The sequence below is a fragment of the Impatiens glandulifera genome, chromosome 1 (genome assembly GCF_907164915.1).
Source record: "Impatiens glandulifera chromosome 1, dImpGla2.1, whole genome shotgun sequence".
NCBI classification, from domain to species: Eukaryota; Viridiplantae; Streptophyta; class Magnoliopsida; order Ericales; family Balsaminaceae; genus Impatiens; species Impatiens glandulifera.
In genome coordinates this window covers 76054094-76198272 of record NC_061862.1, presented here as the reverse complement: position 1 = coordinate 76198272, position 144179 = coordinate 76054094, and the positions used below count along the sequence as shown (strand labels likewise).

At 31.2% G+C, this 144179-nt stretch overlaps 8 protein-coding genes, 1 long non-coding RNA gene, 1 other non-coding gene and 1 pseudogene across 18 annotated transcripts; 6 read left to right on the top strand and 5 right to left on the bottom strand.

Moving 5' to 3' along the window:
* Window positions 1-1797: 1797 nt before the first annotated feature.
* On the top strand, window positions 1798-3979 carry LOC124922244 (GATA transcription factor 4-like). Its single transcript, XM_047462978.1, has 2 exons — window positions 1798-2128; window positions 3334-3979. The coding sequence occupies exons 1-2, from the start codon at window positions 1916-1918 to the stop codon at window positions 3877-3879; spliced, it is 759 nt and encodes a 252-aa protein (XP_047318934.1). The 5' UTR covers window positions 1798-1915; the 3' UTR covers window positions 3880-3979.
* Window positions 3980-10334: 6355 nt separating this feature from the next.
* On the bottom strand, window positions 10335-14741 carry LOC124932875 (annotated as a pseudogene).
* Window positions 14742-20323: 5582 nt separating this feature from the next.
* LOC124922125 (GATA transcription factor 2-like) lies at window positions 20324-21639 on the top strand. Its single transcript, XM_047462851.1, has 2 exons — window positions 20324-20541; window positions 20625-21639. Exon 2 carries the CDS (start codon window positions 20699-20701, stop codon window positions 21437-21439), a length of 741 nt encoding a protein of 246 aa, XP_047318807.1. The 5' UTR covers window positions 20324-20541; window positions 20625-20698; the 3' UTR covers window positions 21440-21639.
* Window positions 21640-30832: 9193 nt separating this feature from the next.
* Window positions 30833-55792, top strand: LOC124918945 (CCR4-NOT transcription complex subunit 1-like). Of its 7 annotated transcripts, none has more exons than XM_047459024.1 (51): window positions 30833-31028; window positions 31835-32132; window positions 32265-32484; window positions 32594-32933; window positions 33053-33166; window positions 33279-33407; window positions 33486-33677; window positions 33758-33952; window positions 34811-34948; window positions 35025-35144; window positions 35246-35499; window positions 36272-36375; window positions 37600-37694; window positions 37765-37995; window positions 39534-39740; window positions 39853-39934; window positions 40199-40266; window positions 43745-43890; window positions 44754-44862; window positions 44945-45091; window positions 45347-45394; window positions 45469-45597; window positions 45677-45898; window positions 46110-46247; window positions 46322-46407; window positions 46722-46827; window positions 46913-47008; window positions 47142-47294; window positions 48424-48582; window positions 48665-48873; window positions 48955-49015; window positions 49096-49221; window positions 49614-49658; window positions 49748-49825; window positions 49899-50015; window positions 50725-50851; window positions 50929-51029; window positions 51107-51145; window positions 52213-52299; window positions 52396-52542; window positions 52617-52745; window positions 52830-52877; window positions 52956-53102; window positions 53185-53246; window positions 53327-53486; window positions 53569-53760; window positions 54240-54344; window positions 54425-54559; window positions 54649-54882; window positions 55288-55392; window positions 55484-55792. In XM_047459024.1, the coding sequence occupies exons 1-51, from the start codon at window positions 30930-30932 to the stop codon at window positions 55598-55600; spliced, it is 6996 nt and encodes a 2331-aa protein (XP_047314980.1). In that variant the 5' UTR covers window positions 30833-30929; the 3' UTR covers window positions 55601-55792. The 7 variants fall into 7 exon arrangements, with proteins under 7 accessions (XP_047314980.1, XP_047314979.1, XP_047314983.1 ...); XM_047459023.1 differs by having other exon boundaries at window positions 32265-32493; XM_047459027.1 differs by having other exon boundaries at window positions 32265-32499; window positions 48958-49015; window positions 49117-49221.
* A 1433-nt stretch (window positions 55793-57225) lies between these two features.
* On the bottom strand, window positions 57226-58520 carry LOC124921636 (signal peptidase complex subunit 1-like). The gene is made up of 2 exons (XM_047462312.1): window positions 58454-58520; window positions 57226-57692 (listed from the first exon to the last, which is right to left on the bottom strand). The coding sequence occupies exon 2, from the start codon at window positions 57657-57659 to the stop codon at window positions 57381-57383; it is 279 nt and encodes a 92-aa protein (XP_047318268.1). The 5' UTR covers window positions 57660-57692; window positions 58454-58520; the 3' UTR covers window positions 57226-57380.
* Window positions 58521-62630: 4110 nt separating this feature from the next.
* Window positions 62631-65158, bottom strand: LOC124918943 (F-box protein At5g51380-like). The gene is made up of 2 exons (XM_047459020.1): window positions 63672-65158; window positions 62631-63118 (listed from the first exon to the last, which is right to left on the bottom strand). Exons 1-2 carry the CDS (start codon window positions 64844-64846, stop codon window positions 62854-62856), a joined length of 1440 nt encoding a protein of 479 aa, XP_047314976.1. The 5' UTR covers window positions 64847-65158; the 3' UTR covers window positions 62631-62853.
* Window positions 65159-74345: 9187 nt separating this feature from the next.
* On the bottom strand, window positions 74346-75425 carry LOC124922720. 3 transcript variants are annotated; one of them, XR_007097861.1, is made up of 3 exons: window positions 75138-75425; window positions 75036-75070; window positions 74346-74707 (listed from the first exon to the last, which is right to left on the bottom strand). It is a non-coding gene; the product is annotated as an uncharacterized LOC124922720 (long non-coding RNA). The 3 variants fall into 3 exon arrangements; XR_007097860.1 differs by having other exon boundaries at window positions 75036-75425; XR_007097859.1 differs by lacking the exon at window positions 75036-75070.
* Window positions 75426-91620: 16195 nt separating this feature from the next.
* Window positions 91621-92172, top strand: LOC124932865. The gene has a single exon (XM_047473579.1). The coding sequence runs from the start codon at window positions 91621-91623 to the stop codon at window positions 92170-92172; it is 552 nt and encodes a 183-aa protein (XP_047329535.1).
* Window positions 92173-96329: 4157 nt separating this feature from the next.
* Window positions 96330-98778, top strand: LOC124921635 (transcription factor UNE10). The gene is made up of 6 exons (XM_047462311.1): window positions 96330-97218; window positions 97299-97440; window positions 97520-97633; window positions 97718-97783; window positions 97985-98446; window positions 98524-98778. Exons 1-6 carry the CDS (start codon window positions 96569-96571, stop codon window positions 98593-98595), a joined length of 1506 nt encoding a protein of 501 aa, XP_047318267.1. The 5' UTR covers window positions 96330-96568; the 3' UTR covers window positions 98596-98778.
* Window positions 98779-102002: 3224 nt separating this feature from the next.
* Window positions 102003-102073, bottom strand: TRNAC-GCA. Its single transcript has one exon. It is a non-coding gene; the product is annotated as a tRNA-Cys (tRNA).
* Window positions 102074-139504: 37431 nt separating this feature from the next.
* LOC124921632 (cyclin-U2-1-like) lies at window positions 139505-141223 on the top strand. The gene is made up of 2 exons (XM_047462308.1): window positions 139505-140029; window positions 140604-141223. Exons 1-2 carry the CDS (start codon window positions 139587-139589, stop codon window positions 140872-140874), a joined length of 714 nt encoding a protein of 237 aa, XP_047318264.1. The 5' UTR covers window positions 139505-139586; the 3' UTR covers window positions 140875-141223.
* The last annotated feature ends 2956 nt before the right edge of the window (window positions 141224-144179 follow it).

Here is a 144179-nt window from a genome sequence, read left to right as displayed (position 1 = left end):
TTGTAGCATGATAAAAGTTAATTTATATATATATATATATATATATATATATATATATATATATATATATATATATATTTTACTTTTAAAAAATTCATTTATTTTAATTAAATTCTTTTAAAATAAAAAAAATAGGAAAAATAATGAGCTAGTGAATAATGTGTTATATTTTTTGAAAGAAAAAATATGAAGAAAAGAAAGAGAAATATTTTATTTTTTAATCCTCTCCAAATATCATCTTGCAATATCATTTCTCATTTTTTTTATATCAAAGTTAATAAAACAAATCAGTGTTTTTATTTGTTATAAATTATCTAGTTGATTCAAATAAACACATATATGTCCTGAGTTCGGATTATTTTTTTTAAAACTTAGAAAAAAAACTTAGAGAAGAAAATAAATAATGATGAGTGATGATTTTAAGGAGGTGATGATTATTTTTGATAAAAAGACTTAAAAGAGTATTGATATATATAAATAAAATAAAAAATAATAATTTAAAATATAAGGTATTTTAGTATTTTGATTAATGAAATGAATGATAAATTTTTAAGGGAAAGAATGTCAATTTTATCACTGAATATTCACCTATATCACCGAACTAATTTTTTTTGTTCGCTCATAGACATGTGAAATTGACCTGTCATCTTTTTCAATTAATATATTGACACGTCATCTTTTTTTAATTAATATATATTATATATTTATTTATTTATTTATTTAAAATTCTAAATAATAAAATATTTATAAAGTCATTAATAATTTATCTCTTCTGCCCTAATTAACTAAACCCACCATTCTTATTCTCTGATTCACCTAATCAATCAGATAAATTCAACTTTCTAAAACATAGATAAGTAATTGCTATCTTTATAATGCATTCTTGTTGATAATATAAACTCTAATATAGGAAGAAAAAGGAGAACAAACTTTGAAGAGATAAGAAAACATATAGGAAGAGAACAAGAACAATAATTCAGAAATAAGTCTTCAACAGAAAGAAGAAGATTTGTAAACTTCATTACTTGTCATCATTGTTCATTGTGAACTTTGTTTGAGATTGGTCGAAGTAAGAAGAAAAAGTTGAGGTCTAAGGCTTAGCTAAATGTCAAAGTTCGTCATAGTAGGGTTCTGAAATCAAAATCTCATCTCACATTGCCCTCAATTCTCTAGCTAACTCGTCAGTCTCCCTTCGGTTCTTTTATTTGAGAAATCGAATCTTTTGAAGAACAAAAATCGGAGAAGAAGAATGGTGGGTTTAGTTAATTAAGGCAGGAGAAGGAAATTATTAATGACTTTGTAAATATTTTATTATTTAGAATTTTAAATAAATAAAAATATATATAATATATATTAATTAAAAATATGATATGTGAATATATTAATTAAAAAAGATGACAGGTTAATTCTACATGTTAATTCTCATTTAACACTTATTTAACAGAAACTTATCGGGATTAAATGTTTGGTGGAGTAGTGACATAGATGAATATTAATCTCAACTTGTATGAACGAACAAAAATTAGTTCAGTGATATACGTGAATATTTCATTATATTTCAGTGATAAAATTGACATTTTTCTCGATTTTGAGAGTCGATTAATTTAAAATTTAATTTAATTTTTTTAAAAACAAAAAAGACCAGCCTTAAGTTATATTCATATTAATTAGTTTTTGTTTGACTCCATCCATCTTGAATGAAAGAGAGTGACAACAACTGTGTGTATGAGAGAGAAAACTGTTTCACTCTGCCACGTTCCCATATTCCCTTTTTCTTTTTCTTCCCCATGACACAGCTCCATTAATTCACCACCCTCTTTCTCTCTCTCTCTAACAACATCTCACTCACTGCTAGAGAGCTGAGTATTGAAGAAGGGACCATTATCTACTTCATTGGAGGAGGAAAAAGAAGAAGATGGATCTCTACGATCTCTCGTCGGCGCCGGACTGTTTTCCCATCGACGACTTTCTTGATTTCTCCGGTGGTATCGATCAACTATTCTCTTCCTCCACCGCCACCAATTCTGATCTTCAATTTCCTCATTTCCCTACTTTTAATATTAATAATGATAATAATAATAATGTTCTCACCACCGACCAACTCAGTTCTGATTTCATATGCCTTCCGGTGAGTATACTCAACTCAGTACTCTTTCTTTATATTTTCTTAAATTCATTAACATATTACAAGAAATTATATTCACTATCTCATCTACATCTAATTTGTATAAATCTATAAAACTTTTGGGTTTTTTTTTAAGGATTTTATTCACTTTTTGGGTTAGAAGATTGATTAATTTAATTCCATAAAAACCATTTAGGTTTTTTAAAAAAAAAAATTGATATATTTTGAAGGTTGGGAGCTAGGCTAATCTATCAACTTAAATTTAGAGTGTTTCGAATGTATGATATTTTGTTTCTTGAGGTAAGTCTAGAAATAGAATCATTAACCTTTAAGGATCACTATTGTCTTAAGATTAATTAACTATATATATATATATATATATATTAAATAATGTATTGTATTTCAGTACTTAATAGTGTTAGATGTTTAAATACTAGTTTTTAGATGTAATTAGTGTATGTATAACTTTTAAAATGTTCAGTAGGTTTAGCCATTAAAATGTCACTAAATCTATAAAATTGAATTATTGAGTTTGGTGAAGAGGTTTTAAAAATGGTCTAAGTTTTTTTAATTAAAACTGTCAAGCCGAACTTAAGTCTTGAGCTCTACTTATTAATTATTTGTTAGCTTGACACGAATTTATAAATTTGAATTCGACTCAGCTATTTACATATAGGTTTAACTCGACTCGAAAAATTTGAATAAAATTAATTTTTAAATATTTGTATAGAAAATATTTATTTTAAATTTTAAGTTTTATTATTAAAATAAATAGCAAAATATATTATTTATTATCATGTTAAAAAAACTCGATAAGTCTTCGAGTAATTATTTATAATAAGAGCTCGAGTTCGACTCAAATATTAAACAAGTCAATTCGATCTCCAATCGAACTTAGTCAAATTCAAGTCGAGCTTTCATCGAGCGGTTCACGAACAACTTATGAGTAGTTTGACTCATTTACCGCCCTACTTACAACTTGACTCATTTACCGCTCTATATTTAGATACCAACATTCAAATTTAAAAGTATATCTAATAAACCAAATATGTTACATTATGAAATTTGAGAATTTATATTTATTTGCATTAATAATATGTTATAATATTGGAGATAATATTAGTTATTATTGCATTATATGCTTTATGTTATGAGTTATGACTTTAGAAGATATGACTAATTTGATATATATGTTTTGACATGAGCAGAACAATGAAGTAGTTGAACTGGAATGGCTTTCGAATCTAGTCGACGATTCACTAATGAACTTTCCGGCGGACGATCTCACCGTCGCTGGAAATGTTAATCTCGGACCTGATCAGATGTCGTACCACAGTCGTTCTAGGAGCAAGAGATCAAGACCAACTTCAACGAGTAATGTTTGGACAATCTTAAACGAGCCGCCGGTTTCCGACGACAAAGCAAAGCCAAATATCGCCGGAAGAAAAAGAGACAGTTCAGGAATCCGGGATCGGCAGGATGTGATTGGGAGGCGTTGTACGCACTGTTCGTCGGAGAAGACGCCGCAATGGAGGAGTGGGCCACTTGGACCAAAGACTCTTTGTAACGCGTGTGGTGTCCGGTATAAATCTGGTCGGCTTGTGCCGGAATATAGACCGGCGGCTAGTCCTACGTTTGTTTTGACTCAGCATTCAAATTCTCATAGGAAGGTAATGGAACTCAGGCGGCAGAAGGAGATTGTTAGGCAAGATCACCATTATCATCATCACCAGAAGAACTTTGAAGTATGCTGATTGTCTTTTTGATCTGGTTATGATAATTAAGGATCTGTTGGTTCGTACTTAGTTTTAGTGTTGTTTGTGAATTGTGGTAGATTGGTTTGGCTTAAAAAATAATCATATGATATGTATGATATGAAGTGGATATCCAATATCATCTAAATACTAACGTTGATCAAGAATTTCGAAGTATGATTCAGTTGCTGTTCTTGGTCCTCTTTGATGAGATTGTGTTGACATTTTTTCTAATGGTAAGAATAGAGGGAGCTAGTGATGAACAGTTCAGTTCTTAGTACTATGTTTGTGATTCTATTATCCAATTTCTAATAAATAAAAGTAAATAAAAAAAATAACCTTCTAAACCAATATTTTAACTCTTATCACAACTCTTTGAAGCGAATATCAAGCGTAAGACAAGAAAATCGGGAAACCGTTTCTCCAATTCTAGATCTCCTTTCTCCGGAGACCGCAAAATCTCATTCGTCGAGTTCTTTAAAGCTCTCTTAACATCATGTTGGGAAAATGTATTCTTCAAACCATAACATTTTCCAACTAATTGGAGTATAAGAGATGAACAAAGCCGAAGAAATTAAAACGATAATGCAAAACAAGTTTTAACATGAAAAACTTATATTCAAATTGAGAGTAAAAAATCACAGAACCTAAACATATCACTTAACAATCAACTATCATCAACAATGTTACAAGTAAGAATTTACTCTAAATATAACCAAATTAGAGATAATTGTGTCAAGATCACATAACAATTTTGACAAAGAACTAAAAAAGCAAGATCAATCAGCCTTATCTTTCTACAATTATGGTTTATCTTGGATTTACTTAAAAACTTCAGAAAACAAATTTTCACCGTTCAGAACGTAGTCTCAGAAATAACCAACAAACTGTCAACGTTTGAAGTAGATCAAATAGTGCAATCTCCAGTGAGCGAAAATCTTCTCCGATTGTTACCTCAAACACCTGAATCTGTTTTTGCTCTACTCTATTTTGTTGTTTTGTAAATCCCACTTAAAACCTAAATAAAAAAAATAATGTCCCTTCACAATTCACATTATATACTATGGGTCTAAATAAAGATCACACCAAGTTGAGTCTCTCCAACTAGAAGGACAAAACCCCAACTCATCATCGGAGAGTTTGATTTATCAACTGTGGAAGAAGAAGCAATTAGAATATTCAGACAAGTCGATTGAAACATAGATGGATCCATCGCTCCATCGACTTGGACGAGTTCTTGATTGCGATGGCCAAATCTTCGATGAGGACGATGACGGGTTACATATCAGCAGGGGAAATTAGGAAGGTTTTGGAGACGCCAATTTTTTTTATTTAATCTTAATTTATTGGATGGAAGATTTATTTGAAATGATAAAATTACGTTATAAATATAATAAATAGGAGGATATTACGTGGAAATGTTACATGAATAAAAAAATAACACTATTGATCATTTCGTTAAGTTGATAATTTTAACATTTTTTAACAAGTTTATATATATATATAAATTTACAACTTTATAAATAAATTTGAAACTTTCCTTCAACTTTGTAAATAAAATTGACATTCTTCCCTTCAAAAAATTGTTCCAAGCGCTTGTCTTATGTATGCTGTCTTGTTACAGTGTGGGTTAGTGATAGTGGATGCCAATTTATGTGTAAATAGAATTGTTCTTTGAAACTTTAAATTTTTTTTATGGTTAAACTTATACAAAAACGATGTTTTGTTTTAATCATTTCAAATGCTGTTAAAACTCTCAATTCGTTAATATTCGGTAGTTAAATTAGTAAAATTGATTTTTATTTACTCATTTATAAATATTACGTAGATAATTAGTTAATGACATTTGAAATCGTTAAAAAATTTCATTTCGTATAACTTTAACAATAATAACTTCACTATAAAGTTTGAAATAAGATATTTAAAATATCAATACGCTTATAATAAGAGCACTAGTTTAATAATTTAACCATTTTTTTTAAATATAATGCACATTAACTTTACAAATGATCAACATTATTATTTGATTTTTTTTTTAAATTAATATCCAAATATTGAATTTGTAACTATGGATGATTTGATTTGACCAATTTAATAATTCAAATAACCGATTTAACTTTAAATTGAAAGAATTAAGATTGTTTTGAATATGATTCTATCCATTTTCACAATAAGTAGCCATTACATACATGAATTATGTACTTAAAAAGTTTATTGAAAAGTAAAAATAAATAAATACTGTATTAAAAAAAACCTACAATTACAATAAACATAAAAATTATATAATAATGAAATTATAATATTGAGATTAAGTTAAATCAAGAAAAAAAAATAAAACTTCAGCGAATTGAGTAAATTAAATAGGTTTTTGTTTTTCAAGCAAGGTCTCTCATCAACTATTATTCCCTTCTTGTTGAAAAATTAGAATCTTTAATCCTTTTAATTTTATTTATTTGGTATTGATTTTTTTTAATTTTTATTATTACATCATTATATTTTTAATCATTATATATTATTATTTTTTGGGGGAAAGGTTAAAACCATTTTATTAAAATTTGAAAAGTGGGAGGATCAGAAATTAAAACTAGACAAACCCTAGCTATGATTAAGGATGACAATCAAAAAAACCTTAAAAAACTGATTAGTAGCATTCATACATTCTAAAACACAGAGATTACAAACAGAAAAGACTATATTCAAATCTAACCATCCCAACTTGGGATTTTCGCATGCCATTTATTTTCATTAAGATGCATTCTTCCCCTTCCTCTTCCTCTTCTTCTAACGATAAAAGGAGATTGTATTGAAGAGGATGATGAGTATTATTGATTCTCATTTTGAATTCTCTCTTTGTACGAGCCCTTTCTGATTTGATAGAAATAATTATTTTTGAGAACTTTAGGGCTTTTACCTTTGTTATCTTTAACTTAAATTTCTGTATTCTTGTCTTCATTATCTTCAGCTTCGGCTTCAGAATCTACATCGGTTTTGGAATCTTCTTTACCAACTTTAGAATTCTCTGTTTCATCTTTGAAATTCTGGGTGTTTTTCTCTTAAGTTTCCTCAACAACAACTTGAGGTTCATCTTCCCTTTCCATCCCGATCATTCGCATTACAGAAAATTTATTTTCCTCTTGACATTGATTCTATTTACTTTCTTTTTTTCGCTGCTTTCCTTTTTCTCATAATCCTTGTTGCTTTCTTCCTTTGCATTTTCCTCAATTTTGTCTTTTTTATCACTATCCTTAACTTCCACAATATTCTCTCCCATTCTTGATTCTTCCGTTTCATTTTCCTGCTTTTTTGCTTCCCAGGCTTTCATGATTTTTTGTTCTTCCTCAATTATTTTTGCACATTTAGTACTAACATGTTGGAAAGTATTGTAGAAAACACACCTATTTGGCCTCCATTCATATGAGATTTCCATGACTGTGGGCTTTCCATTCCTATCAACAATTGTCATGTTTTTTGGCAGTGTACTTTGAGGATGCACTTCAATGCTTATTCTAGAAAAAGTAAGGTGCTCTCCTTCCTCTTTAATTGGGTCCATATATAATGATTTCCCCAATAGACTAGCAAAGTGACTTAGAGCTTCTGCATTATACATGTGTGCTGAGATGTTCCTAAGTTTGAACCATATTTGGGTTGTTTCCTTTGGCTTGCTTAGAAGGCTCAATTCTTCAGACCATCTCTCCAAATTCATACAGTTGAATCCAATATAAGTATGCACAATCTTCAGAATATCATCCAAGTTTGTTCCTTTTTTGAATTATAGAAAATAGAGATCATGGATGTTTGCAGAAACCTTCTCTAGTCCCTTCTACTCCCATTGTTTCATTAGTAATTCCTTAGTGTTTGGAAAAGATACACGGTTCTTTCCTATGTAGTTCCCAACAACTACATTTTTCAATTCTTTGACGCATTTCTCCTTCAATTCAGTGGGCAATTTAAATTCAAAAGGAGAGTTGAGAATCTCAACTTTTGTTTTAAACTCACCCGAGTAGATTTGACCTTTGTATAAATGATCTTCTACTTTCTTTTCTGCATTTTTTTTCCAGACTTCATTTACCTTCCAATTGGAATTTCTCCTGATAGTATAGGTTTTTGATTTTGGGGACTTCATTAGCTCTCATTGTTTCCACTAACCAGTTTACTATCTTTTCATATTTTTCCTTCTTCAGTAGGTTTCAATCTTAAAGATAATGTATATTCAATTTGACGGTTGTTTGTTGTATTTTCTCTTTGTTGAGCACAATCTCTCCTTTCTTTGCATGCATCAGTAGATTTGTGATTTGATTTTTAAGTCCAAAGAGGTTTGCTCTTTCATTATACCCAACCTTCCATATTCCTTCATTTTCCCCCTGTTTTCCTGTTGTATTTTCTTCAGAATTTATATCAGTAATTGGTTCTTTACCTTTGCTGCATTCCTGTTTTTCATGGATAATTTTTTCAGTAATCCTATCGATTTCTTTTTCAGCTACCTCCCTTAAACATTCCAATATTCCATCACAAATTCTTTGTCTTCCTCATTCTTATTACTTTTCTTTCTTCCCATTTTGATGAATAACATAACGCAACAACAAAACAGAGTAATAACAGAATATGGTACACTAGAAACCCTAACTATTACAGAACAGGGTAAACTAGAAACCCTAACCTTCTAACCAAGCTTTGCAGATGAATAAACGACCTAGTTATTAGAGTTGATACCGTACTATTTGTGCTAATTGTGTCGATCGTGCCGATCGTGTCGATTGTGTTGATCGTGCCGATTGTGTTGATCGTGCCGATTATGTCGATCATGCCGATTGTGTCGATCGTGTCGATTGTGCGCACGTTCTTGAATTGACAAACGACTTTGAGCGACTAGCAATCGCGACCACAACAAGCGAAACCGTGACCTTGATACCGTGTCGATCGTGTTGTTTTTCATTCGTGCCGATTGTGTCGTTCGTGGCGATCGTGCCGTGAAATCTCCAGAGGTTTCTCTCTTTTTGTAATTTTTTGATTATTAAATTATTTAATTTATTTATTAAAATACTGAAATCTTTTTATTCTACTTTTATTAAATTTAAATTTTAAATATAAAATTACATTATTTTTATATCAAATAAAACTTTTTTAATTAAAAATAAGGAGATGATATTCTATCCCTTATCATTGACCAATACAAAAGACCAATAGTTGCACTTACAATTCAAATTAAAAGACCAACTATCTCTTATTAAATAAACAAATTAACACATGATTATATTTTTGGTACATTAAAAATAAAAATGACACAAATTTACAATATTATAAATATAAATTATATATTTTATCTAAGGAATAAATTTAAATCTTTCATTCAAATTCATATTTAAATTTTAAATGAATAGTATATGCTCCCATGTTCCCCTTTGTGAGACATGTTTTTTTACTTACTTATCATTTAAAATTATCAAATAATTTTTTTTAAAAATAATTTTGAATTATATATTTATACCCAATACTATTTCTTCATAAATAAACAAGGCCACTTTTTAGTTTAGGGCTAATTTGATATTGGGTATTTGAAAAATAATGGGCTTAAAAATCATTTATTTTTATAAAAAGTAGATTATTTGAATTAAATTAATAAAATATTTTGTATTTAAATTTTATAAAATATAAATGTATAAAATATTTTGTTTTATAAATTTAAGAATTTGATTGTTTAAATGATATGTGACCGGATATGTATTATATATTTAAATAACCAGAGATCAAACCATCTAACTTAAATTCAATAAATAATTGCAAATAATACATTACAAAATGGGCATTGATTGAATTTTCTGAGATTTAGCAGAAATTACCTATACCGATCTTATTTTAAACAAACGAAATAAAAAATAGTTGTAGAATTTGTAGCCTATTTTATCTAGTTGTCACTTTGGAATGTATTTTTTTTCTTTGTTTATAAAAATGTATATATAAAAAAGATGTTATTTAATAAGAGTTTTAAGTTTGAAAAATGTTAAAATCATAGTCGGCCTCAAGTTTAAACAAGTGAGATGCATGACTAGTTCCACCTAAACATTTCGGGAAAGTTGACCAAGGTTCAAGTTATAAGGCCATTTTCAACCTAAATACTTATTCTCAAACCCAAAATGCAGTAAACATCCCATCAAACAGTAATTCATCTCCAACCCAAAAACCCAAACTCAAACTTAAAATAATATTCTCAAAATATTCCTTTTCATAATAATTTTTTTTATTTTTTAAATATTATCTATATATTTATCTAAAGTTATAAATTGAACCCATAACTTTACAACAACTTATTAATTACTTTTAAATTCTAATTATAAATCAATTATTTTTACAATTGCATAAAATAAATTAAACATTATTAAATAAACACAAATTACATTTCACAAACAAAAAAAATACAACAAAACAAACCTTATTAAAACATATTTTTCACACATAAAATAGACGATTTATCAATTCTCGGAATTGGTGTATTCCTCCCACAAATGATCAATTAATGCATTACGAAGTTCAATGTGGGCTTCTTTATTTCTTATATTTTCATACCGAGATATGAAATCTTGAAATCGAGTGTTTTCATTTATCACCATTTCGACCTCCGACGAAAGCGTTTCCATTTCAATTTCAATAGGTGCATTGAGGTCACGTTCATCCTCAATAATCATGTTATGCAAAATTATACATGTAGTCATTATATCATGCAACACTTCTTTTCTCCAATATTGTACCGGTCCTGCTACAATGACAAAACGTGATTGAAGAACTCCGAATGCACGTTCAACGTCTTTTCTACATGCTTCCTGTTTCATTGCAAACTGTTTTTTCTTTGGACCACGTGGCTCATTAATTGTTTGCACAATGGTAGACCATTTGGCATATATGCTATCAGCTAAATAATAACCCATGTTATATTATTTTTCTTGGATTACATAATGAGCTGGAGGAGAAATACCTTGAGTTAGATTCGAGAATAGATGAGATGACTCTAACACGTTTATATCGTTGTTGGTGCCTGGCAAACCAAAATGTGCATGCCATATCCAAAGATCACAATCGGCTACAGCTTTAAGAATGATCGTAGGCTTTCCACTACGGCCTGCATATTGTCCAGCCCACGCGATAGGACAATTTTTCCATTTCCAATGCATGCAATCTAAACTTCCTAACATTCCAGGAAATCCACGTGTCTTGCCAATATAGAGAAGTCTGGAAATATCATTTGTTGTTGGCCTTCTAAGATAACGCTCGCCAAATATCTCAACCACAACTCGACAAAATCTTTTCATGCTTTCAATTGCAGTAGACTCTCCAATTTTAATATACTCATCTGTGGCATCTGCTGGAACACCATATGCCAACATACGAAAAATTGATGTTATTTTTTGTATTGGAGATAATCCAAGTCTGCATATGTTGTCCGATCGTTGTTGAAAGTAACGATCATGATCTTTGACCGTATCAACAATCCGAAGGAACAATGAGCAAGACATTCGATATCTCCGACGAAACATGGTATCATTGTAAAATGGATTATCTGAAAAATAATTATTGTACAGTCTACGATCAACAGCCTCCTGATCACGATTGATAACAATATGTTCAGGAACTGAACCACCATATAATATCTGGTGGTTTTGTTACACAAGAAGTTGTTGGATGATCATGTTGTTATTATTCATAGCACGATATAACATTTCTTACTTTTTACGATGATCGTTTATGATCATCATAGTATCCTCGTCATCTAAAGAAGAAGAATCGCCAACGTTGAAATTCATTTGAGATAATTGAAGTTTTGGATAAGAAAATATATGTTATAAGTTATGAGTGACTTAATAATATCATGATAATATGTTATGTATTTATAGTAGTTTAATTGCAATAGTGTGTAGTCATTCATGTAAGGTGTGTTGAAAAATGTGATTAACTTTATAGTGTGTAGTCATTCATGTAAGGTGTGTTAAAAAAACGTGATTAAATTTATAGTGTGTAGTCATTTCCATGTAAGATTTGTTGATAAGAATTGATTCTTTGTAGTGTGTAGTCATTTCCATGTAAGATGTGTTAAAAAACGTGATTAACTTTATAGTGTGTAGTCATTTCCATGTAAGATTTGTTGATAAGAATTGATACCTTGTAGTGTGTAATCATTTACATGTAAGGTGTGTTAAAAAACGTGATTAACTTTATAGTGTGTAGTCATTTCCATGTAAGATTTGTTGATAAGAATTGATTCTTTGTAGTGTGTAATCATTTTCATGTAAGATTTGTTGATAAAAATTAATTCTTTGTAGTGTGTAGTCATTTCTATGTAAAATTTGTTGATAAGAATTGATTCTTTGTAGTGTGTAGTCATTTCCATGTAAGGTGTGTTAAAAAACGTGATTAACTTTATAGTGTGTAGTCATTTTCATGTAAGATGTGTTGATAAACATTGATTCTTTGTAGTGTAGAGTCATTTTCATGTATAAATAGACATGTGGTGGTCCAATATAATTCACTACACCCCACCATTTTAATTCTATCGAATACACATTTACCTACAACTTTTGTTAAAAATGTCTATCCGATCAACTTCCTATAACCACGATGAAGATATACTCTTATGTCGGGCTTATATAGAAATGTCTGAAGATCCAATTATTGGAGTGTACCAGTCAAGTGACCGATTATGGTCCCGAGTAGAAGAAGCTTTCAACAAAGAAAAATTAGAGCATTGGGAGATTCGTACTAAGAGATCTATGCAGTCCCAATTTGAAACTAACCAAAAAGCAGCGAGGAGACTTCATGTATGCATAAAAGCAGTTGAAAATATGCGTCAAAGCGGTGCTTCAAATGAATATATTGTGAGTATTAAGGCATTATTTGATTTAATTTTCAATAGTATACAAAGCTAAAATATTGTTCATGAAAGATTCAAAGTTCAAAGCAGGTTGGAAGTTCGATCACGTGTGGGACATCGTTAAAAACTTAGAAAAATTTAAAGATTGTTCAACAAGTAGCAGAAGAAATCAATCTTGTTATCCCTCTTTCTAGTCCGACAATCCAACTCCTGAAAGCGTCGGGCAAGCATCCCCTAGTATTTCCTCATTTCCTCTAAACTTAGAGAATTCAGAAAGACCAATTAGGGTAAAAAAAAGAAAAACTAAAAAGAAAAAATGATGATAATACATCATCGATCATAAACAATCTGTAAAAAACAAACAAAGAATTTCTTGAAGAAATTAAAAAGTCAAATGAACAAATTCAATATCAAATGAAAAAGAACTATGCAATAAAAGAGATTAAGGAAGAAAACAAAATTTTATTGCAAGATTCGAGTTCCATAAAAGATCCAAATGTTCGAGCATTTATTAAAGCTGAACAAGCACATATTTTACAAAAAAAGAGCTGAAGATCAAGGCCAACCAAATCCATCCACAATGGGCACATTTTTAGAATATTTCAATGATCTTGGAGGAAGTGGTGCAAATTTACCATATTATTAATTATATTTTTATCATCCATCTTGTATTTTATATGTAATCGGAATGTCCTTTTCAATTTCTTAGTTATGTAATCGGAATGTATTTTTCAATTTCTTAGTTATGTAATCGGAATGTATTTTTGAATTTCTTATTTATGTAATGGATTATTGTACTTTTTCGGTTTTTCTACGTGTTTTATTTTATTAAAATTGTTTTTATTATTTATTATTTGTTTTATCAATATTGCTTATTATTATAAATTTATAATACTTAAAAAATATAAAATATAAATATAAACAAATATAAATATAAATTAATCATATAAACAAATTAAAATTATCATGAATTAAACATATAAATAAAGTAAAATATAAATAAATTAAAATATAAATAAATTATATAAATAAATTAAAATATAAATAAATAAAATAGGTAAACAAATTAAAATATAAATAAGTTATGTAAATTAATTGAAAACAAACTAAAAGGACTAAAATGAAAGTTTTGAAAACTTTTGAGTATGTGAACAGTGTCCCTACAAATTTGGGTATGGAGGAGAGAGAATTTGCAGAAAAACTTAAAATGCAGTTGAGTTTACAGGTGGATTGGAGGGCTAAAACCTATTATGGAGATGAGTTTGCAGGTGGGTTGGAGATGATCTAAACATGCGGTTAATTTGGGATATTGTTGTTGGGTTGTGCAACAGAAAAATTGTGTATCTTCTTAGAAATAAAACATGTTGTGTTCTCAAATAAAAGATGTGATTACATTATGAATGATTGAAATACTCCATAATTAAAAGCTCTCTCAACCTCTCTCTCTGAATCAGCCCAAGAACTAGAAGGAAGTAGAAAACTCCAGATCTATTCACTCTCTCTCAACCTTACCGTGTTATGAGAAAAATACCAAAAAATGTATTTATACTCTAACCCGTTTTCATAACAAAAAACTCTGACCCATTTTCATAATAGAAAACCCTAACCCGTTTACTTACCCGTAAGATAAAACCTGACCCAATGGCAAGGAACACCTCAACAATTCTCCCCCTTCTGAGACATGAGAGAATGTTACTATAAACATTCATAATTTTGACGCCCCTGCCAGAGCCATTCCGGTTTTGGCACAACATATATATCTCATGCTTGCCTCTTGATAAGCCATTTGTCATAATATCTAACCCGTTCTCATCTGTATGCACTTTTTCCAAGTATAACTCCTTCTCGAGCACTTCACGAATCCAATGGTACCTTCTTTGGATGTGTTTTGAACGTGAATGGGAAACTTGGATTTTTGCTTACATGTATAGCACTTTGTGAGTCACTAAACACCACGAACATGTCTCGTGTTATACCTGTTTCCTTCAATAATTCCTTCATCCATCTCATTTCCTTACATCATTCAGTAATGACAATATATTCAGCTTTTGTAGTAGACAGAGTAACACATTTCTATAAAAGAGACGGACATGATACAACTCCCCCTCCAAAAGTAAATAGATACCCTGAAGTTCATCTCATTGTGTCAATATCACCACTTATATCTGAATCAGAAAACCCTAAAACATGTGGCTTTCTAGTACCATAACACAAAGCGTATTTAGAGGTCCCTCAAAAATATCTCATTAACCACTTAACCGCTTTTCAGTGTGCCTTACCGGGATTTGAAAGTAAATGAATAACTACTCTAACTACATGAAGCTATATCTGGTCTTGTGCAGACCATTACATACATCAGACTGCCTATTACTGAAGCATATAGAACCTTGCACATTTCTTGTCTTTCCTCTTCAATCTTGGGAGACATTGTCTTGTTTATTTTGAAGTGTGTGGCCAATGGACAAGCAACTAGTTTTGCCTTGTCCATACAGATCTTTTTAGAATATTCTCAATATATCTCTTTTGAGACAACCATAGTTTTTTCTTCACCTGATCACGAATGACCTGCATTCCAAGAATTTGTCTTGCTTGGCCCAAGTCTTTCATCTCAAAAGACTTGGCTAAATCATTTTTTAACTTGACAATCTTGAACTTGTCCCTCCCTATAATCAACATGTCATCAACATATAAGAGAAGTACAATAAAATCATTAGAAGCAAACTTTTGCACAAAGATACAATGATCTATAGACGTCTTCATATATCCATAGATGGTCATGAACGACTCAAACTTAAGATACAATTGTCTTGGTGTTTGCTTCAAACCATACAGACTTTTGACAAGTTTACAGACCTTGCTTTACTCACCTTTCTTATTGTAACTTTCAGGTTGCTCCATATAAACATTTTCATCCAAATCACTGTGGAGAGATACAGTCTTGACATCAAGTTGTTCAAACTCAAGATCCATACAAGCAGCTAGACCTAACACCACCCGGATGGAAGTCATCTTCATTACCAGTGAGAAAATTTCATCATAATGGATTCCATGCCTTTGGCCAAAACCTTTGACAACAAGACTAGCCTTGTATCTTGACTTGATATCATCACCTTCTTGCTTGATCTTGTACACCCATTTATTTTGTAATACTTTTATGTTCTTTGATCTTTCAACTAGTTCATATGGGCAAATTTTCAGCAATGACTTCATATTTTCATCCATGACAACTAGCCATTTTTCTTGTGAGCATCCTCTAGAGCCTCCTTATAGCATACAGGTTCTCCACAATCAGTTAGAAAGACATACTCTATAGAAGGGTACTTAGAACTTGATCTTTTCTCCTTAGTAGACCTCTTAAGTACCTCTGTTTGTTAATTCTATTGATTTCCATCTTTTTGTTGAACTTCAAAATCAGCCTCAATATTATCAACAATATCAGTTTCTATATCATTTCCATGGCCTAAAAATTGACCCCGATGAACATCATCATTACTATATGAGTCTGAAGCTACATGTGGCCTTGTCTCCTAACATAACGAGATAACTCAAGATTAGGAAGATCACGTATGTATGCATCAAGTTTTTTACCATCTTTAAAATTCTTAATAGTTTTATTTTCAAGGAATACCATATCTCTACTTCTCAAAACCTTATTGTCAATTGGGTCATAACACATGTATCCCCATTTTTCATCACCATAACCAAAAATATGCATTGCCGTTTTTTGTATCTAGCTTAAACCTCTCATCTTTTGGAACGTGCACAAAGGCTCTACAACCAAAAACACGTAAATAGTCATAATTAACATTTTTACTTGACCATACGCTTTCTGCACACTTATTATTCAATGGTTTGGAGGGAGAACGATTGATCACATACACTGTAGTGCTCATGGCTTCAGCCCATAAATTCTTAGCCAACCTGACATGGGAGAGCATACTCCTCATTCGTTCCAACATTGTTCTTTTCATCCTCTATGCCACTCCATTTTATTGTGAAGTCTTGGGAACAGTTTGTTCATGTCGAATACCCTACTCTTTGCAATAATAATTAAATGAGCCTATGTACTCTCCTCCATTATTTGACCGCACTCTCATCAATTTTCTTCCTGTCTCTCTTTCAACCAGCTTGTGAAAGACCTCAAACCTTGATACAACCCCATCCCTGAACTTTATATAATAGGCCCAAACCTTCTTAGATGCATCGTTTATGAAGGTTACAAAATAAGAAGCACCACTTATGGATTTAATCTTCATAGGACCACAAACATCAGTATGGACCAACTCAAGGACATTCTTTTTCAGTTCCACTTTTGACTTACTGAAGGAGATTCTGTTCTACTTACTCTTCAAGCAATGCTCGCAATTTTCAAGATGAGCATCATTGAGATTCGGCAACTCATTCCTCTTGATCAAAACATTCAACCCCTTTTCACTAATGTGACCTAGTCTCTCGTGCAACAGCTCAGAGGATGACTCCATCATGACAGAATATGCTACATCATAAACAATTTTTAAATTTGTCTTGTATAAAGAACAACATTTCTTACCTTGTGCAACAACCAAAGAACTCTTGCTTAGATTCTATGCTCCACCATTAAAAACATTATGGTAGCCTTCATCGTCGAGCTTACCTACGGAAAACAAATTCATTCTCAAATCAGGAACATGTCTTACATCTCTCAATGTTGGGAAACAACTCATGTTTGCCTCGATTCTAACATCACCAAGACCAATTATCTTGGACACACCACTGTTACCCATGCGAACATCTCCATAATCACCAGCTTTGTAGGACTAGAAGTAACCTTTGTGTGGAGTAATATGGAATGAGGCATCTGTGTCAACAATCATGTTGTTTCATTTAAAGATGTGCTAAGACATGAGTCTTGACAGTTAGAAGCATATGTTAGTTCACCATCTGAAGCATAAACATATGTATATGCACAATGTTCTTTCTTTTCTCTAGGCTTCACCGCACCCTTTGCTTTATCATTTTTAAATTTCTAGCAATTGTTTTTCCAATGAACCATTTTGCCACAGTAATGGCAAGCACCATCCTTCTTTAGAGCTCTGGAGTTGCTTATAGACTTGCCCCTACTCGAACCACTTCTATTATCCTTTGATCTTCCTCTATCAGTCACCAACATATTAGACTTAGAGGGTTTATCCCCCTTTCGATTATCCTCATCTAGTAAGGAACTGGTGACAAATGTCATGTTGACTTTACCATTTGGTGCTTAGTTACTAAGAGTGATAATAAGTGTCTCCCAACTTGTAGGCAAAGATCCAAGGACTAAAAGTGTTTGCACCTCATCATCAAAGTTTATCTTCAAACTACATAGCTGATTCAAAATATTTTAAAATTCATTCAAGTGCTCAAAAATTGATTTATTATCAATGTACTTCAAATTCACTAGCCTTCGTACCAATGCTGCTTTATTCTCTGTTGACCTCCCAGCGTAGAGAGCTTCATGTTTGCTCCATACACCATACCTAGTAGTCTCGTTCTCAACATGGTGCACAACATTTACACCAACCCAAGAACGAATAAAGCTACACGCCTTTCTATATATTTTTTTTCAATTAGCCTCTTTTGTAGTCTCAAGTCTAACACCCTCATTTTCAATTGCTTCATTCAAATCATATGAAACTAACAGATCACTAATCATCAGTTTCCATTGTTTATAGTTTGTACCATTCATACTCACCATATTAGGTTTGAATTTCCCCATTATTATTGTCTTAACAACTAACAAACCCCAGCAAAAAACTAGTTGATTTCCTCTTTGAATTTTGTCGAGTAACCAGCAAAGCACTCTACTCCAATGTTAAAACAAATAACCAATCAATACTGCTCTGATACCAATGTTGGGTTTTGCAACAGCAAAACTACGGATCTTCTTAGAAATCAAACATGCAATTCTCTCAAATGAAAGAAGTGATTACACTATGAATGATTGGAATACTGCACAATCAAAAACTCTCTCAATCTCTCTCTTTGGATCAGTCCAGGAACTAGAAAGAAGTTGAAAAAAACCCTAGATCTATTCACTCTCTCTCAACCTTACTGTGTTATGAGAAAATACTAAAAAATGTATTTATACTTTAACCCGTTTTCATAATAGAAAACTATGTCCCGTTTTTATAACAGAAAACTCTGTCCCGTTTTCATAACAGAAAACTCTAATTCGTTTACTTACCCAGAAGATAAAATCTGACTCAATGACAAGAAACACCTCAATAATTGTTAATTAATGATTTTATTTCGGGAATGATTTCGGGAATGATTAATTTCTAAATGAATATAAAAGTAGTAACATTGTTATGTGGAACGAGGAACACTATGAAATATCATATATAAGGTGAATCGCGCAAAGGAATGTGTTCTTATGGTTTAGAGTAATTAACTATTGAGTTGGACCAAGTAACTAGTGAACTTGAAACAACAAATTATAAAGTCAAAACTCTTGCATTTACTATGGATTTAAGTTAAGCTTGCTTGTTTAGGGTTCTTATGAGTTAATGGAAATTTAGGGGAAATTGAATTAAAGGTGGAAATATATTGAAATCGATGGTACATATGGCTGGCTGTTCACAAAAAGGTCACTGAAGGTGAATCTATCTACAATAAGGATGAGTAAAAGTATGGGTCTAACTAAAGAACGAATTGAATTGGTTTAAATTGAATGAAAACTTCATACCGACTAAATATATTTAAGAGACAGTTTATGTAACGATTTGGTTGGTCAATTTAGTGGGAGTTCTAAAAGATTTTAATTCATGATGATACTCAAATATTTCTTTTAATAATAAAATTTTATAGTTATTATTTATTTATAAAATTAAATATACATACATGATATTTGTTTTTCAAATTTAAATATAATTATATTTTATACATCCCAATTTTTATTTGAAACTCAAACTTGTATTTTTTTTTATTAAATAAGGTTTAAGTTTTGAATTGTGTTATATGATATTTCAACTATCAAAATTTTAGTTTTTTTGAGACTTTTTAAAAAATGTCCGTATTATTTTTTTCTATTTAATTTGTCAAATTTTAAAATAAAATAAAATTTAGAGACTTTTTTTAAATATAATATTATTTTTGGAATTTACGCATTCAGATCTGTCGAAGTTGGTTTGGATGACTAAAATACATGTAATCTAAGAAAAATTTTGAATACGGTCCACCAATTTAGATGTGTTTGTATTTTAAATGGAATGTTTTTTCGAGATATACGCGTTTAAAATATTCGAATACAATTTGAATGATTTAAAAAATATATAAAATGTGGGAGTAATTCAAAAAATCAAAAAAAAAAAAAGTGAGAAGCTATTTTCTTTACAAATATAGTAAATTAATTTAGAAAAAAAAATAATATGATAAAGTAGCTCGAGCCTTAAATATAAAAAAGTTTCAAATTAGAAATTGATTCAACCAAACTGATCAATAATCCAAAATGTTTAACTTCAACCATATGATTGACCATTTTTGTGTACAAACCAGTTACAAAGTTAAATAAAAACATGAAATACAGTATAATATTACATTTTAAATAGTATAAGGACTCATATGTAAACATAAAACAATACAGAAGTTAAATTGATATTTTAATATAAAACACAGTTAAACGCATAACATTTTTTTCCCCCAAATTCGAGATCTCGATTCCCTGCCCTAAACACTCTCGTCTTCATCATCGTCTCAAATTGGATCTCAATCAAGAACAATCCAATCATCAAAATTAACAGTTCCCAAGACAAGAACTCACTGATTTCATCAATCATCTCTGCATTACAGTGAGCATACTCAATCCATCTTTCCGATTTCAAATTGTTACATCGTTCTTATCGCTGATTTTGATTCCCTTTACTGTTGTTAGCTATTGTGAATGAGCAGAACGATGATCATGTAGCCGAACTCGATTAACTTTCAAATCTCTTTGATGTCTTGTTAATGGAATTTCCGGTGGACGAGATCGCCGACATTGTTAATCGTGGAGATCAGATGTCGTCGTTCCATAGTCGTTCCAGGAGCAAGAGATCAAGAGAAACTTCGTCGACGAGTAACGGCTGGACAGTTTCTCCTGAAAAAGCGCAGCCAATTGCCGCCGGAAAGAAGAAACAGGATGTGGTGAGGAGATGTACGCATTGCGCGTCGGAGAAGACACCGCAATGGAGGACTGGACCACATGGACTCAAAGATCTTTGCAACGCGTGCGGCGTTCGGTTCAAATCTGGAAGGTTATTACCGGAGTACCGACCGGCGGCGAGTCCTACGTTCGTTTTAACTCAGCATTCGAATTCTCACAGAAAGGTAATGGAACTTCAGCGGAGCAAGAAATCAAAAGGAACTTTGACAATCTCGTCGGAATCAAACGAGCAGGTTTGTGAAAAATCGAAGCAGAATGCGGACGGAAAGAAGAGAGATAGTTTGGAGGCGGCGTCGGAGCAGGATTCGGTGAAGCGATGCACGCACTGCGCGTCAGAGAAGACGCCACAATGGCGGACTGGGCCACTTGGACTCATTGATCTTTGTAATGCGTGTGGTGTTCGTTACAGATCCGGCCGGCTCGTACCGGAGTATCGACCGGCGGCGAGTCCTACGTTCGTTTTAACTGAGCATTCAAACTCTCAAAGAAAGGTGACGGAGCTCCGGCGGCAGAAAGAGATTCTCAGGCAACAGCAGCAGCTCTAACATCACAATCAATCACCGGAAGAAACAAGTTTGAAGTATGCTGACGACGTCATTAATTCTCTCTCTCTTAGTTGAGTTTATTGTGACATTTTTTTTTTTTTATTTAGGAAATAAGGTTTTCATCATTATTTTAAATCATATACTTTTTTACAACATGTTGACTTGTTTTGTTCTCTAATTTTAAATTATTTTTATCATTACCATCAGCTTCGATTATTAATATATCATTCTATACCAGCAAAAATTTAGTTCCGGACATAAGAAACCACGCCGAGAGAGAAATAAGCAAAAGTAAGAGTTAAATATTTAGAGTTTTTGCGAGACAGTTGAACGGTGTCAGTTTTGGTTCGATACACAGGTAGGTGGTGAATTCTCGTCGAGTTTTTTATAATCTAATTAGTCTAGATCTTTGTTTGAACTTCTCTTAGATACTTATTTGAGTATTCTACTTTGGTGAGATCTTTTCCTATCACTCTTCTTCTAATCTACCATGACTTTGTATTAGTGAACCTTTAAAGTGCTAGAGAAGAATTTGATGAAACTCACTATAATATAGTGAAAGTTTTTTTAAGAGGCCTACGGGTCCGTGGTTTTATCCTTGTTGGATTTTCCACGTTAAATTGATGCGTCTTTGTGTGCTTGATTTATTTCTCATTATTTATTTAGTTCTCTTGATTATCTCATTGTGACATACAAAAAGAGAAATAACAACTATTCTAGAATAGTTGTCGAATATGTTTTTCTCAATAAGTAGTATTAAAGCATTTGGTTGGACATCAAATTTCTTGTGTGCTAAATGGATGAGGAAGATTCGATCGGGATGATTAAGCTAACCTTGACAAATTTTCTGGTCTTGAAACACAAGATGTTAGATTTATTGATTTGTTTAAGCTTGTACAAGGCATGATAAAACCAGACGCGGTGAGCGATGAAGATTGGAAACTCATGAATTGGAGCAATTGTTACAATCAGGTTGTGAGTTGACCAAAATATTTTCTACCACATTGTAGAAAAGAACGGCGAGCAAGCTCTTTGGAAGAAATTAGAGTCGATGTTTGAGAATGGTTCTCTTAGGAATAAGGCAATGATAATTCGGCGACTCGTGACATGAAGTACAAAGACAATTGGAGTATGTTAGAGCACGGCTTGGTGAATTAGATGACATCGATGGATATGACTCTCGATGATGAGTTACAAGCTCTACTACTTCTCAACTCGTTAATAGACGGTTGGGAAATGTTGGTGATTTCATTGAGCAATTCAGCGATAAATGATATTCTAACAACATACATAGTTAAAGATAGTATTTTCAACGAAGAGGCTAAAAGAAGAGAGAAATGTGAACCAGCTTCATAAGTCCTATTAGGTGAAAATTTAGAGTCGCATAGAAGGAGCAAAAATAGATCTCCACACGATAGAAAGGAAAAAAATGACTCGAACAAAGGAAGATTGAATTTTGTGGTGGTCTTAAGTGTTATTGATATCACTGTAACAAACTAGGGCACATGAAGAGAGAAGGTTGAATATGAAAATGAGAGCAAAATGAAGGGCATAATGGTGAAAAAGAAACCAATGTGATTGTAGAGGGAAACTTCATCGTCGTGTGCAAGGATAGTTGTGTTAATCTCATAAATCAAGATAGTGATTGGGTGATTGATTGCAGTGCTTCTTTTCACGATATTTTTCATGGTAATTTTTTCTCTACATATTGAAAAGGAGATTTTGGCAATCTCTGAATGAGTAACGACGATTCATCGAAAATAGTGGGTATCAACGACATTTGCTTAAAGATTACATTCAGTTGCAAATTAATACTCAAAGATGTGAGGCACGTTCTAGACATTCGTCTCAACTTGATTTTTACGGGAAAATTTGACAATGAGGGGTTCGGGAATTATTCTGGTGAAGGTAAGTGAAATCTCACCGAATATCCGCTCGTAGTGGCTAGAGGAACGAAGACGAACACATTATATGTAATGTAAAACCAATTGTACAAGGGCGAGATAAACTTAATACGGAAAGATATGGATATTAATTTGTGGAACAAATGGCTTGGCCACGTTAGTGAGAAGGGTCTTCAAGCTCTCGCTAGGAAACAATATCTTCCTGGTTTGTAAGTTACGTCTTTGAAAACCTATGATGTTTTCTTATCGAAAAAACACAGAGTTTCATTTCATACACTCCGTCTGCATAGAAAATCAATTGTTCTTGATTTGATTCATACGGATGTTTGTTCTATTTAAGAAAAATCTATCGGTGGAGCATATAATTTTGTATCATTTATTGATGATCACTTTAGAAATGTTTGGTTTTATGCACCGAAAACTAAATATCAAATACTAAAGGTCTTTAAAAATTTCCATGCTAAAGTTGAGAGAGAAATAAGTAAAAAATTATGATGCGTGAAGTTAGACAATGTAGGTGAATATAGGAGTTCGTTTGAACGAAATTGTAGAGATCACAACATTAGATTTAAGAAACACCTTCAAATACACCTCAGTGCAACGGTGTGGTTGAAAGAATGAACCGAACAGTTGAATAAATAGTGCAATATATATTATCTCATTCGAAGTCACCAAATCCTTTGGAGGGGAGGCATCGAGAACCGTAGTTGACTTAATAGACTTTTTCCTACAACAACATTGAACAATAATGTTCCGAATAGGGTTTGGACATGAAAAGATGTCTTATAAGTATTTGAGAGTCTTTGGTTATATGGCATTCGTTTATATTCTAAAGGATGAAAAATCGAAATTTGACGATAAGGTGAAAACCTGAGTATTAATGAGGTACGGTCACGAAGAGTTCGAATACAAGTTATGGGATCTAATGACAAAGAAGATTATGATAAGTAGAGATGTGTTTCTTGAAAACCAAGTTATAAGTGATAGTGACAAGGTTGAAGAAGCTAATTCCTCAACTGAAATTCTTGTTAGTTTGAATACAACTCCACCTGTCATGAGTTTTGATCATGTTGAAGACACTCAAGAAGACAACAATGATAGTGTTAACGACGATGAACTAATTCAACGTTTTAAGGAAGAAACTACATCGATGTTAGTTGAACAACCTTTAAGAAGATCTAATAGGGATAGTCAATCCTCTGTTATATATTCTTCCAATGAGTATTTATTGCTCATAGATGGAGGAGAACTAGAAACTTACCTAGAAACATTTCAAGTTAATGACAAGAACAAGTGGTTGAAAGTCATGCAATAAGAGATATAATCCTTACATGATAACCACATGTACGACTTGGTAAGGCTATCTCAAGGAAAGAAAACACTCAAGAATAAGTGGGTGTACATGTTGAAGACCGAGAATAATAGCTCACAACTTAGGTACAATGCTTGATTAGTTGTTAAGGTTTTGGTTAGAAAAATGGATCGAATTTGTAGAAATATTTTCTCTAGTGATAAAGAATTACTCAATCCGAGTTTCACTAGGGTTGGTTGCACGTTTGAACCTAGAAGTGGAACAACTTGACGTAAAACTAATTTTCTTCATGGTGAATTGAAAGAAGAGATTTATATGGAGCAACTTGAGAGATTCAAAGTTAGAGGCAATTAACAAATTATGTATAAGTTGAAAAAGAGTTTTTAAGGACTCAAGCATATTCTAAGACATCACTGCAAAAAAATTGACTCGTTCATGATGAGTTATGAATATAATAAGACTACATCATATTACCACATGTTTATTAAAAAGTACTTAGATGACGATTTCATTATTTTGTTGTTGTATGTTGACAACATGTTGATCATTGACCGTGATGTTGTCAATATTGACAAACTAAAAACATAGTATAACAAGTATTTTGTAATGAAAGAATTAGGTGAACGAATAAGATACATGGAATGAAGATCTTGTATGATAGGAAAATGAGAAGTTGTGGATATCTAAATATATTTTTGTTACATCAAAAAGTGTATAAAGTCATTTTTGTTCCCGAAATTTATATTTTTAAATAAATGTGGAACCTACCTAAATATATTTTTGAAAAATAAAATTACTTTGGAGAATAATATCGTATTCTTTAGATACAAAAATAAATTGTTGCAAATAAAATAAATAATAGTTTAATTAAATAAGTTGTTGCAAATAAAATAAAATTTTAAATAATTTAATTTATTATTAAAAATGTTATTTTATTTTATATGCATCATCAAATAAATAAGCTAATATATATATATATATATATATATATATATATATAAATATATATATATATATATATATATATATATATAAATATATATATATATATATATATATATATATATATATTAATGTAAGTTTATTTATACAAATAGGTTAAATAAAATAAATATATATTATTTTTATTTTTTGGTAAGAATTAAAAAAAAGAAAAAAAATGATAGAATAAATATTTATTTATATTTATTTTTTCATAAATTAAGGAAAATAAAAAGAGAAAAAAATGAGAAATTATTTGAAGGCACAAATGATTGGGCAAACTAGTAGTGGTGTTATTTACATGCATAAAAAATCCAAACTTCTCTAAAAAAGAAGACCAAAATCTATTGTGGGGCAAGAAATTGAGATCACCATAAAGAGCAAACCAAGACAAGAAAAATGAGAGAAAAAGACAAAAAAAAAAACTAAAATCATATTCACAATTTTTAATTTTCCAACTTTTGTCTAATTTTTTTATTTTTCGTGTGTGAGGTTATTTTTTAAAAAGTTTCTAATATTTTAGGAAGCATTTAAGGCTTACTGTAAGTTTCCATTTTGTCTTAATTTTATTTATAAATTTCAATTTGATACATTTGAGTTTAGTATATTTCATTTCTTTAAATTTAAATTATTAATTGAGATTCACTACTAATATAATTTAAAAGTATTTTTGGTTGAATTAAATTTATTCTATTAATTTTTTTATTGAAAATATCCAAATTTAAATTTTAAAATTGGAAAACGGGTTTAGAGTTCTTGAATTCCTTACTCAATAACGAAAACCCCAAAGATTTCACAAGAAACCGTATGATTTGCAATAAGGTGAGGTTGTAAATGAAGTTCGTTAACCAGCCAACGATCCACTATTTGTTTCTATTTTATTTTTCTTATTTTTTTACATTTAAATGTCTTTTGAACAATTTTATAAAAAAACAAATAAAAAAACGTAATAATTTTAATAGAAATAAAAAATTTTAATTCATTTTTTAATATTTGATTTAATTTGTGTGTCCATAATATAAAAACTGCAAAATAATAAAAATAAAATAGGACAACGTATTAAGTATGTAACCCGCAACGCAAACACATTTAACTAGACACAAAACTTGCTGCCTAATGAGCTCAAACTCAAGAACTTAAGGTTAATATCCACCACTTATTGCTGCTATGCTAGAAGAGAGGATGAATAATAATAATAATTATTATTAGTTAAAATCATTATTCTATTTAATAAGTATTATCTTTAGATTTAGTATTAAGGTATAAATTATGTATTTTAGATCGGATAAAAATTGACAAATAAACGGATAATATAAGTGTAAAATATTTTCTAAAAAATGTTAAAATATTAGAAATAAAGACCGTTTATAACGAGCATGTGATAAATAACGCCAAAACTTTTTTTCACGTGTAACCAAGCACCGAACCCCTGGAGAATCTCTTTTCCAAATGTGTTATTGTTATACATGCCAATAACTTATTTTTTCCTAATTTTGTAAGAAAATTTAGGTGGCAACTCTTTAGTCACATACTGATTTTTAAATAATTTCCCGATTTAATTTAGTTTTATTTCAAAAATTTTGAAGAGATATTTATATTTTATATTTATTTCTAAAAATTCAAAAAACACTTTTTTGGGACGAATGTTTTTTAAACGTGTACAAGAAGGTTCTTGAACGATTCAATGTGAGTAAAACGAAAGTAGTCAACTCTCAAATTACGAGTCACTTCATGCTTTGTACAAAGCAATGTTCGACAAATGAGAAAAATAAGCGGAGATGAGAAAAGTTCCATGCGCATCTGCAATTGAAAGATTGATGTACGTTATGGTCTGCACTAGATCGGACATCGCTCATGCAGTTGACGTTATTAGCAGATTTCTCTCAAATCTGGGAAAAGAGCATTAAAAAGCAGTCAAGTGGATATTGATGCATCTTAAAGGCACTTCAAAAGTGTGTTTATGTTTTGCTAGTGACGAGTCTATTCTAGTTGGGTTCACAAACTCATATATGGTTGGTGACATTGATTCTAGAAAGTTTGTTTCAAGATTTCCGATGACCTTTGCAAGAGGAGTTGTTTCTTGGCAGTACACGTTATAAAAGTACGTTGCTCTATCTACTATAAAGGTAGATTATATCGGAATCACTGAAGGTTGTAAAGAAGCTTTGTGGATGAGAAAATTCTTAAAAGAATTGGGTCTGCAAATAAAAAAAAATACATTGTGTACATGATAGACAGAGCACTATTCATTTCTCCAAAAACTCAACATTCCATTCGAGATCAAAGAATATTGAAGTGAAGTACCACTGAATTCGAGATGTGTTCGTGACAAAATAATTGAACTTAGATAAATTTTTACCAATGAGAATATATTCAATATGATGACCAAACTTTTGTCGAAAGAGAAGCTTAAAGTTTGTCGATGAAGAACGAATTTGTTAGAGCCCATCAAATGATCTAGAAGCGGAGTTTGTTGGGTCTAGCTCATGTGATGGGTGTTGGGGGTGACCGACCCATTGAGATTGGATTAATAATATATAATATATTATTATATATTATTCTATACTATATAATAGGAAACAAGAGATTTTAGTCAAATGCAAGAAATCACACATAGAGAGAAATAAACAAAAATAAGTGTTAGATATTCAGAGTTTCGGCGAGATAATCGAGCAGTCGAACGATGTCAATTTTGGCTTGAATCACAGGTGGTGAATACTCACATAGTTCTTTACAATTTAACTAGTCTAGATCTTTGTTTGGACTTCTCTTAGATACTTGTTTGAGTATTCTACTTCGATGATATATTATTTTGTCATTGTTTTTGTAATCCACAATTAAGGGTGAAGATGTTGTATTAGTGAACTTCTAGTATGCTAGAGAAGACTCTAGTGTAACTCACATAATATAGTGTATGTTCTGTTAAAAGACCTACGAGTCACGTGGTTTTTTATCCTTATTGAATTTTCTAAGTTAAAATTGACGTGTCTCTGTGTGCTTAATTTTATTTTTGCTATTTGGTTTAGTTCTCTTGATTATCAAATTATAATATATATATAAGGAATAACAAGTATTCAACAATTGTTATAAAAGAGGTTTTTCCCAACATGTATTTGTATTATTTAGAATCACAATAACTTAAAGCTTTTTTTTGTTAAGTAGAAATTAAAATTGGAGATTTTTTATTTACGGATGCTTGTTTAAATAAGGGAATGAAATTGATAAATGTGTGGAATATATATGATTGAAGTGTGTTGAAGTTAAGAATGAGTAACTATTACTATTTATATACCTATTTTTTCATTGTCAGGTTTTTTATTTTAAAACATTTTGATTAGTTAGGTTAAATGATAAATATATACAAACAATTTAATCCAATATATTTTTTATGAGAAATGATAGGGAACAGAAAAATATTAAAAAAAAACTTGACCGGAATGATGTGTTATGTTTTGAGTGGAATAAAAATATAAAAATTCTTTCCTATAAAATTTTCAATTCATTCAAAATTTGACATATCATTCCCGTAAAATTTATTATCAAAATTTTCATGTCCCTGTAATTTATCTATTTTTATTTTATAAAATGTAGAAAACTTTTCCAATTATTTTATATATTTTTTTGGATTTTTTTTTCTAAAAATATTTAGGCTATTTCAAATAATATTTTTTAATGTTTAGATGGACAAAGCAAACATGACCTTGTGCATTTTTAATTAAACCAACTCGCTAATGCATTTTTGGCCGAAACGGATTAGTTGCTAGCTAGACCAAGTAGGAAGTAGACAAGTCAAAGTAGATTTTTACAGCATAATTCTGTTTCCATTCAAAATTTATTACATTTTATCTTTTAAATTAACTTTTACCATTATTTTAGTAAATTTATAAATAATTTATTTTTCTCCAACTTTGATTTAGTTTTTCACATTTCCTCTCTTCGATATGACCCATATCACTTCAGTATTATTTTTCCTTTGATCCCATTTATCAAATAGACTCAATCCCTTAAAAATTTAGTCCTTAATTAAATGAATTAAAAAAATTCAATTGTTAGCCAATTAGCACTCACGATTCTTTAACTATATCTGTCCAATGAGAAGCTTATTAGAGAGTTTATCTAAAAGGGGTTTAAAGCAACTTATACAGTTACATAGGCCTCACTTTTATAGGACCTCATTTTTACCGGGCCCAATTTTTTAATATTTGATAGTATTATTAATTATATATTATATTAATAGTCTTATTTTTTTCTTTTTTTCTCTTTTCATATTAAATATATACATAAAAAGTTATATTATTAGATTTTTTTATAAAATATTTAAAATTTTCTGGACAAAAAAATTTTAATTTGCATTTGTCCCCATTTTTCAAGGTCGGCCCTGCATAAGCACATCCTCATCTACACTCTCTCGAAATCGGCTCACTTAATACAAGGCTATAAACAAACATTGGAAATATATACGATTATGTTAAGAACGAACAATATAGAGAAACATCGTCGGTGAAACTCAATGTTTGTATTAAAAACAAATTGATGAGACACAAACAAACATTTTATACAGCTTTTAATAAATCCTATGAGACTTACTATCCAATTAAGGTTAGAAGATGAAGAAGCACTATATATATAGAAAAATTGTTGGTGAAAACTCAATTAATGCACTATATAAACGCATATATTATCATAATCAGTCATAAAAAAAAATTATAGATGAACTTATATAATATAATAATATGTTACCTTATCCTTAAAGTGAGGTAGGACCATATATATTATTTTATCTTTCTAAAATATAGAAAAAACAAATATTTGCATTTATTATACCAATTTCCAGTTGTTATGTATATATATATAAATGCACTACAAAAAAATAATAATTAAGTCATGTGCTTCATTTAATAAAAAAAACCTTATAATAAGAAACTACTTAAATTCAACTATCCACACATATAATAAACCAAGGCCTAGTTTGATATAAGATTATTTGAATAATCAAATGGTTAATTTTAATAAAATTATTCAATATAAAAGTGAGAATTTAAATAAAATAATGAATAATTTGATAATTGAATGATGATATAAATGTTATGATGGTAGGTATAGATTATATTTGGAAATAATTCCAAATAATTCACATCAAACAAGGCCTAACTAAAATGTATATAAGCCCTTCAATTCAGCAAAATTTCACTCTCATTTTCTCTCTGATCAGACTTCGTCCTCTCCAAGCTTAACTAACTGCATATCCTCTCCGAGCATCTGAAAAACCCTAGGCTTGCTTTGTTTCGTCGTCATGCCGGGATTCTCAGAGGCCCTAGCGGTCCAGATTCGGTACCTGTTGCAGAGCTTGAACGGATTAAATTCCGACGCCGTCTTTGACGATCTCTGCGAGGTCACTGTTAAATTTCCCTACTAATTTATCTAGGATATGTTAAATCTTGTTTTTGTCTATAGGAAGGTTGTATTCTTCATAGGCGAGCTGAATTCTTCAACTTCGTTCATTTGTAGCGTATATAAACAACCCTAGATCATTTCTCTTACTTCATATAGATAGTTCTGGATAGGAAACTAGGACTATATATGCAAATGGTGAAAGGACTCATTGAATGATCACTGATATAGGATAAGTGAACATGATCATGATCAGTTTCATAAATGTTGAGCATTTTTAAACACTACCTTGGTCCAATTTGTGTAGGATCATGTTGATAAGTTCACTCAATGATTTTACAAGAGCATTGTTTTTTGAATTCTCTTGTGATGTTCACTTAATGATTGAACATGCATCAACATAGTAATAAATTGTGATAATGATACTACCACTAGACTTCTTGACACTACTATATATTGTGATTATTTATTTATTTATTTTCCTTATTTCATTTGTATTTAGTAGCCTAAATAAATCTACTGAGTGAATAAATAGAGACTGTATTTCCCATCTCTTGGTTGAGTTAGTAGCTTTAGAATACCATATAAAATCTGAATTATCTTTGCCCAGAACTAGCTTTTACACATCAGTTACATATGCCTAAGTTGCAGTAATGTGGGTTTATATGGTGTAGTTTCATATAGAAAGATTTTTTTTATTACTAATTTCTATGAATTCTTGCAAGGTAGACTTGGATTGAAAATAAGTAATGGATTGATTTTTTCCATCTACTGATATGTTGTAGTGAATTGTTCTGTGTTATGTAGTACGTGGGGTATGGAACAGAGGGAAGCATACTGGTCCTTCAGACCTGCCTGGATTACTTAAATATCTACGATGAAGGCTTGAAAAATGAACCATTTGATCCAGTGTTTTCTTCAATCTTCAAACATATCTTAGACAAGCCAAATTTCAGTACAATATTGTGTCAATCGCTAAGGGATAAGGTGATCAATGGAGATTTTCTTGAGAATCTATCAAAGGCACTAGGCTTGTCAACATCAGAGAAAATTGGAGTTGGTCTTGCCTTGTCAGATTTGGGAAATGCAGATCTTGGAGTATGTGGTAAGTTTATACAACTCTTAGATGTTGATAACATGTTTATTGTTTTTAATTTTCTTACATCATTCTTATTTTGTATTTTCTGCATTTTTGAGGGCATATTGAGTTTTAAAGTCGTTTTTTTACTATGCGCAGGAAAGAAATTCTGCGTACAACAGATTGGGGAGTTATGCGCAGATAATCTGTCTATTGGTTCAGCTGAACAAATGCAGAGCATCTTTATGTTCCTTCAACAATCTGAAAGCCTTTCCAAGCACTTAGACTCGTTTATCCAGATGCTATCTTTGGTGCCGTTGAAGGGAGATGAACAATTTATTTTGGCCCCGTTGATGTCACATGGATTTCCCAGTGGAAGGTTCACAAGGCATCAGTTTGTCCATCTATGGCCTCTTTTATGTCTTTGAATTTTTATTTCTCTAAACTGGTTAAGATTGTTGATTCATGGTCTTCCTCACTGGCTCTAGGAACTTGGACTTGTTTGATGAAGATCATGAAGCTAATTTTGACGCTCTCCTTGCTGAAATGGAGAAGGAGATGAGCATGGCTGATATCATAAAGGAATTGGGCTATGGATGCACAGTTAGTATGTCACAATGCAAGGAGTTGTTGTCTTTGTTCCTACCTTTGACTGAAGTTGTTGTTGCCAGAATACTTGGCACAATCATTTGCACAAATACTGGACTTGATGACCACCATAATACATTTTCAACATTTTATTGTGCTCTTGGTGGTACAGCTTCTTCTGATCAGCCTGTGATGAACTCATGGAATATTGATGTTTTGATTGATTCAATCAAGCAACTTGTAGGTTCAACTTTTATCTTGTACTTAATTTGGCTTGAACATTTTGATTTCTTCCCTCCTATGTTATGCTCTGCGATGTAAGAAGCATTTTGGTCCTAATTGAAATGGCTGAACTGCAGGCTCCTAGCATTAGTTGGTCAGCAGTTATTGAAAACCTTGATCACGAGGGATTCTACATTCCTAATGAGGCAGCATTTTCCTTTTTCATGTCAGTTTATAGGCGAGCATGTCAGGTTGGCATCTTTCTTGTATGAATTATATTTCTATAGCCATAACTTATTTCAAAAGAATGAAGAACCTTATTTCATCCTAGAATTTGATATCAATGTTATCACAATGATGCAGGACCCGTTTCCACTGCATGCCATTTGTGGATCTCTTTGGAGAAATACCGAGGGACAACTATCTTTCCTCAAGTATGCAGTGGTTGCTCCACATGACATATTTACTTTTGCGCATTGTGAGAGTCAATTGGTATGTGATCCTTTCATTGCAAAAATGGCCTCTGATCGATTGCATCATACTGGATCTGAAATTTCCCCATTTTCGTAGGCATATGCAGATTTTGTGCAGGTTCATAAACTTCATACAGGACTTACAAGTAATGCTTGGATATGCCTTGATCTGTTGCAAATTTTATGCCAACTAGCTGAAGCCGGTCATGTGGATGCTGTTCGGTCAATGCTTAAGCTTCCTCTTGAACAATGTCCTGAAGTTGTACTTCTTGGCATGTCACACATAAATGTATCCCACTTCAAATAGGATATGCTTCTTATTTCCTATCTTTGTGTTCATTTTAACATATATCGCTGTTCCAAATGCAGACGACTTACAATCTTATTCAGCGTGAGCTGTCATCTACAGCATTTCCGGTGATACTTAACCATAGTGCAGGGGCTGACATGGTTCTCCATCTGTGGAACAAAAATCCTGCTATTTTGTTGCGAGGATTTGTGGATGCTCATAGCATTAATCCAGAAAACATAAGTAGAATTTTTGACATTTGCCAGGAGCTAAAGGTATGAACTGGTTTTCATGTTTTTTCCTCTCCATGAATACTTTTTACCTCATGTCTTGTGTTTCTACATTCGATTAAGAACTGCTATGCATCTTCAATAGTTTGCAGCTGTGTAGTGATGTTCAAGATGTCTACTTCTTTGACATCTGGTTTGATATAGCTAATTATGGACTCTCCTTATTTTACCATTTGTGGAAGATAATCTGCATTGCTTGGATGTTTGTTCTGGTCTCCATTACTAGTCTTTATCTGATAAAATGCTGCATTAAATCGAATTTCTCGTATAAGCTGTTTTTTCATAAACAAAGCTTTAAACTGCGCCGCTTACATCTTCAATAGTTTGTGGCTGTGTAGTGATGTTCAAGATGTCTTCTTCTTTGACATTTAGTTTGATATAGCTAATTATGGACTCTCCTTATTTTACCATTTGTGGGTGATTATCTGCATTGCTTGGATGTTTGTTCTGGTCTCCATTACTAGTCTTTATCTGATAAAATGCTGCATTAAACGAGTTTCATGTATAAGCTGTTTTTATCATAAATAAAGCTTTACTTAACTGCGTCGCTTACATCCTGTAACAAGGATACCAAGAAATGAGATGGTTTAGTGCCTATTTTGCAACCTTATCTGAGCTTTGTGCTTATGGGGTTACTATTGAGCTACCGTCCTTAAAAAATATGAATATTGAGGATTTTCCTAGTGCAATGCATTTTTGCAAACTATCATGAACCTTGTTATTGTGATTTAGTTGCCCATATTCTACTTGTTATCCCAGCAGAATTTGTATATTGGCCTGAGCTTCTCTGAGATTAATGCATATTGATATTTGTAAATTCACCATGTCTTCGTTCTACCACAGATACTATCACCTGTGCTAGATATGGTTCCATCCTCTTTTGGTATCCGATTGGCTGCTCTTGCTTCTCATAAGGATCTTGTAGATATGGAAAAGTGGCTGAGATCTAATTTAACTACATATACAAATTCTTTCTATGAGGTAATGATTACATCCCTTTCCCTTGTCAGTACAAGCGCACATCTGAGACTAACTAATATGCTATTGCTTCTTCTAGGAGTGCAACAGATTCGCAAAGGATCAGTTGGGCTCATCTCAGGATGCCTCTGCTGGAACACCTCATCTGTCTGTTTCTCTTTGTAACCTTTACGCAGGGACAGCGCCTACTGTTTATAAGGTTCACTTGTGTTATTTCATTTAGCTTGTTTATTGTATATCTCTTATGAGATTTGACCACACTTTTTTTTAACAAAGCTCTAATGGTTGAATGTTTTGAAGGTTCTTCAAGAGCACACGGGGTTGATTGTCACTGACAAGCTAACTGAGGAAATGGAAAAGCAGCTTACGTCTTATACACATGCTAGCTCACACATGAAGAGTTCTGCACCATCAGATCTCTCTACCTCAGATGGACCTGTTGATGACATTGAGGCAGAAGTAAACTCTTATTTCCAACAAATGTTCTCGGGCCAAATGACCATTGATGCGATGATACAGATGATGATACAATTCAACGAGTCTCATGATGAAAGGTGATTTTTTGCCATGAAACTGTTTGGATAGCATTATTTGTTTTTTTTCTCTATCTCCTTCATTTTACGTGTTATAGGTTAGCAATATACTCACCACATTGAATTGGTACTTTATCAATCTGGTTCTGATAGCTAATTAAATCCAGCCTGATATTTTGCTTTTGGTATGATACTAGCTATGGTGGTTTTTCATATCATGATTACTGATGCTGTTACCCAGTTAAAAGTTAAGATTCCGGTGGTAATAAATCTGTAGTTATTTGTTTAAATATTCCTTTATGTGTTTCTTTTGCAAGTGATTTTTTTTTTGTAATGATGTATCTCATCTTTCCCTACCATTAAATTCCAGTAATTTGAAAGTTCCATGGACTATTCATTTGTAAACATTCAATCTTTAAAGATCTGAATCAGTCTTAAGTTGTCAATTCATTGTGTCATGGCATTGTCCTGCTAGTATCAGGTTATCTGAAAGAATAGACTACTGAATAGGAACACAGGAGGTGAGACTAAGATAAGGAGATGAGGCTTTGATTGAATTAGGAGAGAAGTTAGACAACTTTATTCTTTTGATAAGGCCTTGTGATAATGTTTTGCACATTAGACTGTTGGCCTATTTGTTTTTTAAAAAGGTCAACTTTTATTAAAAGAGCGCAAGATGCGTTCAAACGTTACAAAAGGGAAGGAAAAAAATAAAACAATAAATAAGAAAATAAAACATAGATTATTGACTGTTGACCTATTACTGCTTCTCAATGTCCTTATGTTTTGACAGGGAGAAATCGATTTTTGGCTGCATTATTCGCAATCTATTTGAAGAATACAAATTTTTCCCAAAATACCCTGAGACGCAACTCAAAATTGCCGCAGCCTTCTATGGTAAACCCAATCTCATAGATTATGTATAATATATACTGCAATCTACCCCTTTCACATGGGCTGTACTTATGAGTTTTATGTAAAACGTTGCTTATTATGATTTATGATGTGATGTTGATCTTCATTTTACTAGTTCAAATTTTATCTTGTCAAACATATTTTCACCTCTCTGTTGGATCTAAACAATGTCTATTTAAGCATTCAACCCTGTACTATATAGTCTTACACTCTTATATGCTAATCTATTTTTATTTCATTCAGTGTTTGGCCTTTTTTCGTGTGACGATGAATATAATGCTAATGTTTCTAGAGTTAAGTTTAAGCTGTCAGAGCTAATATTTATTGTGCAAAAGAAGCTTACAAACCAGTAAGGTACAATTGTTTGTTTTTGCAGTAGATTAGAATTTAACACAACTTGGTTTCTGTGAGCAAGGTTTAGGTAAAAGCCTACGCAGTTTTAGATCTCAAAACAAACTGCACTTCTTATATTTTAATTTTTCTATCCTACTATGTCCACGATGCAAGACTGCAGATTCTTTTGCTGCCTACTATAGTTGCATCAAAAATTTGAAAGTAAAGACAATGCCATAGAATGCTATATGAACTAGGTTTTATAGTGGCCAGTTCATGTTTATTATGGATTTTATAGGTGGATATTTTGTTCAATTCTGGTAGAGAAATAAATTTCAAAAGTAAAAATTTCATGCAAAGTTAATAAATCATGAGAAACCATTTTATCATTAATTACCCTTTCAATGGTTGGAAGGATTAAGTTAGAATTGGGAGTTTTATTCTTAACTTATTATATAGAAGCATATCTTGATGCCTTTCTTTAAAAACTTTGGATTGATTGCACTATTTTTTGATAAATTGTTCGTGGTATGTCTGTGATAGTGTTCCATTGATTATTTAAGTTCCTTCTTATACCAACTGGTATAATTAATAGATATTCAACTTTGCATGTGTCAACTTTTGGTTTATGAACCTTGATGATAGTATTTGCTTATTGTTACTTTCATCTGGATTCTCAATCTTTTTTTTTCTCTTTGATGCATCAGAATAGTATTGGTCATTGAGTGTCTACTTAAATATTGGTTATTGAGTTATTGAGCTAAGGCACAGTTAGCTATTAACCATGCTACTTTTTGTATACATATTGTGAAATTGAAGCATTTTGTTATTATGTTTTCAAAGATCATGTCCTTGTTCTGATATATTTTTCAGGCTCTCTCATCAAGCATCAGCTATTAGCTCATCTGCCACTTGGCGTAGCGCTCCGTGCTGTTTTGGATGCATTACGTAAACCTGCAGATTCAACAGTTAGTAATTGGATGTATTCCATGATTTGTTTCTATAGCAATAGGTGTCTTATGTTTTTTTTTCTTGCAGATGTTTGTTTTTGGAACAAAAGCTTTGGAACAATTTGTAGATTGTGTAATTGAGTGGCCTCAGTATTGCAATCATATTTTGCAAATTTCTCATCTGCGTGCTACTCATTCTGAGCTTGTTGCATTGGTTGAACGAGCACTTGCTAGGTTTTCTATAGCCAAAGCAGACTTAGGAAGGTTGAATGCCTCTGAACAACATGGCTCTTCTCATTCAATTGCAACCAATGCAGAGGCAAGTATTTGTTTATTGGGTTCTGATTTCCTCATAATTCAAGTCATGTCAATTGTGTCAAGTACTGGCCAGCTAATATTACTTGTGGATAATAATGGTGTTGTGTTATTCTAATGATAGTTCCCTTTAAATAGACTTTACATAAGTTTATCTCCAGATAATTCTTACTCCCTAAAAACATGGTGTAGTTATCTTTAAGTGGAGTATAGATGATTACTCCACTTTAAATTACCTTCCTAGTTTATCCAAATAGATTTAAACGCAAGTAACTTTATTGTATTCGGATATCCACAAATTCTATGTAATATTCTACATTACTCGTCAAAAGATAATGATTGGTAGAATGTACTGATAGTGAATGGGTTTTGATCACAGATCATTGATTGTTAATGTCTAGCCTCCTTTTGACAATTAATTCCAATTAGTTCATGTGGTTCTGACTGCTTACCATCTAACTGAAAATAATTCATGCTGTATTCAAGTAGAAGTATTTATCTTGTGTTTTTTGACATTAACAGATTTTGTTGGATGAGCTATACCACTAATGTCCAAAGTTTGGTCAAGGATTTATTTTCTCATTTAGTCTATTTATGGCTGGTGACTAGAACTATCACTCTCTAAATGTTTTTGAGATATTTATGTGAAGTGTAAATAGAATCAGTTGCAGTCATCATTAATTTAAAATAGGTTTGGAATAGTCTATTTGAACACATTTGTAAACAATTGATAATAGAGTGTGGTGCATCTCAAACACTTTTACGTGAGTGCTTTAATTTTAGTTTGAGAAATGGTTAATGTAGATGAGTTGACATATGTGAGCTTTAATTTATTGAGAAACAGAAATCCCTTTTCCAAATGGGGCCCATGTGAGGATTTAAGTGATCTGTTGGACCTGTCCTTTTTTTTCTTGAATCTGATTGGACAACTTCCAATAACATCTAGAATAGCATCCATTTGCATAGTTTATCATTTGGGTTATTACATTTTACTTAACATTATGTAACAACCCTTAGGAGAGCCACACCTTAAAAACGCTATTAAAGCGGGAGAACCCAAGGGCAATTAAACCACACATTGGAACCCTATAATTCTGATGTGGGATTCAAGTCCTCTTCCTTAACCATTAGATCGTTACACATTATTTTTTGTTGTATATAGTTCACATCTAAAATTTGCCAATCCAGTAGTAATAACCATATGCTTTTAGAAGTGACCTTTTCTTTTTCTCTTAATAAAAAGTCACTTCTAAAATCATATGGTCTTTCTACTGGGTTGGTAGATTTGATTTTCATAATGCATGTGTTATTACAACTCGTGCTCCAATGGCTTTCACATACTTCCCCTTAAACCTGCTATATGAAGTGTACTGTTATGGAAAAGAACTTCAGTATTTCATTCTATAAACTGTAGTAGCCCCAGGCATTATACTATCTAGGTTCTTGGATGTTTCTTTGTGGCCAGCTGCTGAGTTTTACTTTTCTTGTTAATTTTGTTATTTAGGCTTATAAGCATTTCTCTCTCTTTTTTTTTTAAATCAGATGTCAAGTTCATCTCACAGATCAGTTGGATCTGCTAGCACACAACCTGGTTTGCAAATTTCTTCTACACTGCAGCTTCAACAAAGAGATCAAATCCCTCTGGATGAGAGTCAAAAGCTTTCCTTGCCTTCATCAAATCATATGGCACTTGTACCTCCTATGGTCCAACCTTCACCTGTGCCCTCGACTGATGCTAGTGCTCATAACGTATGACATGTGCCAACCTATATTATTTATGGTGCAATTATTTCAAACTCTATGGATTGTGATTTTTGTGGCCGTCTAATCTATCTGCTCTGTGTTAAATTTTCAATTACAGAATGCTGCTACTGCCGCCACTGTAGTGCCGCCTTCTTCATCAGTCGGATTTATACGTCCCTCTCGAGCAATTGCCTCAACAAGTAATTATCTCTCAGGGTTCAATCATCACCATTTCTTTTACACATATGCATGCTATGATTTAGCCACTCTGTGTGACTGCAACCATAAACTTGTCCCCCTTTACTGGTATATATTTCGAGCATGGTGTTGATACATGGGGATTTTCTACTACTCTTGATTCAGATTTTTGTCTCCATAATCTTACAACTCTAGCTTTTACAGTTTGCAGGCACATCTTTTCCAGTCTGATACTTTTGGGATTATTTTTTCTTTTATCTCTACAGGATTTGGATCTGCCTTGAACATTGAAACACTTGTTGCCGCCGCAGAGAGAAGGGGAACTCCTTTAGAGGTTTGGCTTTAGTTCTTTGAGGCATCATTGCACTCTATTGTCACTTTATCTTCTGTTTTCTGCTTCATTCATGCTTCATGTGTCTGATCCGATTTGTACTTGTCAAGTTGTATATACTTTCACAGCTACTATTATCTTTTCCAGTTTTATCAGAATGTTTTCAATTTCAATACTAATCTAACAAAATTATGTTCTGATTTATCCATCTACTTGTCTATTTTAGTCATCAAAATCCTTAACAATGTATACTTCTAGGCTATTGGCCTATCTGCCATTTACCTTATGAAATTTCTAAGTCTTCAAAATTACTTTTTATGTAAGTGTTCTTTTTATTATTTATCTATGAATATATACTCAGGTACGTTATCATCATTTATTAAGTTATATTCTTAGATCTTTCCGGAATCAATTTAAGAGTCTAGTTTTCTGAACATAATATAAGAAATCTGGATTTTCCATGATCTCATTTTATGCTTAATATAATAAATCTATTGATTGCTTGTGTATAATATATTTTAACTATTAATTATGTATGGCTTACCGATAAATGGATTGTACATAATCACGTCATTTTCAGTGATTTTCTCTGGTGGATAAAAGTTTTATTCAAGAAGCAATACTCGTTAGTCTTAATCTTATTCGTAGTTATGCAAATTCAACACATTCATTTTGTTGATTGCATGCATAGGTCTCTGAAAATTGAATTCATTGGGAAGTCGGTAAGATTTTATATTGTGTGAATGGAGAGGTTTTGGTTAGTGGAGTGGTAGTTGATGCATTCTAATATTATATGACAATCTGATTAAAAAGCATTTAAAGATAAATTTTAAATTTAGTTCGCTGGATTTCGGGGCGGCTTGATATATTAGAATCAGTGGCATCCCTAGGGTAAGGTGACCTACACGGTCGAGTAGGGCTACCCCTTCATCAGAATATTTTGTACAAACTAAACAGCTGTAGAGCTGGTGCACAAGACTCATTGTCAGGCTACTTAACCAACTACGCCGAACTGTTTTTGGTTAAATTTTAATACTACATATATATCTGTATTTTCCTTAAAAACTACAAGAATATTTAAAATAAAATTTCTAGCTATCTTCTGGGCCGCTACTTATAAGAAGAATATTTAGTAGTAGAAAATACAAGGGTTATCCAGTTGCTTTCCTGATCAAGTCACTTGTTGGTAATTATCAATAATGTGAGAAATTATCAATAATGTTGGTCTTATCATTCTCGTAAGATTCAAGGGGAGAAAGAACTCAAACACTTTAGGCCAATCAGCCTTGTTTCGAGCTTCTACAAACCTCATGGAAAAAACACTGGCTAATAGGCTGAAAGCCCTTTTCTTATCCTAACCAAATGACTTTCGTGCAAGGCCGCAAGATCACGAAAGTCTTTGATCACGTTAGCTCACGTTAACTGGAATTTTCATTTTTATATTCTGGACTGATGGGTATTGGGGAGAAGTGGAGAAGGTGGATCAAACTTGTGTTACAGAAATTAGGTTTTCCATAATTATCAACGGAGAACTTTCCAGTCTCTTCAAAAGATGGACGGGGCTTAGAAAAGGAGATTCCCAATCACCTCTCCTTTTCAAGATCATAATGGAAGCTTTATCAAAGTTGTTCGAGAGGGTAACCAATCGCGGTCTCTTCACGGGGATCAACTTGGGTACTACGAAAGGAGGGTCAATATCATTTCTCTTGCTGAGCCCACAGTTGAATACATGCGGATTTTCAGGAAGATCAACAGAGACAAGTCATTGCTCTTTTTCATCGGTCAAGTTCATAATTCACATCACCTGGATAGTATTCTAGGATTCAAAGTTGACTCTCTCCCACGAAGTACCTCGGGTTTCCCCGCAAAGACATTTAGAACCGGATCATCGAGAAAATGGGGACTAGATTGTCCCTGTGGAAGAGAAAGCTCCTTTCGAAAGGTGGTACATTGGTTCTTTTCTTCAAGTCATGGCTCTTTTCCATCGGTCAAGTTCATAATTCACATCACCTGGATAGTATTCTAGGATTCAAAATTGACTCTCTCCCATGAAGTACCTCGGGTTTCCCCTTGAAGCCAATATCAGTAACAAAGACATTTGGAACCGGATCATTGAGATAATGGGGACTAGATTGTCCCTGTGAAAGAGAAAGCTCCTTTCGAAAGGTGGTACATTGGTTCTTTCGAAGAACTCCTTAGCCATAATACTGACTTTCATTATGTCTCTGTTCCCATTTTCGGCTTCAGTGGCTAAAAGAATGGATTGCATCATGTGAAACTTTCTATGGGGCAACTCTAACTCTTCTTGTATGTCCCACTTGGTAAGGTGGGACACCACGGAGCTTAATAAATTGGATAGAGGCCTCGGGATCAAAACCTCTCTTTTCAATACTTCCTTTCTTTGTAAGTGGTGGTGGAGATTTCTTAAAGAATGCGGTATCCTTTGGAAAAATGCAATCATCGCCAAATATGGTCAACGTGAGCGGTGAGCACGAATGGATGTCGCTTGAAGGAGATCTTTCCGTGGAAAAAGTCTTTGGAGTCGTATTACCAAAACTTGGGAGACTCTCGATCCCCATATTTCATTCACGGTAGGTAGATTTGCCAGCCAGGAGGAGATGCTCTCCCATATTCTATTCTCTATGAGACTATTGATGTTTTTAATCTTGTCGGCTCTCCTAATTTCAAGAGTAGTGTCATTTACCGGTCATCTCTCCAAGGGTAACTAACTAGGTTCCCTTGGAAGAAATTGTGGAAAGCTAAAATTCCATCTAGGATCCCCTTTTACGGCTGAAAGGCAATTCATGAGGGCCTTTTGGCTACCGTGAAGCTCAAAAAGAAGGAATTTCACTTGGATAGTAGGTGTTGTCTCTACACGAAGAGCGAGGAAACCATCCTCCTTCATTGTGATATCGCTAGGGACATATGAGCTCTCCTTCATATCATCCTCAATTTTCATTGGTTTATGCCACTTAAAGTCTTTGACTTTTGGGAACAATGGATTGGCCGGAGATCTAGACGCAACATCAGCACCGACGTCTGGAAGACCATTTCTCACATAGTGTGGTGGATTCTTTGGAAAGATAAGAATAAAAGAATATATGTAGGGAAAAGTTACGGTTTCGATAGAATTAAAGGTTTCATGCTTCATGCATTTGCATCAATTAAGAAAAGAGGGGTTTTTGTAAGGGATTCTATTTTTTTGATCTTATTGGCATCTAACTTTCTAGTTGTTTTTCCTCATTTTCCCCTTTCTTTCTCTGTTGTAATCACTGAATGCTTCTTGTATTTCTTTTTTAGTATTAAACGGTGACATTTTTCAAAAAAATCAGGAATGTGAGAAATGAATAGATGTCAAGGTTGTCAATTTACTCGCATGTTCTACCTATTGTGTTCTGGCAATTGTTGTGAGAAATGCCCTTTAGTTTTTGTTGGTATTTGTTTTCTGTTGGTTCAGTGCATTTCAACTTTTCTCTTACAGGCTCCAGCACCAGAAATTCAGGATAAGATTTCGTTTATCATCAACAACTTGTCTGCTGCAAATATTGAATCAAAAGCGAAGGAGTTTACTGAAATTTTGATAGATCAATATCATCCTTGGCTTGCCCAGTACATGGTTATGAAGAGGTGAGAATGCATACACCAATGAGTAATATCTTGTTTCGCAATTCATAAACATACATGCATCATCTAGTATAAGTGCTTCAAGGCTAGGGATCCTGATAATGGCTTGGAAGAGCCTAGATGTGGTTTCCGATTGTGAAATGAGATGATTTTAATATTATAAGCAACTGGATTAGCTATTTATTGTTGAGTTGGTATCCTAAAAAACTAAATATATGCATAAAGTTCTTCCTATTAACTTGGAGATAAAACTATAGTTGATTTTGTATTCCAGGATCATGGATGAGATCTGATTTTGAAATATAGTGGGCAATCAAGTGAATCTATGATTAAATATTACTTAAGTGGGTAAGGCAGTTTAATGTGTTAAATTGAGCATGTTGTGTTTATAAGGGATGAAATGGCCTGCAAAAGTAATTAAAGACTTGTCGAAGTGATAATTAGCATGATGGTTTACTTGATTAATCATCAATTCAATAAGCTTGTGAAGAATTTCTAGAACATCGTTGTAGAAGTAGTAACAGAGGTTAGCTGATCATTATACCTAGATTTGTGTTAGAATTGTATATTATATACCTAGGTGATCCATGGATGGATAAAAACAAGTTGCAAGCCAGTAAAGCATAAGCTGCCAAAGGAGGGCCCTCCTCAATATTCCATTAGGTCCCAGGTGACTGGATCTGCTATTGTGAAATGGTAGGAGCTGACATGATTAATATTGTGGCAGCGTAGAAAGAAGGCTACGGTTATGTTCAAACACATTACCTGGACTGTAGTAATCATGGGATAGTCAAACTTGCTTACAGGATTATTTGGGCTTTGTTGCTTTCAATTTTAGCTTAACTTTCTGTTGAATTTCTTGACAGAGCAAGTATTGAGCCGAATTTTCATGACTTATACTTGAAGTTCCTGGGTATAGTGGGTTCAAGGTCTTTACACCAAGAGATTTTACAGGCTACATATGAAAACTGCAAGGTCTGTCCTATAGCTCCCTACAATGCTTTTGGACAATTTTCTGGTAAATGTTGCTGTGAGCTTCATCAATGAGTTTTATCAGGTTCTACTGGGCTCAGAACTTATAAAATCCAGTTCGGAAGAGCGGTCCTTGTTGAAGAATCTTGGAAGCTGGCTTGGGAAAATGACTGTCGGAAGCAATAAGTACCTCAGTAAACGTGAAATTGATCCAAAGTCTTTGATCATAGAGGTAATTATTTTAGGTTTCTATTTCTATTTAACTCATTGACATATGATTTAATTCCTTTTAGCTCCCTGCTCTACTTTCTTCTGACTTTCTTATAACTTGTTATGTAGTTTATTTGGGTACCATTATCTCATCATTAATCACTCTTCCATCTTATCATTAACTAAATACCAAAACACCCTTATAAACCAAATAAACCACTTTTATCATAAGTTTTTTTCTTGAAAAACAAGCACTTATTTTGATGTTCTTTTGCAGGCATATGAGAAAGGTTTGATGATTGCAGTTATACCATTCACCTCTAAGGTCTATTTCAGTGAAGCTTTGGATTTTCATTTCAAGATTGCAGTGTAGTATCTAATTTTTTCTTCTTGATGCAGATTTTAGAATCATGTAAAAACAGTATAGCCTATAAGCCTCCCAATCGTTGGCCTATGATTATTCTTGAGTTACTTACTGAGATTTATGTTATGCCTAATCTGAAATTGAATCTGAAGTTTGATATTGAGGTATTTATTTAAAATTGGTGTCTTTGTCTTTCTGTAATGTGTTTGTTCCTACTTGCTGACGTGGGTTTTTGATTTGAAGGTGTTGTTCAAGAATCTTGGTGTGAATATGGAGGAGGTAAATCCAACCTCTCTTCTCAAGGATATAGTTAGGAAAACTGAAGGAAATCCAGACTTCTCCATCACAAATGCTGGTGCCTCTAGTGAAATCAAATCTAGTATAGCCTCTTCCTTGAATCAAGTTGAGCTGCCTCTTGAGGTAAAACCAGCTCTCCCTGGTGGGCACTCAAACATGCAATCTCAGGTTAGTTTTGCTGCTCTCATGACTGATTGTCTTATTAATTGCCTTGTTTGGAAACTCTTAAAGTTTTTGTTTTGTATATGGATCTATTTTCTTATAGAGAAACAACATAAAATTTTGAATCTATCTCTAACATATCCACAAACAAACAAAAAAATAAGTGTTTCCAAATGGGACCACTTACTTGCTGTCTTATATTAAAACTCCAATATAGTTTACTGCTCCTCTCCCTCATCTAACTGCCGGTGCACCGAGGGAGGATGAAAAGATGGTAGCATTAAATGTGTCTGATCAGCTGTCATCTGTCCATGGACAATTATTACAACAGCAGTCAACGGTTCCAGAAAACCAGGTGTGATATTATATTGCCCTCCCTCGTGTATTCTCTCCATTCTTGTCCCCATTTGAGAAGGCTCTCCTTTTCAGCTTTCTGCGCCAGCATCTATCATTGAGCAGCGGGTCATCGTCAATCCAATGTTTCGTGCTCATGGACTTTATTTGCATTTCAAGAGGTTTGAAAATACTTTAATTTTTATTTTTGTCCCATAAATGAAATATTGAGCCTATTTGGAAAATAGTTTTTCCGTTCAGTATATAATATATTTTTGGATCATGATTTTAGATTAATTTTTGGATCATGATCCAGATTATCGTATAGCTTTTGTTACTTCATTTGGTATACAAATTATTTTCTTTATCATGATGAGGTTATTGTTTTGATCATGATCACATTATTTTTAGATGATTGTGATTTTTGGCGAGCATAAAAAAAAGTTGATAACAAAGAAAGTCCACTATATTACAAATGTTGTGTTTATCGTTACAGTGCGATTGCAAGTGCTTTGGATCAAGCTATAATGGAAATAATATCTAGGATTGTGCACCAAAGTGTCTCCATAGCCATTCAGACAACCAAAGAACTTGTTCTTAAGGTGTCTCCATACGAATTACTATTATTTGCAAGTTTGTTGGAACTGGCTGCATGATATTTTACTGACAAATAACAAGTGTTTATAGGATTATGCTAAGGAGCATGATGAAAGTCTAATGCGTAATGCAGCTCATCTGATGGTTTCAAGCCTGGCTGGAAGTTTAGCTCATGTGACCTGCAAGGTTTGTCTAGAGATATGCATCTTTCCCTTTTTTAGCTGATTAAAATATTATATATACCCGAGGTGAGATGCTATGATAAAAAAAAATTAGCGTATGCCTTATAATTCTGATTTTATTCTGTATCTGGCGATAGGAACCTCTACTGAGTTCAATTCCAAGTCATCTGAGGAATATCCTGCAGGGTATAAGCATTGGAAATGAACTTCTTGAGCAAGCTGTACAACTTTTTACTAATGATAATCTTGACCTGGGATGTTTGCTGATTGAACAAGCAGCTACAGAGAAGGTTGAAATGCTCTTCTTTTCTTGAGTGTGGATTTATGCTGAAGCTTTATTGTGTCATCAAAATTACAATTGATTGTTGAAATCCTGAATCGTATATTAAGAATTTCAAGAACATTCCGAAGAATTCTGATTCCCTTGATTTAGGAATCACACTATAACTTTTCTATTGTCCTTGTCAAACCTAGTGGATGATCATGGCCTCTACTGAAATTATTGTCGCTCTATATTTTTGTTGTTTTCATTCCCTTCCGTATATAAGTATCCTTCTGCTGTAAGACAGAAATATCACTAACCAATTTATTAAATTTCGATACGATTACATCGGGCATCATATCATTTCGATACGATTAAAGGGAGTGTTAAACACATCTGAAAAAGAAAAACCCTATTAATCTCTCTCTATCTAAAGACCTGGACACTTTAATCGCCGATCCTATGTGATCCGAAAGTTTTAGGCTATGTATTTATTTATTTGTGATTTCCTAGTTAGTTCTTGAATCTAGGAATAAATAAGAAATAGAATAAATAACCACTTCAAATAAAAAAAATATTATTTCCATAACAAGTCATTTCCAGTGATGATATATTCCATTTTATTTAAGCAGATTCTATGCAAGTAGTATTTACTATTTTGGACAAAAAACGGCATGAAATGACCCACAAACATCCTCCAGGCTGACAAGTGTTACCAGACTTATGGTTCAATCATTTTACTACTCCTTTTATCTCTTCCTTTTTGTGAATTATTTATTTTTCTGACTCATAATGCAAGTGTTGTTGATCATTTTGGCAAAAGAACTTAGAATAGAGAATCGTAAAGAAGATTCTTTAGAAATAGACACGAGTTTTTTTCGTATATGGGTTGTTTAGGTAAAAGTCAAAATTTGTCCGCATTCATGTTCAGAGAGTGATAGAAGTGCTCACATTAATATTACAATGCCTAAATCGCCCAATTGTGGCATGTCTGTTCACGGAAGTTGTATGATAGAAGTTCTTTAGTTGGGCAGTATGGATTGTCCAATAAGAAAAAATCCAGCTAAGAAACTCTTTTCCCTTTTAAATCAATATTCCTTGGTCATAAAACAATTGGATCTTTTGTTGTTGGTTGAAACTGCTTGTTCTCTTAACAGGCAGTACAAGCCATTGATGGGGAAATAGATCAACAGCTTGCTATTATAAGGAAGCATAAAGATGGTGTTATTCCTCCATTTTATGATTCTGGTATTTACAAGTCCCTCCATCCTCCTAAACCTGATCGGTTGTCCAATTCTCAACAAAGGATTTATGAGGTGTGTGACCCATATAAAAACCACTTTCTCCCTGTTATTGATCTTGTTTATGTTCTTACTATTGGTTTTTTTCACCCCATAGGACTTTATGAAGCTGCCATGGAAGAATCAATCAACCAATTACTACAATATTCTACCAGTTGGCTCTTCACAACCAGATAGTTCAGTATCAGGACAACAAAATAAAGAAGTTTATTCATCTGACTTGATAAACTCTGGTATTAGTTCACTAACACAGCCTCTAGATCTTACCTCTGAGGAGATGGAATCCAGTGCAGCTCAGCTCCATAGGTTTGAACGAAAAAACTTCAAAGATTTATGATTCTCCGTTTCTAAGTCTATGTTGTAAATGGCTTACTTGTTAAATTTCAGCAGCATGGATGGAGGAGTTAATGGTGAATCGCATGCTGTGGAGACTTCCAACATTGTGAAAGTATAAAGATCAATTATGCTTCCTTGAGACTTATTTTTTGCATCTTTCTGGTCAAGCCATAATCTATTTGTTATTGACAGGAATCTGGATCTTCTTTACAGACGTTGTTTTCAGCCACTATATCTGATTTAGTTGGAAGCAGCTCGTCGGAGCCACTATTGACTACCGGGGATGCATTGAAGAAGTACCAGATTATCTCAGAGAAGGTCTGAAAATGCTCTTTCACTATTTTCACTGAATTTATTTATTCTGTTACCATTCATTTAGAACAATTATATTTGTTTGGCTATTTTTTCTTATATCTGCCCTTAGCAACTAAAAAGCCTATTAGTTGAGCGGAATTAACATTTATAGAGGAAATAGATCTTGAAGAGTGTTTATTGTAACTAGAGTCTTTAACTTGGAGGTTGAGGTCTCAAGTTTGATTCCCACTTAAAGCATCTTGATTGGGAAAAATATCTTGGTCTGAAAAAGAAAAACGTGAAGAATGTAACCCAGATATGTCCCACACAATTTCGTTTATTCTATGTGTTTGATTATTTTTATTTGATGCCTTATTTTCCATGAGTTATAAAGTTCAATTGATATGGGTTTTCAGCTTGAAGATATGGTGGCTAATGAAGCTAAAGAATCAGAAATTCAGGTTGTTTATGCTGTGTAAATTTTCTAATATTTTTCATGACAGCTGAGTGTTATGGTATATGAAAATTCATTTTATATATATTCTTTCAGGGTTTAATTGGCGAGGTTTCTGGAGTTATTCTCAGATGTGTAAGCAGAGATGAAGCTGCATTGGCTGTGGCACATAAGGTTTGTTATTTCTGTTTCTAAAAATTTCATGACATAAGGTCCCATTTAATTATCAAATCTCTGCATGTTACAGGTTTTCAAAGGTCTATATGAAAATGCTTATGACAGTACCCATGTTTCTGTTCATCTTGCCATTCTCGCTGCCATTCGTGATGTCAGCAAACTGGTGGTTAAGGAGCTCACTAACTGGGTAATGTACCTTTCTTCTTAGTTTTCTGCTTCTGTGCGTTTGTTTCTAATAAAACAATTTGGCTTAAAACAATAAGGCCTTGTTCAATGAAGGGTTATTTGGTTTTAATCAAATAATGCCTTATCCAATCATCAATCACAGGGTTTTATCCAATCATCAATCACTTCATCGTTCAAATCATAGACTAAACTACCCTTATTCTATTTTTTCATGATATTTTAAAATATTAAATACAAAGGATACTTAGTCATTTAATCCAAATAATCTACTTTTCACCGAAAAATCCTATATAAACAAGTCTTAATTGCGAAATTCGCAATTTCAGGAGTGAAATTGAAAGAATACCTTCATTTTGTTTCAACACATTAGTAAAACCAACGACCAAAGCAAACAAGTCTTCTAGAAGTAGAGCCTGTAAAAACAACGATAAATCATTTAAGAGCAAGATTAATTAGAATTTGAGATCAATATCAAAGACCTTAGTTTTCTAAAGTTGTTTTTTCACTTTCCATCACCCAAAAACCCATTTCTTTGTCGGGGAACATCTATCGATTCAAATAACCTTCTTTTGGACAAGAGTGCATAACGATCCAAATAACCTACAATTTTATCCCAATAAAACTCCTTTTGAATGCTCTAAATATTTTATAGTCTCCATGTGATTGGCATTATGCTGGAACATTTTTTTTTATAAAGTTCATTTCTACAGGTGATATACTCTGATGACGATAGGAATTTGAACAAAGACATAACTGTTGGACTTATTCACCACGAACTACTTAATCTTGCTGAGTATAATATTCATATGGCTAAGCTGCTTGATGCTGGAAGAAATAGTATGCATCTCTTTTCAAACTTTGTCTTTACCCATGAATTATGCTCTTATTATTAAAGGGTTTAATATAATGTGCAGAAGCTGCAACCCAATTTGCAATCTCCCTTATCCGGTCATTGATGCCTAATGATCCTAGAGTTATTTCAGAACTTCCTAACCTTGTTGATGTTTTGAGAAAGGTATGTTTGTTCATATTGTGAATATATAGAGATTAGATGTTATTGTTGTATCTGATTGATCGATCTTCTGTTTGCAGATTACAACCAGACCTGAATCCCCTGAGTCTCTACAGCAGGTGGTATATAGAGTTCTTAGTCTGTCTAATAAATTGCAAACTTTTAACATTTAAAAAATATAAAATAAAATCTTCAGATATACCTGCCTAGAGATCTAGGGTTTATAGAAGGATTGTAAGTGAGACGGTAATGGCCTAAAAGCCTTATAGGGAAATAATCTATATATTCAATACTATTTTATTCGTTAACCAAAATAATACACTACTCTACTATTTATACGCTACTAACATACTACAACTAATTACCATAATACCCTTAGACTACTACTAATATATTCTACTACTACATGAATTACTACATTACTACTAATTATCATACTACCCTTATATTACTACCTATATTCTACTACTACAATAATTACCATACTACCATTATATTGCTACCCATATCCTACTACTATACTAAATACCATACTATCCTTATACTACTACTAATATATCATACTACTATATTAATTACCATACTACCCTTATCTTACTACTATATTAATTATCATACTACCCCTATACTACTACTATTTACCATACTACCCATATCTTACTACTATAATAATTACCATACTACCCATATCTTACTACTATATTAATTACCATACAACCCCTATATTACAACTATTTACCATACTACCCATATCTTACTACTATATTAATGACCATACAATCCCTATACTACTATTTACCATATTACCCATATCTTATTACTATATTAATTACCATACAACCCCTATTCTACTAATTACTATACTAATGCCTTTTTTTTAAAGAGGGTCATCTTGTATTAAAAGGTTTTAAATGGAGTTATGAACCTGTGGTGTGATCATTTCTAGAGGAATGGAAATAAATGAAAAGACAATAACAAAGAAAAAGTTGTTGGATTCCTACTACTAATATGTCCTACTACTACTTTTTTAAAATAATATATATATATATATATAATATATCCTACTACATTAATTTACTACCCTTATACTACTAATATATCCTACATACATTAATTACCATGCTACCCGTATACTACTACCTACAAGTTATCCCAAATATACTAATTATCTGATTATCTCAAACAGGCTGCAGTGCTTAATGCAGCAGCACACAGTGAAGATAACAGTATAACCGAGTCGGCTGAACCAGACTCTGCTGGCTTTTGTAATCAGGTGATCACTGTTCCACATTATTTATTTTATTCAGTTTTACTCAAGTTGTTTGCATTTTTTTTTGACACCTTTTCTGTTTTATTTTTAAAATGGTAGGTTTCAATGTTATTTACTGAGTGGTACAACATATGTGAACTTCCTGCTGTAAATGATGCTACATGTAAAAAATATGTTTCACGACTACATCGAATGGGACTTCTTAAGGGAGATGATGTGTCTCAGCGATTTTTCTGCTGCCTCACTGTAAGTGTTATAATACAATTTAAGATTTATTCTACAGTTAATTTCTGATTTCAATATTTGTATGTTTTTTACAGGAAATTTCAGTATCACATTGTTTAGCTTCTGAAACAATGAGCTCTGCCACTCTGCAATCCCCACAACTTCAACCTCTTTCTTTCCTTGCTATTGATATATATTCAAGACTGGTCGTCACTATTATAAAGGTATGTTGGTGCATACATCATCATTTTGGTTAATAAAGTTTTTTTTTTTTGGCTAATCAACTGTTTCATTCTATAATTTTATAGCTTTTACCAGCGGACCAAGGATCAAATAAATTATATCTTCTGATAAAGGTCTGTATCCTTAACGGTTTATATCAAACCTGAAGTTATTACTGGTTGCATGGTACTCCATTTTTTTTTTTTTTACAGATTCTGGAATTGACAGTGAGGCTCATTCAGAAGGATGACAAGGAGAAGAAAACCTCTTTTAATCCTAGACCATATTTCAGGTTGTTTATCAACTGGCTGCTAGATTTGGGTTCAATGGAACCTCTAATTGATGGTGCAAATCCTCAGGTACGTTTTTTTTCAAATAACATTGTCCATTAAAATTTTCTATGTTTCTTAGTGTAAGCTAAAGATTTCGTGAAAAAAAAAGGTATTGTCAGCTCTAGCAAGCACTTTCCATGCAATCCAGCCCATTAAAGTCCCAGGGTTCAGGTTAGTCCGACATTAATGAGAGTAAGTTAGAGAATATTTTAAGGTTCATTTTGAAGTAACCTTATCGGCTTTGATTTCAGTTATGCATGGCTTGAGCTTATCAGTCACAGAAGTTTTATGCCAAAGTTACTGTCGGGAAATGGCCATAAGGGCTGGCCTTACATGCATCGCTTAGTGCTTGATTTGTTTCAGTTCCTGGAGCCTTTTATAAGGATTCCTTGTGCAGATATTGGAGAGCCGGTTTGCCTCACTTTTTGATTTATTATTTTATCTATATTTTTGTCATGATATGATGATTTAGTTTTTGTTTATTTTTCGATAGGTTCGTTTACTGTATAAAGGAAGTTTGAGGGTATTGCTGGTACTCCTCCACGATTTTCCAGATTTCCTCTGTGAATTCCACTTCGGCTTCTGTGATGTAATTCCTTCAGGCTGTATTCAATTGAGAAACATAGTCCTAAGTGCATTTCCCCGCTCTATGAGGGTACCTGATCCTTGTTCTCCAAATTTGAAGGTATTTCTTATTATAGATTAGTTCAAATGAAAAGAGTGTTGCTTACTCAGGTTCGATTTCCACTAAGAACGCCTCAATTGAAGTTGGGGCCATGGTTTGGAATAAACCCTGGTTTATAAAAGAAAATAATTATTATTATACTTTGTGAATCCAGTCATCTGTTCAAGTGATAGTTTTTTACTAAGAGTATGAAATCTCAAGTTCTTTCAGGAAAAAGGGTAAAAACAAAACCCCTGGTATTAGAACAAAAAGACTAATATCTATTTTATATATCTTTTTGTCAATCATATCATCAAATTGTTAACCAAATTACTCTATATTTTTTTTTGTCATTATATACTCATGCACTCAAATAATTCCTTTTTCCATAATCCCAAATGAACAAGATTATTTGAATAACCCTAATCCGGACAAGGCTTCTTGAGATCTCAAGGTTTAAGAAAAAACTTTGACCTAATTGTGTCACATGTTCTCTATAGTTCGATCTGCTGCTGGAGACTAATCAACCTCCCAGGATTCTTTCAGAGGTTGACTTTGTTCTTAAATCGAAACAATTGAAGTCAGAAGTAGACGATTATTTGAGGGTAACTCTTAACAACTGCATTTATTTTGTTGATTGCTCATCATTTGATCGATCATTTATTTATTTATTTTATTCCGGCAGACGAGGCAGCAAAGGTCGTCGTTATTAGTTAAACTGCATCAGAAACTAGTACTCTCTCCATGTGAAGCTGTTTCAGCAGGAACCTGGTACAATGTACCACTTATGAATTCCCTTGTTCTTTACATTGGAATGCAGGTAATACATAATGAATTAAATCTATATATTAAAAATAAATTAAGATTCATATCAACTTAGATATTCCTTCCTTCTTTTTGTATATATAGGCTGTACAACAGTTGGAAGCAAAGTCACAATCACAGTCAAATCCTATTTGTACCTCACTTTCAGTGTTATTAGTTGCCCCTGCTTTGGATATATTCCATATGCTGATTAATGATCTCGATACCGAAGGCCGATATCTAGTTCTCAATGTGATGGCTAATCAACTACGCTACCCGAACCACCACACTCATTACTTTTCTTCCGTTCTTCTCTACTTATTCTACGAAACAAACGAGGTAAATTATAGTCCATTTAGTAACACTTTCTGGGTCTGGTCTGGGTGAAACATAACTTAAATATAAATTAAGAAATTTATTGAAAATTTCTCATTTAGATCTAGACCCAGTATTTATTAGTTGTAGTTAACTTCTTTTTATTAGAACTTAGTTAGGACTTAAGCATAAATTGAGAAATTAATTAGGTATATTTAACTTAGTTAGGACTAGTGCATAAATTGAGAAATATATTGAGCATTATTTCTCATCTAGATCCAAACCTAGTATTTATTAGGTGTTTAACTTCTTTTATTATGCATTCCAAATGAGTTTAAATTGTATCATTGTTTGAAAACATAACCTAGTTAGACATAAATTGAGAAATTTATTGACGATTTGTCATATTTTTTATAATGTTTTTCACAGGAGGTGGTTGTACAGGAGCAAATCACGCGAGTGATATTTGAACGCATGATTTCTGATAAGCCACATCCATGGGGGCTTGTGATAACATTCATGGAGCTTGTCAAGGTGAGACCATCAATTCCTTATACTGAATTTGATTTTGTTTTTTTAAACAAGAAAAGGTTATAAGATTGATTTTTTTTTTTAAACTTGGCAGAATCCTAGATACAAGTTTTGGAGCAAAGGTTTTATAAGGTGCGATCCTGACATTGAGTATCTTATTGAAAGTGTCTGTAGTTCATATGGCTGTCCTAGGCCGACACAGGAGGATTAGTTTAGTTTAGTTTAGTTTAGTTTAGTATAACGAAGATAACTATTATTGATTTCCAATCTACAACTTTTTTAAATAAAAAAACTGAAAACTAAATAATCTATCAGCTTTCAAGAGAATGAATGACATGATAATACATGTTTTGAATTGTAAGCATGTAATAAATGAATGTTGTTAGAATTCTGCTTTAAACTGCCCCACTCACATATAATAGGCTTCACTTTCAAACATATACTTTCCTTCTTTCTTAACAAGTTCTTCTTTCCATGTTATTCTTGAGTTTCTTAGTAATACTTTTGGGTGTTTCTAAAAAACCTTGGGCATTGATAACTTCTTCCAGATTAAGAACTTATTATTCCTGTCATTTTCTAGTTTGAATCGGTTTGGAGAATCCCTGCAGCAGCAGCAGTGGGTTTATTTATATCAATTTTATTTTTACTATAATAAATATTTATTTTGATTCATAATATATATCTTTCTAACATTTAAGAAACTTATTAAATATATAAGTATCGATCTCTAACACTTGAGGTCTGTCTACTTTAGACAGTCCCATTTATAATAGAAATCAACTAGACAAAATTGAACTCTTGCATTTTTTAACAAATCATTATATAGCATTCTATCCCCCCCTCCCCACCCCAAAAATTTAATTCACTAATTATTTATGTAACTCTCCAAATTAGGCAAAAACTTATGTTATATATTTGTTTCATTCATAATTTTCTAAAAATATTTTAAGCCCACACTTAAAATGTTTTCAAGTACACCCAAACTTTAATTTTTCGATCCGTTCCTTGATTCTTTCCGTACTAAGTATCGATTTGTCTCTATTTCTTGCTCAACTAGAAATTGCGAAATTTGATTTTTGATTGTTTGTTTCCGTTCTCCTTTTTTAGTCATGTCGTGGTGTGAAAAAATCGACCGTAATAGTTATAGTTAGATGTATGAGGGTGAAAAGTGGTTATAAGGACTAGGATATAAATTCTTTCTTTTCTTTATAATCTAAATATCACCTTAAATTAGTTATCACATTGTAAATTAATTTTAAAAAATCACATAAAAAATAGGAAGAACTTATAATGGGGATAAAATCTCAAATTACTTAAAATGACTTATATTACATAATTTAAAATTTGAGTCCTAAATTGGAACATTAAATAATTATTGAGCCATATATAAACTTTCTTAAAATAAAATTACTTAAAATTGTTAATCACTCATAAGCTAAAATTTTATCTTAAAAATATTATATATATTATTATTTAAATATAAAATTAATTTAAGAAAGAATAATAAACAAATAAAATTCATATTTGTAAAATTAATTAGAAAGATTCATTTATTTATTTATATCATTAATAATTTTTTTAATTATTTATAAATATAATTTCACTTATATTTGTATAAAATTGATAACTCGTAAAATCTTAATATCATCAATTTCAATTTCGTAAAAATTTAACAAGTTAAAATTGTAAAATCACATCTTAAAAATTAAATCAAAATTGTAAGTGTCTTTTTTTACTTCAATCTTAAGAACCATTATCTATACAAATAACATGAACTACTAATATTTAAATTTTGTTATATTTAAGCATACTTGAAGGGAAGGAAACAAACATATATCTGCAAATCAGAAACATATTATGAACAAAACAAAAAGGTCAAGAACAACTCCAATTCAAAAAGTATCATATGACTGATGTCCTTTGCAACAACTGAATGTATTTAACTCGCAATTGTTTGTAAGATAAAAGAAAATTCCAAAACTCAACTTAGCCTACTTCTTTGCAACTTTCTTCTTAGGACTAGAATTACCAATAACCGGTTTTGGATGTTTTTCAGCTTCACTAGGATCCAACCATTTTAGAGGATGACGATTGTAGAAAGGCCAATTGGGAACAGTAAGTAAAGTGGTGAATCCCAAACCATATGCATATGTCATCAACATTGTCCTAAATGAACCTTGAACATATCCTATTGCAAATGCCACCACTGCAAAGCTTACAAGTAGAACCTGCATTAGAAGTTCTGCTAATTTTTGTCCTTGCCAATCCATCTATTCTGGTATAGGTTATTGTATTTGAGTTCTCTGCGAAGAAAATGAAATGGGTAAGTAATTAACTCAATGGCAAAAGGGAAGCAATTGAAAGAAGAGAATGGGAATCAAACATTTAGTTAACAATGAAGATTCTGACTTGTGGTGAGGATGATGTGATCTTTTCTTGTTGAAGGTTATTATAACAACACTTCAATTTATATAAAAGAACACAATTCCAAAATTTCGATGCAGAACATTGATCAAAATGAAAGCCATATTGAATCAGAATCATTGGGCTACAAATAAATGAGATAACTCTGATCCATATCTCATTTGCAATGACAATCAGCCAACAAATGGATCTTATCTTGATTCTTGAACATTAACAAACTTCACAGGATGAGAATTCATTATGTAATAAAAAAAAAAATTACGAATTTACTGTTAACTTGAAACTTAAAAATGTTATCATGTCAGTGAAATCATAGTTCTTTGAACTAATTTAACTTAATACATTGACCTAACCCCAGGAACTTAAGATTTATCCAACATAAAGTACAATTGTAAAGAAGAACATAAATGAATTAATATCAACTGCACAGTCGAATTCATAGATCATATGATATGAAAGGAAGGAAGTCGAATCACTTCCCTCTATAGAGGAATTAATTGGGTTTTTACGTGATAGAGAAATCAGTAAATTCTCAAGTCGATCTAAATGGATCCAAGGATAAAGAAATCACGCGTTTCAAATCGCGCGAAGAAACAAGTATAATCATAGACTGTGTAGATCGAACAAAAGATAACAGTACCTTGCCTTGGATGATTCTGATATGGAGTGGATAGAATTCCTTAGGTAGAGAGAGAGATAGAGAGGAGAGAGAATATTGAAGAACGATTTGCCCTTATTTATTATATGTATGACGCGTCCATGTAAAGGGAGAATCCACGTAGGACTTCAATGGTCAAAAACCCGCCAATTACAGTATCCCACGTCAGCTTCATGACATCAAAGAGTTTAAATAATAAAACCTCCTCTTTTTCAAGTTAGCCTCTCAACAATTTATTTTTATAATTCTGACCCTTAAATATCGATGATCAACCTATTATTATTCTTAGAACATCTCTAACAGATACCCAACTCAAACCTAAACCACATTTTCTTTTGGGTTTTTCACTATTTTCTCTATTGCAAACAAACACACACACACACACATATATATATATATATATATATATATATATATATATATATATATATATATATATATATATATATATATATATATATATATATATATATATATATATATATATATACACACGTTTTCACTATTCATCAATCTCAAAAAATAAAATTCTTATACATTAAGCTTATTTATATAATTTCTTGTTTTAATTTATTTATATAAATCATTTATATAATATTTTTTATATAACATAAATTTATAATAATGTTCAAAATTGATAATAATGTTTAAAAAAATTATAATAATGTTAATATATATATATAATAATATTTAAAAAAATATTTTTTAGTTTGTGTATTTTAATTTTTTAATTATTAATAAAAAAATTAATTAATTTATAAACAAATTTAAAATAATGGGGTGATATTAAAATATTATGATGTAATTTGTAACATTGTAAAATATAGGAGTGATATTAAAAAAGTTATAAAAGTTGATGTAAAGAAAAATATTATAAGAATATTTTGTTGGGTTTGAGAATGAGTTTTTTGGTTAAAGAAGAATTATTGTTTGATGGGATATTTATACCAAAATGAGTTTAAAAATGAATTTTTCGGTTGGAGATGGTCTTAGGATTGTCAATTAGCTACTCTTTTTTGAAATTAAAACCGGGGATGGAATACCCTTGTGAAGCGAATTCCAGAAGGTACGAGAATTCTCAACCATATTCATTCGTTACAATTCAATGATCGTGAGGATTCTCGGGTTTATAAAGTTGAAAGTGAAGGCAAGTTTGTATCAGGATTAGCGTGGGATTTGGTTCGTGCTAGAGGAGAGACAACGTCATGGTTTAATTTGGTGTGGTCTTCGAAAGTTATTTCGAGACACCAATTTATCTTGTGGTTGGTGTTTCGTGAGTGGTTAACTACGCAGGATTGGATTAAGAGGTACCTGAATATCCCAGGTACAAAATGTCTATTATCCGTGGAAAATAAGGAGAACATAGACCATTTTTTTTTTTTGGAGGATGTCCATTCGCATCCTTGCTACAGGAATAGATTCTTCACATCTGAGGGTGATCTTCTTAGTTTTTCAGATGATTAAATTGATATTAAAGAGTTAGTTCTTATTAAGGTAAATGACAACAATTATTTTTGTTCTAATGTTTTCAAGTGTTTATTATCATAATTGTTTATCATATTTGGATGGAGTGAAATACGAAAACCTTTTAAGAACTCGAAGGCATCTTGAGCAAATTTGGAGGAATGTTATTTTTCATGGAAACTGACTCATCCATATATAACAATTCTCAGTGGCGGACCCAGAAATATTTTCTCGGGGGGGCCAAATACCTAATAACGTAGCATTTTTTGGCTATCAAATAAATGTATTTTTTAATTAAAATTTTACTCGATAATTACATAAAAATACTAATAAGCACAATTACTAAATTATTCTTGTCCATGAGTCGGTACAAAAGAAGACAAATATCTTCATTACGTTGACTATATTAATCAATCAATTCAAGAAAATTTCCTTTATTTGATGAACTACTTGACTCATCATGTCCTCGAAAAGGTAATCCTTGCCTCAATAGAAAACGTGTTACATCAAATATTGTCGTTAAACATGTGTGATAATTTATTTCTATATCACGACCATGTGTACGTAAAACGTTTCTCACGTTATGTCTTTGATCTTAAAATGATTCAAATTGAATTCTAGCTTCATTATGACAATTATTTGAAGTTCTCATATGACGATTGAATCTTTCTAATGCTCTTTTCCAATTTTTGTACTCATCTCCTATAAATGTATCATCTACGTTTTCTCTATTTAAAGGTTTAAAAAGATAACACCAAAAACAAAATGATGCATCTTTTGATATGCTATATTCTAACCATGTATATTTGATCAGTAACATTAGACTCATTAGTAGGCTCATTAATTGGTTGAGAAGACTCATGCTGGTCATATGATGTAGAAGTACAAATTCGTTTATAGAACATCTTCATTATTCTATATCCTACATAAAATAAATGATTAAAAATAAATGTGTCACAACCCCTAAATAAAATCTAACAAATACATTTATTTGTTGAAATAATTTAAAATTAATTTAAAATTAAGAAATATAAAATAATATTTTACCCTTATAATTATATAAATAGTTATTTTATCATTATATTTATAAGTAATTTGTATTATTAATTATATTAAAATTAATAAAATATATATATATATAAATAAATTATAATATAAATGTAGTTTTAAAATAAATAATAATATTATATGATTTTCATTATTTTATATATAATTCTTTATATTTTAACTTATATAAATAAATGTTATTTATATATTAACTAAAATTTATGTATTATTATAAATATTGTATTTTAGAAAAAAAAAATTTGTATAAAATAAAATATTAATAATAATTACAAAATTATATTTGAAATTAGAATACTATAATTATGAATTAGTTTTTATAAAAGGAAGGGTTAGTTTATTATAAATAGTGTTTGTATAAAATAAGGTTATAATTAAAAAAATGTTAGAGGCAGGGTTTGATCACCTGACCTCTACTATACATTTTAGCTCCAAAACCACTGAGGCAAAGTCTTATTTGATAAACATATATATATAATATCTAAAAAGTTTTACCCTGGTTGGGGGAGGCCTGGCCCCCCAAGGCCCCCTTTAGGTCCGCCACTGACAATTCTCACCAATGAGCGAAATTGATTGATTTGTCAAAGATAAAGATGAAACATTACTTTGAAAGAAGTACTGGCCGGACCTCCATCAATGGAAGTAGCCGAAGCAAGTTGCACTTTACTAATTGAGAGTGGCTATCTCTGAGGAAGATGCCGAATGAATGGCAATGGAGTGAGAGCCCAAAGAATGTCAGATGCAAAGCCCCGCACCTCATTGAGATCATATTGGCATACTTCCCCCAATAAAAAGAGCTGACCCCATTGAAGACGAGAGTGAGGTTCAACAAGGCGATTTCTCACTAATTTTATTTCATTCACAATGAGTTAATTTATACATATTGTTTGTCTCATACTCTATTTGCAAATTGTTCATTATTTGAGTAAAAATTCTTATATAAACTACCATTGATCCCATACTCTATTTGCAAAACTATACTTTTTAAAGTTGAATTTAGTATGAATTTAAATTAGAAAAAGTCTAATAAATTAATATATGTATAACTAATTATGATATATTTCATAATAATCTTTAAATAATTGAAAATATAAAATGTTTATAAACAAATTTATTAACATTTCTTCATTCAATTTCAGATATAAGTGTTTTCAGGTTTTATAAAAAAAATCTTTTATTTTAAATGATCAATGCAAAAACATGATAAAATTAACGAGAAAAAAGGGGGAAAAAGATATGACATAATTCTAAGACATCAATATTAACTCAATCTAAAATCATTAAAGATTATACGATTTCTTTAAAAGCAAAATAATCTACTAGAAGATGGATATTAACTCAATCTAAAACAATCACTCTAAAAATTAATCTAAAATTATTAAAGATTATACAATTTCTTTGGAAGTAAAATAATCTACTAAAAAATGAATATTAACTTAATCTAAAAGCAAAATAATCTACTTGAAAATAGATATTAACTCAATCTAAAACGAACTACTCTAAGTTCTTAATAAAGACCTTATACTCTCAATTTTCTACAACAAAAAATCGTTTAAAATTATCTTATCGAAAACGTGTAACAGTGTATTTCAATAGGAAATGCATGCTTTGATTTAATAACCCATCCATATATGTTAATATAAATAAAAGAGTCTAACTAAGATGATATTCTTATACAAAAAAAAAAACTTTTACAAAGTACATGAGTAATAAAGAATTAAGACCTAAACAGAGAGCATATGCATTATTCTCTGCTAGTTCTTCACTGTCTTCATATACTACTCCATTACAGAAGATTCTTCTTCCTACTTGTTCACACCAAGAAACAAAAACAGTATGGTCAAACCTCGTCTTTACAAGTTGAAAGATCGCCCACCTTTTTTTCCCACACCAGTTCCTTCGAGGCTCGATGACAGTAAGGATTTTGAATCAGGTCTCCATTTTAACTCCTTTAGGACCGAAAACAAAGATATCAACTCCGGGCTGATTTCACCACCCTTTATATTGTTACAAGAGCCAACTTTCAATCTTTCTAGTTCTCTCCATGTAAGTACTACTGCTTCAAATCCATCACCCGATAATAACGAACATCCTTCAATTGAAAGATATCGAACCCACCTACAATTATATCCATTCGTTCAATCCAATGCAGATAATAAATGAAACACTCAAATCATATTTGATGAAATCTCATCAGCAATTAAATCATCAACTAAATTACTACAATACCATTACTTCATTTTATATAACATTTTGAAATATTAAATACAAAGAATATTTTAGTCATTTAACCCAAATCATCACATTTTCATAGAAAAAAAATCATGCCTGAAAAAACTATTTTATTGTAGAAAAATCTTGTTTGATGTAGTTCAATGAAAAACAATTTATTTAGGTGTTTCACCCAATTACATCTTCATCAAACAAAGGGTGTTTTGGTATTTTATTAATAATTTCAGAGAATGAAGTGATGGATGATGGGATAGTGGTTTTATTTCAAATAATCCAAGCTCAAGAAATACTACAGGATTTCAAAATTTGTCTGATTTCGAGTTCATTTCCAAAAATCCACTGAAACCGCATACAAAATTGATACCACATTTGAAATATTCGAACTTCCAAATTGATTAAGCAAAAAGGCATACATGTATATATATATATATATGTATACCTGCAATTACTTGCAAAGAAGAAGACGTTGTCATCCAATCCCCAACAGTCATCAAGAACAAGCTTCCTAACAGTTTCGCAAACCACAAACAATGCTCTCACGCCTTCCTTATCTTGCATTCGACACTGCTGCAGATGCAATTCATCTAGCGTTTTACAAGAACCGAGGTGCTCATCTGGGCCTGGGTTTAAATCAATGTTCTTACAAGATTGAAGTTTCAATGTCTTCAAATTCGTACAATAAGAGATAGCTGCAAGCCACCCTCCATCCATTCTGTGATCATGTAAAGTCAGCTCTTCAAGCATGTGACAGCATTGACCTATGGCTTTGATCCCATCAAAACTACCTTCACAACCAACAAGTTCCAGCTTCACAAGCCGTTTGCATCCTTGAGCCACAATTGTTAATCCAATGTCAGAAACTACTGAATCGTAAAAACTATTGACATGGCCGATCAATTTCAGAATCTGTAAATTATGGCATTTGGAGATTCCAATCAGTGATGAATCAGAACAACAATGGAGTTCTAATTCCTGCATTGTTAAACACTCCTCTGCAATACAAGATAGAACTTCTTCACTTCCAGCTATTGTGACAAGCTTGCTTAGATTAGGGCATCCTTCTGATAGGATTCGAACACCTTTATCTATCATATTAGGGTGTAAAACATCTTGTTTCTTAATAAACCCACCAACTGAAAAGCTTGTATCGAGATGAACTTGTACAAATTTATGGGATGCTACAATCCCAGAATTCCTAGGACATCTTATACACGCCCTAACTAAATCAACACATGTAAGATTCGGGAATCGATAAGTCAGCCGACCTGATTCGAGAAAATCCCAATCTAATAACTTCACTGACCTGAGAAGACGACCGCTTAACTTAGTCCACCGCTTGCAAACAGCCGAGTTAGAGATGTGTTGGGATTCAGGCAGTTTGGAGAGAATCAAGAGAAGAAGCTCGTCCGAGAGGGGAGAAAAGGAATCAAGCCCCGATTCATGATCAATTGCGGCTAGGGTTTCATCTGGTTCTGATGGCGGCGTGTAGGAAAGAGATAAACGACGCATTTTGACTGCAACATTCTTCAGCGTTTGATCATTTAGCCAGAGGTCTGATAAGCTCAGACGCCTCCTTGACCTTGGCATGAAATTCTTCTCCGGCACAAGTGACATCTAATAATAAGAAGGTTAGGGTTTCGAGAATAAGAAACTGTTTCTTCGAATTCAGAACAGGGTTTCAACATTTTCCACCTTTATCACGACGCTACATTCATTTGAAGGAGAATTAAATAACCCAGGGCTTAAAATCAATAACTTGAACTTCAAATGATCAATAATTTAATAATTGATTCTCTTCATTACCCTTTACTTCTCCCTCCTTCAATTTCGTTTCTTTTTACCTTCCTTTACTAGGGTTTCAAAGTTACAGCTATCCCGGGTCGCCGGCGGCGGTGAGGTCTCTCTCTTTCTCCTTCTCTTTCTCTCTCTCTATATAATCTTATATATATATATTGAGTAGAGTAGATGAGATGAGATTAGATTAGATTTGTGGGGCTCTAACCCTTCAAACCATAATTTGGTGCACTTAATGATATGAGATATGTAAAAGGCTGGGAAAAACACACGAGGAAGCCATAGCCGCTTTTCTCAAACCGGACCCAATCATGATAGGCCATGTAGGCCGGTTTGCTGACATATTAGATCATGATTGGTTGTTGAATAACAAGAGTTTGGCCAAATTTGTTTTAATCAAAAATACTTTACTTTAATTTTAACTATCACTAAAAAAAATATATTTATATATATATATATATAAATAGAATAAAAATTGAATATTTTGATAAATGGGTTAGTGATGTAATAGACAAGAGAATGATAATATTTAATTTGTATGATTTATTTGGACTGAATAAAGTCTTATATCATCTTTTTAGTAAAATAATGTTTTGATTTATTAACTCAATTATTTTGTTGGGTTAACATTAGTTGACAAATAACTCAATTTAGAATTAAAAAAAATAAATGATTGAAAATAATATATTAAAACTATATAACTCATTAGGGTAGTTCAACGTTAAGAGTCGCACTTAAGAGATTAAAAGGTTATGAGTTTGATTCTTACTTAGAAAAACGACTTAAGTTGTGAAATTGACAGGGACAAAAAAACTCTAGAGATTTCACGGCACGATCGGAACGAATGACACAATCGACACGATCATCACCAACGGAAAAACAACACGATCGGCATGGTATCAAGGTCACGGTTTCGCTTGTTGTGGTAGCGATTGCTAGTCGATCAAACTCGTTTGTCAATTCGACAACGTGCGCACAATCGGCACGAACGACATGGTATCGACTCTAATAAATAGGTCGTTTATTCATCTGCAAAACTTGGTTGGAAGGTTAGGGTTTTTAGTTTACCATGTTCTGTAATAGTTAGGGTTTCTAGTGTACCCTATTATGTTATTGCTCTGTTTTGTTGTTGTGTTCTTCTATTCATCAAAATGGAAAAAAGAAAAGCAATAAAAATAAGGAAGTCAAAGAATTTGTGATGGAAGGTTTAAGGGAGGTAGCTGAAAAAGAAATCGATAGGATTGCCGAAGAAATTATCCATGAAAAACAGGAATGCAGCAAAGGTAAAGAACCAATTACTAATATAAATTCTGAATAAAATGCAGTAGGAAAATAGGAGGAAAATGAAGGAATATGGAAGATTGGGTATAATGAAAGAGCAAACCTTTTTGGACTTAAAAATCAAATCACAAAGCTACTGATGCATGCAAAGAAATGAGAGATTGTGCTCAACAAAGAGAAAATACAGCAAACAATCGTCCAATTGAATATACATTATCTTCAAGATTGGAACCTACTAAAGAAGGAAGAATACGAAAAGATAGTAAACTGGTTAGTGGAAACAATGAGGGAGCTAATGAAGTCCCCAAAATCAAAGACCTATACTATCATGAGCGATTCCAACTGGAAGGTAAATGAAGTCTGGAAAAAGAATGCAGAAAAGAAAGCAGAAGATCATTCATACAAAGGTCAAATCTACTTGGGTGAGTTTAAAACGAAAGTTGAGATTCTCAACTCTCCTTTTGAATTTAAATTGCCCACTGAAGTGAATGAGAAATTCATTAAAGAATGGGAAAATGTAGTTGTTGGGAACTACATAGAAAAGAACCGTGTATCTTTTCCAAACACTAAGGAATCACTAATGAAACAATGAGAGCGGAAGGGATTGAAGAAGGTTTCTGTAAACATCAATGAACTCTATTTTCTACAATTCAAAAAGGGAACAAACTTAGATGATATTCTGAAAATTGAGCATACTTATATTGGATCAAACTGTATGAAGTTGGAGAGATGGTCTGAAGAATTGAGTCTTCTAAGCAAGTCAAAAAAACAACCCAAATATGGTTCAAACTTAGGAACATCCCAACACACATGTATAATGCAGAAACTCTAAGTCATTTTGCTAGTCTATTGGGGAAACCATTATATATGGACCCAATTAAAGAGGGAGGAGAACACATTACTTTTGCTAGAATAAGCATTGAAGTGCATCCTCAAAGTACACTACCAAAAAACATGACAGTTGTTGATAGGAATGAAAAGCCCACAGTCATGAAAATCTCATATGAATGGAGGTTAAACAAATGTGCTTTTTTCAATACTTTCCAACATGTTAGTACTAAATGTGCAGAAGCAATTGAGGAAGAAAAAAAATATGAAAGCCCAGGAAACAAAAAAGCAGGAAAATGAAACGGAAGAATCAAGAATGGAAGAGCATATTGTGAAAGTTAAGGATAGTGATAAAAAAAGATAAAAATGAGAAAAATGCAGAGGAAGAAAGCAAGAAGGATTCTGAGAAAAAGGAAAGCTGCGAAAGAAAGTAAAGAGAATCAAATTGAAGAGGAAAAGAAAATTTTTTGTAATGCAAAAGATTAGGATGAAAATGGAAGATGAACATCAAGTTGTTGTTGAGAAAACTCAAGAGGGAAACACTCAAAATTTTAAAGTTGAAACAGAGAATTCAATAGCCGATAAAGAAGATTCCAAAACGATGTAGAGTCTGAAGCCGAATCTGAAGATAATGAAGACAAGAATACATAAATTCAAGTTGAAGATAACAAAGGTAAAACCTAAAATTCTCAGAAATAATTTTTCTATCAAATCAGAACGGGCTCGTACAAAGAGAGAATTCAAAATGAGAATTAACAATACTCATCATCTTCTTCAATACAATCTTCTTTTATCGTTAGAGAAAGGGGAGGAAGAAGAGGAAGGGAAGGGGAAAAATGCATCTCAATGAAAATAGATGGCATGCAAAAATCCCAGGTTGGGATGGTTAGGTTTGAATGTAATCTTTTCAGTTTGTAATCTATGTTTTTTAGAATGTATGAATGCTACTAATAAAATTTTTTATGGTCTTTTGATTGTCATCCTTAATAATAGCTAGGGTTTGTCTAGCTTTGATTTCTGACCCTCCCACTTTTGAGATTTTAATGAAATGGTTTTAATCGTTTTTAAAAAAAAAATTTATAAAATTGATAAAATATTAAGTAAATTTTACAATTTTTATCCAACTAAGGTAACTCAAGTTAAAAAAAATGATTAAAGACCAAATGTTACGAGTTAGAACACTTTATTAAATTTTTTCTAAATTTAGTATATAAATAGTATTGAGATTCCTTTTGCATATGCTTATAACATCAATTTTTAATGATAATATATATATATGTTGTATTTTCAGATTAGTAAATGTAATAATATTAAGTTACTTATTTATTCTTAAATAATAATGCGAGTATTTTAGAGTTATAATATTTAACATTATAGTATTATAATGAGCCTATTTTTATTTTATTTTGCACTTTTTTTATGTTATGATCATCATAATTATAAATATTTTGAAAGTTTTTGAAATAAAATTGAAATAATGTTTTGATATAGTGTATAAAAAATATATTATTAAATAAAATAAAATTTTATTATATATTACAAAATATATGTAATACTTATATTCATTTTTATATTTTAAGTTACATTTTTTATTTGTTTCCTCATTTTAAAATATTCACGATTTTCTTTTACAACTTAAAAAAAATTATTTTAATTTATTTTTTCATTTTAAAAATGGTGAAGTTATATTTTGAGGATAAACTTAAATTGTTTTCACTAAATAAGATTTGAATTTTAAATGAGGTCATGTCGCGTTAAAGTATCACAATTTAGTCATTTATTTATTTTTTCGTAATATTTTTTTATAATTAATTAATCATTCTTGTTAAAAAAATATATACAATTTCTACTCTTCCATTTGAAATAAAAAATATGTTTAAAAAGATAGATCATACACAAAATTATGTTTATAGAGTTATTTATATACAAAATTATAATTATCAAATATATCTCTATTTGAATTTTCTCAAATATTTTCCCACATCCCAATACATCTGAAACACGTATCTAAATATTTTATTTAGGGACGTTTCAAATTAATTAAAAAAAGTAAATAATATATCAAATAAAAGGCGAATATTATGATCTCTATTTTAAACAAAATCTTAAATGATTAAAATTATTTTTGTTTGGACTTATTCAAAGTTCATACTCTTTTGATAAAAATGTCATGTCTTAAATAATAAGAAAACCTTTTAAAATACACTATTTTACCAGATCAGATCTTCTGCTACCGAATTGGGTGTTTCCCTATTGCGGACCAATCAAAACTCAGCATTATTATTATATTAATAAATTAAAATTGGGTTGAAAGGAAGAAAGAGAACCCGGAACCCGTATTTTATTCCGGGTTCAGCAGAAACAAAAATGAGTGAAGCTTCCTTCGCTTCACTCTGTTTTACATGACCATTGAAGAGACAGTCTACACTGTTTTACATAAGGTTGTCCATGTAAAACTGATTGATATATATTCACTCAGGTGAATATAAAATACATTCATGTAAAAGCAGTTTATATGATAGAAGTGAAGCAAACTTCACTTGATATTAAATTTGTAAGATATTTAAATAAATTTACTTTAATTAGTTTTTATGATAATATATTAAATATATATATATATATATAAAAACATGTTCAAATTTTGTTGTAATATATTTAAATAAATTTATAAAACAAAATATTTTAAAATTTATTTGTAAAATATTTTAAAAAAAATATTTAAAATATTTTATATTTTATATAATTATATATTAAATATATGTAAATGTTCATGTAAAACCACAAACACATTTATGTAAAAACATTTATACGTTAATGTAAAATCATTTATGCATTCATTTAAGTCTGCAAAAAATATTTAAAAAAAAAACAAGCGCTACCAGGTGAAGGGTATTTACAACGCTCAAATGAGTGAAACAAACACTACCAGGTGAAGCTTGCTTCACTTAATATTTACAGCGCTGATAGAAGTGAAGCAAACATCACTTGATATTTACATTTGTAAGATATTTAAATTAGTTTATTTTAATTATTTTATATAATTATATATTAAATATATATATATATATATATAACAATATATTGAAAAAAATTGTAATATATTTAAATAAATTTGTAAAACAAAATATTTTTAAATTTATTTGTAAGATATTTTTAAAAAATTATTTAAATTATTTTATATTTTATATAATTATATATTAAATATATATAAATGTTCATGTAAAATCATTAACACATTTATGTAAAAACATTTATATGTTCATGTAAAAGTATTTATACCTTCATGTAATTCTGCAAAAAAAAAAAAAACAAGCACTACCAGGTGAAGCTTGCTTCACCTGGGGATTTACAGTGCTCAAATGAGTTAAACAAGCACTACCATGTGAAGATTGCTCCACTCAATATTTACAGCGCTGATAGAAGTGAAACAAACTTCACTTGATATTAAATTTGTAAGATATTTAAATGAATTTACTTTAATTATTTTATATGATTATATATTAAATATATATATAAAACAACATATTCAAATTTTTTTGTAATATATTTAAATAAATTTGTAAAACAAAATATTTTAAAATTTATTTGTAAGATATTTTTAAAAAAATATTTAAATTATTTTACATTTTATATAATTATATATTAAATATATGTAAATGTTCATGTAAAACCACTAACACATTTATGTAAAAACATTTATACGTTCATGTAAAAGCATTTATGTTTTCATGTAAATCTGCAAAAGAATAAAAAAACAAGCGCTACCAGGTGAAGTTAGTTTCACCTGGTATTTACAGCGCTCAAATGAGTGAAACAAGCACTACCAGGTGAAGATTGCTTCATTCAATATTTACAGCGTTAATAGAAGTGAAGCAAACTTCATTTGATATTAAATTTGTAAGATATTTAAATTATTATTTTAATTATTTTATATGATTATATATTAAATATATATATAAAACAACATGTTCAAATTTTTTTGTAATATATTTAAATAAATTTGTAAAACAAAATATTTTAAAATTTATTTGTAAGATATTTTTTAAAAAAAATATTTAAATTATTTTATATTTTATATAATTATATATTAAATATATGTAAATGTTAATGTAAAACTATTAACACATTTATGTAAAAACATTTATACGTTAATGTAAAAACATTTAGGCTTTCATGTAAGTCTGCAAAAAATATAAAAAAAAAACAAGCACTATTAGGTGAAACTTGATTCAGCTGAGTATTTACAATGCTCAAATGAGTGAAACAAGCATTACCAGGTGAAGCTTGCTTCACTCAATATTTACAGCGTTGATAGAAGTGAAGCAAACTTCACTTGATATTAACATTTGTAAGATATTTAAATTAATTTATTTTAATTATTTTATATGATTATATATTAAATATATATATATATATAACAACATGTTAAAAAAAACTTTTTTAATATATTTAAATAAATTTGTAAAACAAAATATTTTAAAATTTATTTTTAAGATATTTAAAAAAATATATTTAAAATATTTTATATTGTATATAATTATATATTAAATATATATAAATTTTTATGTAAAATCATTAACACATTTACGTAAAAGCATTTATATGTTCATGTAAAAGTATTTATGTCTTCATTTAAGTCTTCAAAAAAATAAAAAAATAAAAACAAGATACCAGGTGAAGCTTGATAGCGCTTGTTTTTTTATTCTTTTTGCAGATTTACATTAACGTATAAATGTTTTTACATAAATATGTTAGTGGTTTTACATGAACATTTATATATATTTAATATATAATTATATACAATATAAAATAATTTAAATATATATTTTTTCTAAATATCTTAAAAATAAATTTTAAAATATTTTGTTTTACAAATTTATTTAAATATATTAAAAAAATTGAATATTTAGTTTTACAAATTCATTTAAATATTTTTACAAAATAATTTAAATATCTTACAAATGTAAATACCTAGTGAAGTTTGATTCACTTTTATCAGCGCTGTAAATATTGAGTGATGCAAGCTTCACCTGGTAGTGTTTGTTTCACACATTTGAGCGTTGTAAATACCCAGATGAAGCTAGCTTCACCTGGTAGCGCTTGTTTTTTTGTTTTTTTGCAGATTTACATGAAGTCATAAATGCTTTTACATGAACGTATAAATGTTTTTACATAAATGTGTTAGTGGTTTTACATTAACATTTATATATATTTAATATATAATTATATAAAATATAAAATAATTTAAATATTTTTTTTTTAAAATATCTTACAAATAAATTTTAAAATATTTTGTTTTACAAATTTATTTAAATATATTACAAAAAAATTTTAACATGTTATTTTTTATATATATATATATTTATTATATAATCATATAAAATAATTAAAATAAATTAATTTAAATATCTTAAAAATGTAAATATCTTCACTTCAATCAGTGCTGTAAACATTGAGTGAAGCAAGTTTCACCTGGTGGTGCTTGTTTCACTCATTTGAGCGCTGTAAATACCCAGGTAAAGCAAGCTTCACCTGATAGCGCTTGTTTTTTATTCTATTGCAGACTTACATGAAAACATAAATACTTTTACATGAACATATAAATATTTTTACATAAATGTGTTAATGGTTTTACATGAACATTTATATATATTTAATATATAATTATATAAAATATAAAATAATTTAAATAATTTTTTTTTAAATATCTTACAAATAAATTTAAAAATATTTTGTTTTACAAATTTAATTAAATATATTACAAATTTTTTTGAATATATTGTTATGTATATATATATATATATATTTAATATATAATCATATAAAATAATTAAAATAAACTAATTTAAATATCTTATAAATGTAAATATCAAGTGAAGTTTGCTTCACTTCTATCAGCGCTGTAATATTGAGTGAAGCAAGCTTCACCTGGTAGTGCTTGTTTCACTCATTTGAGCGCTGTAAATACCCAAGTGAAGCTAGCTTCACCTGGTAGCGCTTGTTTTTTTTTATATTTTTTGCAGACTTAAATGAAGGCATAAATGTTTTTACATTAACGTATAAATGTTTTTACATAAATGTGTTAGTGGTTTTACATGAACATTTACATATATTTAATATATAATTATATAAAATATAAAATAATTTAAATATTTTTTTTAAAAATATCTTACAAATAAATTTTAAAATATATTTTTTTACAAATTTATTTAAATATATTACAAAAAAAATTGAACATGTTGTTATATATATATATTTAATATATAATCATATAAAATAATTAAAATAAATTCATTTAAATTTCTTACAAATTTAATATCAGGTGAAGTTTGCTTCACTTCTATCATATAAACTGTTTTTACATGAATGTATTTTATATTCACTTGAGTGAATATATATCAATCAGTTTTACATGGACAACCTTATGTAAAACAGTGTAGACTGTCTCTTTAAACGTCATGTAAAACAGAGTGAAGCGAAGGAAGCTTCACTCATTTTTGTTTCTGCTGAACCCGGAATAAAATACGGGTTCCGGGTTCTCTTTCTTCCTTTCAACCCAATTTTAATTTATTAATATAATAATAATGTTGAATTTTGATTGGTCCGCAACAGGGGAACACCCAATTCGGTAGCAGAAGATCTGATCTCCTATTTTACGTTCATTTTTATAATTAGATAAGAATAAATAAATAAATAAATATATATATATATATAAAAGGTACGCGTTTAAAAATATTATATTTTTTCGAATTTTTTAAAATAAAATTAAATCAAATCGGAGAATAGTTTAAATTTTGTTTTTTTACTAAAAGTCTCCACCTATATTTTCTTACAAAATTAGGTAAATAAATAAATTCTTGGTATGTAAAATAATAACACTTTTGAAAAATAGATTCTTTAAGGGGTTTAGTGTGCCCGTTAGAAACCGTCTTAAATTCTAATATTTTACGCTTATTTTATTCGTTTATTTGTCATTTTGTATAGATGTAAATTATTTAGTCTATAATAAATCTAAAGATAATAGATATTAAATAGGATAATGATTTTGTGTATAATAATAAAAATTATTCGCAAATAAATAAATTAATATTTTAGAACGGAAGGAAAAAAACTATTATTAATATCTATTTTTTTCCTACAAATAAAAGAAATATATATTATTTTATTTTGTATATTTATTAATTTGTTTATTTATTATTATTAACACATATGAAATAAAATAATATTTTTAATAACACATTAGTAAAAAAATCTTCCATATGTATCGATCAATAATATCTTATTACCAATCAGAATAGGTAGTACTGATTAGAATTAATTGATAGTCACTAATCGCTGAAATTCTTTCGGTAATACTGATCGCTGGAACTTCTTTTCGTAATACAAATTGAAGGAAAATCGATGGGTGAATAACCAATCGATATAGGGCAACACCGATTGGTATTATAGCCAATCGGTATAGATTTTTTCCAAAAAAAAAAAGAAACTCCACCCCGCTTTACCTTCTCAAGTTGAATCTGTAACTCCATGTAAAGAAGAGATAGATCCAACTGCAGTAAACCTAACAAATCTCTGCAATACAGATACAATAGAAAAGGAAATGAGATATTGAAAACTTCAAAATAATGCTGTTCAACTTTATATAGGAAGGAAAAATGATTTTGCCGGCGGCCAATAACAAAAGCTGCATAAATTTATCTCCCTCTTTCTCTCAGAGAAACAAAGATGTATAAAGTCGTCAATTAAAACGGGAAGTGGAAAGGATTCAGAATGTTTTGCTAGAAGAATGTAAACGAATAAGCGAGTTAGATTATCGATTAGCCAACTGTTCGATTGGAAGACAACGTCATTTCGTAGTGAATCTATACAATCTCAAGGATAAAAAAGCATAAATCTATACCTATCGATTCTTCAGATCCATCAACTTAGGAAATCCTAGCCATGCTGAAATGTAGTTTAGATAGATATATTATGATTCGTAATAACAAAAACACACTAATACCTGCCGGGGCGGAGCCAAGTACAAGCCGGCCCCAAGCAGTAGCCTTAGACAGCCTGTATGTATTTTATCAACAACGACGGTAGATTACCGTCTTTATTGATATTATACCTGGATAACTAATTAGAAACGCTCATTCTCCCGGCACCAACACTTGAGGAGAATCTCTCGCTCGACCTCTCTCTTTCTTTTTCTGTATTTCTCTTTAAAGATTGGATTCGGACGGCAGTAGGGATCGGAAAAGAAGATAATAAAGAATAGGCGGACAAGGTGAGCAATAACGATGGGTGGAAAAATGAATGGATAGAACTAATAATAAAAATGATATAGAGCGCGGGAATGCCCTACCTACGTGCCCGGGATTAATTAATTTATCTCTCTCAAGCTAATTAATTTATTTAAACATTAAATTCTAAATCCTAAATTTTAAATCCGGACAGGGGATTAATTAATTTATCTATCTCAAAGCTAATTAATTTATTTAAACATTAAATTCTAAATTCTAAATCTTAAATTGTTTAGGAGTTAGGATTTAGGATTTAGGGTTTAAAATTTAGGGTTTATTTAGAGTTTAAGATTTATGTTTTATTTAAACATATTATTAAAATATTTAATGTGAAAGTTAAAATATTTAATGTGAGAGTTTGTTGTAAATTGTTGAGTTATTTTAGTAAAATAATAATAGTGAGAATAAAGATAAATTGAGATAAATTAATTTGTAGAGATAAAGAGAAATTATTTAATAAGAGAGGATATAAATTAATTAATAACAAGAGAGAATATTCATAATTATATTTTTATTTATTTATTAAATCTACTTGTCGCTCCCCATCGCTTATCATTCCTCAACTAATAAACTAATAAACGTGACAAAATTGCCGTTCATTTTTTACGATGATATTTTAAAATTTTACTGATCGATATTATTAGAATAAAAGCAGAATAATACATTGCCGTTCATTTTTTACGATGATATTTTAAAATTTTACTGATCGATATTATTAGAATAAAAGCAGAATAATACCGATTGGTGTTATAAGTGGAGATGGTCCGTCATTTATTTTTTTATTTTTTTTACTAGTGATAGATTAAATCATTTAAAATTTAGCCTATTTATTAATCTATTATTTATTTTATTTTATTAAAAATGGTCCAATAAAATTTATTTTGGCATCTAATCAATCCGACTTTATTTCTAAAATAATTTTATTTTTCAATTCCTGTGTAATAAGAAAGTATATAATTTAAAATAATATTTTTGTAGGCTTCATATTTATTTTTAAAAAAATTATTAATTAGATATAAAAAATGAGTGCTTATAATTTTTTTTTATTATTTTTTTATGTTTTTATTTTCATCGATCTATTTAATTAACTATTTTTATTAATTAAAATAGGCAATTAAAACCTTGAGTACAAGAGTAGTCATTTTTCATTCTATATAATAATAATAGGTCAACTGTCGGGAAAAGTGCACAATTTGACACACCCCAATCATGAAAAACTGTTAAATAAGTTATAAATTATATATATAAAAAAATGATTCATATAACTTATGTGTTTAAATTGATATGCAAATATATGTTGTATGTTGGTTCAGTCGATTGTATAGTACTAGTTATATATAGATATACTAATTATAGAGTATTAAGTATGTTACTTGTATTTAGTTAAAAATATAAGAGATTATAAACTATATAATTTTATGGTTTTGTGTTTTGTTATTAGTATGTACAAGACATTTTTGTCCTTTATATTTATATAAATTTAATTTAATTGTTAAACTAATATTTATTTTTATTTTCTCAATTATTATATTTTTTTATTTATAATATGTAAATACTTTTTGTGTTATATTATAAAATATTGTTAACAAAATAGTTCTTTATTTATGTTGAATATTATAACTTTGCTTCTCACCTATAGTTTTTACTTCTTTGTTCTTGGGAAATCTTCAACTCTTTAAATTTTATTTAAACATCAAGTTTCTTATCACTATATTAAATAATGACTTTAGTAATAAATAATTTTTTTACCTCATTTAAGAATATATTAAAAAGAAAATGACAACCAAGCTCCTCACATAATTAATAAGATTTCCACGATATATTAACTTCCTTGATAACATAATTTTATAGATTCAGTAAAGTGTAATTAAGATAACATATCAAATGTAAAGTATTTATGACCTAATAATCTCAAAACACCTGCAATTATACATGTTTTTGCAACAACACAAGTAAACATGTCATTTACCTTACTATCAAAAGCATAGTATATATGACCGCCTTTCTTAACAACCCATACGAGAAAGTCTTTCGATGAACAATAACTTGTCTGCGTCAACATTTAAGGATGTACATATGACTGTAATTGCAATAGTTGCATCTATCTTGTCTACTAGATCAAGAGGAAGACGAGAAATCATTTAATATACTTGCACTCTTTTCGTTGATAGATCATGCTAGTAACTAATTTTAGCAACTAATGCAGCCAAATTGTTTCTTAACTTTGTAAAGAATTCTCGCATTGTGACATTCATTTCCTTCATGCATGTCATTAAAGGTTCATACTTATTTTCTTACTCGGTCTTCCTTCTTCTACATTACTAATTCTTGCATTAACTAACCCCGATGTAGGCTATTTTCCAACATTTTTATACTCTATATCATTAGTCCCCATTTCATTATTCATTACTGTCATTGTTTCAGCAGGTCCTTCAATAAATTCTTCATTTGCTCGATCTTTTCCAAATGCAATACATTAATCATCGTAAAATGGAATAGACTTGTCTCTCAATCCATGTGCATTAAGATTAACCTATTCAAAATAAAATTATAAAGTATGAAACTAAAATATGAAAACAAATTTAAATATAACATTGTTTACCTTAACATGTGCCTTTCAAACAATATCGTCATCACAAGTAATTCTTTTGTCTATATCATTCCATCCAAATCTTAACAAAGTGCACATTCGATCAACTACGGTGTATATTCTTTTCCGAACCATAAATCTCCAGTCAATATGTGGCGTAGGACGTAGGTCAGTACCAGGAAACGCAATCAACATATTATCATACAAAACATTTAGGTATCTGGACCGAAATGTATTACACGTCTTCATTCCTAAGTTCATAATATCTTTCAATGCTTCAATAAGAACTTGTTGCTCTTTGTCAGTCCAACTTTTTCTACTAGTAGCCTTTTTCTTTCATCTCTTATTAGCATGTTGAGGTACTGCATCATCGTTTTGACTATCCATATCTAAGCATTAATAACAAAAAAAGATAAAATGTAGTAACACAACTGTATATTAGAAAATACATTAAATAAGAATAAGTGGGCATTATAAATAAAGTGAATAAGTGCCACAAATTAAGATCTTTAAATGAGTATGCATAGGTTGAGTGAGTTATTGTTGTACAAACAAGAAATCAAAAGATAATATGAAACACAATATTAATAGACAAACTTTTTTCACAATAACAAAAACTGATAGTATTAAACAAAATAGTTTCAAATTGTAACATTCAAAAGATTGAAATTATACAAACAATTATATTATACTCCCACTAATTCTTCCAGATCTCCCTTCAAGAACATTGTCTTTGCTAACTCAATCATCCATTGTGTCCAATCATCATATATCTCTATAACATTCACATTATCTCCAATTTGAGGGTTCAATTGTTGTATAAGCTCATTTGTTAGTAATTCTAACATAGGGTATATTGACATTTTTCTTCTTATAATGTAATAAGCAACATAAAATAATTAAAACGACATTGCGTCTTAATTGGATAAAACATAGAACTTCTTAGTACAGTTCATATAAGTTTGAGCAAACCAAATGTCCTTTCAATAACATTTCTCATAGCAGCATGTTTCATTTTGAAAAATTCTTCAAAGTTAGAAGGTATTTGTGCAACATCTCAAGATCTTAAATGGTAATTGTGGCCTTTAAATGGCGCTAAAAAACCTTCTCCATTTGTGTATCCAATAACTACTAAGTAATAATAATATGTAGTAATGTAATTATTTATTAACATTTTTACTAAGTAATAATAACATATGTTAATTTCTATTTTTTATTGTATCTCTTAAAATTTTACTATCAGCAACATAACTTTCCCAACCAGACAATATATAAATGAACATCATATCATGAGAGCAAACCCCAAGAATTTTTGTTTTAAGTTTTCATTTTCGTTATCTATATCTCTTGCTTTCATATCTTCTCCCACGTTTACGGAAATACATGTTCCATCTAGAGCTCTTAAACAATTCTATTCATAAATAAAAAATAAAACAAAAATCAACGTGTCTTTTATTAGATATATATAAATAAGACATTTATTATTTACCTCAAATCATTTCCATCTTTTATTTGTATGAGAATTTTGGAGAGGCTTTGGATTTTTTAGAAGATCAACTAGAAGACTTATAACGATTTTTAACACTTAATGCACATATTTACTAATTGTCCATTCATAACGATGAAACGTAAACTAATCATTCCTTATCTTAGTATGATGAGCTAGAATATAGAGGAATATAACTACATTTTCTTCTAAGGATACACTTTTGGAGTGAGATAACTCTGACACCTCCATCAAATTGCATAAACAAAGGATAACTCTTATATCCATTCTTAACAAGTCAATACATATTGTGTCATTGTATTTTATCATCCTATTTATAATGTTTGTTCTGAATTGTACATTATTGATAGATGGAGGAGTAGATTGGAAAGTCAATAAACATTGTTCATAAACAAGTAGCATAACCATACTTTGCAAAAAAAGAAAATTTGAGTTCATTTTGTATCGTTTTAAAAACCATACAAATTTCATTATGATCGTCATAATTATCCGCTTCACTATTATAATATTCATCATCAGTAGTGTTAGATTATGGTGATCTAGATGAGTTTTGATCGGGGTCTGAGCCTAGGCTTGCGATATAATAAAATACTATAAAATAAAATAAAATCCTAACTGTTTGATGTTAGGTCCACTAGGCCTAGTTATGTGACCTATAAATATATGGTCTTAGTTAGGTTTTTATTGACACACATAATATTTGTCATTATTTTTATCTCTATTTCTAAGTTGCAATCTTCTACTTTAACCTTAGTGAATTTTTCCTCCCCTGTCCGTGGTTTTTTTCAGTCTTGGGTTTCTACGTAAATCTTGTGTTATTTACGTGTTTTTGGGTTTATATTTATCTTTTATTTATCTTGATTATTCTCAAATTCATAAATTGTTTTTCAACAATTGGTATCAGAGACTTGAGCTTTTTTGATTCTAAGACTATATCTATTTTCAAAGGTATCAAGTTTGAAGTACGATATTCCGTTATTGGATCACAACACCAGATTTTCTTTATGGTATATAACAATGCAAGTCTTGCTCACTTAGATGAATTTAGACGAAAATCTATTAGGGTTTTATAAGATGTCTAGTTCGTGGACAATAGAAGATAAAAAGAGGAAGGATCGTAAGGCATTGTCTCATATACATCTATATCTATCTAACACTATTATATAAGATGTTCTAAAGAAGACGAGTATTGCTGGGTTATGGTTGAAGCTAGAAAAACTATGTTTGACGAAAAGTCTTACTAGTAAGTTGCATCTGAAGCGGAATTTATATTTGCATCATATGTCTGAAGGTACAACTCTACAAGAGCATTTATCAACATTTAAAGAAACTGTCGCTGATTTAGAGGCCTTGGAAATCAAGCATAACAATGAAAATCTAGCTTTAATTTTTTCTGCGTTTGTTGCCCCCATCATATATCACGTTTCGTGATACTATGTTATTTAGTCGTGATATTATCATGACTAATGATATTTATAATGCATTATTCTCTAAGGAGAAAATGAAATATCTTGTTGATTATTCTGATGGTTCGGCAAAAAGTTTTATTGCTCGGGAGAAAGCCCAAGAAAATGGTTCAAAATGTTATCAAACAAATATATTAAATTCAAGAAAACTTTAGAAGTCTTGCAATTACTGCAAGAAAAGAGGGCACATAAAATCTAAGTGTTGGAAGCTAAAAAATAAAGTTAAGAAAGAGGATGATATTCTGACTGAAAAGCAGACAAAAAATTGCGGCGGAACCAGTATTGCTGACGCCGAAGACAATGAACTCCGCATGGATTCTATTTGCGATACAAGGTCGCAAGATGATTGAATACTCAATTATGTATGTACGTATCTCATATGTGTCCCAATCGGGGACTAATTTTCAACATATGATACAGTTTTCAAAGGTGTTGTTTTATTAGGAGACAATTCATCATGCAAGGTTGTAGGTATAAGAACAATACAAATTAAGATGTTTGATGGAACTGTTCGAACACTTGATTATGTGAGACATGTTCCTAATTTGAAGAGAAATTTTATTTCTCTTAGTACCCTCGATTCAAAAGGTTACAAGTACATTGTTGAAGGTAGAGTTATAAGGTTAATAGAGGTGTTCTTATTGTGATTAAAGCTGAAAGAAAACTTGACATGTTATATGTTCTTAAAAACTCCACAATTATAGGCAATGTTGTTGTCTATACCTCGTCGTTATCTGATGACGATGTCATAAAATTGTGGCACATGCGACTTTGTCATATAAGTGAGAATGACATGACCGAGTTTAGCAAACGAGAACTTCTTGATGGGCAAAATATTAGTAAATTGAAGTTTTATGAGCATTGTGTCATCGACAATTAGAAAAAAGTTGGGCTCTCTAAAGTAACCCACACCACTAAAGGAACATTGAATTATATTCACTCTAATCTTTGGGGACCGTCTAGGGTGTCTTCTATGGGATGTGTTTATTATATGCTAACAATTATCGATGATTTATCTTGAGAAGTTTGGGCATTCTTCTTGAAGCAAAATTGTTGTTTATTATATTTGGGTAGTTTCTTTTGGCTTACTCAATAGGTTCAAGTCTTCAGACTATTTTTCCAATTTCATACAATTAGATCCTATATATGTATGCTCATTTTCTAGAATTTTCTCCAGATTAGATCCCTTATTAAATTTAAGGAAATATAAATAATGGACATTTACTGAAATCTTCTCTAGCCCTTTTTCCTTCCCATTGCTTCAACAGTGCATCTTTAGTAATTGGGAAGGATACTCTGTTTTTCCCTATGTAGTTTCCCACAAGTACATTTTCTCATTTCTTTATATTGTTTTCCTCTACTTCAGTAGGCAATTTAAATTCAAATTGAGAATTCAATACCTCCACTTTGTCTGTGTATTGCTCAAGTAAATTTTCCCTTTATAGGCATGTTCTTCTGACTTTTTTGCATTGTTGTTCTTCCAGACTTCATTAGTTTACCATGTCGAGTTGCTTCTTATAGTATATGACTTAGATTTGGGAACCTTCATCAGCTCCTTCATTGTAGCAACTGACCATTGAACAATTTCTTCATATTCTTCTTTTTTTAGCAGATTCTAGTCTTGAAAATAGTGGATGTTGAGTTGAATTGTAATCTATTGTGCTTTCTCCTTATTGATGATAATTTCTCCCCTTTTGGCATGCATAAGGAGCTTTGTAATCTAATTCTTGAGCCCAAACAAATTAGCTCTTTCATTATAGCGTATCTTCCAAACTCCTTCATTATCCCCTATTTTCCTGCATCATTCTCAACAGGAATTTTCCCATTAGCAGTTGGAACAGATTGCTTACTTGTGTTGGTATCCTGTTGTTCTTTGATAACTTCTTCAGCAATTCTTTCAATTTCTTTGACAGTTGCTTCCTTGGTTCCTTCTAGCACAAAATCCATAACTTCTTTAGATTTATTACTTTTGTTATTTCCCTTCCCCATGATGACAAAATTAGAGAAAAAGAACAGAGTAATTGCAAAAAATTTAAGAAATGATCACAAATAAATCGCAATCGAGAGAAAATTCCAACGATATTTACAAATGCACAAGAAACCTTAAACTAAAGAAACTTAATGCATCACTTATGATGCAAGACAATAGCGTATCACCTATGACGATCGTGTCGTATGTGCCTATCGTGCCGCCGTGCCGCTTGTGTCGTGATGTACCGCTTGTACCGATTGCGCTTCCTTAAAAATCTCCAGAGCTTTTTCTCTCTTTCTATGATTTTTTTTGTTCTCTGACAGTTTTAGGGAGGAAGCTGTGGTTTATAATATTATTATTAACCACGACAATGAGTAACGTCGTGGTTAATATTATTGTATTATTAACCACGGCGTTACACATTGCCGTGGTTAATAATACTGTATTATTAAGCACGCGTTCTCCTAAAACTGTGGTTAATAATGATACATTATTATATAATATTATATTTTTTATCATTAATTTTTATATTTATATAATTATTAAATCTCTTTTATATAGATTATATATATATATATATATATATATATATATATTATTTATTTTTCTATACATATCTATATATATTTATATCAATATTAAAATAAAGATTAAAAATAGTTTATGTAATATATATATATATATATATATAATTTTTATATATTATCTTTAATTATTAATTTTTAATATATATATATATATATAATATTTATATAAAATATATTTAAAAAAAATAAAGTTTAAAAGTAAATAAATAGTTGAAAGGTACCTAAATAATTTGTCTTTTTATATATATTTTTTATAGATAAAATAAAGAATATATATTATATAAATATTTTATAGGTATATAAAAGATATTTAATAATTTTAAATATAAACTTAAAATTAATGATGATACATTATTAACCACGACTTTACCTAAGTTGTGAACCACATTATTAACCACGATATTAATAATAAAGTCGTTATTAATAAATACTTATATTTACCACAGATTTAATTAAAGTCAGTGTTACATGTTACCAATAAGTTTGCTTTATAAACAATGTTTTAATCTTGTGCCAAAATAAGATCAAAAGTTGATAAATAATAGTTTATGAATTATGAACTTTTGGCCCAACTATACTGGATCCAAATTAATGGTCCAAATATATTGGATCCAATTATAACTGTTTTTAAGTTATGTTATATAAATTTATTTAAGAATATTATTTTTAAAATTTGTAAACTAAATAATTATAAATATTTGTAATCTAAATAAGTAACTATAATTGTATTGTTAGAATCTGACTAAAATAATCAGAAACTTTTACCTACTCTTAAAATAAAATGACAGTTTCAAAATAATATACTTTTATATATAAAATATATATTCATACAAATATTTGGAGAATGAATGGGTATATAACAAAATTAAAAGTCTTTTCATTAAAAAAACAACAACAAAAGTTAGTCCCCCTTCCACATTTGAGACAAGTATAAAAAAGAAAAGAAAAAAGAGGTATTTATTTTATTTTTACAAATTTTTAATTTTATTATAAGATCTCATTTTGATTTTAATTTTATAAATTTATTTAAAAAATAAATTATTAATTTTTTTAATATAATTTGCTAATATTTCTTAAAATATTAAGATAAATAAATAATTTGATTTTTCTTCCGTATATTAATTGTGCCAGTTAAAAGCGTTGATATCAAAAATAAAATTTTCATCCAATAATAATTACAAGTTTATATATATTTGTAATAATAAAAAATATCAAATATTTTTTAAAAAAAAAATAGTGAATAAGATTGTTAGTTTATTTAAATTTAATAAACTTTTATTTTTTTTATACAGTTATATTTAACCATAAATTATTTATGTTTTAATAACTATATTTTTACAGTGACAAATTTGTGTAATCGTGTTCATCCGAACCGTCCTCGTGTGTGAGTAAAGTATTTTGCCAAATTCTAATTATTAATAAAATAAATTTCTTTTATTATAATATTTGTTAAATTTTTTTCAAAAATAAAATCAGTTTTTTAATAATCATTGTTATCACACAAATTTTAGTGAAAGATTTATTTAAAATAAAAAGAAATCTTTTTAATTTTATACAGTAATTATATAATATTAGAATTTATAAACACTTTTACATATTTAAAATATTTTTTAATTAGTTTTCTGTAGTGGTGTCTGTAGGAAAATGTTAATATTGTAATTATAATATTGTAGACACTACTATTTTACATCTATTTTATAATTTTAATTTGAATAATTTTAATAAAATAAATTAGATTTTTTAGTCCAGAGAAGGGAGATGCCATTCATGATATTGATGTGAAAGTTTAAGAATTGAAACATACAATTCTGGGACTGGACAGTCAACAATCAATTTTGAAATCTTTATAATATATAGTTTTAGACTTTGTTAACTTAGAAGGAAAATGAGTAATAATGGGCGATAATTTTGAAAAAATAAAAATATTTTTGATAAAATTATTTAAAGGTTATTGATATATAATAATAAAATAATAAATAGTAATTTAAAATAAAGGGTATTTTAGTATTTTAGGTAATGATTTGAGTGATATAATTGATAAGAGTGGAGTGAAAAGATGTTTGAGTGGGTTGAATTATTTAAATAACCCAACCGAACAAAGTCTTAAAGTAATTTGTTTTTATATAATTGGTTTCATAATATAATGTTTTTGTTATCTGATTAATTTTGTCTCTTTATTGTTTTTTTTAAATTAATTACTTTTTTAATTTACCAAATATATACATATAATAAATTTAAAATGTTAAAGAATGAAATGAAACTTGAAAAAATAAAAATATATTTATTTTTTTACTCTTTTTTTAAAGTTTATTATATATTATATTATAATTTTTTAATATATGAGTTATACCCTTTAAATCAAACAATACATTTCTTTTTTTATATTATAATTTTGTAACTTTTGTTTTATTAAAAAGAATACATATTATGTAATTAAGTTAACATTATTATATTATATTTTAGTTTATATTTTTTCGGTAAAATTAATATACCCAATGTGACGTGATAGGTGAGAGTGTTCTATGTCTATAAGAATAGGACATAACAAATATAATTTTAATTAAAAAATTTATCCAATACTTATTTATTTAATAATTAAGTAATATATAATTAAACCAAACAATTAAAACATAATGTGTGATATTGTTGGTCTTAAAATGTAAGATAGTTATACATATTATTAAAACTAGCATATATCTCGTGCATTTGCACGAGTAATAATATAAAAAAATCGTGAAAAAAAAATTACAATAAAATTTTTATGGGTGGGTCAACCTAAAATCCGACCCAAATATTCATTTACTCTCACATATATTCAAATTAACCACAATTCTCAACCCGGCAATTCGGACACTTTAAAAATTAAGCATCATTATATATATATATAGATTAGTTAGTTAAAAATTTGAACTTATATTGTTAAAATATCACGCGTTTATCAAATTTTGGGTTGAATTTAAAATATAAAGTGTTATTAGCCTAATTGGTTAAAATGTTGTACTTGTTTTGTTAGGTTGCAAGTTCAAACCATACCTATAGCAGCTCTCGACCCGACAATCCGAACACTTTAAAAATTAAGCATCATTATATATATATATTAGTTAGTTAAAAAGTTGAACTTATATTGTTAAAATGTCACACGTTTATCAAATTTTGGGTTGAATTTAAAATATAAAGTGTTATTATCCTAGTTTGGTTAAAAGGTTGTACTTGTTTTATTAGGTTGAAAGTTCGAACCATACCTATAGCATTTTTAATTTTATTTTTAACCGTTTTAAGTTTATGGGCGGGTCAACCCACAATCCGACCCAAGTATCCATTTACTCTCACATATATCCAAATTAAGCACAGCTCTCGACCCGACAATCCGAACACTTTAAAAATTAAACATTATTATATATATATATTAGTTAGTTAAAAAGTTAAACTGATATTGTTAAAATGTCACGTGTTTATCAAATTTTGGGTTGAATTTAAAATATAAAGTGTTATTAGCCTAGTTGGTTAAAAGGTTGTACTTGTTTTGTTAGGTTGCAAGTTCGAACCATACCTATAGAATTTTTAATTTTATTTTTAACCGTTTTAAGTTTATGGGCGGGTCAACCCACAATCCGACCCAAGTATTCATTTACTCTCACATATATTCAAATTAACCACAGCTCTCGACCCGACAATCTAGACACTTTAAATTAAGCATCATTATATATATATATATTAGTTAGTTAAAAAGTTAAACTTATTTGTTAAAATGTCACGTGTTTATCAAATTTTGGGTTGAATTTAAAATATAAAGTGTTATTAGATTGGTTGGTTAAAAGGTTGTACTTGTTTTGTTAGGTTGCAAGTTCAAATCATACCTATAGCATTTTTAATTTTATTTTTAACCGTTTTAAGTTTATGGGCGGGTCAACCCACAATCCGACCCATTTATTCTCACATATATCCAAATTAACCACAGCTATCGCAATCCGGACACTTTAAAAATTAAACATTATTATATATATATATATATATATATATATATATATATATTAGTTATTTAAAAAGTTGAACTTATATTGTTAAAATGTCACGCGTTTATCAAATTTTGAGTTGAATTTAAAATATAAATTGTTATTAGCCTAGTTGGTTAAAAGGTTGTACTTATTTTGTTAGGTTGCAAGTTCGAACCATACCTATAGCATTTTTAATTTTATTTTTAACCGTTTTAAGTTTATGGACGGGTCAACCCATAATCCGACTCAAGTATCCATTTACTCTTACATATATCCAAATTAACTACAGCTCTCGACCCCGACAATCCAGACACCTTAAAAATTAAGCATTATTATATATATATATATATACATATAGATTTGTATTCATTTTTTTATGTTGTTTTTGTATGTTTGGTTTTGCTTATACTTTATTTTAAGAGTTTAGAATAACTTTTTAATTTACTAACAATCTTATTTTATCTAATTACTTTTTATATTTAATTGATGAATATTTAGTGAAATAATAACCCTTATTTATTATTAGGATGTAATAATCAGATATCTTTATTAAGTATTATTTTTTTGGGAATTTTTATTAAGTATTATTATAATATATATAAGTAATTTTTTTAATTTTGATTTTTAATATATAAATAATTAATCATATTATTTGAGTAAAAACATATTAGAGATATAATATATTATTTTTTTAAAAATAAAATATATTTTGGTTAATTTTTTTAATTATATAATTAATAAATATATTGTTAATTAAAAAGACATATCGATTATAAATAAAAATATATATTTAAAATAACTTAATAATATAGTTATTAATAAATTTTGAAATTACTAATTAAATAATAAATTATTTAAATGAATTAAGTGGAAAGTTGTATTGATTATTATTTTATATATAATATTGGTTCAAAAATAAAATTAAAACATATGATAATCAAAAAAGTAATAGTGTAAAAATTATTAACGTTGAAAACAAATATTATTGTAAATAATTAAGTAAATATTTAATGTATAAATATATATTAATACATAAATAATTAAATTTATAAAAATAATAATTTAAATATATAAATATATAATATAAATAATTAAATTTAGCATATATTTAATAAAAAAAATTAATTTAAAAGTAAACTAAGTTTTTTTAAGAAAAAAAAGTTAATTTGTAAGATATATGTTGTATGAATTATTTGTAGTTTTTTTCAAGGTTCTGAAAACCGTTCCGGACATCAACCCGGTTTTTTGGACGTACTTCGGTCCGACCGGTTAAACCGGTTGAATCAGTGGTCGAACCGGATTTTAAGAAGATAATAAAAAAAACAAGTTACTGAATGAATAATCTTATATAATTTTTTAACTTAATCATGGTTAAGAAACTATGGTTACTTTTTTTTAACTTTAATCTACTACAACAGTCAACAAATGATGTAGAGACGACTGATGACTAATGTCTTTCTTCTTCTTCCCATCTCACTGTCTCCCCTTCTAAAATGATAAACTTTTCCATTCCTTTGTTGTTATTGATCTTCAGTTTTAACGAGCAGGAATCGATAAGAGTTATTGGATACTTTCAAAACATCCACTTAACCACGAAATGATAATGCAGTCTTCTTGAATTTTGATGCGGAAAGGATTAGAGTCAAGGTCTCCTACCGAGGAGAGAATACAGATCCAAAGGAAACCTTTCTAACCGGAAATTTTTGGTTTCGATTTCCGATTGAATCGTCCGGTCGGACCGGTTTTTGACCGGTTCGAAAGGTAACAGTATAAAAGTCAAAAACCGGACCGCCCATCCAACCGTTTCGCGGTCGAACCGATTGAACCGCCGGTCGAATCGCGTATTTGAAAACCTTGGTTTTTTTCCTTTCCAAAAGTCTGACAAACTTTTGGCTTCTGATTTTAATTTGATTTTTAATAAAAGATAATTTTACATGAAAAAAAACACAATTCATTCATATAGTCATTTTTTAATTAATTAGAAATGACTTAAATTCATTGTCTCACCTTCCATTATTTTTATTTTGTTTTTTATTAAAAAATATTAAATTGAACTATTTGAGATTTGTTTGAAATAAATTATTAAAATATTAAATGATTTAATAATTTTAATTATTATTATTATTGCTATTTACCTATAATTTAAGAAGTTGTTAATAATTAGTTTTATGTTTTTATTCTGTTTTATGAAATTATTGTAAGATAAATTGTAGCCACAAAATATATAAAAAAAAATAAGAGTAATCATAATTTTAACACAATTATAATATATCATAATTGTAGCCATAAATATATTGTAATTATAATATTGTAGACACTATTATTTTTCATCTATTTTATAATTTAAATTTGAACAATTTTAATAAAATAAATTAGATAAATGAATCAAACAAGTTAAAATAAATTTGAAATAACTTTAATTTATATTCTAACGCCAAAAATTGACTATTCCCGAGAAGGGGTTTTCATTACTCAATAGTTGCGCCCCATAACTCACGTTACTATCGAGTGAGACGAGTAACTAAAATGTTAGGCTTGACTAAAGTGAATTTAAAAACATCGATTTAGACTAACTAGAAATCAAGGACGGAGAAGTCCCGATAAAAGCAGGATCATCCATGATCACGATGTCCGTCCTGCTCACTCACTACTTCATCGGGCTGAAAACGACAATCCTTCTTCAAGGATCATCGAGGTAGCCCATCAGTTGCGGAAAAACAACTAAGATCCTTCTGGCATTGTATTGGCAGAAACACTCATGGGTCTTAATAGTTTCTATCGATCTCCCACCATGAGTAAGAGGGGTTCTCCCCTAATCCTCTATAATCTGGATGCTTGATAAGCTCAAGCATCTACCGCCAGGTCTATCTCGTAACACCCTATCCCCCTTTGTTCAATACCAAAGGATGAGGGAATCCCTACATGAAATCCCAATACTAGATGATAATAAAACCTTGAACATTCTTCCCTGGTACCCCATCAAGAAGTTGACCTTCATGATGAACGACAAGGCACTTGTCCTACTCTTGGGTTTAGAATGAATCACCTACTACTATACCCATAAACTTTTCAAACAGTTTGTCAATAGCCACGTCGAACCTACTGTTGCAACCGATAAGCCTATAACCCAAAGGCACCACGTAGAGTACCTTGGCCAATGGCACGATGCCTTTCAGCTTAATATCATGACAAGACGAAGGAAATACCAAGATCTTATCACCAACCAGTATAAGAGAGATTACCAAACCAAAGTAGAGGAGAATGCTCATATCGAACTAGATTAAATATAGACTTAGGAAGTTTTCACTTTCATTAGAGACTTTTTCCCATTTAGACTCTTTTGTAAAATATTAATAAGAGAGTCTTTTGTAACAAACGATACGAGTATGTTTATATACAACTCTATGTTTGTCTATCTGATCATGAATAAGATCATTGTCTTCATAAATTCATGGCTCATATTTTGCATTTATATTTTTACATCTGCAAAAGCTTCATCTCTCTCTCTCTCTCTCTCTTCTTAACAGTGCGCCTGTCACTTTTTTAACAATTACGGCCCCACGAAGAAGAGATCCAAGAACTAGACATTTTGTGCGCCAAGCCATGGTCGAAGGAACTCCAAAGAACGATAAAGATAGAGTATCTTCAACTGAATTTGTTGAGATGAAAGCTACTCTTCAGCAAGTCACTGAACAATTGACGATATTAACAAGCTTGATTATTAAGCCTGCCATCCCTATCCTGGTGCAACCATCTTCGTCACGACAGCTACCACAGGATATACCCATTGTTACTCCGATCAGGGTCAATCCTCAAAATCGTTGTATAGAAAAAGCCTTTTTTTATGAAAAGCCTCATGAAGATGATAATAGGTCAATAAGGACTCAGCTAGAAGTTGTTGATAACTCCAACACCCAAAAAGGGGCAAACCCTACAATCATTCCTCCTACGGAATACGAGGTCCAAATGGATTAATTGAATGTTAACTAGGCAAAGTTCTAAGAGCACCTTAACTAATTGACCAAAGGAAGTTTGGATGAGCACCATGATTGAAAAAACGCCATGAAAACTATCGAATACGCAATGATCCCTTTTGGGATAAAGTTACCTTCTCTGTCAAAGTATGTAGGCAAGACTGACCCTACAGTTTTTTTCCAAATATACACCATGGCTATGACACCTTTATATTTGAGAGAACCAATAGTCCTCCATCTATTTCTCCAATATTTAGATAGTGTGGCACTACATTGGTACCACCAAAAGAATATAGTTTATCACCAAACTATCGACGAACTTGCGTCAGCCTTCATAGAGCATTTCAACATACATCTCAACTTAGAATGGCTGGAGAAGAAGCTCAAGAACGTGAAACAAGGTGAAAACGAGAAATTCACAGTCTTCATTGAAAGGTGGAAAGCTGTTTCTGAAGAGATTGATTCTTTACCTAGCGAACAAAGACAAATCGACATGATTCTGGAAAAGGTTAATGACCAATATTCTATTGGGTTCGCCATCAAAACTTTCCAAGACAAGAAGAAGCTCCTTAAAATAGGCAATAACCTCGACGAAGCCTTTGACAAGGAAAGAAAAGAGGGTAAAACCGTGAAAGAATATGTTGCTCCTCCTCGACCTTAGAGGAAAGACAAAGCCGAAATTCACCAGGTCGTAGTTGCCTGGTAGGCCCTAGATCCTCCTAAGCCCGGTCCGAGCAAACTGGTGTTGGCCAAAAAAAATATCTCGATGACATTTAAGCCACCAATACCAAGGTCCCAAGACCTTCTAAAACTTTTGACGACCTGGGCATGACCTTGAGTCAAGCTTTTACCATCCTTCAGTAGAGGAATCTCATTAAGCCCTTAGCTCCTCGAGAGGTTATAGAGTTCCTTTGAAAGTTTGAAAGGGCATGGTATGCATATCATCAAATGAAATTTCATTCTATTGATAATTGTAGTGCCCTTAAGCATCAATGTCAAGACCTGATTGATCAAAATATCATTCATAAACCTAAAATCGCGAGCAATTTGTTGCCCGATCATCCGGTCAACCTAATCTCCATGGATAAACCTATTAACCCTCTACGGGTTAATATGGTCAACCCATGGCCTAAGAAGGATGATCGACAAGCTCCATGTTTACCAGCAATACCTCGAAATTGGTGGTTTATTGACAATTCCACTTTGAGCGCTCCAAAGATAGTACAACGAAGAGTCTAAGCAACCTAGAGTGGAGCCGTCTTCCAACCTAGTTTCATAAAAACAACCTCTATGGTTAATCTTCCTGGACCATCTAATATTCCAAGAAGGGAAAACGAGCCCATAGCTCTAATCCTTAGCGATAGTCTTCTTGCTCAGCTTAAGAAGACCAATGCCAACATTTCCATCTAGGAAATCCTAATGTATTTTATCGAGCACATGTAGACTATTCTGAATGAGCTAAGTTAGTATAGTATACCAGCCAATACGACTCTTGAAGAGTTGGTTGATATCATCTCAAGAACTCCTTAGATCAACATGATAGGTTTCAAGGACAAAGACATAGCTGCTCCTGATGAACCTCATGTTAAGGCTCTTTACATTTCTATAAAGATGGCTGCTAAATTCATTCCTATGACTATGATCGACAATGGTTCAACATTGAAAATATGTCCCAAGAAGACTCCCAAGAAATCGACATTTTTTATGATAAAGTTCTTCCCTCAGACTTGAGCGTCCGTGGCTTTAATAATTCTCGTCGAGAGATTATGGGAAGCTTCCGAACAACAATCTATGTAGCTGATATACCTTTTGAGGTAGAGTTCTACGTAATTAATATGTGGCCATCATATAACCTAATCTTGGGGCCACCTTGATTGCATCAGTCTAAGACCCTTGCCTCCACCCTCTATCAGAAAATATGTTTCATGGCAATGGGAAAACTCGTCACCATAGAAGGTGAGAAATACGTCACAACTATTGTCGGTTTAACTCGCTCCACTAACCCTGAGATTGAGTTAAGTGGGTTCGACATCTGTCCTATATTTAGGCAAGGTCAGGACTCATCTTCCACTCTTGAATTCACTCCCTACAATGCTATCTCCATGCGTCTCATGCAGAAAATGGGATATTTCCCAAGAATGGGTCTAGGGCCGAATGCTACTGACATGACTTCTTTCCCTTATTCTTGTTACGATTCAAACAACTTCGGTGTCGATTATACTCCGACAGCGGGTGAGGAATCCAGAAAAGGTAAAATTTCTAAACAATATATACCAATTCCTCCAACCTTAAATGAACAGTTTTGTGAGAAGGAAAAACCACACTACGTTATGATTTTCCCGAACCTTTCTTTAACCAAGTTTTACAAACTCGCTCTCCAGGTTTTGAAATCTTCTTAGATTGTTCTTTTGATCCTAATTTATCCCTTAATATGATTATGAAAAAGACTGCTTGTTAGCATTAAACCCTGGAAAAGCTGGTCAGAGATCTTTTTTTAACGGACGAGGACGTGGTTATTGATGAATATTCTTGTAAGATAAACTCCACAAATCTACCATCAGTTGATAAAGCTCTTGTAATCAAACTGAGTGTTAATAACAACATCACACCCCTTTCGGACTATGAAATAGTGTATGATGTTGTAATAAATAAAGAAGTCTGTAATGACAAACTTGATGAGATGTCATATGCTTTTTGTAATAAAGCATCCAATAAAAACTCCAAAGTATAGTTCTGAATATATGTCAGATGATAATGATATTTCATTCTAGTCTGAATTTAATTTCGAAATGAAAAACTTCTTGGAACACGAGGACGAAATCATTTCCGCAGCTGAAACGACAATCGAGATAAACCTCAATGCTCAGGACGATTCTCAAATCGTGTTGATTGGACTGAACTTGAATGATGACGAACATCATGAGATGATTGAATTTCTAAAGACCAACAAAGACGTGTTCGCCTGGTCTTACAAGGATATGCTCGGAGTAGATTCTGCTATCGTTCGACATCAAATTCCCCTCTATCCAGAGGCCAAACCCGTTAAACAAAGGTTTAAAATATATTATATATAATAAAAAAATATATTTAAAAAAATAGAGGAAATTTTAGTTAGTAAAGTAGTAATAAAATTATAAGAAACTGAATGAAATTTTAGTTAGTGAAGTAGTTAAATATATTTTTTTATTATATATAATATATTTTAAACCTTATTTTTTAAATAAATCAACTTTATTTAAGTAATTCCAAATTAAGTAGCTCTAATAGACTTAGAAGGTTAAAAATATTATCCATATATATTAAAAATTTATTAAAATTTTCATATTTATTAAAAATTTAAATAATATAGTTTGATAAATAATTAAATAATGAATTATTTAAAATTTATCAGACCAATAATTATTGTAATTTAGTCAAAATGAAATCTTTCTCTTTTAAATTGTATCCCATCCAAAATATGATTAATTGAAATAATATTTAAATGTCCCATCTAGATGATCTCTTGGATGATTAAAAGTGTAAGAACAAAATATTATTTAAATTTATAATTTATGTATCTTTTATTTTACTGATATGTATATTGAAATAAAGATATAAAAATAAAATATTAATTTAATAGACTATTTATATTACATATTATTTTAAATAAAATAACAAAGTTTAGATAAAAATAAATTTTCTCCATGTCTTGTATAAATTCTCTAAACCTAATGTTAATTTATTTCATTATTATTTTAAAAAAGATCTATAAAATATAAAAATAAATGAATGTTTTTTAAACCTAATTAGACACAGCATTAAAATTGAACGTACAAAAATGTTTTTAAAATATCGATAAACTCTACAACTGAGTTCACGAGTTTTATTCGAAAATTATTTTTAGTCAAATAGATATAGTCTATCAAAAGATAATAGAAATAATAATCCTTAATCTTATTACTTCCACCACAAAATGGCGTGCTCTTCTCTTCTCTGGAAATTCTCACTTTCTTTTGCCTCTATAACTGCCTGCAAACAAAAGTGTGGTTGGGATATTCTTTAGACTAATGGGAATTGAGTACCCTAGTGGCCGAAAGTTGTATTGAAGACTATTTTAATCCCTAATCATTGTTTATTTGACTTTAGAAAATTTTGATGACTAAAGATATATATAAGAAAACGTGATCCAATATGCTTTACACATTTGTTTGTTGTATAATTTTAGTAAACGCAGATGACTAAAGATATATATTAAGAAAATTCAAGTAAAGTCAATTCAAGATATTTGTGATTAAGTTCAACTCTCAATAAAAGTTCTATTTATACTCTATAATAAAATATTACTTTTGCACATTTCTAATGTTACAGTGCAAATGATGATAGTATAACTTTTACTTATAGACAAATCTAATTTCTTACCCAATTTAAATAAAAATTGCAAGTACAAACAATGTCTATAAAATGAAAAATGGCTAGAGATATAGTTAGTAAATATATAAAAGATTACCTACTTCATCATCAAGAACTTAATGGTCTATCATTTTATCTAGGTTTGTAACTAGAGACTGATGTATGGTTGAGATGAGTTAAAACTACTCCAGCCAAATATATTTTTTTTACGCTAAAATGTAACTTAATACCCTAATTTTATAATATTTTTTTTAAAAATATTTAAGCTTATCCAATTTGTTTCAAGCATCAACTTCAATGCCTAAATCCATCAAAAAAGCTTGCCCTTTTGATACTACGATTTTTTCACGATAAGAAAATATATGTCTATTTAAAAAAAAAAATGTTTAACATTTATAAAAACAATAAATTATAAAAAGAAAAACAAGAATTGAGTTGATGACGAGTGCTAAGCTTTTGAGCATATATATTTCGCCCCCACAGCTTTCTCTTTCCGTCCATCATCACTCATCAATGTGACCCTTTCTCTGGCCCCAATACAACTGCTCTTATCTTCTTTCTTAATCTCTGGACATTTCTTCGCCCGCCACCAATTTCCTTCTCTCTCTCTCTCTATAAACAAACAACAATCTTGATTTTCAATACAAAATTAGCTAAATTTAACATCCATGAATCTACAATGCGTACCTAGCTGGGGTGTTCATCAAGAAAACCCATCTTCTCCAAAACGCATTGATAACACCAATTCAATTGCTTTTCCTGCCTTAGATGTCTCCATGTTCGACGATGGTTACGAGGTCACAGAGCTTACATGGGAGAACGGCCAACTAGCCCTTCACGGACTATGTCCATCTCGTGTTCCTCCCCCGGGGAAGTTGTTGTTGCCGACATATCCTCCGACCAACACCTGGGTCGACAAGCCAAGAGCCGGCGGAACATTAGAGTCCATCGTTAACCAAGCTGCCGTCCCTTTCACAAATTACCCCGCCCACGTCGGCGTCGGTGGCGGCGGTGGTGTGGAGGAACTCATGTCGTGGTACGAGCACAACCCAGCTGCGGAGGTGGAGCCGGCCAAGGTTAGTGTACCGTTGACCGCTACCTTGACCATGGACGCACTCGTTCCTTGCTCTGCCGTGCAGGGATTGGTTGACTCAGGGATGGTTCAAGGAGGGACAGGAATGGTGGGTTCGTGTAGTGGTAAGGTTGCCGGCAGAGAAAGCGGCGGCAAGAATAGGTTTTCGGCGTCGGCTCTTGAATGGAATAATCTTGATAATAGTGCTAGTGAGAGTGCAACCATTTGTAGAGATAATAACAACAGGTTTTTATTTGTTTTTTTCAATTTGTTTAATTCACATGATTGATTCATAATTGATCTAACTATATATAGTACTTCAATAGGTATGTTAAAGTTGACACGTGTGAGAAGGATATGACGATGGGTGGCGGTTTCACTTCGAATTCCACGGGTTCACCGGAGAACACAAGCTCCGGCAAGACAACACCCGATGAACATGAATCAGTTTCTCATAATAGACCAAAGGTGGGTTAATTTGGTCTCAAAATACATAAAAACATATTCTTTTCGATCTTTTTTTTAATTTTTATTTTTATTTAATTAGAAAATTAGAGAAGGTAATTCATCGGAGAAGGAAAAAAAGCTGAAAGTAAGTGGAAGATCATCTGTGACCACTAAACGGAGTAGAGCCGCCGCCATTCATAACCAATCCGAACGAGTATAAATGCTTTTCTCTTTCTCAAACCGCTACCCAATTGAGAAATCTATGGATGAATTAATGTATTTGATTTGACCATGGCAGAAAAGAAGGGATAAGATCAACCAAAAGATGATGACATTACAGAAGATGGTCCCAAATTCCAGCAAGGTATAAAAAAATCTGCTGCTTAATTTCATTCAACCATTTTTTTTTTATTTTTTTTCTACTTTCAGTCAAGCTTTCAATAATGGGGACTACTTGACAGAAAGACTGTCCATAGAAAGAGAGAGAATGTGTTGGATGAACCTCGTCCTCAGAATTGATTATGCTGATTAATTAATTATTATGATTATGATTATTATGATTCAGACGGATAAAGCTTCAATACTAGATGAAGTAATCGAATACCTAAAGCAATTACAAGCTCAAATCAATATGATGAATAGAATGAACATGCAGCCGACATCAACCATGAATATGATGATGCCCTTAGCTTTGCAGCAACAATTACAAATGTCTATGATGAATCCTAATACCAATATGGGAATGGGAATGGCCGCCGCCGCCGCCGCCGGCATGGGAATGGGTATGCCCGGCGCTGGCATGGGGATAGGTATGCCCGGCGCCGGCATGGGCATGAACTCTATTATTGGCGCTCGTCCTAATATTCCAGCCATGCCAAATACTCATGTTCTTAATCCTAGTTCTTTCTTACCCCTTGGTGCCGCCGCCGCCGCCCCAGGTGGTAGTGTTGCCGTTCGGTTACCGACAACAAACACGGTGGCTCTAATGCCGGATCCGATGTCTATGTATCTTGCATGCCAATCACAAGTAAGCTAGAAAAGAATAATTGATTTCTTATGAGAAAACAATTTCACAATTTAATTAATAATGGGTTATGATTGTAGCCAACAATGGATGCTTATAGCAAGATGGCTGCTTTGTACCAGCAAATGCAACAAACTCCTAATGGATCTTGAGCAGCAAATTATGGATGTCTTGGAGAAGAAAACACTTTTTTTTTTTGTTTACTATTAATATTAATTAGGCATCATCATATGTTCTTCAATTCATTTATCAGTTTTATTAGCATGTTATATATTAAATTTTGAAAAATGTAAAATCTTGTTCTAAGAGAATAAATATTTTATGTTGAAATGATACATAATATACCTGGCCGGATCATGTTCGTGTTAACTTATTTTATTTTTTAAATATAAGGGAATGCCAAATTATATCTAACTCATAATAAAGTTAATATGCAAAAGAACAACATCATCAAAATAAAAGAAAGAATAATTTTCTTAAACAAAAAATAAAATAAATAAATAAAAAAGGAGAGGTAGAGAATAATTATAAATTTATAAATGAAAATTGAATAAATTGAAGAAAAGATTAGTCTCCTATCTGTTGTGGCTGCAGGAAACAGCTAACATGCAGGAGTTATAGAAAAATGAACATTTCAATTATTGGTTTATGTTTTGTCCCCTCTTAACCTAGATCTGCACGGCCTTACTCTTTTCCATTTTTAAGTTTATAAAAAAAAAATTTAATTAAAATTATAATCGAAATCATTTCATCCACTCTTTTATAAATAACATCATAGTCTCGAGTTTGTTTGAGGAAAGAGATTTTTGAGTTTTATTTGAGTTTTATCCTAAAAATTTTTGTTTGGTGAAAACTAGGAAAAAACTAGTTTTTAAAATTTGAAGACTAATTTACCCTCTTAACTTTAGAGGATATGATGTAGGTGAGAGAATAATGGTTTAGAGAGAAGGGATAAAACTAGAGAGTAATTTTGGTATTTAAATGATAAAATTATTTGATTTGATGGTTGATAAGATGTTTGAGTTTTGAGATAAAAATTGGGTTTTATCCCAAAACCCTTTCATAAAACGAGCTCTTAATAAAATAAACTAACATTTTTTCACCATAAATAATTGATTGGTTAGTATATATATTACAATGCTAAGATTATTATTATTATTATTGAAAGTTCATTTAGTCAATGGTAGATCTTGGTTTATGATTACACAGTCATGGGTTCGTGATCACTTAAACAAAAATATTATTTGGAATCTTCGATCAAATGCTTAGTCCATTTTGAGCTATCCATATTGAGATTTCCAATGTATTGGATGTCCCTTTCTTTGATAAAAAGCTTGATTCAAATCCTTTTATATGTGAAGGAAATTGAATGACCTTTCCAGCACTCATTTTTATTTAAAATGATTTTTTTTCTCTAATTAAAATAAATCCACATAAATTTAATATATTTAAAAAATAATACATTTCTGTCGGTATTTTAAGTTAAAAAATGAGATTGTGTTTAGATGATTAGTTGGCATATTCGACATAGATGGTCTTGATGTGATTTATAAGCTCCACTTAGGTTTATAGAATCAAAGTCTTAGTCTTTGTGACTTTGTGAATCAATCTAGACCTAAGCCCAATCAATCTCATACAAATTTTATTTTATAAATTTTTTTCTTCTTTTTAACATAGAAATTTTTGAAGATTTTTAGCACAAAATTCTCGTTCACGTTCACGTAATATGGCCGGTTTGGACCGAACTATAAGAAAAAAGATTCAATAGCTAGTGTAGTAGCATCCACAACGTGTTCATTGCAAAAAAAAAATTAAGAATCAGATTCTCGTAAATCTCGAGATTATTGGGAAAAAATAGTTTTTATATAGTTTTGAGTTATAGAATATAACACAATAAATACATGTTTATAATCAATAATAATTCTTAAAATCCTAGTCAAAATATATTTCTATTACATTTCTATAAAAAAAATACAAATTAGGTAAATTATAATTAATGAGACGAAAGAACCAGGCCGGTATTGTGTTTTTAAGGATTAAATTGAGATGTTCCAAACTAGTTTAATTTTAAAAAACAAATAGTTCAAAAGTCAACCTTACGGTCCCTTCCTAATAGCAACACTTCTCATTATATATATTTTTAAAATCAAATTTTATTATCTCTAAAAAAAAAATTTAGCACGATTCTGTAATCATGTACAATTATAATTCCTTACTTCAATTTAAAACTTTTGGATTAAAATCGAATATATTAAACAAGAAAAGGAGAATTTCTTAAAATACCACCAAAATAAATTAAGTGGATTACCATGTTGCCACATCTATCGATATAGTGACTAAACAAGAAAAAGAGAATTCTGATTCTTATTCAAGATTTGATTATTAAAGAGAACATACTTTAGAATAAAAGAGAATATAAAAAAGAAAAGAAATATATTTGTAGCAATAAATAAATGAATAAATGAATTTTAATATCATTAAAGAAAAAAGAGAGAACATAAGAATTTTGAATAGTCGGCAAAGATATTCCATGACAAGTTGTTGTTTTAGTTTTCTAAGACTTGGGACCATAACTGGTTTAACATCTTGTCCCCATATGAACCAATGACTCGAGAGTGAGGACTTGTGATTTTCAATATAAGGTTCAATAATATACTTTGTTATTTTTATTAACTCAACGTTATTGGAACACGTCAATGATTGGTTACATTTTTTGAAACAAATCGACGCTTTATTCATTGTTCTTGTCTAAATGACGGTCTTTATTCTAAATTTTTTACCATTTTAAAACATATAATGTTCATATTTTATTTTGTAATTTATCCTAAATCCTAAAATGTATCTAAAGTTTATGAGTTTCAATCATATCATGTGAAACAATTCTGTAGATCAAAGTGTTGTCTAACTCATTCTATTTATATCTGAATCCCACTTATTATTTATTAAAAATGGTGTGATAAATTCGATTATGAAATTTGTCATAGTTTACATATTGGCCAAAATGACTATTTGAAACAAGACTAAATTCGAGCTTACATGATCTTTGACAATATAGAAAAAAATAACATAAAAAAAATCATAATATTTGGATTAGCACGTCATTAGAAAAAAAAATGACAAATCTCCATCAAATTTTCATATAAGCATTTCATCAAACAAGTACATGAATTTAGCAACAACATCTCTCATTCTAACATCAATCGACTTATTTCTACTTCTTTTATGCACAAAGTATTTTTAGATTATATAAGAAAATTTGAATCAAACTTAGATCAACGATCACAAAAATACTTCAAATATCTCAAATACATTCAAGAACACCTAAGTTATTTCTCAAACCATAAACGACATTAGTTGCCCTAAGTCCCAATCAAAGTTTCTGAAAATAATTTCTTAATCACCTTGGATTTTTCTGCATCTAAGCTAAAATTCAAAGATTTCCAATCTTTTGGAAACACGCAGACCCCAAACAGTGCTTTTCCTCCGGTTGGGAAATAATTGGGCTAGTTATATCAGCAGATACAGAATGGAATGGGAGATTTCGATTCTTTTATTAATCAGGCGACACCCAGATTTGAACTGGGGAAAAAGGATTTGCAGTCCCCCGCCTTACCCCTCGGCCATATCGCCAAAAGGATACAAAATAGATGAAAATTCTCTCCTTTCGCAAGGAACCCTGGCATATATGTTTGGAATAGATTCCATTTTGAGAGAGTTGAAAAAACATTATCTCGTTGAAAGGTTCTATACATCTGCCCTTTCTCAACGCATTTCTTTAAACAAAGACTCTGTTTTTTCTATTTTCGGATGATAAATATTTCTCAGAACATGGAGTGTGAATCAAATCCATGTTTGAATTGAAATTGAGACCGACTACTCCAAGAACACTCATCCATAAACTGGTTACTGGTACAAATAACATAAAGAAATGTAACCAACGTTTGTTGAAAAAAGCAACCCCAAAGATTTGGGACCAAAAGCGGTTAGCGGTAACCATTGAATAAGTTTCTTCGGTTTGAGTTGGGTTAAAAGCACGAAATGTATTTGCACCATCCCCATCTTCAAATAAAGTATTTTCTACGGTAGCACCATGAATAGCGCATAGCAAAGCCGCAATATTTGTCTTATGTAACACGTTGGGATTATTTAGCTACTATGTTTACAGAAGCAATAACTGTAAATGGACCAGAACAATTGGGAAATATTCAAATACCCGAAAGGGCAAGCTATATCAGAATAATTATGTTGGAGTTGAGCCGTATAACTTCTCATTTATTATGGCTTGGACCTTTTATGGCAGATATTGGTGCGCAGACCCCTTTCTTCTATTACTTTTTTTTCTTCTCTTAAAAAAAGATTTTTTTTGTTTTATTCATGAAAACTATCTATAAAAAAAATTCGATAGAATAACTTCGACCTTGTCAACCGATAATGAAAGAATGAAATCGGGATAAATACCAATACCTATTATGGGTAAAAAAAAGGAGATCAAAACAAATAACTCTCGAGGTCCTGAATCAAAAAAATAAGAGTTTGACATATTAAATAATTTGTATCCATAGAACATCTGGCGTAACATATTTAATAAATAAATAGGAGTTAATATCATCCCAATTCCCATTCCAATTCTTTTGAAGAATGGGCCAGACCGGGTCATTTCTCAAGAATAGTAGCTAAAGGTCCTGATACTACTTGGATCTGGAACCTACATGCTGATGCTCATGATTTTGATAGCCATACCAGTGATTTGGAGGAGATCTCTCGAAAAGTATTTAGTGCCCATTTTGGTCAACTCTCCATCATTTTTCTTTGGAGAGCACATAGAGCGGGGTAGCGGGAATCGACGCTGATTCTTCAACATCAGTCGGTTCGGACCTCCACTTAGTTTCACCCAAGCTTCATCCTGGTCATGGATAGATCACCCAGGTTCGGATCCATAAGTAGTGGCAATTTCCTTATGAAGACTCGCTTTCGCTACGGCTCCGGTGGATTTCCTTAACCAAGCCACTGCCTATGAGTCGCCGTCTCATTCTTCAACAGGCACGCGGTCAGAGCCCCAGGCTTTTTCACTCTCTAATATTATAATTTATACATTTTAATATATTTTAAGCCTATTGATCTTTAAAATTCATATACGGACTTATTACATAGATTATTAAATAAATAATTACTTTTAAAGATATCGTTGTGTCGATCGGACTCAGAAAATAATTAATTTCGGGCTATAAAATATATAATAAGTTATATTTGAATAATTTGACATTTATTGATATATTATATTATTGAATAAATAATTATTTTTATAAATATCGTCATGTCAATAATTTAACCTATTATTTATATATTTTATTTTTATTGAATAAAAAGTTACTTTTAGAGACAATGTTGTGTCGATCAAACTCTAAAAAGAATTATTTTCGGAAAATAAGTGATAGTTAATTAATGAATTTATTTGTTATTAATATGATATTATTTGTTTCGTAGATATTTTTGGAAAGAAAAAAGTGGTCGAAAATGGATAGAAAAGTCGTCGACCGACGAGGATTCCTGGTGGACCGCTGGCGGACTACCGGCAAACTCTATAGAGTGAAGTCAACAACAGCCAACCGACCCCAAGACCCAGACCTAGGTGCGAACTCAAGCCTAGGACATTACATGGCGTTCGTTCATGTAATTACTAAAAATCTATAGTCCAATTTATAATATTAAAATAATTATTTAGACTTATTTTTAAATAAATAAAATCAAAATAATTAATCTCATGGTAAAAACCATTTTAAACAATTAATTGAATTAATTATTATAGTAATTAATCAAATTAATTAAGGGTTAAATCCAAAACAACAAAATAAAATTATTTGAGATAAATGTTGTATTCATTTATTTAAAATATTTTTAAAAAAAAATAAAGGACAAAAAAAATTTAGAATGAATTGTTATATCAATTTCATCTAAAATAATTATTTATTTAACCCTATAAATATATATATATAAAAAATTGATAACAAATTTGCCATATTTATTTTAATATTTTGTGTATTTAAAAAAAATCAAAACTAAAAGCCAAAGGGGCGAAAAAATCAATTTCAAATAAACCCTTAAGGATTTAATAAAAATATATATCTGAGATCCTGTGTGGCCGAAACTAAAATCATTAGTTGTAGCGCACGATAGGACCATCGGATGAGCGCTAGATTTTCATCAAGCACCCAGGAAAGAGTCGCATAGGCGGTTGTAGCCAAAACAACGCGCGCCCGGGTCACAGTAGAACGACTAACGCCCGGTTAGCCAGGACACTACACTAACAGACCGCCCAAACGCAACGACGTTGGACGGAACACCAACGGAACGCCCGAAGATGCTCAAACCGACGTCATTTTGAGCGTCACCTTCGTCTCCAATGCGACATTGAGGTGGATAAGCTTTGAAGATTCGTGTTGATCTTGTGTTTTTGGAACTCGACCATTGGTCCACCAAATTGACTGATTCAAAGTCTAGAATGGTCACCCTACGATGGTGATCATTCCCCTTACAAGAATAGGGAAATTCTGGCCTATTGACTGAGAAACAGCCAAAACGTCATTAATGACTTTAGGCTGATTTAGTCCACTTGAAGCCAATCAACCGAGTTAGGTATGCTATAAATAGCTTCTCTAAGTAATTTTGAAGTAAGAGAATCCAATCTTCCCTCTCAAATCACGTTTTTACATAAATTCTCCATTGAAGTTCAAAGCTTCTGGATTTTTCGAAAATCTGTTTGAGACCTTATAAAGATCAAGGAGTGTTCTCCAATCCTTACTAAGGTTACAATCACCATCTTTAATGACTTAATTTATTTATGAAAATAAACATAGTTTATCATATTTAAAACTTTGTTTAGTATAAATCATTTAAATATTATTTAAATAATTCATATTAATCTCATATATTATTTCTTCAACTGATTTAGTAATTAAAATATCAAAATAATTTCAAACAAATCAAAATTTTGTTAAACAGATCAAAAAAACGTATATTAATGTCAAAAACGTATTAGACATAAAAAAAATTAAACGAATCGAAAATATTAAATGTGTCACAAGTGTGTTAAACAAGTCAAAACGTGTTAAACGTGCCAAAAATGTGTTTAACATGTCAAAACGTATTTAAAATGTGCCAAAACGTGTCAAAAACATGTTAAATGTGCTTAAAACGTGTGTTACGAATTAAAACGAGTTATATATTTATTAAAACTAAAAATGTATTAAATGAATTAAAATAGGTCAAACAAATTAAATATTAGTTAAACAAGTGAAAATGTATTAAACGAGGTAAAACGAATCAAATAATTGTTAAACGGATCAAAAAGGTGTTAAACAGAATAAAAATATGTTAAATGTTAAACGAGTCGAAAACATAATAAATGTGTTACAATGGTGACCCAACCCATATTATTTGGTTGCATAATGGGTTGATTAATTTTATTTGGATTGAATATAAGTTGGGTTTACCCATTTATACACCCTATATAGGTGTGATCATTAGTGTGAGATCAAATTTATTTTCAGGTTATCTCTTTCATGACTCCGGCTGTCGGTTCCAAACTAGTCTATGTGATCTATATCGTACATGTTTGCTTTGATAAGGACATGAAATAGTCATGTGATGAGTTTCGGTTTTGGAATGTTTGTGATTTGGTTATATTAATAGTAACATTTGGTTGAGAAAGTGTAAACGACAATAACAGACTGAAGGTAAAATAAATATATGCAAATGATTGTGAAGCAAACTTATACCGAGTAGTATTCTTGTGCCTTTGGTCTATTAAGACATCAAACTCCATTTCTTAATTAAATGAGATCCAACTTTCTTTTCTCTCTCTTCTAGTTGTATAAATGTTAGGGCTTGTTTGATTGATACTTTGTTCATTTGATTGGTTTTAATTATTTGAAGTTTATAACTATTTTATTAAATTCTCAAACAAATATAAAATGACTCACCATATTTTTATTTTTTTTTACTTATTTGGCTGAATTTTATTATTTTGTTAATTTAGCTTGCAGTATACATAACTTCTGTTTAGTGGCTCCAGAAATTACAATTAAAATTTATGGATGATCTATATATATACACCTGACATTTTTGTATATTATTTTGAATTTGTTGAATTGTTTCAAGTCTTATCTATTTCTCCGTCTCTAATATACATGTACACGATTCTTTCAAGAATTAGATTTATTTAATGCAATTTGACTATAATATTACCGATCGAGAGTAATCCGACAGTTTTAGGTTATGACATAAGTAAAATATTTAGAAACATGTGGATATGATGAAAACCTTCTTTAATTCAAAATCGTGTAAAATGTGTATTTTAATAAATTTGTTAAATATTTTTAGTAGAGACCACCCTTCGGGGTTGACACATGGGACATAGCGTCGAGACTTTTTCCAATGTGTAACAAATCACCGAACCATAAACAGAATCTCAAAACTTGTGTTTATACACGTGAAACTTTATTTTCCTAATTTTAATAAAATTGGGTGATCTCTTTCAAACCAAAGCTAGTCTAAATTTTATGAAGTCTTATTTCGATTCCTCGTCTCATTTTTAGATGAGATTACTTTCGAGAATGTCATTTTCTCGTCTCATTTTATGAGAGGTTCGAGATGAAAGTAAATTATGAGATTTAAGATTGACACTTTTAAATAATCTAGTTTTAACCTACCATTTTGGTTTCTCATCTCACTCGGGATTCGAGAAGATGTTAATGCATGGGGTTAAAACTAGCAAGCGATGTTGGAATTTATGGGGTCACTAGTATAATAAATAATTGTGCAAATGTCATCTTTAATATAAGTCAAAATAATGTGATCTAATGTGAAATTAAGTTTATGCATTATGAGTGTATTTGTTATGAATATAAAGTGAGGATACCTAAAGTGATATTTCTAATTTTATGAAAGGACTAAATTAGAATTATTCAAACCATGATAACTGACATAATAATATTGGTTTTTTGTAATGGTAATAGTTCTCATTTGAGGTACGGTCATTTCTCATTTGCATCCCCATCAACAGAGAGAGAAAATTATTTAACGTACTCAACAAATTGAAAGAACCATTCTATTAAGCAAAGTCTAGGGAAAAAAATATTAAAAATCATTTTTATTATAAGCAAGAGAAAAATCAGAAGATGAATTAAGGTACATTTCCGCCGCATTCAGATTTAATTTCTCACAATTTAAATTATGATCTAATTAGAATAATTCTAACAGTTAAAACTAACAAGCGAAACGCCATTTAAAAAAATGTCGAGAAGATGATTTTAGACGTTACACAACCCAAAAAGATTGATAAAAAATTGCCATATACTAATGACGTAAAGGGTATTTTTACCCAGCGAGTTAACTATGGACCCTAATAAGGTGCCATGATACGATACGATACCTTGGAGATCGATGTGCTACTGAAGTCTTCGGCGGGGGTATAGACACCCCTTTCAGATTTGTGAGCGCAAAACTCCGATGTGGAGGAGGAGCTCTTTGCGTGTATACGGGCCCTGGAGTCCCAATGAAAAGAGAGCAGAATCGGAGAACACCAAAGATCACCTTGTTACTAAAATTTCAACGACCCTTTCAGGGAAAGAAAGAAGAGTCATTTCCTACTTGAAACTCAAACACAGTACATACACATGTCAATGGGAGCCGAAGCCATGCCAAATTGAATAAAACCAACGAAAATCTTGAAATATGGGGATTCTTGATGTTGTCCCTAGAACATCATCAAGCTCTCCTCAAAGAACTGAATAAGTTCGATATACCAGTAGACACTACTTCAGACCAATTAGTAAATTTGATAAAGCAAGATGTCACGGGCAGAAACTCGGTCACCGAATATTCTCTCGTCCCGCGCGGCACTGGGCTAGATTTCCACAATCCTAGCTAGTCAGCCTTCTAAAAGATTCAAGAAGATGGGATACTTGAGGTAGAAAAGGCTTGGAGAATAACTTGTTTATTACTTATAAGAGTGAGGTATTACAAGTGTTGAGTGCTTTGAACAATGGTTGTGTTGAATTGAGTGTCTTAGTTTATGGCCAAGACTTGTTTATATACAAGTGTATGGATCATTCTAGATCCTCCTAGACCTAGTATTTTCTAGACACTTCTATTACCTAACCTAGACCCAAGAATTCTAGATATTTCTAGAGAATTCTACTAGCACCTATACATGAGAACTCCTAGAGAGTTCTCCCACCTTTCATACAAAAGGAACTTCCTAGAGAATTCTAGAAAGTTCCATGACCCTTCTTACAAAAGAGGAACTCCTAGATAAATCTAGAGAGTTCCATGACCTCACTCATAAAAGGGGAACTCCTAGATAAATCTAGAGAGTTCCATGACCGACCAAAATCCAGGAACTCCTAGAGGATTCTAGAGAGTTCCAGAAATGACCATAAAACCCGGAATATTCTAGAAAGTGCACCTTTTGAGCTTGACATGTGCACCACATACCAATGGGCCGTGACATTCTCCCCCACCTAAGTCGTGGCCGACCTCGGCACGACCTTAGAACGATGCTTGGTGATCTTCTTCCTGGCGTCCCTTGAGTGCTCTTCCTCCCATTGCACGTCACGCATCGGGTGCCCCTATGGCTGCCAACTCCAACCGATATGAGACATTTCCCATACGTCTCTCGATTGAAAATGGTCCCTCGAATCTGCGCACAAGCCCCTTGAGCACAAACCGCAAAGACTTCAACTGTTACGGGGGCAACTTCCCCCTTCCACCGTCCCCTTTTCTGACTGCACGCCCTGCACCCTTTCCCATGGACTTGACGCGAGTGAAGGCAGACTGACTTTGGCCCACGTTGCTTGTGGTCAAACCTTGTGGATCTGATGGTTTCGTTCCTTTAGCCTTGAGCCGCTCGAAGACCTTGCACCTCCTTTGGACTTCCTTGGGTACTTGTCCTTTCCCTTTGGAACCGTCCCCATCATCAACCTTAGCAAAAGTGGTAAAAGCCCCTTTACCATATTTGCAACCTCGGCTGAGTCGCATTGCCGAGAACATGCTTATTCCATCGGGTTCTCTCCTTGTTGGAATCTGTTGGAATTAAGCTAATTCCATTAATGAATGGAAATAAGATTGTAAATAAATAAAATCAAATAAAATTCACACAAATTCAAACGTGAATTAACGGTGAATTTAATCCAAATTATAATTAAATATTAATTGTTTAATTAATATTTAATGCCTAATTAGAAAATTAAAGCATAATGTTAGGATAAACATTTAGCTTTAATTGGCCTATTGGCTAACGTATGGACTCTTCAATTAGCTAGCATTAACATTGAATGTCTAACATTGCATTTCTGCAAATCAACGTATAGGCTGATGTTATGGATTAATTAACAAATGAATGAGCAATATTTATTGCTAATAAACGTTTGGATGGTTTTATTTACAGGTTTAATTCTCAGCAATATATACCCATTCATTATTTCATTTTACAAATACTTCATCCTTCAACTTTCTCACTCTAGAATTCCAAAAGTTTTCTTCTTGTTTTGTGAGTGTTCTTCGAGTTCTTCGCTCGATATTTTCCGTTGAAACCCGGTGATAGTTCAGGTACTTTATCAAGCTCGTTGTGTAGTGATTCCGGTGCTGAATCACTACTAGATTCGTTGTACCCTGGGAGACAGCCATCTGTGATAAGCTCTAGCACATGGGGAGACGGTGGAACTGTTTTAAGATTGTTAGAAAGAAGACAAAAGGTCATAAAAGCGGTACAACAATGAAATGGCGCATTGGTGCAGTGGTTCTTAGTTTAGACGCAATGATGCGTGACGGAAGGGAGGTCCCCTGTTCAAATCCAACTGATAAGATGATTTCTTTTGTAGAAATCAGACGTGATAAAATGACATTAGTCATTTACGTTGATTTCTTTTATAGAAATCGGACGTGATAAAATGACACTAGTCATTTATGGTGGAACCATTCAAATTTCTTGTATAGAAATTATGAGATGAATGGAATGATCAATGATTTCTTTGTAGAAATCTGACTAGTTAAAATGACTTTAGTCATTGATGTTGAAACCATTCCAATTTCTTCTGTAGAAATTATGAGATGAATAAGATAGTCAATAATTGTTAAAATGACTATAGGAAATGATTTCTTTATCAGACTCGTTAAAATGATTATAGTCGTTGAAATTGAAATATTCCAATTTCTTAGGCAGAAATTATGAGATAAATGAGTGCCCATAACAATGTCTTATATAAAAATTGATCTGTCAAAAAGATTTTAACCATGGATGTTAGAATGATTCTAATTTCTTGTGGAGAAATTATGAAATAAAATGGGGGCACTTAACGATTTCTCATATAGAAAATTAATTTGCTAAAATGACTTTGTCATTTATATTTTGAGGCATTTAAATTTTTGAGATTAAATAAGTTATTTGTGTTAAAACTTATTATAATCATGCATTTAAAAAGACACGACTATGTTAGTCGAAATTGTCTTTGCAAAAATTGTCTCGGTGAGAACAATTTACCCAAAGTTATTTTTGAGCATGCATAGTCGTTTCACGTCGATTATTGTTCAAAATATGGCAATGTAAGTGCTTCAATTAAGATATGAAATATATTTATAATTATATTTTATTTGATTACGTTACTAAGTGATTAATTGTATATATATCATGCATATTAGTTAATAATATGATAATTTGTGTTAATTCATAATATGTATGATTAACTTGTTATTTATATACACACGTGAATAAATATTATTGTATATCTATTTTATTTTAATAGATAATTTTGAAATTTGTCACAAATTGTGTTTTTGATTGACAAAGAATTGTTATAGAATGTTAAAGGTCATCTAATTAATTAAGAAACGAATAATTGATGACATGAATATTTATTTTTATAATTAGTTAGTTTTATATTCGATTAAAGATAAATGATCAACATTCTAATTAAGTGTAATAATTAATATTCTAATTAATTATCATGTATTTTTTAAACGTATTTTTAATGATAAATGAAATTGTATATATATTTGTTTAATAATATATGACATATTATTTATTTGATTACGTTCTATGTTATTGACTATATATATTATAGTTGTTTTGTTGTGGTGACAAAAATTCATGAAGCAATAATATACAATATCATATATATGGATATATTAATTTTGGTTTAATATAATATATTTGATATACATTGTTCAACGCATCATTAAGACTTACTTAATTTGATAATTTTGAAATCAAATAATTACAAGGAAAGTCTTGTTTCATTTGAGAATAATGTGGCAAACGTGTCGATATTATGGGATGCAAACGTGCAACCGAAAATAAATATTTGAGCGACTTCGGTCAAAGATGCTTGAAATATTCTGATTTCTTTTGTAGAAATTATGTGATATGGTGAATATTTATTTGATTAAATATTCTAATTTCTTTTATAGAAATTAAGTGTTGAAATAAATATTTTAATTGATTAAATATTTTAATTTCTTATGGAGAGATTATGTGAAGAATGATTTATATATGAATAAACATTCTAATCTCTTGTATAGAAATTATATTTTATTCAATTAAATATTTATGATATAGTTATCTTATTCATTGTATGATAAGTATAACAAAAGAAATTTGTAAAAGAATTGTGTGACAATTTCTTGATTAGAAAATCATTGATTTAAATCATATAAGTGTGTGATTTAAACAAGGGTACCAACACGAATGTGGGGGCAAATATTTTTATTGATTATAACACAAAAATAATTGTGTATATTATGATAAATAAAAAGATAATTTATTGTTAGAGAAATATGTTCTCTATAAAAGATAAAGTTGCGCAACTTTACAAAAAGAAAGAAAATAACAAGAAAATGTCTTGTTTATATTTGCTGAGTTGGTGCTCAAATCGATATTTAAAATTTGAGGATTTTGAAATCAAGAAACGTGTCATATTTTGACATTACTTTCATAAATTTTTGAAGAATCAATGTCTTCAAAAAGATTTTATGAAATAAATGAAAATGAAAATTTATAAAGTCTTGATATTACTTATAATAAATTTTATAATAATGATATAAAAATTTGATCATACTTTTATTAAAAAGTGGATGTGACAATTATATATATCATGAAGACAATGAAAATTATTTCATTACGTGTCTTTTGTACGATATTTTTATCGTTGAAAATTACGATAAAAATGGTTAAATCCATAAAGGATATGAATTGCACTAAACGAAATATCACGTTGTTATCAAATGATATATTGATATTATTAAATGAAAGACTTTACGTCTTAAAGTGAATATGTTTACACTTAGAAGTGCAATCTACGTATGGAAATCTTCTAATAAACTTATGATGGATAGATTAAACGTTATAATCTATATTTTTGACTTATGTCGAAAAATAAAATATTTTTATGTAAAATATATAATCGTTTACACGAAGGCAGAATAGTTCAAAGACATTTTGTCTACTAGTTAGCCAAGTAAACAATATTTTCATAAAAAAATAAAATGTTTAAATGGTAAGCATGTACGAATGACTATGCTTCTTATTAGAAGATATTCCAAGATTATCAGAAATTTCTAATTATTGTAATAATAATTTGAAATTAGATAAACTTAGAGTCAATGACAAGTCTAGACATACACGTCTTAGACATAATGTCATTAGACTATACTCTCTAATGCAGTTATCAAATTTGACTATGTAAGTCAAAGATAACATTGTGGATCCACTAATCAGATTATTGAATAGAGAGATAGTTTGAAGTCTTGTGAGACATTAGCCTACTATAAGTTGGTATGAAGGAAAACCCAACCTATGCAGACTGGAGATCCCAAGAACTAGGTTCAATGGGACAACCTAATTGTACTAACTTGGAAAGTTATTGTTGAGGATTAATTCTATAACAAAACAATATATATTTTGACGAGGATAAGCATATCGCTTTTAATGATTCTTTGTGAGCAAAGAGATCACCTATGTGAGGGAGAAGTGGGGCCGCTTCGAAAGAATTGCACGGCTCAATTCTAGACCCTCTCACAGAACCAGGCGCGTGTTCCATGGCCAAAATGGACACAACCATGAGAGCTTGACATGTATTAGGGAGAATTCTATGTGAAAGTGTGTAATCATTTACACAAAAGGCAGAATAGTTCAAGGACATCGAGTCTACTAATCAGTTAGTAAAGTTATATGCTTTCACAAGGGAAGGTTCAAAGGGTTACACCTACCTATCCTATGTAGAATTTAACTGTTGAACCTTTCACCGGGTTAATCTTTCAATTTCCATTAATGTGGGGGATTGTTGGAATTAAGCTAATTCCATTAATGAATGGAAATAAGATTGTAAATAAATAAAATCAAATAAAATTCACACAAATTCAAACGTGAATTAACGGTGAATTTAATCCAAATTATAATTAAATATTAATTGTTTAATTAATATTTAATGCCTAATTAGAAAATTAAAGCATAATGTTAGGATAAACATTTAGCTTTAATTGGCCTATTGGCTAACGTATGGACTCTTCAATTAGCTAGCATTAACATTGAATGTCTAACATTGCATTTCTGCAAATCAACGTATAGGCTGATGTTATGGATTAATTAACAAATGAATGAGCAATATTTATTGCTAATAAACGTTTGGATGGTTTTATTTACAGGTTTAATTCTCAGCAATATATACCCATTCATTATTTCATTTTACAAATACTTCATCCTTCAACTTTCTCACTCTAGAATTCCAAAAGTTTTCTTCTTGTTTTGTGAGTGTTCTTCGAGTTCTTCGCTCGATATTTTCCGTTGAAACCCGGTGATAGTTCAGGTACTTTATCAAGCTCGTTGTGTAGTGATTCCGGTGCTGAATCACTACTAGATTCGTTGTACCCTGGGAGACAGCCATCTGTGATAAGCTCTAGCACATGGGGAGACGGTGGAACTGTTTTAAGGGAAATGTGCTAAGCACATGCCTCGAATCAACAATTTATTCGGTGATATTGTTTTTCATATATTTTATTTATTTCATCTATTTGTAACACAATTTATATATATATTTCTGTTATTTTTCAAGACAAGATTTCTAACAGAATCATGCTAGACTTCTCGTGATCCTATATGATTAAGGAATCGGAATAAGGCATTATGCAAGCGCGTACCTGATTGCACCATTGTAGTCCCAACACTACGTCGTAGTCTTCCATTGGGACCAAGGTAAACGAGACTGTCCCATACCAGTCTCCGATCTTGGTGGGCACTTTCCTAGCCTCCCCGGCTACCGGCTTGGCTACATCGAAGAACTTCACCATCCCTCTTGTTGGGCTGATCCGCAGACCCAACGCCTTGGCTACTCCTTCTCGCATGAAGTTGTGTGTATCCCGTGTATCCACTAGTGCCTTAATGCGTCTTCCCCCGATCCAAGCTTCCACGAACAAAGAGTCACTCCTTGTTTCCTTGACCGGCTTCGCAACACTAGTCTTCGCAGCGTTGAGTAGTCTCAAGGATCCCACCCGAGTCCCTTCCTCTTCCTTGGAAGACTCGTGTCCTTTAACTGCTGCAACATTTTCCCCCTTGAATGGGCACATAAACTTTATGTGATTATGGGCACCACAAATCTGACACACTCTTGGCTTACCCGAGTCGTCGGTCTTCCCCACAGAGTTGTTATGTGCATGCCCCTTCCTAGGTGGGCGGTCTCCCCCACCTTTCTCCTGGTCACATGGGCGGTCTCCCCCACGATTTTTCTCCTTGTCCTTGAGGATCTTCGGCCTATCCACGGACACTTTGAGCTCTAACAGTCTTTCTGCAATAGTGATTGCCTCGGAGACGTCCCGCACCTTGGCCCTTTGCAGCTCCAACTGCGCCCAAGTCTTAACGCCATTCACAAACGCGAACAGGGCCTCATGTTCCGTTAGACTAGGTAACTCGAGCATCAACTCCTGGAACTCCTTCACATACTCCTTGATGCTCTTGTTGTGCACAAGTTGATTCAACCTTTTCCTAGCCTCGAACTCGGCGTTCTCTGGGAAGAATTGACGCTTGAACTCGGTCTTGAAGTCCTCCCACGTCTCCATTCGCAGCGTACCTCGTTCAATGTCTACTTCCCGCCTCCTCCACCATAGTAGTGTCATCTCTTGTAGGAAGAAAGGTGTTGTCTCCAACTTGCCACGATCATCTAGTATGCTTGATGCCCGAAAGTACCTCTCCATGTTCCAAAGGAAGTCCTCCACTTCCATTGCACTCCTCGAGCCTTTGAATGGAGTTGGCTTAGGAACATCCATCCGTTCAGGTGCCGCACCTTTATGTTCCACTCCATTCCTTCCAATCCGCCTTTCCATCGATTCTAGCCTCTCCAAGATCTCCCTCCGGAGGGCCTCGACCATCGCATGGATTTCTCCCCGGATTGTCTCGAGCACTTCATGGAGAATATCATTAACCTCCCCTCGAACCGATCCCAGCACTTCGTCCCGAATGCTCCGGTTCATATTGTTAATGATCCCTATCACCTCGTTCTCTAACTTTTCACCAGCCTCATCCAACGCTGTCACCTTTTCGGCCACCGCACTAAACACTTTGAGAGCCTCCTGGTGCTCGGACATGCCTTCCTCAAGCCGGGTCACCCGCGCTTCCATGCCGACACTCCTCTCGACGGACTTGTCCCTCCTAGACCTCTTGTCCTGCTGTTCGCCGGTCGAAACCTTTGTGACTTTGGAACTTGAATCCATCTCTTCTCTTAAATGCGGAAGCACAAACGTGGATGCGATACCACTTTCGCTCTGATACCACTTGTCACGGGCAAAAACTCGGTCACCGAATATTCTCTCGTCCCGCGCGGCACTAGGCTAGATTTCCACAATCCTAGCTAGTCATCCTTCTAAAAGATTCAAGAAGATGGGATACTTGAGATAGAAAAGGCTTGTAGAATATCTTGTTTATTACTTACAAGAGTGAGGTATTACAAGTTTTGAGTGCTTTGAACAATGGTTGTGTTGAGTTGAGTGTCTTGGTTTATAGTCAAGACTTGTTTATATACAAGTGTATGGATCATTCTAGATTCTCCTAGACCTAGTGTTTTCTAGACACTTCTATTACCTAACCTAGACCCAAGAATTCTAGATATTTCTAGAGAATTCTACTAGCACCTATAAATGAGAACTCCTGGAGAATTCTAGAGAGTTCTCCCACCTTTCATACAAAAGGAACTTCCTAGAGAATTTTAGAAAGTTCCATGACCCTTTTTACAAAAGAGGAACTCCTAGATAAATCTAGAGAGTTCCATGACCTCACTCATAAAAGGGGAACTCCTAGATAAATCTAGAGAGTTCCATGACCGACCAAAATCCAGGAACTCCTAGAGGATTCTAGAGAGTTCCAGAAATGACCATAAAACCCGGAATATTCTAAAAAGTGCACCTTTTGGGCTTGACATGTGCACCCCATACCAATGGGCCGTGACAAAGAGCTACTAAAGAATAAACAACTATTATTAACGTTATACACTATTAATATAGTTTTATAAAGTAAGGGCATAAGAAAAATACAACAATAGAACACACAGAGTAAAGATATTGAGACTTTGTTCTACCAATGAATGGTTATTACAAGATATCCTAGGTTAGAAAACTACTATGATCTATAGATTCCCCATCTATATCGAGAAGCGAGTCGCTTCCGACTTGAGTTGTAGTAGTAGCTTATGTAGATAGTGGTCGGCCTTGCTACGAGAGGGAAGCGCTTCAGGATTGGAATCCCTGAACTAAAGAAGAAAAAATTTATGAGTTGTTAGGTAATCTATACTCGAGCGTTCAATCCCTGACAAGATAAGTGAGAAAAAAATCAGGATCTAATCTATTGGAGCCTAAAACTTTGCTGAGTCAACTAGCACCCCTTTCAACTATAAATTTCTCTTCTAAAGAAGAGGAATATAGGATCCAATTTTCTTTTCTTGGTGAACTGATCGTCCCATACCTTCTGACTGTCTTATATGTGTGGAACTAGGTCTTTTTAGGTTTTAGCCTCCCCCTCGAATACATAGGGTAGGTAGGTCCGGGTGAGAAAGGAACACATGTTGCCAATAAACTTTCCCCGACCTTTTCTTCACTTAAACCTTACACTTCCGCTGAGTCCAACGAGGCCCATGGAGCGGAGTCTGGAACTCTAGACTGAGACTACGCAAAGATAGAACACCTACAAAACTTCGTTGACTTTCTCATAAACTTTGATTTCGCTACGCTCAATAAGAACCCTCCATAGCTATAATCGGTTCGTGTTCCGCTTCCTAAGTCGTCTTTGCCCAAGTATGAACTACAGACAACTCTCTAGTGGTTCTATTGTTATTTCATCCAACCTCGTAACTTAATGAAGTGGAATTGACGGACCACACTAAAAATAAATGCAAGAAGGGATGGCTGCGAAGCCTGTATTGGGAAGGAGGTGAAGCAAGAAACAAGAGATATGCCATACCTTTCAAGCTAGGCAAAAAACGAGGAGATATTTATTACATACTCAATTCCCATTTCCTAGCCTCTCTTTTAGACCTTTCTCGTACCAAAGAAGGATTTGATTGTCGAATTTACATTCTCAACCTACAGACTATCTTCAATACATAAAGCTGATGATCCTAAGAAACAGCCACCCAAAGGTAAGAATAAAAATAAAAAACCAGGTTAGCAAGTTTATCTTTATACTAGTGACCCTAGTTAATGACTCTTTCTTTGTCAAGCCACCCAATGAGAGAAATGCCCTCACCTGGTTGGAGCCCGATAAAAAGGAGGGGGAAGACAAAGAATTGCAGGCTTTGCTCGCTCTCTAATGCTTGTTTAGTAGACAGCGGGTGGAGTGCATAAGCCCCCGAGTGGAGAGTGACAACGACTCTCGAATCAGCAACGCCACATCTGACTCAAAAAGGATCGATAAGCCTTTGCACATGAGAAGAGGATTAGACTGAACACGAATAACCTGAGATTGAGCGAGGAAATGCTAAATCCAAGACTAACTCTCTCTCTCTCTTGCGCTAGTTAATCATATGTCATCCTTAGAGTGCGTGCGGACACCTTTAAAGGAGAGTAACTCATCCCTTCTTTATCCATCTTTAGGCAAAGATGATTATAAAAAATGAAAAGACAGGTTCCGGTACCGGTTGATGGATGTAAGTCGAGGTCTCAGTCTGTAATAAGGAATGGGTCTTGCCTTTAAGATGAAGATAAGAAAAAAGTTGATTCCAATAATAATTATATCATCGACATAAAGGAGAAGAGCAATAATACCCGAAGTAGAGATGCGAACAAAATATTTGTGTCGACCTTGCTACAAAGAAAGTCACTTTCGAAGTATCTTCGAAGACCCCTCGTAGATCTACGAGTTGATCCACGTAACACTACACTTTTATGTTGTTGATCTCGAAATATCTGCTTCATAACTCGTTTTCTAGTAACACTAGCATTTTTTAGACCGAATGGTTGTATAGCAGTACATACCGAATTAAAAAACTCGAATGATTCATTTGTTCATAATGGAGGAAGAAACTGAGAACCAATTCATCGTGTAGGTGATTTTAGATTAGCTCTTGGGATTTCAGATTGTTTTACTCTCTTTCAAAAAGTAGACTTTTTAACCATTTTTTCTTGTGCTAGTGCCTCTAGAAATTCTTGGATTTCTCGAAATATGAGAGTGAATGTCATAACTCTTATTTGTATTTTACTATTTATTGGTGTTGTTGGGAAATCTGCACAGATAGGATCGCGAGTCACTTCGTTCCCTAGCCCAGACTTCTTTTCCTTCTAGGCTTCCAGTATCCCTTCCTCCACTCTCCTAGAGAAATAGAGTTCAGAACATGAGCAATCTTGTCGAAGAAGTGCTTCCATATTCTCCCACCCATTAAAGGTACCAAGGTACTCGTCTATACCTCTTTTAGACGAGAGGTACGCACTTTGTCCTTATAAAATAGCTCTTTCTTTAATTTCTGTTGGATTGAATACCTCTTTCTTTTAAAAAACAGAACTAACCCCTTTTTTAACTCTCCCACTTACCCTCCCACTTATCACGACTTTAGCATGACAACTATAACATCAAACCATGGTAAACTTCAAAAGCTTCTACTGTAGTTTTTCACTTAGGTCGTTCCCTAAGCGCTATTAAATAGGGGTCTTTTCTTCGTTTGTCATATATATCGGCTTGGCTTCGTCCTGAACCACAGAAGCATTATGGCGGGTGCGTGAGTGTAGGAAGGCCGACCACTACCTACATAAGTTACGACTACAAGTCAAGCAGGAAGCAGGAAGCGACTCGCCTCTAGATATAGATGGGGAATCTATAGATCATAGTAGTTCGATCCAGGTATTCAATCCCACTACTGAGATGCTCAGTTGACTCCTTAACCTCGAATTGAAGGAATCTGGTCTTTCGGAATCGAATGCCTTGTTGGAGTAAGGAATGGACATAGGTTAATCCATAGTAGAAGGTAGAAGATATCCACGAGTATAGGAGAGGATTGTCCTCACTTTGATTCAATACACTCCCGCGTGAGAGGACAAACTAGAATTAAACCCATGTAGTAAGAAATAGGTAAATGATTGACTTGAAGAGACATATTCATAACAAACAGCCTATGCTCGTGGACATCGCCTTACGAACCACTTTTTCTCGAACAAAATGGAAATCAATTTCAATGTGCTTAATGCGAGCATGAAAAACTGGGTTGGCAGTGAGATATGTAGGGACCTCCATCCCCAAAGCAAAGAAAGAGAAGCAGGAAAAAGAGGTTGTCTTCTCCCGGCCCACACTAAAGACTTAACCTAAAAAAGTTCAAGCAAGAAGAATGTTAGCCTACCTGGCATTGCCGTCATGTTCATACTTCTTTGATTACTTTAAGACAGATCGATCTTAAGAAGATCATTGCTTACTCCTCCATGCTTTCCGTTGGTTAACAACTGTACCCGCTTTCTTTGTAAGAGTTTTATTAGAAGATAGGCTTGATTCCCCACAGCATACTAGTCGCTGTCTATCTTATGTCATGCTTCTTTTTTATACGAATCGCTTTTGTCAGTCAATTAAGATTCGTGTTTGTTATTTTCTGTCTTACTTTTGATAGGTCGAAAAACAAGATATGAGCTATTCTATTACATATTAATCGTCTGAATCGAAAAATTGTCTTCTTCTAACTCTTTATACCATTCATCTCAAAAAAAAAGATTCCAGAGTAATTCTGATTATACTAACACACCTTTCGCTCGTACACAACTTTAAATGAGAGAATTTTTTTTACTAAGATGCAAAAATAATCTTTTTAAGTTCTCCGTTCCAGTAAAATTGAGATTTAATGATAGAATTATTTCTATATTTACATTTGCTAGTGAAGTTAAAATTTGTTAGGAATTCAATGGGGACAAATGGTTTAGGTTGATTATGTATACTTCTTTCTTCGCCTTACAATTCTTTCTTTAGAATACCTTTCTTTCTCTTTAAATTTGAGCAGCAACCATAAATTTATTGTATTTATAAGATATTTATAATAGTTAATTTGGTGTCCGATTATTCGAAGTCGAATTCAAATTAGTTTTTAAGTTTGATCTTGTACAATTAATATTTTTAATAATATTTTTAAAATAATTTATTGCCCTATATTATTTAAAAAATTAATGTCTTATAGTAACATAGAATCTATTCATATTATTGTTGATTTGTGTTTTATATGTGCAATTGTTTCAAAGTAACTTCATCTAATTACTTAAGTAAGACAATATTAAGAGTGGACAAGTTAATAAAAATATGACATGACTAGACGATCAATCCACTAAAACCAATGTCCGTAGTAACCCTGAGTAGATGCAAATCAATTTTTTTACAAACCGATATAAAACGGTTTGATTACAATTTATAAAACTCACGTAACTGAAGATAATCGAAATGAATCGATTAATAATATATATATATATATATATATATATATATATATATATTCAAATTATCATCTATTTGATAACATAACCTTATATCAATTTATTTAAATGCTATTTTCAAAACAAAACTTGCTAAATATAAATATATATAAAAATAAAATCAAAATATTTTATGTTGTATTGAAGATGATATATGTTTAGGATGAGCAAATGAAACAACTCAATCTAAAAAACGGACCAAACCGAAATGAGACCAAAAGATATTAATTGTTTTAAGAGAATTTTCTCATATCAATATAAAATTATATTTTTAATGTTAAATTAAACTTACCTAATCAAATAAAATCTTTTAATAACTTTAATTTTGTAAATTTTATAAACAAAAACGTATAACTAAATATCTCATAAATAATAGCTAAAATAAAATACACATCCCATAGGCCCATAAGGGGAATATAATTTTGGAACTAGATCAAAGATCCATAACAACAAATGTTGACTTAAGGCCTATATAAAATGATATTTCAAGTTTCAACTCAATAGTTTATTTAATATCAATCGCTGTCCATTTCTTATTCATTCAGGGCGCTCGGCTTTCTCAGAAAAAGTCTGAACGTTAGGGAAGCCCCCTTCTCTCACATAGGGGCGGGAAGACCACCTGAGCGAACCGACCGAAGGGACTTGACTTATCCTATCCGAACCGAACGATAGCGGCGCTAAGCCTATCACGAGCAGCGTCGCTGCTGCTTTCTCGGCGGAGAGGCTCAAAGTATAGGGCAAAAGATCAAGCGCAGCGCTTTGACTTTGTCCCCCGGGATTGGATTCACCACAGGTTGGGTTTGAGAGCCTGGCCCAATAATAAATTATATTTGAATTTATAAATATAAATTAACTTTATTTCAATAAAATAATACAAAATTCTAAACTTATAATATTTTACAAATTAATAAAATAAAATAAAAAAGTAAGGCGATTTTTTAATTTAAAATTGTATCTAAATAGGATTAGTTAATTTTTTTTTAAAAATTTATAAAATGTTAAATTATTAAAAAGTAATATAGTTTGATTAAGCTTAATTTCGAGAGAGGTGATATGGGTGAAAATTTAAGAGAAAAAATGATGTGACATCAACTTATTGAAAAAAAATAAAAAGTACGAAAAAAAAGATAAAATTAAAAAACTATTTTATTTTTTCAAAAAAATATATTACTCACGTAATTTTATCACTCAAATTCTCTCAAAGTATTTAGTTTATTCTGATTGCTAATATATTTGATTAAATTTAAATGTTGAACTTATTTAAATTATTTATTTATGTTATATTTGTAATAATATTTAATAATTAATATAATTATATAATATTATTGATATTTTAATATTATTTATTTTTAAATATTAACTATTTTAATTTTTTAAATATTTTTTATAAATAATTTACTATTCAATTATATATTTATAATTAACGTTTTTACTTAAAATAATTTAAAATTTTTATTATTGATAGATATTGGATTATTCAAAAAAACAAATGTGACAAAAAAAATTAATGATGGAGGATTATTTTGAAGAAGTAATGATTTTTTTTTTTTTTTAGTAAAAAGACTTTTAAGAGTATATATAATAATAATAATAATTTAATATTTTGATTAATGAATTAAGTGTTGTGATTAGTGAAATGAGAGTATATGATGTTTGATTTGTTTGAGTTATTTTAACCACTCAAACTAAATACTGTTGATTTTAAATATTAAAAATATATTTAAATTAAAAATATATATAATTTTAAAAACATTATATGAATAAATTTATTTTTTATAATTTTAAATTTTAATTAAAATAAATAAAATATTTTAAGAAAAAGAAAGAACATCAATATCTTACCCATTTAAGAGTTGAGTTAAATTTTAATTGTAAATATTATATTATTTAAAAAAAATATCTTTATATTCACTATAAAGGATTGCATTCATTTACTTATATTAAAACATAAACCTATTTTAATATAATAATTTTATGAATTAATTAATTATTAAATAAATTATATGAAAAAAAAGAACGATAAAAAAATAAAATAGAAAAATGAGAATGAAGAAATTTTTAAAAAAAAATTGAGAAAGAAAAAATATTAATTTTATAAGTTTAAATGTTGAAAAAGGGAAATAGATTTTTTTATGCTTTAAATACAAAATTTGTATAATTATAATTTTTTAGAATAACTTATTAGCTGAGGAGAGTCTATAACCTTATTATATAAACTAATTTATATCCGCTTATAAATTGAATCAAAAAAATTCAAATAAAAAAAAATGCTACATCTAATAAATAAAAAGTAAATATATTTGTAATTTAGTAAGCAAATATTTTTAAAAAAATGTTTTAAATAGAACGTAAAATAAATGGAAGATGGGTAAATAAAACCTTAGCATAAAATCAAATTATAAAATCTAACAAAATAATTAAAATTAGTTAGAATAATATGTGTAACTAAAGAGAAATAATTAATTAAAAACTAAAAGTAAGCACACATATCTTCATCTTAATCCATTCACCAATATTTTTAAAAGATCTTACAATTTATGTCTAAATTTAAATTTTAAGATATTTCATATAAAACAAACATTATAATATATATATATATATATATATATATATATATATATATATTATTATTATTATTATTATTATTATTAGCTACACGATTTTATTCCAGACAACAAATTTTGGGTTATATTCCACTAAAAACAAAAAAATGCTAGTTTTTTAAACAAAAAATTATTTTATACAATAATGACAATAATAAACTACATTCTAACTGCTTTATAAAATAAAATGTCTATAAGTTTTTTTTTTTAAATCAGCTATGGTTCAAATATTAATAAATTACTTAATATTAATAAATTACTTAATGCTTCCTAATTATAACTAAAATTAAAATTAAAATTAAAATTATAATTATAATTGGTTCAATTTTAATTTTTAAGTTTGAACCTTTTCATATAAATAATTAAAATTAGAATTATAATTTCATTGTAATTCAATCTAGTATAATTTTATAATTTTAATTTTATTATTTTTAGTTAAAACTATAATTTAAAAAAAAAATTATACTTTTCAAACAAAACAACATTATTTTATCATTTAAAACATAAAAAAAAATTCAATCAATAATTTTTATTTTTTTTATTTTGGATGTTAAAATATTGAATCGATGTCTTTTTTCTTTTTTAATTTAGTAAGTTAACCTATCGAACAAATATTTTGATTTTGAATTTAAGAGGTTAAAATGTCAAAACTGATATACTTTTTTAAATTGTGAACTATATTTTTTTAGTGAAAATTAAAACATAAATAAATTTTTTGATACTTGATCTATCAAAATTGGTAAAATTGGTTGTATCAAATCAATATTTTAATAAAATAAATAATACATTTTAAATTATTTTTATTATATATTTTTTCAAACATAAAAATTAAGATTGAATTAAAATTTTATAATTTTCCAAACATAAAAAATTTAATTTAATGTTAATTCTTAAAAAAATAGAATAAAATTTCATTTCCAATTACACACATCCAAACATGCCTTAAGATATTAGAATATAAAGGCAATGATATCACAAAATCTGCAGATTTGTTTGCATCACGACATCCATATAACTTTTGTTGTTATGGTCTTATTTTTCACTAATTTTGATCTTCCTTTTGTTGTTTTTTTTTTCTAATTCTTCTAGATTTTGTCCTCTTTTTAATGTATTATTATCACTTTATAAATTTTATTTTTTTATTGAAGTAGAATTATTTATGACAAAAGGTTCCAAGTCCTGTATGACCTTGTTTGTGATTTTTATTTATTTATTTATTTTAATTATTAAATAAGTTATTTGGATTTTAATTTGTTGAATTGTTTTATTTTAAAAAATAAATAAGGAGAACTAGCTACATCCCACATCCATGGCCATTTGCTTCCATTCTAAATGTTTTTTTTTTTTAAATCAAACCCGTGCTTTTAATTGGTTTCTTAGGTCGTGAAATTAGAAATGTAGCAGGGTTAAAAAAGTTGTTTTTTATTTTTTTTTAAAATAAAGGGATGTTTGAAATGATAAAATTGGGTTATAAAAAATATGTGAATATGACCTAACAAATTTTAACCTCGTTTGATAATTATGTGAAGATGAATAAATTTAACATTTTTAACAAGTTTATATATATAAATAAAATTTTATGCATTTAATAATAAATTTATACATCTATCCAATAAATAAAATTAACATTTTTCTAAAAAAATAATATATATAATGTTAATAATGATAATAAAGACAAAAATAAAAAATATTAATTTTGTGTGTTTTGATTTTGTAGCAAAAAAAAATAGTTTCCAAAACCTAGTTTTCATCAAATAAGGGATATTTTCGACCGATATTCAATCTCGAGTTGACTCTTAAATTTTATGATTTTACAATTTTAAAAAAAAATTAACGAGTTTGATTTTAAGTAATAAGATTTTGCGATTTTGAATTACGATAATAAGATTTTACGAGTTTATAAATAATTTTAATTTTACGATTTTATATTAAAAAACAAATTCATATTTTTAAATTGGAAAAATATTATTTATTCAAATAAAATTAATTTTAAAAAATTAAGTTTATAGTGTTATTTATTTATTATTATTAATTAATTTTATGTTTAAATATATAAAATTTTAAATTAATTAGGTAAATATACTTAATTATTTATAAATAATAATAATATATAACTAAAAAATTTCAAATTAAACTCTAGATTTTACAAGTTTACGGTTGGACAACGATTTTACGTAAACTTTCGATTTTAACCGCCTTGATTTAGATACTTTCGGTTCAATTAATCATTACGGTTCCACATGGCATTAAAGGGGGTTCATTACCAATCAAAAGAACCACAAGAGACCCTTCTACAGGCCTACACAAACCAAATTGCGTCATTCTTCACCATATAATCCATAAACGCCTTCAAAGATGGAAGAATGCTTAGCCATGATAGTTTGGGGGATTGTGTCTTCATCGGGCAAGAACTAGGTCTATACTGTTAGGATTTAGATCCCTCAAATATGATCTACTTGAAACGGTATGTAAAAACGTTAAAAATGAAGAACATAAGAAGACACAAATTTATAGTGGTTCACTCAAATGAGCTACGTCTACTTCAACCATTACCTAATTTACTATGAAGAAGAAGGAATACAGAGTTTTTGTCTCACACTTTAATTATCTCTCTAAAATTCTGTCTACTACATGTAAACATAACAAATTTTTAGGGTAAACATTTAGATAATAAAACCTAAATAACTCTTGGTTATGTATATACTCAAACCCAAAAATAAACTCAATAAACTCTAATTAACTATTGTAGAGTTTATTATAAGTGTAAACTCTATAACTCAACATATACTTCACCAAAAAAGGGTCCATGATATACCAAAAGAACCATAATTTAACAAATAACTATCCTACATCGGCCTTGAGTTGTCGTGTGAACGATGAAATAGCCACTAAAAACCTGATGTCGTGTAGAGAGGCCAAATGGAGATAGCTTGGGTTTCACTCGAAGGGAATCCTAGCTATAGTACTCCATTTGGGACTCATGACATACAAAAATCATGGTATTAATATCATCTACAAGCTCAAACAAACCATTTCCTACCAGGTAACACTCACGAACCTAGATCAACTCGTGAAGCCCAATAGCCACCCGAGAAGTTTATTCAAGGCACCACAACTTTGGTTGATCCTGACTTCAACTAAAATTTCAAAAAAAAATTCACAACAATAGACTTGCAACTATAGTATAGGAAAAACTTAATTAAACTAAAGGAGAGAAGGGGAGTAAATAAATCCATTTTGGGTTCCAAATTGCGACCTTTCTTTCTTAGAAAAAATGTGGGAATTATATTTCTCTTAGCTGAGACGAGGAAAAGCAGGCACTAAGAGCTTGGTTTGAAAGGTGCAACCACATTTATATGAGCCAAAATTACCACTTTATTGTTTTCCCAATCAAGATTGCAATGGTCTTCGAAGGTGTGACGTTAACTGACTTGGTAGCCCTGCATGAATAACTTGGCCTCTTGGGATGTGAGCCACCACCCAAAGGAATATTTTGATATAATAAGCAAACTCTCCTAATCAGATGCGGCTCTTCTGTTTGGAACAATCCTTTATGGTATTAAAAATTCAAAAAGAAAGTATCCCTTAATAGCATATCCTGGAAAGAACTCATTCTAGCTTGAGCTCAGGATTTCTTTTTTACCCCAAGAATGGATTGGATCGAAACTTCGAAAAACTACTCTGGTCCTGATTCTTTCTTAAAAAAACAAGTTCTTTCTTCCCTTGCCAGCTTTCTTACCCACATAATTGATTTTTATATTTAAGTTTTAGCCTTGGCTGGATTGGAGCGCCTCAGCTGAAAGAAATAGAAAATAAGGACCATTTAGTCCATGTGATATCAAAATGACCACATGTGTCTTAGCTTTCGAATGGCACCAACCTTAATAGTCAATCAAATCTTACAGCCTAGGAGAAGCCTCGAAGCCAACATGTCTCTGGTTGATGCCCACCGAGAGCTAATCACCTTCACTAGACGATTGACAACACTATGAGTCACAATTTCAAGTTAATGAGGAAACAAAAGAAAGGCGTGCATGTTATCTTTCAAATGAAATTGATATTAAACTATTATTCAAAGTATAGTATGCAACTCATGAGAGCCCTTGAAGTACAAGTGAATTGAAAAAACTTTCTAAAACTTCCAGGTTTGATAATTGGAGCTATAGTAAATCTCGTAGACTACACAAGCTCAAAACAAAGATCTTAACAAGACTTACCAAATGAAAGTAACTGCAAGCTATCAATTAACCGTAGTGACTCAAGTTAGTTCAAATTAGTTTTTTATTTTCATTTTAAATTGGTGGTTTTATAACTGTCACTAGGAGACTCTATATAAACTTAGTTTTTAGACTTAAGTTAGGTTGGTTGCTTAGAGTTTAAGGTGTGATAAAGAGGTCGAGATTTAGTGTGTTTATAATTTCAACATTGTCATATTCAACCTCCAACAAGAGAGAGCTTTAATCTTGAGCTCGTTTGTCCAAATCCTAGTATTTGTGGTAACTACTTAAAGTTCACTCTAGTCATTCTGATCATCTAGAGAGATTCATCACTTAATATCTAGTCTAGAAAATGGTGTTGGGTTTTGTCCTCTTAGTTAAGGAGACCCAATTTGGTGTGTACTTTATTTAGGTCCACATTATATAATGTGAATAAACATTATTTTTTCATTTGAGTTTTGTGGACAACAAAAAAAACAGAGAGAAGAGAGAATTGAAAACAAATTTAGGGGTTTGGGGTAGCAGTTGCAAAAGATTTCCATTTATCAGAGTTTGTATTGTTTGATCGACTTCAAACTTTAACAACTTGTTGGTATTTCTGGGGCTACATTCCGAACAGTGAAGATTTGTTTTCTAAGTCTTTTAAGTAAGTCTGACGAATAACCAGAATTGTAGAATTTATATGTTTGGTTGATTTTGTTCTGTCTTATTCTTTGTTGTTATTTTTCAAGATAGTTGTGTGATATTTATGTAATTAATTAGACTCTACTTTGGTTATATTTAGAGTGAATCTTGATGATAGTGGATTATTAAGTGACCTATACAATTCCTATGATTTTTTACTCTCGATTTGGAGAGGTTTTTCACGCTAAAACTTGTCTTGCATTATCACTTTAATTTAATTATGTTTTGTACATCCCTTGTACTCAATTAATTAAAAAAAAAAATTATGTTTCGAATAACACATTTTCTCATCAAAGTGGTATTAAAACTGGATTTCTTAAATTCAATACGGCTTATTACTCTTTATATGTGTTAGAGTATATAATATAATAATATATTATATTGATATAATATAATATAATATAATATAATATAATATAATATAATATAATATAATATAATATAATTTCCTTATATTGCATATTATAATACTAATGTAACTCAAGTATAAATATATTTACTATATTGAATAAAGATGTACACTATTATTATCTTTCTCTTAATCTTTTTACATGGTATCAGAGCTTAGGCTCTAGGTTTTATGGTCGTTTAAGGTTTGTTTATTTATTTCTGAATATTGATGTTCACATTAATTCAATTTTAATGGATAAGTCTTTCAAGTTTGCATTCTCTATCTGCTGCTGTCACATGTACTTCATTAGAGACACTTTTCCCAAATTTTCTCTTACAGATATTCAATCATTCTTACAAAAACTTCAATCAAATAATGGTACTATATTTTTCCATTCTTATCTTCTTCAGTGTTATCTACCGCACCAGGTATTTCTACCTCATGTTTTTTTTATTCAGGATGTTGTAATCATATGACTTATGAATCATCTTTTCTCATATCCACTAGAAAGCCTATTATTCTGTATGCTGTTAATATTACTGATAATACTACTTTGAATGTTCAAACTATTGGTACCGTTCAAACTTCTATATTGTCTTTACCTGAAACATTTTTTGTTCCAAAACTTTCGTTAAATTTTATTTATGTCGGACAATTATGTGATCTCGTTTTTTAACATAACTTTTTCGAGTAATGGTGGTGTTGTGCAAGATCCTCAAACAAATAAAATTATTGGAACGGGACGTAAGGTTGGACGATTGTTTGAACTCACTTCTCTATCTCTTCCATCACAATATTTTGTTGGAGCTATCACTTCTCAAATTTGGCACTCTCGATTAGGTCACCCTTCTAAAGATTGTTTGAGTTCTTTAATTTCTAGTGGTTCTTTAGGCCCTATTAAGACTGAAACTTTTGATTGTGTTTCTTGTGAGCTTTCTAAAGGGCACACTTTAGCTTTTTTTCATAATAATTCTAATTTCTTAGCACCTTTTAATATGATTCACTCTGATATTTGGGGTCCTGCACCACATAATATTGTGGGTGGTTTAAAATATTATGACGATTTTTCTCGTTATACATGGATCTATTTGATGCGTAATAGGTCTGAATTATCCTCAATTTATATTCGGTTTGCTAATATGATTCAAACTCAATTTTTCTCCAAAATTAAAATCTTGCGCACAAATAATTTAATGGAATACAAAGACACAAAATTCATAGAGTTTCTAGCACAAGAGGGCACAATTATTCAAAGATCTTGTCCTAGAACTTCTCAACAAAATGGTCGGACAGAACGAAAACATAGACACATTCTTAATGTTGTTCGAGCCCATCTCATCTCGTCTTCTTGTCCCGATAACTTTTGGGGAGAAACAGCTTTTGCCATTGTTTATACTATCAATTGCATTCCTTCTCCTGTCATAGGTAACATCTCTCCTTTTGAATGTCTTTTTAATCGAGCTTCGAATTATCAAACTCTCAAAGTTTTTGGATGTGTTTGTTTTGTTTTATTAAAACCTCATGAATACAATAAATTAGAACCTCAAATTCGAATATGTTGTTTCTTAGGTTATGGAATCGAACACAAAGGATACATGTGTTGGGATCCATTGTCTCAATGTCTTCGTATCTCTCGTTATGTATCATTTTGGGAACATGATGCGGTGCGAGTCGAAGAGATTGGAAGATAATCTAATTAAGGAAGGGATTGGAAGATATATTCTAATCAAGGAAAGGATTATAATATATATTCTAATTAAGGAAGAGATTACAAGGGATATTCTAAATTAAGTAGGGATATTCTTGTTATGGAAGGAATATCCTAAATTAGTGTAATTAAATTGTAATTAGACGTAATTCCTAATTTAATACGTGTAAGTCCTATAAATACCCTGAAGGTATTCCATTGTAAGGGAGAAGAAGATTATTAATCAGAAAACGAGGTTTCCTCAATATCTATCGACTTTCGGTATTCGTAAGAATCAACGAATCTTGATAAAGGTTCATCCTAGCCACGCACGCTGCATCAGTTGGTATCAGAGCCCAGTCGACCCTGAGGTATGCCGCCCCGAAGACAGCCGCGCAACCCTACCCCTGGTGCTGATGATGGTGACCTTGCTGAGTTGCGACGTGAAAACGCTGAGTTTCGCCGTGATAACGACGATTTGAGGCGGCAGGTTGAATGGTTGACGCAACGGATGGATGCATCTATGCACATGCACCACCCTGAAGATGATGTTACGATGACAGATGAAAACCCTCTCGGTGGTCTTCGGAATCGATCCCCTGAACGCCCCAATCATCGCTGGGAGCAGGCTTTCAGGGTGGACATCCCTAAGTTCGATGGTAGTCTATCACCGGAAGAGTTTATTGATTGGCTTTCTCAGGTTGAAGAGATTCTGGATTTCAAGGAAGTTCCTGCAGATCGTCGTGTACCCCTTGTTACGATCCGCTTACATGGTCGTGCACAAGCATGGTGGCAGCAGTTGAAACAGACACGTGTTCGTCATGGTAAGGCAAAGCTCACGAATTGGGACAAATTCAGGAAGCATATTAGGGCTGCGTTTCTACCATATAATTACGAACGTAACCTGTACCAGCGGTTCCAGAATCTTCGTCAGGGTTCTCGTTCCGTGGATGACTATTCCACTGAGTTTTACACCTTTGTGGCTCGTGTTGACCTGTCTGAGTCCCCTCTCCAGTTGGTTTCTCGCTATATTGGTGGCCTTCGCCTCCAGTTGCAGGATATTTTGAATATGTTTGATCCCTTGACTGTTTCTGAGGCACATCAGCGTGCTTCACAGGCTGAGAAACAGCTAGCTAGGCGCGGTTCGGGTAGCTTTGGAAAACAGGTTGTCCCCACTAGTGGCATTGGTTCTTCTTCCCAGTCGGCCCATCCCACCCCAGCCCCCCCTCGCGGCACTACAGCCCCCCCACAGGGACGTCCCGGTGGCTTGCGTTGTTTCGATTGTGGTGAAGTTGGCCATCGCCAAGCAGAGTGTCGCAACCCAAAGTCCACCAATCGTGGTCTTTTTACTGAGGTGGATGATCCTGACTCTGCTCTTCCTTCAGATTCAGCCCCAGTGTATGATGTTTATGATGATGAGGCAGCGGAGGAGTATGTTTCTGGTGATGTTGGCCCCCTTTTGGTGATTCGTCGATCATGTTTAACCCCTCGTGCTCCTGACAACGAGTGGTTACGCAATAATCTGTTCCATTCCACTTGTACCATCGGTGGCAAAGTTTGCACCTTCATCATTGATGCTGGGAGTTGTGAGAATGTGATTTCTGAGGTTGCAGTTTCGAAGCTGGGTCTGTCCACTGAACCTCACCCCAAGCCTTATCGCCTGTCCTGGCTGAGTCAAGGTACGGATGTTACAGTTTCCAAGCGCGTACTTGTTAATTTTTCCATTGGTTCCCATTATCGTGATGCTGTATATTGTGATGTGGTTCCTATGGATGCTTGTCACCTTTTACTTGGTCGCCCTTGGCAGTTTGATCATTCCGTTATACATGATGGGCGTGCTAATACCTACACATTCTTATTTCATGGTACCAAAATTGTGTTGATGCCAAATCAGCCCAAGAAGGGTGCTGCCCCCACTCATCATGCGTCCCCCCCTACCACCTTGTTGTCTCGGGGTCCTTTTCAGACCGCCATGGTCGAATCGGGCATGGTGTTTGCTCTATTTTGTTCGCTGATTACCTGTGGTGCTAGTTCTAAGGTGCCTATTCCAGTGCAGCCGCTGTTACAGGAGTTTGCAGATGTTTTTCCTGAGAATCTGCCTTGTGCCTTGCCTCCTTTGCGTGATATCCAGCATCACATTGACTTGGTTCCAGGTGCTGCCCTACCCAACCGTCCTCATTACCGCATGAGTCCCAAAGAACATGAAGAGTTGCGTAGACAGGTGGAGGACTTGCTGGCTAAGGGACACATTCGAGAGAGCCTTAGTCCCTGTGCTGTCCCGGCCCTTCTTTCCCCAAAAAAGGATGGGTCTTGGCGTATGTGCATTGATAGTCGTGCTATCAACAAGATTACAGTGCGTTATCGGTTTCCTATTCCCCGGTTGGATGACTTGTTGGATCAGTTGGGTGGTGCTTCTGTGTTTAGCAAACTGGATCTCAAGAGTGGATACCATCAGATTCGTATTCGCATGGGTGATGAGTGGAAGACTGCCTTTAAGACTCGTGAGGGCTTATATGAGTGGCTGGTTATGCCGTGTGGTCTGTCGAATGCTCCTAGCACCTTTATGCGTATGATGAACCAGGCTCTTCGCCCTTTCATTGGGAAGTTTGCTCACAATCATGCTGTTAATCGCTCCACTGGTTTCAGTCCTTTCCATGTGATTTACGGGCTGTCTCCGCGTGCTCCTCTTGATTTGTTAGCGCTGCCCAGCAAGGTGCGTCCTCATTCCACTGCTGCGGATTTTGTTGGTCAGTTGGCTCAGGTTCATCAGACCACTCATGACCGCTTGGTTGCTGCTACTGCCAAGTACAAGGAGAAGGCTGATTCGAGAAGGCGTGCTGTTGATTTTGAAGTTGGTGACTTTGTGTGGGCTATTCTGACTAAGGATCGTTTTCCAGCTCATGAATATAGCAAGCTTGCTGCTAAGAAGATTGGTCCTGTTGAGATTGTGGAGAAGATCAACCCCAATGCTTATCGTTTACGCCTTCCCAGCCATGTGCGTACCTCTGATGTGTTCAATGTGAAGCATCTTGTTCCTTTTGTGGGTGAGTCTTCTTCTGATGAGGATGATGCGGTTCCAGATTCGAGGACGAATCTTTTCTACCCTGGGGGGAATGATGCGGTGCGAGTCGAAGAGATTGGAAGATAATCTAATTAAGGAAGGGATTGGAAGATATATTCTAATCAAGGAAAGGATTATAATATATATTCTAATTAAGGAAGAGATTACAAGGGATATTCTAAATTAAGTAGGGATATTCTTGTTATGGAAGGAATATCCTAAATTAGTGTAATTAAATTGTAATTAGACGTAATTCCTAATTTAATACGTGTAAGTCCTATAAATACCCTGAAGGTATTCCATTGTAAGGGAGAAGAAGATTATTAATCAGAAAACGAGGTTTCCTCAATATCTATCGACTTTCGGTATTCGTAAGAATCAACGAATCTTGATAAAGGTTCATCCTAGCCACGCACGCTGCATCAGAACATAAGATGTTTTTAATTATATCTAAATTTAGATTCAATGAACCTCCTACTCAATTTTTTCATGATCCTACCATACCTCTGTTTCCTGACATTTCTTGTGTAAGACCATTTAACAACTCATGCGACTCAACTCCATCTGCATTTCCTACATCGACATCTTCTCCATCTCAAAATTCGGCACATACCTCATCTGATCATATCATTCAAGAATCTTCTTATTTTCCACCACCACCACCACCATCATCAACATCACCATCACCATCACAACCACGACCACCGCCACCACCTCCTCGTCGTACTAATCCTGTAAATCAACCTTCTGTTCGTCTTCGTAACTTTCGTGTATACTCAGCTATTGTCTCTTTCTATGAACCTCCTACTTTTTGAGAGGTCAACTCTAACTTCTTATGGTAGTAAGCAATGACAGAAGAATTGCAAGCACTTACCAAGACAAAAACTTGAGACTTGGTTGATTTACCTTCACATAAGTCAGTCGTTGACCTTAGAAAGTTCCTTCCTATTGCACTGACCAAAGTAGCTCGAGTTGACCTTCCAATGCATTCTTTTGTAAATGGGTTTTTAAAATTAAGACACGAGCATATGGTTCAGTTGAACGATATAAGGCTCGCCTTGTTGTTAAGGGATATACTCAAGAATATGGTATTGATTATGAGGAAACGTTTGCCCCTGTCGCTAGATTGACCTCGGTTCGTAGCCTCATTGCAGTAGCTGCTAGCAAAAGATGGAAACTATTTCAAATAGATGTCAAAAATGCAATCCTTAATGGTGAACTAACAGAAGAAGTGTATATGCAACCCCACTAGGGTATGATCATCCTCCAAATAAAGTTTTTAAACTATGCAAAGCTCTTTATGGTCTCAAACAAGCTCCTAGGGAGTGCTTCGCCAAATTTAGCTACACCATTGGTAATCTTGGTTTTAAATCCAGCTCTTATGATCATGCATTATTTTTGCGTAAAACAGATCAAACTTGTACCTTACTTTTACTTTATGTGGATGACATGATAATTACTAGTGATGACACAAACGAAATTCGCAATCTTAAGAATTTTCTACATCAACAATTTGAAATGAAAGATCTTGGACATTTAAGTTATTTTTTGGGACTTGAAATAGCTTCTGACAAATTCGGTTACTATTTATCATAAGTTAAGTACGCAACTAATCTCATATCTCAGACCGGTATTACTGGCACAAAAGTTGTTAACACACCCTTTGACTCCACAGAACATTTGACTGCTACTAATGATACTCCACTAAGTGATGAAACACTTTATCGACAACTAGTTGGTAGTCTTATATATCTTACTATCACTCGACAGATATTGCATATGTTGTCCATATCGTGAGTCAATTTATGTCATCTCCTTGTACAACTCATTTCTATGTCGTTCTTCGTATATTACAATAAATTAGAGGAACTTTATTTCAGGGACTACAATTTGCTCACTTTTCTCCTCTAGAGTTACGAGCATACTTTAATGCTGATTGGGAAAGTGATCCAACTGATCGTTGATCCACTACTGGCTATTGTTTCTTTCTTGGCACATCTCTCATTTCATGAAGAAGTAAGAAACAAACTGTTGTTTCTCGTTCTAGTACAGAATCTGAATACCGTGCTCTTGCAGATACTACATCTGAGCTTCTCTGGCTACAATGGTTACTTCAAGATATGAGTGTTGCTTCATCTGCTACTATTCCACTTTTTTGTGATAATAATAGTGCAATGCAGATTTTTCATAATGATGTATTTCACGAACGTACCAAACATATAGAAATAGATTGTCATTTGACACGACATCATGTCGTTAATGGTATCATACAATTGATTCTCATTTCTTCGCAAGCTCGGATTGCTAGACATTTGTACCAAATCTCATCCTCCTTAACGTTTTTAAGATTTAGTCTCCAATCTCAAGATGTTCAATGCTCTTCCACCTTGAGTTTGAAGGAGAGTGTTAGTGTATATAATATAATAATATATTATATTATATTTTCCTTATATTGCATATTTTATAATATATTATACTATATTTTCCTTATATTACTAATGTAACTTAAATATAAATATCTTTACTATATTGAATAAAGATACACATTATTATTCTCTTTTTCTTAATCTTCTTACAATATGCAAAGTTAGTACAATGTAACTAAGTTATAAATTTCAATTATAATTAAATTATTTTAAATGAGAATTAAACTGTAAGTCTGTAACCTTAAAATCTATACATTGATTCTACAATTTATGTATTTACAAGACTAGATAATACATAATTTTAAACATTAATAAGCATGAAACGATAATGGTCTTAACTTTTGAACTGAATGTAACATATTTAATTTTTATGAAAAACACTCTAACTAGATGGGATGACAGTAAGGTTCATGCTAGGAAATCCAAAATTTAACCTATACGGTTTAAAAAATATATCAATGAGCATTTTTAGATTTTAAATGCAATGAAATGGGTATTTAATTAACTAATAATTGCTAGGAATGTAGTAGAGTGAGACAAGTGTGGCAGATCAGATCTCATCAAAAATATCTCAATGGCACAAACAAGATCAAGATCAAGATCTGAGTAATTTAATGGTTGGGTCCCAAAAACCCTAAAAATATATTTCTTTAACCATCTTACATCATACCATTTGGTACAACCGTACTTGATTTATTTGTTACAAGATATTTCTTCCCACAACCTATTGATGAGAGAAGATCGAAACATAGAAAGATGGCATAAGAAATTAGGAGCATCGACCATTTCCAACTTTTCATATATCTTCAATCTTCATTCTTCATTTTTTTATTAAGTTACTACTTTCCTTTAAGTTCGAACTCTATAAAATTGTCTTTTAATCAATATTCTTTTATCAATTAAGAATTGAGATACTCTTAAATGATTTAATTTCATTTTTTTTGTTTTGTAATTTTAGTAATTAGCCTCCTTGTAAGACAAATAGAAATTTGGATCATTTGGTGCATCTTTTTATTATGTCTATGTAGTAATATTCTACTGTATAAAATAATCAAATATAAGGCATTTAATTTTTTAAGTCAAAATACATTTTAGTTAATCTATCTTAGTGGGTATATAACCTACCAACATAACTCAAGTCACAAAACATATTACCTAAGAAATAATAGTTTTTATATTTTGATTCTCACCAGCAACATTCTAATTAAACAGGGTTATATATATAGCCATATCGAAAATAAAACCCATCACAAAAAAAAAAAAACATTAAAGGGGCAGTACAATTTGTACACATGAATGTCAACAGATCTGATTTTACTAAGTACCAGTTTTTTTTTTGTTTTTTTTTTCTGAGGTGGGCATTGCACGAGTGAAAGAGATCTTAAAATGTTTGATATGGAAGTGGAAGATAGAAGAGAGAGGAGAGAGAGTGTTTCTTCTTCATCGTATTAATGGCGTCTCCCATTGTGGACCCAATCCTTGACCTAACAAGATTCACTCTTCCAATTCTTTTGTTCATTAGTGTCGGTGGTGAGTTTATTTCATTTATTTGCTCTATTTTTTTATTCAACTAAAAACTTACCATATTTTATAAAATTATTATAAAATTATCATTGAATTAAATAAATAAAACACATAAAAATCCAAAAAAACAAAAAACAGGATCAAACAAACTCTTATTCTTTAAGCGACGCAACGATAAAGATGACGATTTTGGGCACCGAAAATGATAAAATAATTATATATAAAACAGTAGTACTATGTGTAAGAGGGGGTAAAACCGTCCTTATTTAAAACGACCGGAGGAGGCAAATATCTTATTTTGATACTGTATACAACTTCCTCGCATCTTCCTTCTTTGTTCATAAGGTCTAGTTTGTTGTTAAGCTATGGATTTAATACATATATTTTTGTCCTTAATTAACAATTTAATTAAAGAATTGATCATAATTGCCTGTTTTAAGGACCTGTTTGGATTGGAGGGATTTTATTTAATATGTCTGATTTGTTAGGAAATTAATTAATAGTAAAATAGTGTTACTATCTTCCTATATGTTTTCCTTTTTACTCATTTTATTAAATCATAAACTTTAATATAAATATATATATATATATTATATTTTTTTTAGATGCTTAGAATTTATTGAAAATGTTTTATAGAGTTGGATTTGAACTTGATTGAGAAAATGATATAAATTTTAAATATATATATATATAATTAAGTTGTTTTTTAAAATATTATAACATTTAAATTTATATTTAAAATAAATACTTGCAATAAAATGTATTTACAAGAAAAATTATCAATATTTTTCGAAAAAACAATCAAGTTTATACTCGGTTTTGTATCCACATTTGAAAGTTATATCCAAATGGATTGTCTTGATATTTTTCTTTTTGTTTAGTTTAATCATGATCATATTCTTTATTTTAAATTTAAATTGTCAATGAAATAAAAAAAATGAGAATAATTAAAATAAATTAAAACATGAAATCAACCAAAAATAAAAATTAAAGGACAATAAGAGAACAAAAAACCGTAGACAAAACACAACAACAAAAAATAACTAACATACAAGAAAGGTTCAAGAAAAGAGCTGAGCTTCTCCACAAACTTTATAAAATTTTCAGATAGAATATAACGTCAAGCATCATTATAATAAAAACGTTATTAATTATACGAATCAATCAAATACAATCACTAAAAATAATTTATCTAAAGTTAATAAAGATAGTACATCAACAATTCAGATCCGTAACAAGTTATACTATATACACATTAAAATGGTTAAAGTGACAAAAAAAAAATTTCTCACGGCAGAAATTAAGTTTAAGCGAGTTAAAAAAAAAAAAAAGTTAACTTGTATTTCTATGCGCAAGATATAGTCCCAATAATCATATAAAGTTCTATAAGAAAAACACTATTTCAAGTCAACAAAACAAACTAGCCTTAATAAAAAAAAATCTAATTAGGTCTCTCCTATATAAAGAAATTAAGATCTTCACAAACCCATTAAAATCAAAACCCACGAGCGTCTCTCTCTCTGTTTCTTGATTACTCTCTTTTTCTCTATTTCTTGATTGATCAATCGATCAAAATCAACCAAGAATGGCACTAACAACATCAATTCCAATTTCCCCAAGAAAACTCCGACACGATTTATACTGTATCTCCGACCAAGACGAACTATCCAACACCGCCGCCGCCACCACACCATTAGTAATCTCTGTTCTTGCATCTCTAATCGAAAGAACAATGGCCAGAAATCAAAGAATCATCAAGAACAGTTCTTGGCCGTCGCCGGCGATTCTGTTCAATAGAAACGCCCGTACGAGAATCTTCGACTGCAATGAAACTCCAGACATGACGATCCAATCTTATCTCGAGAGAATATTCCGGTATACCAAGGCTGCGCCGCCAGTCTATGTTGTTGCCTATGTTTATATCGACCGGTTCTGTCAATTTCAACCGGAGTTTCGAATTAACCCGAGAAATGTTCACCGGTTTCTTATCACTACCATAATGGTTGCTTCCAAATACGTTGAGGACATGTAAGTCTAAATCTCCAATTTTTAACAAAAATTTGCATCAAATTCAAAAGGGTAGCTTAACTCTTGTCTAAAGGTTTGATCTTGGGTTTTTTTTTTTTAGGAATTTTATGGGTTTTGTTAAAAAAATAATCTTGTTTGATAAGAAAAAAGATTTATTTAAAATTTGTTTAATAAAAATAAAGTAAATATGTTTTAGTAGTTTAATTGATAAATTAATTGATTTGATTCTTATAATGATATCTAATTAATTTAATAAAATAGATATTGTGCTTGTTAGCTCAAAATTTAATAATCTAAATATCACAATTTCAAAATTTAAATATTTTTTAGTTTTCTATTTAAAATGTTTTAAATTAATAAATATTAATTGTTTATGATTTGTGAATGTTTTTACAAAGTTTACAAAAAACAAAAGTAAATAGTAATTTTATTTTATTTTGACAAAATACATTACAAAATAACCCCAAAAGATAAAATTATCAAATTTTTTAATTGGACAAAAGGGTTTTTTTTAGATCACTATTTAAATTTGTTGTCACTTACTCACCATTTAGTGAAATGGGTTTGATTGCAGGAATTATAGGAACTCATATTATGCTAAGGTTGGAGGATTCACTACTAAAGAGATGAATAATTTGGAGTTTGATTTCTTATTCTTGATGGGTTTCAAGCTTCATGTTAATGTAAGTGTGTTTGAAAGCTATTGTTGCCATTTGGAAAGAGAAGTTAGTGTTGGAGGAGGTTATCAGATTGAGAGGACTCTTCGTTGTGCAGAGGAAATCAAGTCAAGCCAACAGAGAAGAAGGAAAGATGATACACTAAAAATTGCAAGGATTATGTTGTAATTTTATTTCAATGGATTTCCCTTTTTTTAAGTCGAATCCCGCGTCACACGAATTACGGAATTGCCTCTGTAATGTTCGTCGGGTTTGGGGCGTGGTGGATTGTTATAGGAACTTAATTAGTTAAGGTATGATGATGATTCTACATCGGAATCAAAATCTATGTTGTTTTGGGTATGTTCTATATGGTTGCAACTTGCATGGGCAAAATATGTTTTCATGTAAATTTCTTGTATACAGATTAGTGGTTGGATGTAACCCTTGATTCAAAGGTCCAAGGGGGAGCATATTTTGATCAAATGATGTGATTTTCCTTTTTTGGGTAATGGAATTTTCAAACGATTTTGTGTTAGTCAATTTAAAAATATGTATTTGAATACAAATGAAGGGAAAAAAAAAAAAGAAGAAGAATTCTACATCCATAAGAAATCGGTTAAAATAATTATAAATTGAGAGCTAGCAATCCAAGTTACCATAGGAAAGAAAATTGTTTTAACAATGTACTAGATAATCGTTGCTATTAATGAGTAGTGATCATTAACGAAGAAAATGAGGTTTTAACTAAGTTGTTCCGTTATTAATGATTCAAATTAACTTATGGTCAAGTTTTAGCAAATTTCGATTCTCAATAAAAATGTATAAATTATAGGGTAAATTAATCTACACTGTCTGTTAACTTTTCTCCAAATAATAAACTTTAATTTAAAAAATAAAATCAATTTTTAGTTTTATGCTCTGTATATCGACATAAGAGTTTACTAAGGAATAAGGAGATAGTACAAGTTATCTCTTAACAGTTTTATATACTGTGTTTGGTATGTCTTTATACAATACTACTTCTAAAATCTCAAAGGAACCATCAATTATGATGATTTTATGGTCCATGAACACGAACAATTAATAAAAACACTAAAAAACAATCTAAAACCAAAACAAAAATGCATGTCACATGATATTGATTATTGACACATCCACCAATTAGTCCAAAATGGAATAAAAAGGTCCAAACTTTTAAAAACACATTACATACCAATTCATCGTGATCATACTTGAATGTCATTAAATTTTGAGCTATATTAAATATAAAAAAATAAAAATGTGACTAATTTGATTGGCGGAAAAACTAATCAGATTTTTTTTTGTGTGTGGCTAATGACGTAATGTCACTTGGTCTTTGTAATCATATTTACACATAAGCCTAGTACGGTTTTTAATAAATACAACCACTTATTAATTAATAGTCAATTAGGAAATAAATTAAGAAGACATTGTTATTGGGTTGTTTGCTTTATGCAGAAAGTTGCTGTAGGATGATGACAAAATGGCTGGCTTTATCTTATTAGAAATGTTAATAATATTATTAGTGATACCTAACCTTGTTTTATAAAATAATTAAAAGATAATTACTTAATAAAAGCTTATTTATTTACTATTCATTATCCGCCGAAAGGGGTCATTCTAATTAAACTTTATTTATCTTTTTTTTAAGTGTTGATATTAAAATAAATGGGTAGATAAGATTGAAAGGATCACTTGAAAAATGACCCATCTTAACAAATTAAGATTAGGTTCAAAATTTTGTTTAAGTCACTAAATATTTTATTAAGAATTTTTTAAGTTAAAGTGATCAAAGCAATAATTATATTTTAATTTGTCTTATGTTTTCAATTAAAATTAGTATGTTTATGATGATTTTTCTCCAATACTGATAATTGATGAGAACTAATATGTGTCTTTATATTTTACTTTGAACACTAATAAAAGTAATTAAACATATAAAATTATTAATATATTTATTTATTCGTTTTTACAATATTTTGTGAAAAATTATTTTGTATAACCGACCCGGATGGTATCCTAATCCGTTCCATTATCAGTCTTAAGTGAGATATTATTGCGAATTTGAAATAAAATTTTTTAAATATTGAGAGAAAGGAAAAACAAAATTCAAAATTAAACCATTAATGTACTTTTATTTTCATAATATTTTAAACTATTAAAAATATTTGGATCACTTTGTCCAAGAAAATAGCTTTTACATCAAACAATATATATATTTTTTAAATAACCCAACATCAAAGAAGTCTCAATTATCCACTAAATGATGATTAGGCTTAAGAGAATATTAATAATATCAAAGAGACATGTAATCTAATAATTATTTTTAGTTGTCGACAGATGGGAGTGCAAGGGCAAGAGAATCTTCCTTTTAAATTGGAAAAAAGTACTTGTCTTTTCAATTTCGATCATGATGGTTTCAATAAACAAATAAACAAATGTAATTAACCATGATTAGGGTAAGCATAATAATAATAATTAATCATATGAACTCAAAGCATTATTCCCATTATTAGTAAGAGAACTTTCATTTAGTCTCCTCTCCTACTTTTATTGAGACAATTAATCAACATAATTTAAATTATTATACCCTCTTTTGTATCATAGTATAACATTTTATATTGATGTTTTTTTTGTTGTTGGATTATTATTATTTTTTTATTATTTATTTATTTTTTTTTTTTGGGAAAACGACTTAGCGTCATTTCATTAAAAATTCCCAAAAACGGGAAAAAAAACCACGAGTTTAAGAGATCATTCTAGACAGGCCTAGAATGATTTTGAAGTCGTAACATTCTGAATAAAAGCTAAAAACGTAAATGAATTATCTGTTTACAATGCTTTTAATTCTAGTGAGTTTAAAAAACGGTAAATTCCAGTTCCTGCAGATATTCCAGTTCTGCTCCGTGCTTGGAATTCCTCTCCACGTTCCCGCGAGGGCGCTGCAATCCGATACAATATCTTTCCATAACTCGTCAATGCTCCTGCGGGTTCTGTCATATACCCTTGCATTCCGTTCTTGCCAAATGTTATACACCACTGCTCCAAAGCCGCACTTGAACACGCTTGTTGCAAATCTATTTCCCTTGGCTTTGAGTAGTGCCGCTTCTTTGATTTCATTCCATTCGCTCGGGAAACTGATCAGCTCCAGGCTTTTATAGAATCTGTCCCAAAGCTCCGAAGCAATACAACAACTCCCGAATAGGTGATCTATGGTTTCTTCATTTCCTATACATAGAAGACAGCTCGCGTCCGGGATGCTCATATACTTACTGATACGATCACGTGTGTTGAGTCTTTCCCAGAAGGCGAGCCATAGGATGAACTGGTGTCGAGGGATAATCTTCGTTGACCATACAAGAGGAGCCCATTCTACTTTCTGCGCTTTTTCCCGGATTACCTCCCATATTTTCTTCAATACCAGCTTCCCATTGTCCTCAGCTTTCCATTCATGAATATCCGGTCTGTCG

Bases quoted from the DNA above. Each gene is read 5' to 3' on its own strand.
- LOC124922244 (XM_047462978.1), top strand. From the start codon at position 1,916: ATGGATCTCTACGATCTCTCGTCGGCGCCGGACTGTTTTCCCATCGAC. The intron at 2,129-3,333 runs GTGAGTATACTC...TGACATGAGCAG, and splicing joins CTGATTTCATATGCCTTCCG to AACAATGAAGTAGTTGAACT.
- LOC124922125 (XM_047462851.1), top strand. From the start codon at position 20,699: ATGGAATTTCCGGTGGACGAGATCGCCGACATTGTTAATCGTGGAGAT.
- LOC124918945 (XM_047459021.1), top strand. From the start codon at position 30,930: ATGCCGGGATTCTCAGAGGCCCTAGCGGTCCAGATTCGGTACCTGTTG. The intron at 35,145-35,245 runs GTTCACTTGTGT...AATGTTTTGAAG, and splicing joins CAGCGCCTACTGTTTATAAG to GTTCTTCAAGAGCACACGGG. The intron at 48,874-48,954 runs GTTTGAACGAAA...GTTAAATTTCAG, and splicing joins AGTGCAGCTCAGCTCCATAG to CAGCATGGATGGAGGAGTTA.
- LOC124921636 (XM_047462312.1), bottom strand. From the start codon at position 57,659: ATGGATTGGCAAGGACAAAAATTAGCAGAACTTCTAATGCAGGTTCTA.
- LOC124918943 (XM_047459020.1), bottom strand. From the start codon at position 64,846: ATGTCACTTGTGCCGGAGAAGAATTTCATGCCAAGGTCAAGGAGGCGT. The intron at 63,119-63,671 runs GTATACATATAT...ATATAATTGTAG, and splicing joins TTCTTTGCAAGTAATTGCAG to GTGGGTTCGATATCTTTCAA.
- LOC124932865 (XM_047473579.1), top strand. From the start codon at position 91,621: ATGATCCCTTTTGGGATAAAGTTACCTTCTCTGTCAAAGTATGTAGGC.
- LOC124921635 (XM_047462311.1), top strand. From the start codon at position 96,569: ATGAATCTACAATGCGTACCTAGCTGGGGTGTTCATCAAGAAAACCCA. The intron at 97,219-97,298 runs GTTTTTATTTGT...GTACTTCAATAG, and splicing joins TGTAGAGATAATAACAACAG to GTATGTTAAAGTTGACACGT. The intron at 97,634-97,717 runs GTATAAATGCTT...TGACCATGGCAG, and splicing joins TTCATAACCAATCCGAACGA to AAAAGAAGGGATAAGATCAA.
- LOC124921632 (XM_047462308.1), top strand. From the start codon at position 139,587: ATGGCACTAACAACATCAATTCCAATTTCCCCAAGAAAACTCCGACAC. The intron at 140,030-140,603 runs GTAAGTCTAAAT...GTTTGATTGCAG, and splicing joins TCCAAATACGTTGAGGACAT to GAATTATAGGAACTCATATT.